Source organism: Carettochelys insculpta, chromosome 4 (assembly GCF_033958435.1).
Source record: "Carettochelys insculpta isolate YL-2023 chromosome 4, ASM3395843v1, whole genome shotgun sequence".
NCBI lineage: Eukaryota > Metazoa > Chordata > Testudines > Carettochelyidae > Carettochelys > Carettochelys insculpta.
The window spans coordinates 84400437-84544615 of record NC_134140.1 but is presented as its reverse complement, the minus strand read 5'-3'; the positions used below and the strand labels follow the sequence as shown (position 1 = coordinate 84544615).

General features: G+C 41.9%; 1 protein-coding gene across 1 annotated transcript; it reads right to left on the bottom strand.

Annotated features, from left to right (window-relative positions):
- Nucleotides 1-46734: 46734 nt before the first annotated feature.
- IQCM (IQ motif containing M) lies at nt 46735-140044 on the bottom strand. Its single transcript, XM_074993970.1, has 5 exons — nt 139985-140044; nt 139083-139227; nt 135965-136099; nt 95693-95851; nt 46735-46847 (listed from the first exon to the last, which is right to left on the bottom strand). The coding sequence occupies exons 1-5, from the start codon at nt 140042-140044 to the stop codon at nt 46735-46737; spliced, it is 612 nt and encodes a 203-aa protein (XP_074850071.1).
- Nucleotides 140045-144179: the final 4135 nt, after the last annotated feature.

The window sequence follows — 144179 nt, the reverse complement described above, 5'->3', positions numbered from 1 at the left end:
AAGCTTGAATAATACATTCTTGAGGCCAGCCAACAACGCATCTGAAGCCACATACTTCGCTGGTAAAAGTCAGCATAGCTCCATTGAATTCAGGCCTATGAATTTCAGTAGTCCAACATTTAGACATTGGCAAACACAAGAGAAAATCAGCTTTTAAGAGAGATGATCCAAAATTGGTATGTTATAAAAACAGTTAAGACTCCAGAATCTACCATTACAGCACTGGAATAGAGAGATTTGACTTACCCTTACAGACTCTCCGCTAGCATTCAAACTGCCAGTTACGTTGAATTAGGGTGATCAGATATCCTGATTTTATAGGAAGTCCTAATAATCAGGGCTTTGTCTTATATGAGCACCTTCTCTCTCCTTCACCCCATATTCCAATGTTACCCACATGCTGTCTGGTGGATGACCCATTTGCTTCTGTAACAGAAAAATAGAATTTATCCAAGCTTTTATGAAATGCTAAATGATCAGAGAGCACAAACATCTTTAAAATATTGATTTGATAGAAATGTAAAGGTATAATAAGCATGCATGTGAATAGCCAATGCCATACTGACTAATGGGAGTTCTGAAACTGGTTAGTAATGATAAACTGTGGACATCATAAATGTTGTTCTTTGGCAGTCTGCTGAGTCAATGAATACTGACACTGCTGTTCTAAATCTAGTAGAAAGTTTCCCCTGATATCATGAGCTTGGCTGGGGAGAGACAAAGTCGATAAGGCAGATGCCAGAGGGCTGACTGGAATATGTAGCATAGGGCCAGTTTCCTATCAGTACATTCATCTTTGGTCTATGGATTTTCCTTTGTACGATGACATTCTTCACAGAGATGTAGGTGATCTGAAAATACTGTGTGCTTTGATATTATTCTTTAGAAAATATTTAGGATTACTATATGATCCAGAAAAATGTGGTATTTATGAGGACAAGGTGTACCTTTGCTTACACAGGCATGCAAGGGACAAAGCTCCACTCTGGAAAATGAGAGGAGAGCCTTTGTCCCTGGCATGGCTGTGTAAACAAAGGTACACCTTGCCCTAATAGATTACTATATGATCGATGTAAGGGAGCTTGTGGACTAATGAAGCTCTGCAAATAGTCCCAGTTTTGATCTAGAAGGAAGGGTGGCTGGAGAACGGGTGTAGCCAATACTCCATTGTCAGCAGGCTATCCAGAAGAGCTAGGCTGGCATGAGCAGGAGCGCTACACCCACTGACGCAAGGGCTAGGGTAAAGGGGCCAACTGTCCTGTGCCTAGCAGCCACCAGAGCCCAAACCCTATAAATCACGGCTGGAGCACTGCGTAGGGGCTGGCGGGGGATACGCTGTGGTGTTGTCAGTGCTGAGGCCCTTCTGCCAGAGGCCCCACCCCTTCAAGGGGCAAAGAGCATGGCCCACGGCCCACTTTGCCTAGGGGCCCGGCAAGGCTGTCAGCCCCACTGAGGAGAACTAAGGTAAATACTGTGAAGAGATAACTTGACTTACTTGCTCCAAATGCAACATGGGGAGCAATTAATATCAAGTCTAACTTCAACAGTTACAAAACATAGAAAACAAAACTACATCACGCCTCACCTTTAGCTTGGTCTGCAGCTTTATGTCTTTGACTCTGTCCTAAAAAGACAAAAGAAATGAATGGATTCTCAGCTGGCCATCCACTGAGTGTCCCACCTTCCATCATTCCATGTGATCCCTGAAAATAATGCAGGGGCCTGGACTGTTTTCTAAAAGAGGATAGAAAAGTGTGGGAAAGAGGAATTTTTGGTTTCCTAACACATTATACAGATAGAGCCCGCATGGCGCAACAACTGTGCTCTGAAGTGTCCCACCTCCCATCCACTGAGTGTCCCACCTCCCATCATTACATGTGATCCCTGAAAATAATACAGGGGCCCAGACTGTTTTTTAAAGTGGGAAGAAAGAGGATAGAAAAATATAGAATAAAAGAAGCAAGCTCTACGGCCCAGTTGACATGGTCCCCTCATGGGGAATCAGCCCCCCAACTCATGGGTTTTCCCCCTGGTGACAGCAAGCACCAGGGGCAGCAAAGGTCCCCATGTATCTTAGATGGTGAGGGAGAGTTTTCCCTGGCAGCAGCAAGCCCCTTAGTTGCCAGGGGAGACTTCCCCCCTGTGGTAGCAAGCCCCTGTATGGGAGGGGGGCTCTTCAGTGGGGGGGGGCAGTGTTCAGTGGGGGCCCACAGCAGCCACAAAATTCTGAATTTCTTAGCTGCCGGGGGAGACTTGTCCCCAGCGGCAATAGCAAAGCCCCCAGTACCTTAGCCACAATGGGAGACTTCCACATGGCAGCAGCACAGACCCCAGTATCTTAGCTGCTGGGAGAGACTTCCCCGTGGCAGCAGCAAAGCCCCAAATATCTTTCCTGCCCTTGGAGCCCTAAACGTGCGACTGGCACCATGGTCAGCCCTGAACAGCAGGTACATCCTTTTATTGGGTTGAGTTTGGGGCTACCCAGGTTGAGTGTAGGAAAGAACCGGGCTGTGTGGCACCTGTCGGGGAGGGAAGGGGGTTCGCACACAAATATAAACCGCTGAGAAGAAGTTTCTCAGGGTGGTATGCAAGCACAACCCCCAGCACAGCCTCGTTAAAGTGGTACGGGAGGGCATGGGCAGGCACCAGGCAGCACTGAAAAAAATAAGAAGCATACAGACAGAGCTGCGAACTCCCTGCAGGGCTATTTGAATGGGCAGATGTGCTCACAGTGCTAATAGCAAAGAAAGAAAAAAAAAGACATTTTTCAGGCTCTCATACTAACAGGAGTCCACAGCTAAAGGCTCACTGCTCCCACTTGGAAATTCACACCCTTCCTGTTACTGGAGAGCAGCAGCCAAAGAGTAGCAGTGAGAGGGACATTCTGTGTTACCTATGGGACACCTCTGAAAGCTAATAAATTTGATTTTAAGACGTGGCACTTCCACACTTGCATTTAATCAAACTGCTTAATTAGAGCTTGATGCTATAGCTGCCAGGTAACTGCAATTTCGTAATCTCGAGATTAGTGCTCCCTAAATCGAGCAAATGGTGTTTACAGTGAAGAGAGTCAAGCGGTAATATCGAGCTAACTGTCTTCAATTCAAATTTTTCTCAGAGTGTAGATGCAGCCTAAGTGAGTTGCGGTATAGGGCCTACAATGATCAAATGTTGGGAAGTTGAACAGATGGCACAAGGCAAAAGTGTTTCTGTGATTGATTGGTGAATTGCTACAGGTTTTACTCAGGCTGGTGGTAGGACAGACACAATCTGCAAAGGTGAATGATTGGTTTGTAATAACATTGAAAACTTTTTAAAAATGTATCATTAAAACTAACCTTCAAAACAAATTATTGGTAAGACATATTTATTCTCCACCACATTTTTTTCTCAAAAAAAGGATACTGAAATTTAACTCTTGTGAGTAGACCTTAGGCATACAAGTAGAGCCTAGTCACAAGGATAGCTGTACTGACTTCAGTGGCTCTGCTCATATATGTTGTGTCAGTAGGTGGGAGAGGGTTCAGCCAAAAAATCAGGCACTAGCTCCCTGGTGTATAGTCCCCTCTCCTCCACCCCCACTTGAGTTTGGTGACAGAATCCTTGCTAAATGAATATAAAATCCTTTCCATGAAGTCTGAATCTTCCCTCAGATTCCAAGGAGGGTGCTCACTAGAATCTGAGTGAAATGTGGCCAACAGGGATATATGCTGTCATAGTTAGGGGAAGTAGGAGTGCAGGGGTTGCTGCAGCACCCTCATGTTCTCCACTTGGCTTCCCCATGCACAAGGGAAGTCCATGCAAGCCCTGGGTACTGGCCTCCAGTGTCCCACCATCCCTGCCAACTTCAGCAACCTCCCTGGGTCCTGCCATCTGCCATTCCTAGGGGCTCTGCAACCCACCGTCCCTGAGGTCCAGGCCACCAGCCTTGGAGGCTGTGTTGCCACTTGGGATCCTGCCATTGGATTGGGACTCTGAAGCTGCTTCAAGCTGTTGCTAAGTTACCTGGAATGGATGACCTGGATGTCATTTTCTGGAGTGTTGTCTGATCTGTCAAGTCCAGAAGAGTTGGTAACCCCAGGTGAGACCTGAGACTGGAACAGTGATTTGTGCAAACAAGTATGTGGGATGTAGGGTACAGCTCAGCATCTGTGCTCTAAAAATAGTTACAGTGCCATTGCTGGTTGTACCTTGTGATGTGCAAAGTACAAGATAATACAATCCCCAGTGTCTGCAGAAGGTCGTACCTGGTTGTGAGTCCTGTAGATAGGCTAGCAGAAAGTAGGGGGTATTTAGATGGCTCAAAGATTGAGGTTTGGCCTGTTACACCATGCTGCAAAATTTCACCTTGAGAACAGGACCTGTTATCCACTAGGGCTATGTCTACACTAGCCAAAAACTTTGAAATGGCCTTGCAAATGGCCATTTCGAAGGTTACTAATGAAGCGCTGAAATACATATTCAGCACCTCATTAGCATGCAGGTGGCCGTGGCACTTTGAAATTGACATGGCTCACCGCCACGCGGCTTGTCCAGACGGGGCTCCTTTTCAAAAGAACCCCGCCTACTTCGAAGTCCCCTTATTGCCATCTGCTCGTAGGAATAAGGGAACTTCGCAGTATGTGGGGTCCTTTCAAAAAGGAGCCCCGTCTGTACGAGCCACGTCAGTTTCGAAGTGCCGTGGCCACCTGCATGCTAATGAGGTGCTGAATATGTATTTCAGTGCTTCATTAGTAAACTTCGAAACGGCCATTTGCATGGCCATTTCGAAGTTTTTGGCTAGTGTAGACATGGCCTAGGAGATTTTTCACCCACATTCCATTTATCGTCTCATTATGTTCATATTTTAAACTGCCAGCTCATGGCCAAACATGTCCTCACTAGGTTTTCACCTATGTGTGTAAACATTAAGAAAATTCCTTTATGTTTTGTATAGTGGTTGCTAATAATAAATACCCTAGACTCAGGATATAAAAGCAATTTTTGATGAAGAAAAATGCTCATGTTTTCACTGCTATATTTACTCTGAAATGCGAGTAAACATAAATAAGTTCTTGTCTGTAAAACTATTGTGCTAAAACTCAAGGACATGTAGAGCAGATGTATTTGCTGCCATTCATTTAATCATGTATTACCCCAGAGGCACTGAGACCATGTACTTGGGAGCATGAAGTCAGTGCTCTACAGCCTTGGCTGGCAGACAGCTGGCCTTTAGCTCACGTGGTAGAGCCCAGGGCATCAGCCCTTATGCTTGCAGGTTCACTCCCTTCTGCTAACAACCCAGGTCTGTTGGTGTTATATGTTTGACTCTTTAAGTTGAAGACTCCAGCTAATCATAAATAGCTGCAAGAAGGAGGGGGCTCAACATTTTGTGGGCTCCCATGTAGCATGTAGTCATTATCAGCCCCTTTCGAGTGTGGGCCTGGCCTTTCTCATTTTTATCAGACACCTCTGGAAGATTATGTGTACTGCCACACACAACTTCCTCAGCCCCCATTTTTTTTCAATGAGCTGTATACCTACGTGGGTTTACCAGTGTCCAAAGTGAGCAGAAATATCATAGTGATCAGGGGAAACTTGCCACAGATTTGTCTACTTCCTTATTTAAACATTATATAGACATGTATCCTGGACCACCTTATTTCACCAGTCACTATATGTGGCCCTGGTCTCAGCTCAATGAGGTTCTATAGCCAGCAGCTACTGGACCAGTTTTGACAAGTCTCTCTCACAGCACCCCATCCTGCCATTTGAGCAAGCCACTTGCAAACACCATCTCCCCAAAGTGAGCACTTAGCCCCTGAATTCACTTGCCTTTTTCCTTCTGTTCCCCTTGGTTTTCCATTCCGACTGGTGAGTACTATTCTTTGAGGTTGACTTCAGTTTCTTTATCTGCTCCTAAATTTCATGGCCCCAGTAGTCACAAAGCCACCTGCAGTTTCTCTGGCTACAGCCATGAGGTCTGCCAAACAGAAGCAGCTACTAGCCACTAGAGGGGTGACAATTCCAAGGCTGAGCACGACTGAATCTTGCAACAGCAGCACTTGGGATTCTAATCCCTTAAATCTGGCCCTAGACAACCACAAACTCTGCAGTTCAGTGCTTCCCTCTAGACCATGGCTTTAAGTACCTGATATGTCCACCTCCTCCAGCCTGGCCCCCAGTTCCCACACATCCCTCATCTAGCACACAGTCAGCCTGAATGATTTAGGAGGTTGTGGTGCAAGGAGGCTCCCACCCCTGAGCAGAAGCTCCACAACAGGTTCACACCATCTCCCTCTGCTGTGGGACTGGGGGTAAATCCACCATCTTCATAGTATTCTTTGGGGGCAGCCAGTTGAGGCCACCAGCATCCCTAATCCAGTCTGAAGAAGTCTTCTGAGGGTGCAATCTGGCCAAAGCCTTCTACTCTTTGAGACATATGTTCCCCATTCATAGCACCGCCCCTTCTAGCAGCCAGCTCTCAATTCACAGCAAGCTGATATGCACAGGTCTCACAGTTTCTCCCTCTCTTTCCCCCTCCCTTTCCTGTTGCTAGCAGCCAGGGGAATGCTAGGAAATGTAGTTCTTTCCCTGCTCCAGGGCCTGTCTATGGGCAGGGAGCTGTCCCAGGAACTACAGCTCTCAAGGCAGCTTGTACTCTCAGTTCCCATCATGCTCTACAGCTCCCACCACACAGCACACCTGAGAGGAATCAAAAGATATGGGCCCCGTCTGACCTTCAGCCCAGTGTCAGGGAGTAATTGGCACCATGGCAAAACCACCATTGGTTGGAAGAATGGATAAAGTACCAGAAATTTTGTGGGACTCTTCTTTCAAGGCTTTCTCGCCTGCAAATCCTAAAAGAGGATGAGTTTGGACTAAAGGAGGGGCATATGATATCCAGTCTACAGGAGATTAAAAAATGAGTAAAAAGCAACATCTGAAACTTTTAAGTTACATGGAAGACCTTAGGCAAAAGACCTTCATTTTCATGAAAGGGAAATTAAAGTCACTGAGCAAATTATACAAGCATATGGGCCTACAAACATCATCTCCTGTTCAAAGTAAGTCACATTTTCCTGCAAGTGGTCTATAAAAATTATTTGCAAAATGCAAGAGGAACTAGTCCACCTCCTTAGCTACTGTAAATAAGGAAGCTTCATTAAAGCTCATTGGAGCTGTCCCAATTTATTATATCTGAAAAATCTGATCCAGAAGACTCTTATCATGGTGTGAGGGGGTGGCCTATGCCCCAAAGTCCTCTAGAGGAGGCCAGGGGCCTTGCCATGCCCAGGAAGGAGCAGAAAAGAGGTCTTCCAGGGAGGATAGAGTGGCTGTCTCAGTAGCAGCCAGTCAGGGCCTGGCAGGCCAATATAAAAAAAGTTGCTGGGCTAGGGCCAGGTAGTTCCATTCAGAAGCTCCACCCAAGCAGGTGCCTATGCTGCCTGGGAGCCCAGCAGTACTTGGACAGCTCTGAGTGAAGTGTTAAGCTTTGACCTGGGTAAGGCCCAAGCCCAGTGTCTGGAGACCGGCCACAACCCTGGTGAAGGAGCTGAGAGCACCCTGGACAGGGTGTATCAGCTCCCACCATCTGGACTCTGAAGGCAGCCATCAAGAGTGCCTTCCACCAGAGTGGGAGGTCTGAGAGCAGGCTGATCCTGTTACACATGGTTACAAGAGGAGCTTCATTTAAGGCCCTTTTTATTCCCTTTCTAGTATACCACTTTGGTGTCAAATTTCATTGCCTTAACTCTTCTCTAGATGGAACCACATGGTCCCACCACTTTTAGATTTGATATCTTGATTGCAGCCCCGTTTATTACCTGTGCAAAAGCACAGGTTCTGAAGAAACTGATTAAAATGGCTCCAAACAGCTTCTTACTTACACCTATTTACTTACTCACTCAAAGGTAAATACAATTCAGAGAAGTGAATTAAAACAATAGAAGGTAAAACAATAGAAATAGACCTCATTCTCCACAGATTGTCTACAGTGTTCAGAAACTTATAGAATCATTACAAATATGTTCCATATACTTAATTTCAGGTCATTTATATGTCACTCCTCAAAAGTCATAGTCAACGGGTTCAGACTATTGCTTTGGAACTTTGATATAAATTAGACATTATGAAAAAGCTTCCCTTCTAAAGTGAAGAGCCTCAAATATTTGATTTTTATAGATTTACCGTAAATCCATTAGGCTGATGTACTCAAGCATTTACAGGTGATGTGATGGAGCATGAATGCAGGAGCTCGTAAAATGACTTACATTAAAAACTCTCAGGATAAACATTAAATCAGAAATCTCAAATGTGTTCTGGGAAGATCACACAAAATGGTAGGTTAATGACTTAAAACAAGGTTAACTGATTATCAGCCAATAGGCTGAATGAGGAAACATTTTTTGAACGGAATATAAATTAGTAATACAGATGTAGGACCTTAGAATTTGGAGAACTACAACCAATTTTTGAAATCCTCACCCTCACTATGGAAAGGATGTGTACAAATTGGAGAAAATCCATTGGAGGGCAACAAAAATGATTAGGAGACTGGGGCACATGATTTTTGAGAAGAGGTTGAGAGGACTGGGCTTATTTAGTCTGCAGCCGTGAAGAATGAGGTAGGATTTGACAGCAGCATTCGAGTACTTGAAAGAGGGTTCCAAAGACAATGGAACCCGCTTGTTCACAATGGTGGTAGATGACAGAACAAGAAGCAATGGTCTCAAATTGCAGTAGGGGAGATCTAGGTTGGATATTAGGAAAATCTACTTTACTAGGAGGGTGATGAACCACTGGAATGTATTGCCAAGGAAGGTGGTGGACTTCCCATCCTTAGAGGTCTTTAAGGCCCAGACTGAAATGGTTCATTTGGAGTTGGTTCTGATTTGAGAGAGGAGTTCAACTAGACAACCTTCTGAGGTCTCTTCCAACCCTAATTTTCTATGATTCTTCTACGATTCCTCTAGCACATTGGAAGTCCTTGTGATGCTGAGACAGTGAGGGTTAAGCAACCAGCAGGTTAAGTGACAAAACATCAAACTTTAAGAACATAAAAGAGAAGTACTAAAATAGTAAATAGCTATTTCTTGTTGATAGATAAAAAAGCCATGTTGGCAGACTAAATCCTGTGAATTGTAAGTCTATTGTCAGTGCATTAGAAATGAATATTAATTGTATTTTTCTGTGTGTCTAAACTGTGTTAGATTGTAGATGATCAACTTCTTTTCCTCTCTGGCTACGTCTACACGTGCACGCTACATCGAAATAGCTTATCAAAATAGTCTATTTCGATGAATAACATCTACACGTCCTCCAGGGCTGGCAACGTCGATGTTCAACTTCGACGTTGGGCAGCACCACCTCGAAACAGGCGCTGCGAGGGAACGTCTACACGCCAAAGTAGCACACATCGAAATAAGGGTGCCAGGAACAGCTGCAGACAGGGTCACAGGGCGGACTCAACAGCAAGCCGCTCCCTTAAAGGGCCCCTCCCAGACACAGTTGCACTAAACAACACAAGATCCACAGAGCCGACAACTGGTTGCAGACCCTGTGCATGCAGCATGGATCCCCAGCTGCAGCAGCAGCAGCCAGAAGCCCTGGGCTAAGGGCTGCTGCACACGGTGACCATAGAGCCCCGCAGGGGCTGGAGAGAGAGCGTCTCTCAACCCCTCAGCTGATGGCCGCCATGGCGGACCCCACTATTTCGATGTTGCGGGACACGGATCGTCTACACATGCCCTACTTCGACGTTCAACTTTGACGTAGGGCGCTATTCCCATCCCCTCACGGGGTTAGCGACTTCGACGTCTCGCCGCCTAATGTCAATTTCAACTTCGAAATAGCGCCCAACACATGTAGCCGTGACGGGCACTATTTCGAAGTTGGCGCCGCTACTTCAAAGTAGCGTGCACGTGTAGACGCGGCCTCTGTTACTTATATTCTACAGGTTCATAGATCAAAAGAAAATATTATCAATTAGACTAAACAAGTGGCATAGTGATATTATTATTTTTCTATTTGAAGGTTTAGTAAGCTACTTGGAAACCTCTGAAAGGTTAATTGTCTTATGTTAATCAGTGCAACTAATTACCTGCATATACATAGGAAATGGGAATTGACTTCAAAGCAGCAATGAATCATACCAACTCTTCATTCAAGGAATGCCTGATTTGAAAAGAAGTGTATTAACTGAACTTTGATTACAAAAGAACTTTGGGACCTGATCCTGTGCACCTCCAATTATCTGCGAAGTTTAAATTGCAAGACTAAGGTCTCCAGCTCCATTCTGAATTATCCTGCAATTTCTCACTGAAGAATTTAAACAGCTCTGCACATGAACTGACTATGGACTTTAACCTATGAAATTGATTCTGGAAGAACGTTTACAATTGAGCAATTCACCATCTCTGCAATGAAAGTGACCTAAGAACTTTATTAATATCTATATGTTGAATGATTAACCTAGTACTCTCTCTTTTAATTTTAAATAAAATTTAGATTTGTTAATAAGAATTGGATGCAAGTATGTATTTGAGTAATGTGTCCAATCTCTTGGGAGTGGTAGAACACTATAGACATTGAAAAAATTTAAAGTAATCCTCGCCATTCTTGACTTGGCTAGGTGGGTGGGGAACACAGGGCTGGATTTTTAGAGGAATTTCCAGAGCAACTTTAGTGGAGGACGGTGGAAGGAAGAGAGCTACATATGGTGTTTCTCTGTTGCTCCTCAGCTGCACCCACTTTAGATTGAAACATAGTGCCAGCACCCCATCCATCCCACTGCGTGTACCAGATAGAGGAGGCAGCTCTCATACTCTGTAGGGAGGGAAAAAAGAGAGGGATCATGCACACCAGGTTAGTGTTTTCTCAACCACTTCTTGAACAATGCACACAGCACCAGAGGCCCACCCCACTCCTGGGGATAATAGCATTCTCCTGCTGCTCACATGGGCTACGTCTACACGTGCACCCAACTTCGAAATAGCTTATTTCGATGTTGCGACATCGAAATAGGCTATTTCGATGAATAACGTCTACACGTCCTCCAGGGCTGGCAACGTCGATGTTCAACTTCGACGTTGCTCAGCCCAACATCGAAATAGGCACAGCGAGGGAACGTCTACACGCCAAAGTAGCACACATCGAAATAAGGGAGCCAGGCACAGCTGCAGACAGGGTCACGGGGCGGACTCAACAGCAAGTTGCTCCCTTAAAGGGCCCCTCCCAGACACACTTTCATTAAACAGTGCAAGATACACAGAGCCAACAACTAGTTGCAGACCCTGTATATGCAGCACGGACCCCCAGCTGCAGCAGCAGCAGCCAGAAGCCCTGGGCTAAGGGCTGCTGCCCACGGTGACCACAGAGCCCCGCAAGGGCTGGAGAGAGAGTATCTCTCAACCCCCCAGCTGATGGCCGCCATGGAGGACCCCGCTATTTCGATGTTGCGGGATGCGGATCGTCTACACGTCCCTACTTCGATGTTGAACGTCGAAGTAGGGCGCTATTCCCATCCCCTCATGGGGTTAGCGACTTCGACGTCTCGCCGCCTAACGTCGATTTCAACTTCGAAATAGCGCCCAACACGTGTAGACGTGACGGGTGCTATTTCGAAGTTACTGCCGCTACTTCGAAGTAGCGTGCACGTGTAGACGCAGCTATGGTGAGAGTCTATGATGCAGGCTGAAGATTCATGGACAAGCTCTACTGGAGATGCAATTAGGAAATTACAGATTTATGATTGCTCTGGCAGAATTAACTCAGATGCCCCCCCATACTCCCCCCATATGCACAGACTTCAATTAGAGGTTCACAAAGTATTTTTCCACATTACTCCTGCCTTATTCAGGCTTGATACACAAGCGAGCGGGATTATGGTTGAAGGTTGTCAAGGGACTGAATACAATTTAAACAACATTCAGTGTGATCTCTTTTTGGACAATAAAAAGATAGCCTGAGTTTGGATAAATCAACATTAAATACTCACAAGCTTTTCTGATGAGATTTTTATTTGAAAATATTATTAATTCCTGAAGAACAGCTTTTTTCATGGAACATATTTTCCTGTGTTTTCACATATCAGGACTGGACTGAAGTAATCTTTTGCAATCACTATTTAACTTGGAATGTTTAGATTTGGGGTACATCTGTAGTCAACTCCAAACTGAAATTCAAATAAATTCTATTTAAGCTACCTGTTTTGCTCATCTCTATATATAAATGAAAACTAGTCAATTTAAGTGGCACATTTTGGAAATACAGTAAAGATTACTTCTATTGTCACTCACCAAAAACACACTATTATTTAGTAACTATGTAAAAGGTGATAAGCTGAAAAGTGAAGGCACAATTTATTGCACTTATTTTTATTCAAAACTTCAGGATTAAGTATTAAGTATTAAAATTACAGCCTGGTGAATAACCCAACACATTTCTTTCAGTTTTTTGATAATTCCAAAGAAACAGGAAGGCTGCGTCTACTCTAGCAAGTACTTTCAAAATATTTTTTGACTGTAGAAATATCCAGCAGACCATCTACCCACAAAAAGTAATTTTTGAAATTAAATAAAAAGAATGCAGTGCTCCTTTAGAAAGTGCTCTTCCACTCCCATTTCAGGAAAAGCGCCATTTTTTGAAAGCTTCTTTCAAAAGAAAATGTGTGTAGATGCTTTGTGGGCCCTTTTTTGCAAAAGAGCAATCATCATAGCACCTGATTTTTTGATCTCTGGCCTGTGCTTTCGAAACAGCAGGGGCAGTATAGATGTTCTCTTTCAGAAAAACAGATCACTCTTCTTATCCACCTTTTTGTGTGTGGATGCACTCTTTCCAAATCAGTTCATTTGAAAGATTGCTGTAGTGTAGATGTAGCCAAAAAGCTTGATTTGAATTGAAAAAACCACTTACAATTTTCAGTGAATTAAAGAAGAAAAGAAGTTTAGAGTGTTTTTTTTAAATGGAATTAAAGGAAAAATTGAAGAAAATTCACTTTATATAAAATGTACATTTTTCTCTTGAAAACATCAATGAACCTTTTTATATTATTTCAGACTTTTGACCAATGCAACTTTGCAAAGTAGACTCAATTTTGCAAAAAATTCCTGGTGTTGCTGAATCAGCATTTTTAACCAAAACAGTTTCAGTTTAAAATTTTTGCCCTGCTCTAATGAAAAGTTAGAGTTCAGCAAGAGTCATCCCTCAATCCTGCCCAAAATCCAGTGTATACTCATTGAAGAAGTGATTTTATTTTTGCTTTGTCATTCAGGATGAGTACATTATTATAATCTCTTCAAAGTTCCTTCTGTGTTCAAGAGTGCTTCTTTGGAATACAGCATAGTGTGATTATAGAATCATAAAGATTACAGTTGGAAGACACTAGTCTAGTCCAACCCCCTACTCAAAGCAGAACAAACCCCATTTATATCATCCCAGCAAGGACTTTGCCAAGCTTGGCCATAAAAACTTACATCACCTTTCTAGGCATTCCATTCCAGTGTTTCACCACCCTCCCAGTGAAGTAATTTTTCTCGAAATCCAACCTAGATTTCCCCACTACAACCTTAGACCATTATTTCTTGTTCTGTCCTCTGCCACTACTGAGTATAGCCTGGCTTTATCCTCTTTGGAATCCCCTTTCAAGTAGTTGAAGGCCATTATCAAATTCGCCCACCCACCATTCTTCTCTTCTGAAGACATACTAACATAAGAATGACCATTACTAGGTCAGACCAAAGGTCCATCTAGCCCAGCATCCTGTCTGCCAACAGTAGCCAGTACCAGATGCCCCAGAGAGGGTGGACCAAAGACAATGATCAAGCGACTCGTCTCTGGCCATCCATGTCCAACATTTGAGAAACGGAGGCCAGGGGCACCATTCCTACCCCCTGGCTAATGGCTTTTTATAGATTTAACCTCCATGAATTTATCCAGCTCTTTTTTGAACTCTCTTATAGTCCTGGCCTTCACAGCCTCCTCTGGCAAGAAGGTCCACAGGTTGACTGTGCGCTGTGTGAAAAAGAACTTTCTTTTATTAGTTTTAAACCTCCTACCCATTAATTTCACTTGGCGTCCTCTAGTTCTCATATTATGGGAACAAGTAAATAACTTTTCTTTATTCACCCTCTCCACACTGCTCATGATTTTATATACCTCTATCATATCCCCCCTCAGTCTCCTCTTTTCTAAACTGAAAAGTCCCAGTCTCTTTAGCCTGTCCTCATATGGAACCCATTCCAAACCCTTAATCATTTTAGTTGTCCTTTTCTGAACCCTTTCTAAAGCCAAAATATCTTTTTTGAGGTGGAAAGACCACATCTGTGCACGTATTCAAGATGTGGGCGTACCATAGTTTTATAAAGGGGCAGTAAATTATTCTTTGTCTTATTTTCTATCCCTTTTTTATTAATTTCTAACATCCTATTTGCTTTTTTTGGGTGCTGCTGCACACCACATGGATGTTTTCAGAGAACTATCCACGTTAACCCCAAGATCTCTTTCCTGATTACTTGTAGCTAAATTAGCCTCCATCATATTGTATGTATACTTGGGATTATTTTTGCCAATGTGTATTACTTTACACTTATCTACATTAAATTTCATTTGCCATTTCGTTGCCCAGTCACTCAGTTTGATGAGATCTTTTGCAGTTCTTCACAGTCTGCCTTCATCTTGACTATTTTGAACAGTTTAGTATCATCCACAAACTTTACCAGCTCACTACTTACCCCTTTCTCTAGATTATTTAAGTCCAGTTCCCTCCATCTCTCCTCATAATCATTGGCCTCAGCCTCTTAATGACTTTTGTTGCCCTCCACCATATTCTCTCTAATTTGCAAACATCCATTCTGTGGTGAGGGCACAGGGAGGAGAAAAACTAGCTTCAGTACTCCAAATGTGGTCTCACTGATGCTGAATAGGCGGTCATCATCACTTCCGTTGATCTACTGGCAATGTTCCTACTAATGCAGACCAATATGCCATTAGTCTTCTTGGCAACAACTCTTGACTTGAATCCAACTTCTCATTCACTGTAATCCCTATCTCCTTTTCCGCACACCTGCTGTCTAGGCAGTCAGTGCCCAGCCTGAAGCAGAGCATGGGATTCTTCTGTCCCAAGTGCTGGACTCTGGACTTGTCCTTGTTGAACCTCATCAGATTTCTTTTGGCCCAACCCTCCAATTTGTCTGGATCACTTTGGACCCTTCCCTACCCTTCATAATATGTACCCTTTCCTCCATCTTAGTCTCATCCATGAACTTGCTGAAGGTGCCATCCCATCACCCAGATCATTAATGAAGATATTGAATAAAACCAGCCCAAAGACCAGCCTCTGAGGAACTCTGTTTAATACTGCCTGTCAGCTAGATTTCTGATCACTGCCCATTGGCCCCAATAGTCTATCCAGGTTTCTATTCACTTTATAGTCTATTCATCCAAGCCACACTTCTTTAACTTGTTCTCAGGAATCCTAAGGATGAATATATTGAAAGCTTTGCTAAAGTCAAGGTATATCACACCCACCACTTTCCTCATATCCACAGAGTTGGTCCAGTCATGAATAGACACACAACACTTGGATTAGATGGACATTTTGGGCTCTAGATTACACCTCCATTATAATTACAGCTGGCAGTATGTGCCATGGAGCAAAAAAGACAGTAGAGTCAGAAACCAGGCCTTTCCTTTTCTTCTAGAACTCTTTCGGAAAGGTCGAGTTGTTGTGGTGTCATCTCTTCACTGTGAAGTGACACACACTCCAATTTTACTTGACATAGTCCAGTTTCATTCATTGTCCTCAATCACTGTCATCATTTATGCAGATCCCAAGGGTCATAGCTTCCTCACAGATTATATGCCGCTCAGACTGATGTCTAGCTTGATCCTTAAAATGGTCTGGCTGGCATTCAGCCTATGTCCTTTACTAGCTATCTTGTCACAATACTGAAGGTTTTGATCCTACATGACTTCTTTATACACTAACGATGAATTTAACAGTGAGATAAAGAATATACCATAGTCAGCATGTAACATGCAACCCTTCATTTCTGTTAGGTGTAAAAATGAAATCTTGGAACAAATCAGTATTGCAGGCATGTTGTCAAATGTCCTACCAATCCCTCCATAATCATAAAATTACATATATTAATAATAATTGTATGGCTCACAAACAATCCACATCTAATGCTGTGTCTACACTTGGACTCAAGTTGGCAAAACTTTTGTTGCTTGGAGTGTTAAAAAAAACATACCCCCAAGCGATATAAGTTTTGCTTGCATAAGGGCTCATGTGCACATCTCTGTGTCAGTGGGTAATGCTTTTTCTTTCAACATCTAGCCCTGAGCCTCCAGGCCTCCCATTCGGTTCTACGAAGTCTGGCTAGTGTGGCTTAAGCTGTGTTAGCCAATATGTTAACAGGGTTTTTCAATCGTGTTAAGCTGAACTAACCTGAAAGGCTGAAAGACACCCATATTTTGCTTGCCAGAATACACACTAAAAGTCAAAGGACTGGCTGTATTGCATGGACTGAAGTGAAAGTCAATTAATAAAAATCAAAATAACAAGAATCAGAGTTACAGCACAGCAGCTCTGACTTCACCCACCTGTTCAACCTCTTTTGATTCCAGACCCAGTTGGAACCATCCTATTTGGTTGTAATGAGAGCACACTAGCCATGAATTATTAATGACAATTTGTCTGCGCCCATCAATCAAACGAAACTTGGCAGGCCACTTTTACCTGCCAAACACAAAGGCATTTGGCTATAGTGTGAAAGGCCTTAGGAAGTAATGTGCATTACTGTATTCTTTTAAAAGAGCAAGACTTTCACTTTCCACATTTCATTCATGTCTTCTGCCCTTCCCACCTCCTCCCTTTCCATTTTGTGCCTCCTTCACCAATGCAGTCTTTTCTCAGCGACCAATTTTCATGAGCACCCTGCTGACTGTGGAAAGACATTGATTAGAGTGAGGAATCAGGGTCACTAGGTTCCATAAGAGGCTGAGCATATTTTATGTCATCTGTTCACACATCTTAATGATTTCAGATTCATACTTGGTTTTTGGCCTTCCTCCTGACAAGAGATTAAGCGCCAAAGGAATGGCAGCTGAGGAGGCAGGTCCAGAGATTCAGATAGCAGGTCAGACTAATTGTACTTGTCACATAGCATGGCTGCAACCATGGCTGCTTAACAGTGCAAATTAAAAAGCATGTTAAACCATCAGTGTTCACACCAAGAAACTAGAAGGCACAGAGGGAGCAAAGGTGCCAGCTCACAGCAGCACAAAATGTCAAGACTAAAAAGGGTTCCCTTGGGGCACAGGGGGTAAGAAGGGGGAAAAAATTTAGTACCAATCATGATTTCAGATTCAAGCATTTTGCAAACAGCAAAGAATCCTGCAGAAAGAAGTAGGAAAAACTGCCAGAGGTGGGGGGGCGCATGTGCACACATGACAGACAGAGAGCATATGCCACACCAGCACCACTCACCAGCACCCTGGAGTTATACTGTCTATTAAATGGACTTGCTTGCTGCTAATCTACTCTATATTTTAGAATGTGTCTGTCTGTCTCTCCTGTCTGTTGGTGCTATGTTTGTTCAAAGAGCTATGACCGCAAAAATCGACATGCTGCTTCCTCTTACCCGAACTTGAACCAAGGTCAGGGTTTGGTTGTGCCTGGTAGGTAGGAAATGCCTGAAATCTCAGCATTTCCCTGAACATGGAAAGTGAGGGGCACTGACAGGAGGAACGACATACTTCAGACTCACCACTGGATGCAGTGAGCTCAGGGAACAACTTGCCTCTCTACCCCTCCAGCACCCAACCACAGCATTGTGCAGGGGAGCCCCACTGCCCCCCACAACTCCCTCACAAAACTAGCCCTGCCCCAAGACACTGTAGCTACAAACCCTAGCCCTGCCTCCCACCAAGCTCATGCTGAGGCCAGGAAAACCACCCTAGGCCAGGTCCCCCAACTTTTCCAGGGCAGCGGCTCTTTTCCATGGCCACAGCCCATCAACCCCCCACACTGCTGCTGTGTCATGGCTGGGGAAAAGCCAAGGCCTTGTCCCTAGCTCCAGGCTGGCCATCTGCCATTGCCACTGGATGACGGCCTGGGGAAAACACCAGGGCCCCACCTCCAGCCACTATAATCCTGCTGGGCTGGGGCAAGAAGGTAGGTATGGGCCCATGGCTACAGCTTTTTTCAGCAACCCAGCAAGAGTGGAGGAGGTGGGGAGGGCTGGGGCAAGAAAAAAACTTTACTTTGCTGAAACACCCAAGCAACTTTGGGCAATTTGCTAGTAAAAAGGTGGAGGCATAATTCCATTTGAAATAAGGGGAATGTAGCCACTGCCATCTTTAAAATTTGACTCCTCCTGAATATCTAAAATCTTCTGGAGAAAAGAATATCTTTTATGTCTGACCTAATTGTACCTCCATGGAAAGACCTCAGTATAATACTGCAGAATAAGTATTGCCTCAAAGTAGATTGTTTCCAATAGTGATTAATTTTGTTGTCTCTGGCTGCAATCCTAGGTTATAGAAACCTCAGTGGTTATGTCATATAAACAAAAATGAGACTCTCCCACACTCCATTTCTTATTAAAAGCAGCAGTATATTAACTAAAAATGTATAAATGGATGACTTTGTCTCTTTTCATTGTGATGCTTAATGAATTAGATGCATAGCTTTGCCGTGTATAACTGAGCATTGTTACAATAGTATAGTAAATAAACTATGGTTTTATTAAGTTAAAAATTTGACGTTTCAATTTAGTTTGCTGAACTGGCATGTCAAACTTGACATTGGCTAAGCTGCATCAATGTTTGGTGGAATCATCGGGGCAGACTGGAAACCTTGGTCCAGTGTAAAAGGTGGCTGTAAGCATCTTTTGACTCTCTTCTTCCTGCCTTGCGAGAGAGTGGTTTGATCCAAAAATTCAGTTTAGAGTAGCCCTGAGATTTTTTAAAGAGATATAGGCTGCAGTGAAGCTGTTCTAACAGAAAAGTAACAGAGCGGTAGCCATGTTAGTCTGGAGTCCAACAAAACAAACCAGCAGAAATGTAGCACTTTAACAAAATTATTTATTTATTCGGTGATTTTGTTAGTCTTTAAAGTGCTACATTTCTGCTGGTTTGTTTTCTAACAGACAAGGATCACTGAAGAATCACACCACTTCAGCTACTTTTCTTCACTCAGCCATACGAAAGGGAATCCCAGAAAAAGGCAGTTAATACAGTTTAATGTTTGTTTGTTTGTTTTCATTTTAAAATCCACTTCAGCTTTAGCTGGCTTGAAAGCATTTTCTTCTCTTGTCTCCCAGGTATGTACATAGTTGCTCTGGTTTCTGTAATCTGAACTCTCGCACTTTCAATATTGTTTCTTTATAGTCTTTGCTTTTCTATCAGAAGTATCCCCAAAAGAACTTTTACAAGGAGTGATCCTACATTAATAAAACTAGTGTTAAGGTCATATGTGTCAGCCAACTCTCTGAAACAGTTCACACATAACTTAAAACCAACTTTGCCCTCCTCTCTGTACTCAGCATAGTTTGCCAGACTGTTGAATTCAGGCCACCGAGTGAACAATGACTTCTGAGCTCATTTTTCTCAGTGCTTAGGCCAGACTAATAAGACTAACGTGACCAAGTGGTTATTTTGCTTTTCTAATCTAAAAATAAACTAGAGGACTCTCAACTCTGCCAACCTCCGCTCTAACCTGGCACCAAACAGTGCATGAAATTTTTTGAAAAACATTAAGTAATTGCTTAAACAGAGCTTAAAGCTGCACATTTTTTGAAGTAAATACTATTTTTCCTGCATAAGGTATGCAGAAGTGAGCCCACTGAAAACACTTAACTGCTCAAACCAAAAAGATGCTAATCTTTGAGCTACATACTCTGTAACAATACAATTCACATGTGATGTATTTAATGCCACATGAAACACTTCCCAAGACATACCTACCATTCTTTTCAGTGACCCACAAAAAGGTAGCTGTCTATGTCATTGGAAAGATCCATACTGCACACAAAAGCTGACATGCCGACCTTTGGAATGGGGGCCAGAATTCTCACTCAGTCTTGAAATTCACAGTTCAGGTTGACATGGGCATTTGGGTTTGAAAGAGAGTTTTGATGGATTCTGAGGTCAAGACAGCAGGCACCTGCTGAACAAAATGAGCTGTTTCTTTACATATCAATCATGCATTGGTAGCTAAGAATTCCGCACTTAATACCGACTAATGGCTCAGTTAGACTATGCAACCAATTTTAAGGATGTGGGACATGGGTCATAATGAAAGGTTCAGAGAGAAGGATATTGGTGTTCAAGAGGAGTTGTTATAGAAAGATCCTTAGAATAGGATGGATGCAGAAGGTCACCAATGAGGAATTATATAGGAAGATACAGCCAAAGGAGACCCTACTGCAGAAGGTTACACAATGGACGTTACAGCTATTTGGGCATATTTGCAGAATGAAAGACGAACAAAAAGACAAAACCCTGGTATTCATCATAATGGATGGGAAAGATGGAAGGAAATAGTAAGGAAGGCATCAGCCACCAGCCATGAGCCCATGGTTATTGATGATGATGATGATGGACCAAGTCACACAGACGCTGCAAGCAGCTGAAGGTCCTCAGCCTTGGATAGTCTTCAGGATGAGAAGCACAGATGTACAAGATGGCTGTGATTCCTTGTCTGTCCCTCCTCACCTTACCAAACAGCACAGCCTACCATGTAGGTAGTACTAGATGGAGAGGTAATAGGGATAGGTTTGGCAGGAGATTGCTGATAAAGGATATGTTTTCACTGCAGAGTTAACTCAGCGGTATTACTCTGGTGTTGTCCCTCTTCTAGGCTGTCTGCATACAAAATTCTCTGACCCGAATCCGGTGGAATTTTCAAGCCAGGCTAGTTGGCCCATCTGGGGCTATGCTGAGTGAGGCTTTCTTTAGAACTCGTATCCGGCCCACTTTGCAGTGACTATGTAGGCTATATCATTTAAGCATGAGTCCTCTGATATGTTCCCACAATTCCTGCTTTGTGCCCAGAAGAACAGACAAGATCTCCCTGACTTTTCTGGGAAAGAATCATAGTACTTAACTACCTGCAGCACAAAGAACTAAGGGTATGCCCCAAGGCTTAATGGTAGCACACATGGGTGAGTGCAATACCAGTGGGGACATGGTAACTCTAACAGAGCTGTGCAGTGTGGCTGCTCAGACCTGACTGCCAATCACCTGAATTAAGTCTACATTGAAAACACCCTTAGTGCATCTTGTGGGCAGCACTGCAGTGGGCTTCCAAAAGCAACCGAGTCATGCTATAAAGCTGCCCTCCATGGATAGAGCTCTCACTGAGGGCTGTACCAATTCTCTACGGCAGGGTAGCTGTACGTCTCCATTCTACTTCAGTTACTACTGTGAGCACAGTGGGGTGCAGTTTGTGTCCCTGTACAAGTGAGAGGTGACACACATTTACATGGAACTAGGAGCTTAAAGGTGATATCTCTGCAGAAGGCCTACCGGGGATTCCACTAGCACAATGGTCTCTGTTTGGCTGAGCCAATGCCAGTCTTGAGCCACCTTTCTCAACAAGTTTAATTGTTACATCCATGTTCAGCCTTAGCTCCAAACACTCCATTCAAAGCAGCACAGGCACTGACACATGGGTGCTCTGGGGCAGTTCCCTCCTCCACACCGCTTGCATGCTCACAGCCCTGTGCTTACCAACTCCCTACATCCAAGCACTGACAGAACTCCATGGACAGCTGATACATGGTGCTAAAGGGAGGGAGGGGGAAGAGCAGAAATGGGGCATGCTCTGGAGAGGCGGTGGGATAGCAGCAGGGTTGAGGCTTGGTGGAAAGGGTGGAGGGGAGGACGGGGCCTGGAGCAGAGGTGTAGGGAGGCTCAAGCACTCCCCATCAAGATGAGAAGCTGATGCCTGCCTATGCCTAGCAGACATTTATAATTACACTCACAGCTGGGTGCTGTTCCATAGCCCGTCCATGGGGAATGTTTGCACAAAACCCCATAGGTTTCTGACATCAGAGAACAGGGACAGCAAAGCATGTAGCTGTTCACCACTAGGGAATCTACTGCCACACTGTCAAGTGACTGAGCCTAGCATTCCTCTGAACACAGAACAGCAAACATTTTTGCATTCTGGTCACCTCTAATCACTCTCTGTATATGTGTTCAAATCCAATTTGCTAATTGCATGACCTAACTAACTACTACCTCAATTTTTACAGTGTTGTCTACAGTAAACATAGGGAAGCAGAAGGAATACTGCAACTACTGAGGTAACTTTAGCTAAGGAAAATTGGCATGTTTTTTTAAAAGCAATCACTGTAAACAAGAATGAAGCTAGAAAGAAACTTCATTTTTTGTGGGTTTTTTTTAAAATCAATATTTTAACACCACTAGTCTTCCCACAAGGGGCCTAATACTACAGCTAGTAGGCTGGATTATTTTGCAGGTAGACTCCCTGTCACAGTTAGGAAATTCTTCCTGCAAGAGCCATAAATATTCCAGCAAGCCTGCTAACCTAACAGGCTATAAATAAAATACTGAAAAAGGAAAACCAAAATCTTGTGTGGAAACCCCCAGTATAGCTGTTCATAACCAGCTATAACCTCCAGACCATTGGATCCCGCTACACAAGTAGCCTGAGAAAATTACTGACCATGTGGTATCAGAGGCCCTGCCAATGTTATTATCCCTAATAATAACATGTATTATTTCTCTTTCTCCTGTTACTATTATTTCAGTCCATTTTCTGAAATGATTCCGCTCTAATGAGGATGCAGCTGCTGGTAACTCTGAATTATTGATGCATGCTCAAGTTGCGTGGCTGAACCACAAGATGGGACATGAATTTTTTGCTCCCTTTGCTGCTGGCCCTTTCCTATATTTTCTCCAACATACCATCAACTCTGGAGTTTGTTTTCTTTCAATTCTCAAGGAGGATTGGTCATCGCCAATGAAAAATGTGCAACTGAAGCACAAGGAGCAAAGAATCTCTACAATGTTTCTTATTGTACAGTATCAAAAACTCTAGTAACTGTATTCAATGTGAAAGGAACTCAGAATAATTGAATTCACATCTGCCAGACCTTCATTCAATCAATGTGCCAAATCTTTGACAGAATAGTGATGAATGCACAATGAGAATGTTTAGAAAACATTCCAAAATAGTTTATTCTGAGTTCAGACCAGGAAATAGAGAAAGCAGCTGTAACTTGAAAGAGCACGAGTCTTGAAAAATGGTGATTCATCATGCTTCTCAAGTGCTCCACAATGTGTGAAAGCCATTGGGTACTAAGGAACCATTTTGTCACACATGCTGCTTGTGGCATTAGGATGGAGGAAGAGACACATTTTTGTAATGCACTGTTTCTTTTAAAGGTTAGGCTCCAGTTGTGCCCCACAGGTTGCTAAAACACTTTGTGGGGAAATGAGGAAGCATGCAGGGCTAGAGTCTTCCCTGGGTTATACCATCTACAAGGGTGCAGTGACACCACTAGAAAAAAGGCTGTGGTGAGAGTCACTCCAGTGGTGCAAAATGGCTGCAGGCTCTTCTCTGCTGTCATGCCCATAAGGCTACAACACAGCCCAACAGCCCGAAGATAGATAATGCTCACCCTGGAGGGGACATGGCCAGGGCAGCAAAGGGCTGTGCTGATTCAACAGCCTATGTAACTGCTGCAGCAGGGACACTGTGGGAACTTAGGTGAGCTTAACACAGAAGTGAATCACTCCTGGAGTTTGGGAAGCCTTGCTGCTGGAAGAAGGTAACATTTCCAACGTCTTGAACTACCTGAAAGTGGCCTACTGACATGACTAGAGTTTAATCTGGGGCTACTATGACTAAGGACAGAAAAACAATGGGATGAATTTCTGACCCCATGAAATTCTATGAGCTCTCTGTCTCGTAAGAGTGATACATCCTGTATATAACCATAAGCCCCAAGACTATGTCTACACTACAGCAATCTGTTGAGAGAAGTTACTGTTGGAAGATATCTTCTGACAAAACGTCCGTCAACAGCTTGTGGCCAGACAGCAAAGCAGATTGAAAAAACTATCCGCACTATCAACAGAGACTGGCTGGACTGCCCTGCTGCTCTCATCAGAACGGCCAGCCGGAAGCATAGCAGACAGGGCTGCCTGGTGACCTGGAAGCCCTGTCTGTTGACAAAGAGCACATGGAGTGTCCACACTTGCTTTCTGTTGACAGATTCTGTTGACAGGAGCATTGTGCCTCCTGGAGGGAAGTCAGGAGGCTGTTGACAAAAGTGCCGCATTCTGTCTATTTGCTGTCAACAGAACACATTTGTAATGTGAACGCTCTGCGAGTTTTGTTGCCAAAACAGCAGTTTCATTGAGAAAACTCTCTAATGTAGACATAGCTCAAAGGTCTGACTCTTCACTCTCTTCTACCATGTATCACTAGTGCCTGCTTCAATTGAACGCAAAATACCATCCTCTCAAGTGAGTAGGACTTTGGGAAGGTGGAAATATCTACATGAGGTGTAAGAGAACGAAAGCACAAACCCTATCTGTTGTCACAGGTTGCTTCCTTGTTGTTTGTCCCTAACAATAGTTTTATGTAAATGATTTTTAAAGTGCATCATTTCCTGCTCATGCAGCCAGAAACCTCCCTTTCCTATCATCATAATGGGTGGCTCTGGAAGAAATTTGGCTGTCACAATGAAAATAATATGCAAGTATCATAAAGAGCAGGAATTTGTTAGCACAGAGATCATTTTTTTCCTCTAGAAGTTGAATGGTTATGAGTCACAAAATACTGCCTGTGGAATATAAATTGGACTCTACTTGAACTGGGAAAATAAAAACAATGAGATAGGGATTGAGAGAACAATGCTTCTTCCTTCCCACTACTCCAACTTCCTTCCGTCTTTTTAATACTTTCCCCATTGCTGTAGGTAAGAATCATAAATACAACATACTCCATGAATCTGAATGCCCATAATTCTTAATAAACTCTTGAAATACAGTAAAACTAAAACAAAACAATCCACACACTCCTAACGTTTCAGGCATTAGAAGGAAGATGGGAGGAAGGAGCTGGGATTACCAGATAGACTTCCATACCACCGATTTTGGCCTCTTGAATGTATATTGGGGAATGCCTCTCCTTCTTGTTTAGTTTCTTGTTACCATGTGAGTGGCCCTGCAAGGTTGGTGACTTGTTTATTTAAGTAAATCTTCCTTCACACAACCACATGGTCTATTATTATTATTAAGGATATTGCATAAACATTATGTACTTTCTATAATTACACACCTAAGCAGTTAGGTGTTAGTGCCTGCTTGGGTGAGCAGATTGATAAAAGAATAACAGTAAACAATCTTTTTATTTCAATATTTTTAACACTAATGTGCTCTTATTCTAATATAGTACAAGATGCATGCTTGGAGGAGCAGATTGTTGACTGCTCTGCTTTAATAAATATTTTTACTGAGAATTTTTATTAGTGCAGGCTTTTCTACTAATACACAAGCATATTCATTTTAAAAATAACTGGCCAACTGTAACAAAACATGAGCCACATCCAGTTTATGGCAGTATCTTCAGTGGCAATAGTATTTTGTTTCTCACAGGTGTAACTGCAGGGACACTGGGACTGCTGACAAGGAGCATGAAGTCTCTGCTCTACAGCCTTAGCTCAGGGCCATCTAACTTTTAGCTCATGCAGTAGAGCACATGTCTTTAGCCCCTAAGGTGGCAGGTTCAATCCCTCCTTCTGGCAATCTGGATTTGTTGACTTTACACCTGCATGACTTATTAGACACAAAATTGCAGCATTTTAGTGACATGGTGCTTACAGTGCCTGTCAGTGAATTGAATGCAGCACCTCTGCTGTGCCATGTTACATAGCTACAGTAAACTCTTCCACATCCACCAGCCCCTGGACCAGGAGGTTGCTGGATGTTCCAATATGCTTTGAATGGAGCCACATGGGGAGTTGTGTTGTGTGGCAGGCACTGGGCGGGAGAGCGGAGGAACCACTGGCTGCTCACACATGGAGCAGAATACCAGTTTATTGGGATGGCCGGTTGTTGGAATACTGGTTAAAACAGACTAACAGAAAAGTTTAGAGCATGAGCTTTCGTGAGTTAACTCACTTCTTCAGAGTTAACTCACAAAAGCTCATGCTCTAAACTTTTCTGTTAGTCTGTAAGGTGCCACAGGACCCTTCGTTGCTGCTACAGATCCAGACTAACACGGCTACCCCTCTGATACTTGGTTAAAACAGAGTTACTGAATGTCACATCAGTTGAGAGAAAAAAAAGACATAGATGAACGTACTTCATTGGATTATTTCAATTTATTCTTTGATTTCGGGACCTGCATTTTTTGATACCAGGTAACCTCTAGAGCTTAAGTTTATATTTGGATTTTCAAGTTCACTAACGTTATTTTATTCATTTTACCCAAAAATAGGTGGAAATGGAAGGAAAAATATAAATCAAAATTAACTCCCTCCTCTAGGTTTTGTCCCCAGGGCCTCATAGATTTGCTCCCTACTTCTGTTTTAAACTATGGTCCTCAACAGGATCAACACACCCAGACACTTATTCTTAGGCAAAGTACCGCTGACTTCACCTCAACCTCACATGTATGTATGTCCAGATACCTACACAAGCACTGAGCTTTAGAATGCAAGTCATATGGGGAAGGAACTTTCTTCACTTCTATGACTCGTAGGGCACTGCACACATCACCAGCACTTAAAATAATAAAATTAATAATGATATATTGCCAAGGAAGCTTGGGGACATTGATATCATCCCTGCTTTGCTTTTAATCCCAAGACAGGGAAATTGCCTTCTTTCCCTTGCACACTTGGGAGTAACAGGCCACATTGATAACATTCTGTTTTGTGCTAAGTGGTGCAATATGGTGGGTCTGAAAGCTTAGATACCTCCCACCACTGTCACTCACCCACCCACACATCAACACAGCACTTGTAAGGTGTCAGAATATCTAACTGGCCACCTCAGAGGCCAACGCTCTGCCCTCAAATGAGAATGGTCCTATTAACTTCCATGAGTGCTGGAGTCACCATCCTATATTCCCAGATATTTACACTGCACCAGCTCTGAAAAGGCACACAGTGAATCCAGGAGTATACCTATCCTGGTCCGTCTTAGTTTGCAAAGGGAGGGTGGCTCTATCTAGTGCAAACTGGTCTTTTTTTCTGCCTCCTCACCTTGGGTGGCCCCATAAGGGTAAAGACTGGATTTTGCCCAGATTGATTAAAAGCATTCTGCCTTTGCTGTCTGTGATATTAGGAAGAGTCTCTTTAAAGGCTGAGCATCCCAAACTGAGACTATGGCCCATGCATTGTGTTGATTTTATTGGAAGCACACTACAAATAAGGCAAAGCTACAACAAGCATTGTAAGCACTATGTGATTGCTGAACACCATATCCTGATTTACTCCCCAGACTGGCAAATCTGAAAAGCACTGGGTTAATATGGATAACCTAGAAGAATACATTAAAGTGTTCTTAGTTATTAGCAGAGATGAAAAGAAGAGAAGACTTGCTATCAGAACGATGTTCAGTCTCTCTGATAGCTCTCTACAGAGCACAGAAAAGAAGGTGATGTCAAACATTGGGAGGAGGAAAGTACAGTCCCAGTTTTCATGCCCGAGCCTCTACAGCCATTAGGTATACCAATCAACAAACTGTATGGAAGATGTGATGATTTGAGCTGGCTGAAGAATATAGGACCGTTTTAAAATGTAAATGGCTTTCAGTAAAATGGAAATGTGATTAACAGTTTTGATTTTGACTCTATCCTTCATTGATAAAAATGTCAGAGAGCTTTTCAGAATTGTTCCTTTCATTTTGCTGGGAAAACTCTTGCTTTGTCCCATTGGAAGGCGATGGGGGGAGGTGAAAAATGAGTGGTATTCCTCCCCACATCCCCATGCACACATTCACAGAAAACAAAACAAGCATTGGACTGAATATTTCAAAATAGTTTACTAAAAATTAAGAACATTGCTTCTTTTGTAGTTGCTTGCAACCTATATTTACCTTTTCCCAACTGGCTCCACCTTACTTACAGATACGCTGTCACAACTTAATAAACTGTTTCTCCTTTTTTTGGCCTGAGCAGTTAGCCAATATCCACAGTCTTGTGGGGTTGTTTTTGTTAGAAGAAGAAATTAATGATACAGGTCAGGTTACAGTATATCCTTTTGTACAATCCTGCTTCACTACAAAGAACTACATGAGGTCTAGTTTCCCTTATTGAAGTGAGTCAATGCAACAACAGGAGCTAAAGTCTTATTTAGAAATCCAAGTTTACTTTTCCGGCAAGTAAGTATAGCCTCAAGAAGTTCTGTCTTTTGATTTCTTCCCAGGTCCCCATTCCACAGCTTTGCTGCATTCTGCTTGCTATCTTCAGGCCTTCTGCTCAGACATAATTGCAACTAATCAATCCCCACGTTCCTGAATTTACAGTGAGACTATAGGGAACCCTTTCATCTGTGCTGATTGGCCTTGCCATGGGATGCCTTGCTTCATGCCTTCCGATTGTTTCCACTATCACTACAAAGGTGCATTTATGTTGCCTTTTCTCTTTCACCGGACAGAGAGTGGGATAGTGCACATATTAATATCAACCAGGCCTATGATCAATCTAGCTATACATCACAGACATACTTAATGGCAGCCATTAACACGTTCCAGTGTAACAGGCAGAGGGGATATCCAGCCAAATCACAGCTGATTTTCACGTCACATTTACAGATGAAGGACTCTGACAATGCCAACACCGGTACCATTTTTGTACAGTGCATATTGCATAGTGATAGGAGCAGAGCGAGAGGCAGGTTTCTCTCAGGTTTCTCCCTTGCTCTAGTCAGTAAACTGCACCAAGTCTATACAGGTCCCTTGTACAAGGCTCCACACATGCCTGCCCATGACTACCCTCATGTGCCAGGGAAGGAAGACAGGAATGGCATAATATCCCCACCAAGGTTGTGTTTGTCTCTGCATTGCTACTCAGAGTAGTAGTAGTAGTTCATGAAGAGGTGCAATGAAGTACCTTGCAGCCCCTTGCTCCCCTGAACTGTCATGCACTTTGGGTGTGACTTGTCCCCAAATACAGTGAACCTTCAATTTTATGGACACCGATTTAGCAGACTTCCAGAACAATGGACAGCCACCAGCCCCCTGTTGTTTCTGGAGTCCACTTACCAGGGCCCGTCATATCCTAAATGCTCCCCCCCACACACACAGCAAAGAAAGTATGTATGGTGACTTACCGCTGCTGTGGCTGGAGGGGCCGTCGCTTCCAGCTGATAGAGCCATCATGCGCTCCTCCCACCGGGGGGGCGTGTGTATGTGGGCAGATGGCACTCACGTATGTGCCCCACCCCTGGTGGGAGGAGCCCATCCCAGCTCTGATAGCAGAGGTGGCTCCTCCAGGCTCCGATGGAGCCTCTGTCCGGGTGGGGCCCCTAACCAGGGCGGAGTCTCCAATAGTAGCGGGGCCCCCAGCTGTGGCAGAGTCTCCAACCTTCAGCCAAAGTGGGACCCCCAGATGCAGCAGTGGTTCCGGCTCCAGTGACAGTGAGTCACCGGCATTTTTTTGTGGGGGGGAGGGACTAGCTGGTGAAGAGGTGGGCAGTAAACCCTCCAATTTAATGGACTTCCGGGTTTAATAGACACCCCTCCCCACTATTACTCCGTTAAATTGAAGGTTTGCTGTGTGCACAATGGCTTGTGAATGTATTGGAAAAGGAACTGGCAATGTGCAAGGAAGAATGTAGTAAAAGCTTTAATTCGGCTGGGATTACAGAAACCTCTGGAAATGCCTCCGTTTTAAATTTTGAACAGATGTCAACTATATTTGTTCCTACTGTCTTTAATTTAATGTCTGGAATACTGTAATGGTGAAATTCAGATTCCATATGACTGGGAAACAGCCAGCCCAACAGATTTGTGACATTTTCTTTTTATGTTAGGTTTTAATAAAGAATAATCTCTCATGTGAGTTTTTGTACCCGGCTGTATAAGGAAATGGAGTGGAAAGCTATGAAAGATGTCTATGTCATGTACTTTAAATGCCTCTGAACAGGGAGAACAGCTGAGAAGTATTGTAGCAATTGTAGCGGCTGCCATGTGATCTTTATTAACCATAAGGGTGAGCAAACGCTTTGCTTATTTTTGATCCCACTCAAACACTGCAGGTGCAAAATTAGGCACATACATCAAGGCTTGTTCAAGTTCCATTAAGAACATGTGCTCAGCTAGCATCTAACTGATGCTCTCAGTATGTCCAAAACTAGGAATATGTGTGGTACTCAGGCACAGAATTATTCTGACCCCAACCTCATTCTGCTATGCAAAGAAAGGAGCAAAACACATGCACATTGTGTTATCTGTTTACGCTGGCTCTTTCTTAGCCTTCATCTCAAAGATTAGGGTTGAACCCAGTGTCCCCACATCTAACAAGCCCTGTCTCAAATTTATTTTCCACATGCTCTTGTTTAGCCTGATTCCTTTGGGAGTGGAAGGGTCACCACTCTTCCTCAAACCAAGAAACAATCTTCACATCCTGGATTCGTGTGCACTACTTCCCATCTAGCAGTAAAGACTGAGGAAAGGATAGCCTCTGGTTTTTCCTACAGTTCAATGGGATAAGAAAATTCCTCTGCCAGCTACAGGAAACATGCTTGGGCTTACAAAGCTTTGGAAAACCCTTACCACAATAGATCCTGACACTGGTTAACTCTTAAAAACAAAAAAGCAGTCCAGTAGCACTTTAAAGTACTTTCATGGGACAGACGCACTTCATCAGATCATAGCCATACCCGGTATGGCTATGATCTGAAGAAGTGGGTCTGTCCCATGAAAGCTCATCACCTAATAAATTATTTTGTTAGTCTTTAAAGTGCTACTGGATTGCTTTTTTGTTTTGATAGTATATAGACTAGCACGGCCATCTCTCTGTTACTGGTTAACTCTTGGGTGAAGTTTCCCTTGATGCTGGGTGTGGTCAGTTTTTCCTTCATCAGGATTTTGCCCTCTTCTAGGATTGAGATTCCTTCCCACAGTCCAGTGCACACAGGAGCAGTCCTGCCTTTCTATTTTGTTTACAGAATTCTTAAATTTTAAAAATAGTTGCAGAGACTCACAAAGCTTTTAACTCCTTATGAATATGTAATTTAATAAGTTGGGGTTGCTTTAGATATGTGTGATAGCATGAATCTCTAATAAATAACAAAGTCCATATATGATGTTCAGTAAAGCAACATAGATTTACGTCAGGACAGGGTGAACTGCAGTCTAACTCTCTAACTGATCCTTGACTGCTATTCAACAGCCAGAAGCAGAGCTCACATCATCCTGATTTATATTAGGGGGGCCACGGGTTTTGATAAACTTTTGAGGTAGCTCACCTGTTAGTACATAGAACAATTTCAAAGATTGCCTCTAGCAAATTAAGAAATAGGATTACATGATAGGATTCACTATCCTATTCAATATTCTTAAAAGTGGTGTTGGGTTTTTAGGAAGCTGCTTGAAGTTCTTAATATTTCTTGTCCTTTCTTTTTTAGCTCCTGTCAACTCTTCCATAATTTAATTTGTTCTGAAGCATGTTGGAGGGGATCATTGTGAGCTGGAGGTAAAATTGGGAAAAGAATAGAAAAAAATACTATTAGGGGAAAGATTCCTCAAATTCTGTGAGTAGCTCCACTGATTTCCTTGGGACTACTCTGTGCATATGGTACTACTCAGCATGAATAAGGGTATCAAAATATGGCCTTGAAAGATTAAGGATCTTATAGCCCCTGCAAGGCACACTTCAATGTATACATTTGTGTTCCTGGTGCCCTGAGTGCCTGCTGCATTCTTTCAAAGGTGTAGCAAGAAGTACTTCCTAGCACACCCTTCTCAGTATTAACATTACACCTTTCAAAAGCATGATGCTTCAAGGCCCAGCTACCTGGCAACATATCTCCTCCCCCTCCCTTGTGAACCATTACATTGTAGCAGTTCAGGATATTTACACTTTGAAGTCTAAAATTAAAATGTTCAGCCTGAATCTACACTTGCAATGTGTGAAAAGTAAACCATGTAATCTCTAGAATTTATTTTCACTATGTATCTGTAAGAACCCAAATTTCTTCTCAGAGTACATATTTGAACTCTGTCCAAATGCAGCAAAGGGGCACTGTGAAAATGGTAAGTATCTTCTTCATAAATACAGCTTGTCTGCTTTTTTGAGTTGCATAACTTTAAAAGGAAGTTTATCAATTATGGTTATATGCTCATTTTGCTGTTTCTTATTTTCCTGCTACACCTTCAAAAACAGTCATGCTTCAAAAAGCAGCTGTCTAGTGAAAACCGTACAAAAGCCAGGCAGCTCTTTGTAGATGTTCTACAACAAAATGCAATATATACTTTGGTCAGGACAGCTTTAAGACTGATGTTATTGCTTTAAGAAAGTCTCTCTTTTTGCCACGTTATAGTAACTCTCCACACACAAGTGTTTTCCTAAGGACGGTTGATGTGGCGTTAGTCATAAACATCAGGATGTCATTCTCTTTTTGCTCAGAGGCACTGATACAGCTGAACAAAAACAGTACGTTTTTGGAAACAGTCCAATCTGAATGGAAGAACTGTCGCATATGTGGCTTTTCCATATACAGTACCCCCATTGAGATCAGATCTGGAAACTGATCAGATGCGAATGGAAGACCCATAGTAAATCAGGTTTCCATGCAGACTTCCATTAAATCTGGATCAGGTCCAGGAGCTAAAGTGATGCCAGTGAAAGTAGTGCACTCTATTCACTTCCCAATATTTCTGCTGTAATGTGAGATTGGCTGGATTTTAATCTGCAAACTAAAACCAAACAGGATGGATTTTAATTTTTTTAATGTGTCCATCAAGATTTCATTAAAAGATTGTTAAGACAGTCACGGAAAACAATCAAAGCTCAGAAATTCAGGGTCAAATGGGACACTATCAGTACACTTTGGTGTGTTTTTTTTTTTTAAGATTTTACACTTTCTATAATATCAGTTTCATCCTTTTCCGTTTGGCAAACATATTTATTTTCAGCATGGCTTTGAATTGCTCTGTGTTTTACTTTTTGTTGTCAGTATCAGTTTTGTTTTATTCCTTGGTTACAGGTTGGTGAATTAATAGGTATCTGGAATCCAAAGGATATTCCTCTTGGGATTAAACCACATTAAAAGTGACCTACAAAAATACTCCTTTGACTGCACCTTTAAACTTTTAGGCTACGTCTACATGAGAAGGACTGCTGACAGAAGTCACTGTCAGAAGGGATTTTCCTGGCATAACTTCCGTCAACAGTTTGAGTCTACACATGAAAGCAGACTGAAAGAGCAATCTGCTTTGTTGACAGAGAGAAGCCAGGCTGCCCAGCCCTCTCTTGACAGAACGGCTGACTGGAAACTCTGCAAACAAGTATCAGGGAGGTAGCCGTGTTAGTCTGTAGCCTCAAGAACAACAAGAAGTCTTGTGGCACCTTGTAGACTAACATATCTGTAGACAGATATGTTAGTCTACAAGGTACCACAAGACTTCTTGTTGTTCTGCAAGCAAGGTTGCCCGGTGAACTGTAATCCCTGTCTGTCAACAAAAGGGCCCTGGAGCATCTACACAACTGTTTTGTCAACAGAACACTGTCAAGAGAGGCATTATACCTGAATGGTGAAAGGCATAATGCTGCTGACGGATGTGTGGTGTTTGGTTGACAAATTGTCAACAAAGCACATTTTGCATGTAGATGCACCAAGTTTTTTCCTGACAAAAGCCCAGTTTTGCCTGGAAAAGCTTCTCGTGTAGCTGCAGCCTTAGTGTATCAAGTACACCAATCCATGGGGAGTGGTCAATTAAACTTAACTTTTATTTATCACTGCAATTCGCAAACTTTTTACTCAGTTCCTATGCAACCTTCAGTAGGACAATGAGTCCTGTAGAACCATACATATGAACATGTTTAATCTGTAATCTGAACTCCTGCTACCAACAGTTTCCCCATCTCTTTCAATCCAAACCCTGTAAATCGTAGAAGTGTTAAGTAAAACATGGCATAGAAGACAGAAATAAATAAAACAAGTCTGATTGCCCTCCTGAATCTACCTGTGGGGAAAACAGAACACAAACTGCCATCTTCTGCCAACCCAAAGCGGGGCATAAGAATTATTGCTGCCAGAATTTTAATTCTACTGGCAAAGGGAAGAACCCTGCTTCTTTTTATGAGCCTTTTCCTATTGCCAGAACCTCAAGGTTCTTACGCACTACTTCCTTTCTCTTTCTGTTGAGCAATGCTGAGAGGGCTAAGAAGTCTAACTCCCATTCAGGCAGGAAGTCCAACTTGTGCTACTAGCTGCTACTGATACAATACCTCCATTGTTCCCACAACAGTCCCTCTTATGTTCCCCTAAAACACACTGAAGTATAAATCTCATTCTGGTTTCCTCCAATGCCATATCCCAGGATACTCTGTAATTGATGCTTATTTTTATGTGCCAGGCACCCATTCTGAGTGATTGAAGTACACAATATAAAAATAACTGGAACATCTGTTTTAGAACATGACAATACAAATCTAGTAGATCCAACGTGGCTTTTATTAAGTGTGCAAGCACTCAGCTTGCTCGGCACTTGCTTGGGCATTGGGAAGCATCTAACACATATTGGGCATGCTCAGAGGCTTACAAATAAGCAGGAAGGTCATTTCCACCTGCACACTGAGTATGTGAGACCATCAATCCCCAAGTACGTTCACAGGAAAACTTGCTCCTCAGTCAGGCCTAGGAAGCTGACATGCTCCATATGTACCATCTTCTCAGGTCACTCTTACCTATCGTCTCCGATTTGCCTCAGTACAGATGGATGCACTATAGCTCCCTTTTTATGCCGACCGATATTGCCAAGTCACAAAGGCTTTGGGACTCCCCTTTTCACCGGAGCAATTGACTTAACAGCTGATTGATGGCTGTATTGGAACAGAGCAACCATTTCTAAAACCCTGGCACAGGATGCATCACTCCGCTGAGCCCTCCCGCAGTCAGATCCTTGCACCCTGTATAACTATGCTAGGTACAATTTTTCCCTTAAGGATTTAAGATATTTTCAGATTGAATAAATACATTTCAAAAAGTTATTTAACTAGCTAGAACACTCCATTTAAAAACCTCTGTGACCATGACAAATGGGTTAAATACTAGTTTTACTCACCTTATGACAGTCACATTTATTTATTTTGGCTCTCAATTCTACTAAGGCACCTTGTAAACACCCTCCTTATATAGAACGTGTCTCTTTATATAGGAGTTGGGGCCCTCTGCTATTTCTAATCTGTGGCTATATGGGATACTTCATTTCTTCCTTCACTAGATTCATGTATTGTTTTCTGGTGTCCAAGAACGATAAATGCTGTTACTGAAGGGGATGATATACAGTCTATCAAAAACATACTCTACAAAATTTTATTGTTTTTAATAGATATGCTAGTTGGAAATGTCCGCTCCATTGAAAATGGTATACTTTTATTATTTACCAGCCAGAAGCCTATGTACCTTTTAACCTTTTTCTTTTTAGGTTTGAGCCACCAGAGACACTAGGATCCTTGCTTTCGTGAACTTTGCTGTTACTGGGACAAAGACCTTGATTAAAATTTGCAGGATTGGCTAACTCCCAAAAAATGATTATGCATTTAGACATGGATTCTCAGGGTTTTGGTTTAATGAGACAAATGTCTTTATTTCCAACGGCACAGAGATGAAGATAGAGATCTACATATGTTATTAATCTTTCTTAAATGTTCTGTGTAAATAAGATTGTGTTCTTCTGTATACCCATGTACACCTAGAGCAATTCACTGTATCCCATACATCACTTTCACTTAACACCAATATGAATAAGAGAAAAACTTATCTTTGTAGTCAACTCTTGCTCTTCTATAGGATTTGCCAACAATGATAACAATTTTTTCTGATTTGTGAGCTTCAATAACAATTTTTGGACATCAGTGCTTTATATATTGACTCTGTTCTGATAGGGCTGTAGAATGGAAGAAGTGGGTCTGTCCCATGAAATCTCATCACCTAATAAATTATGTTTTTAGTCTTTAAAGTGCTACATAACTGCTTTTTTGTTTTTGTAGTAAATGGAGTTCACCTGGGGCACATGAAAGAGAATGCCATTTATCCGGGCTTTAGGTCTTTTTCAAATTGAATTTTTAAAGTCATTTTGATAACATGCACAATGGAAAGTGTGACAGAAACATAAAAAATACACCTTGCAACCTTTCAGTGTTCCAAACCTCACACTATATTTATCATGTTATGTGAGGTACAGAAATAATGGTCATTTAAGATGCTATCAGACAAGGAGAAATATGAGTGAAGGCAATTCAGGTATGCAACATTTTAAAAATCTGCAGTTGAACATTAGGCCCTGATTCTGCAAACATCTAGTCGCATGCTCAATTGCATGAATTTAAGTGGAACTACTTGTCCAACAAGAGTTAAGCACAAGCAGGTTCACAAACATTTTAACGTGCAAAAAGAGCAGACAATTATCGTCCAATAGAAATTTCTTTCACATAAAGCAGTTCAGCTAAGATATATGACTTTAACATATAGAGCCAAATTGTTTTGTACAAGTTGTTAGGATCCAGACTTCAGAGGAGATGCACCAATTTATACCACCAATAATCTAATCCAGAAAACACAAAGAATTTTCCCTATGGTTAGTCAAACGTTTTATATATATATATATATATATATATATATATATATATATATATATATACTCAGAAGTTCACCTTTCAGTACTAATATATCCAGTATTACTGAGGCATTTGTGTTTAATAAGTCACAGAGGGGTCATAAAAAGTCTAGCATTAATTGTGTCATGACATTGCCCTTAATCTTTAAAATATACCACGTACCTGAATTTATGTATTTATCCCCACATCAATGGATTTTCCTTGAGTGAAGCAATATCACATAGCTCACTGATAGTGTTTTCAATATAATTTGAACTTTCTGGCATTAGAATATTAACAGATAGCAAGTTGATTATTTTAAAATGAGGTGTTTGTGAACAGTGACTAAAATGGTTGGATTGTAATATGTGTTATTGATTTGAAGGATTTCTGGAGCCCTGAGTGGAAAAGAGGAGGAAAGGAGATGGATCCAGGCATCAGTCCTTATAAACACACTTTAAACAATGTGCTTTCACAGTTGCTTAAAAGTCATGGAGCAGATGCGCTGAAAATGTAAAATCTGCAGATTTATTATGCCAATGACTTTCTATTGGCCTCAGTCATAAAATAACATGCTCCTCACTGAAGTTCTCTGCTAAATAAAAAACACAACCAGACTGACTGAAAATCAAACTCAGACAGGCATAAAACAATTTTGTCTTCATCTAATAGGACTTGATTTGTTCAATAATGATAAAAAAATAATTCTACTTCACTATAATCAAGTTCTTCCCAAGATAAAAACAGTGCATGGAAAAGTGGTTTGGCTAAACCATTGATTAAAATAATTTGAAAATAGTATTCCCAACCCCCAGACATTAATTGCATATTAGAAATTTTCAAACATTTTCATTTTTGAAGCAAATGGAATTTGCTTATTGAAGCAGAATATCTGCTAAGCTAACTTCATATCTGTGGAGAAACTGAGGTGCCTAACCTACACACTGCAGCTATGAACACATTTTAAATAACTTATTACTATTTAGTGGGGGACTGGTATCTAAACCATATTTATTTTTCATTTTTGTTTATATCATCTACGTAGAAAGGGTCTTTTAAGGTCTCATGTACTGTATTCTTTAAGCAGAATAAAAAAATAAGTTCTATATATAACATCTACTTAAACACAAGAAGCTCGATTTTCCAGATAATACTTCAGAAGCAAAATATAACAACAATGTAGAGCGAGTAGATATGTCAAAGAATCAATGGCAAATCTCTTTATGTAATTTCTTTGACAATAATGGTTGAGTTATGCTTTTCACACCACAAAATACATGGATATTAATACACTATCTGTCCAATTACGCTGATATTTTCTAAGTCTGTTTTCTCCAATCTATATAAAATCAATTTTCTATTACTTATTGTGTTTCTCATGCTTTGTGCTCTATCTCTGGCAATAGAGTCTTTGTTGCTTACATTAAATATTCAATAGATTCACATACATAGATGGAAGATGGGAACGCCTTGAAAACATTATAAATAATCTACAATCAGTAGCACTAGAAAGTATTTTCACTTGGGTTATATATGTTTACTTTGCACTCATTTTGATTATCTGGCATGAGAAAAGACAACACAACAATAACATGCTGTGGTTCTGACCACAGTATATTGTAAAGTTGAATGGATAGAAATACACACAAGATACGATTACCCCTTCACACTGCAAAACCTATCAATACTAATTTTGTAAAAATTATATAGTAAGTGGATCTATCCTGTTTCAGAGGACTGTTTACACTGATGACTGTTATCCATAGCAGAAAACGGGAAACAGATTTCTGTGAAATAAAACTTATTTTTGTGGAGCCAAAGCAAATGTTATACCAGTGCAAACAATGCAGACCATCTGACCTGAGGCCATATATTTATATTGCAGGGGAACTAAAACCACACATCAAGAGCAGCTAATAGCCTACTTGAGTGCACAAGCATTAAATTCAATTCACGCTTCTTTGCATTCTACAGGACTAGGAAGAACATAGGTTTTTTGCACTACTGGCAACTATGTAATCATGTTTTTAATGGCCACAGCAGTATATGTTGAAAGGTTTTATTAAAGGCTGTCAACCTGGTTAGGCTCCAAATTATGACTCTCATGTGGTCCCATGCATAAATAGCTTAATAGTTATATTTTTAAATGCTTTCTTTGGTCCGTAGCATCTGAAACGTAACAACTGTGCTGAGAACCCAAACACTGAGTGGGTGAGGGAATATCTTCTAGATGATATCTTCAACAGAAGTAGAATTTCATCTGTACAGGAGAATAAATTGCTCGAGGGATATCTGAAAATAAAGATGCCATCTGCATAGAGGAGTATAAATAGCTCAAGGGAAATCTTAAAATAACTAGGATAAAAGCCTGCAACAGGGAGCTTGGAAGAAAAAGGCCAATGACCAACATGGAAATAATATTTAAAACATTTTTAATAGAAAAGGTAAAATATCCCTGCTGACATGGGAGGAATAAAAGCAGATCTAGCTTCATGGGTATGTGCCCATTAAGCAAAACACTTTCAAATCCTGGCCACTTTATATGCAAACTCCCCAGAGTAAAACAAATCTATGAGCAAGAGAACTCGAGCAATCCCATATTGGGAATAAGCTCTGAAGCACTGAGAGGCCAAACTGCAATTCTTTCCTAGAGGGTGAAATGAAATAGTTGTGTCGGGAAAATATATGTAGGGAAGACCTTGTTTCAGCCATGCGCTTGTTAGGAACTGAAATACTCCATGTTCACAAAGGAAGCTGCTATACCCTGTATGGTATGAACAGTAACATGAGCTTTCGTTGCTGGCTTGCTAGGTCTGCATAGTGAGAAATTAATCAGCCAGCCATAGAGACATGATTGTTTCTATTACAGCAGTTCTTGAACAGGCACCAAAAGAAATATAAAGCCAGATGGACTTGCAGAGATCTTTAGCCCACTTCAAACAAAATCCCAAAGATCTTCTCACACTCAGTTTGCAGTGAATGCCCTTACCAGAACATGAAGGCATGGGAATGCCTTTGACAGTATGATGAATTCATTTAAGTGGATTATCTTCACCAGTTTTTGAAGGGATCTGGTATGAGTCCAAAACACCACCTGATCCTTGTGAAAATTTAAAGGTGCATCAGTCACCCTGGGAGCTGAAGTCATTACTACCAGCAAAATTATTAAGTGGTAGGAAATCTGAATTCACAGATGTTGTGGAAGAGCTTTCATCAGGCCCATGACTACATTCATAACCCATGATGCATAGTGGGTTTTGTTTCTTTTTTTTTTAAATCATCCAGAGTCTCAGAAATAACTCTGACATTATAATCTACTCAGGGCCAAATACATAGGCCTTCAGAGTCTTGGCCATGATTATTCTCTCTGCTGCCCAAAACCCATAAACCTGGAAACCCCAGACACCCTATCATTTCATGTATTGACACCCTTACTACAGGACTCTCCAGGTATGTTGACTCCCTCCTCAAACACTATGTTACCAGCACTCCAATCTATCTCTGATACCACTCACTTCCTGAGGAAATTACAGAACATGTGAAATCTTCCTGAAAATACCCTCCTTGCCATCATGAAGATGGACTACAAGGCACCAGGAACACCATCCCAGATGTTTCCACAGCACATTTGGTGGCTGAGCTATGTAATTTTGTCCTCACCCACGACTATTTCCAATTTGGGGATAATTTATATGTCCAGATCAGTGGCACTGCTATGGGCACCCGCAGTATGCTAACATTTTTATGGGTGACTTAGAACAACGCTTTGTCAGCTCCTGTCCCCTATTATGCCTCCTTTACTTATGCTACATCAATGATATCTTTATCATTTGGACCCATGATAAAGATACCTTTGAACTATTCCACAAGGATTTCAACAGCTGGCACTCCACCATCAGTCTCGGCCGTGACCATTCCACACAAGAGATCCATTTCCTGGACACCACGATAAAAATCACTGATGGTCAAATCAATACCACTCTATACTGGAAACCCACTGACTGTTACTCTTACCTACATGTCTCCAGCTTCCATCCAGGACGCATCACACAATCCATAGTTTACAGTCAAGCCCTAAGATACAACCACATTGGCTCCAACCCTACTGACAGAGACAAAAAACTTTAAGAACTCTGCCAGGCATTCGTAAAAATTACCCACTGGGAGAAATACAGAAATAAAGAAACAGATTGACAGGGCCAGATGAATACCCAGAAGCCAGCTACTTCTAGATAGGCCCAAGAGGGCTAATAACAGAACATCACTTGTCATCACCTGTAGCCCTCAACTCAAACTCTTCCAGAGCATTATTGACAATCAACAACGTATAATGGAACATGATGCTTTACTCTCACAGGTCCTAGGTGACAGGCCTTTTCTCTCCTACAGACAGCTGCCCAACCTCAAGAAAATTCTCACTAGCAACCATACACCATACCACAGAAATATTAATCCCTCAACCTTTGCTTGTCACAAACCCCGTTGCCAGCTCTGACCACAAACTTACAGTAGAATCACTATCACTGGACCTAACCATGTCGGTTATACGACCAAGGGCTCATATTCCTGCACTTCCACTAATGTAATATATGCCATCATATGCCAGCAATGACCTTCTGCTATGTACATTGGAAAACTGGACAAGTCCTTTGCCAAAGAATGAAAGGCCACAAATCAGACATTAGGAATCTGAACACACATAAACTGGCAAGTGAGCAATTTAGCTTGGCAGGACACACTGTTGACAACTTAGTTGTCTGCGTTTTACAACAAAGAGATTTTAACACCAGATTACAAAGGGAGACATCTGAATTGGAATTTGTTTTAATGTTTTATACCTATCACCGTGGACTGAACAAAGATCTCAATTATCTCATGCATTGCAAATACGATTTCCCTACTTTTGATGTTTACAGTGATGGCAGATATCTGACTAAACTTAATAGACATTTGCAGAGGTTTTTTTTTTCTCCCCTCTCCCTTCTTTCCCCCTTATTTAGCTGATTCCTCAGGTTTTTTTTCTCTGTTTTTTATCTCTCAATAATTTTCCAGATCTGAAGAAGTAGGTCTTTCCCATGAATGCTTGCCACCTAATAAATAGTATTGTTAGTCTTTAAGGTGCTACAGGATGGCTTTCTTTGTTTTGTCAAGAGAGAGACTAACTGCTACTGCTCTATGGTTTTTTACTGATTTTATTAAAGTTTCTTTTACAATTTGTGTTAGTATTTTTAACATAGTCTTCAAATGCACCAAGCGCATCAAAGGACCTGACAAGGGGCTGCAGAGATGCACACCATCTCTCTCATCATAATAGGTCAACATTTGCATGTATTCTAAAAGTGTAAAAATGCATTATAGAATGTGGTGGTAGTGATGTAGAGGTTTTGACAGCTGGTTGGGGCACATTAGGCCTATGGCACCTATGAAAGCACGGGAGAAGGTCTGAGTTTGGAAACTGGGAGATAATTGAGGTTTTTGGTGCATGAGAGGCTTCTCTTCTTTCCCATCCCTTTTATGGGTGAAGCAAATGTGAAAATTTGAGGCGTTTGAATTCCTAGTTACCACTGACAGCCAAAATTGCTCTACTATCTCTCACTAGAATATTCTGCGACAATTAATAAATTATGAATTTTGGAGCTGGATGGAAAAAAAATCAAAATGTTTATTTTCTCTAGTAAATTTTGAAATTACCTAGCACTAAATATTTGGTGAGAACTGACCTTTCAGTTCATAGCTACATTATGATTGTGTCTTGATTTTGTTTATTTGGATGCAGATTCTTCTCATTTGTTCTCTTTACCCCTTATTTCTTCCCCACTGAGAAAATTTAAAAGGGAGAGAGAAGCCTAACAATTAAACAAAAAGAAAAAGAAAATATTCAATTTTTCATTAAAAACTCCACGGCAGTAAACAAGCCGTGTGGATGTGCCTCTGCCAGCTAAAACCCCCTCTGTTGCCAGTCCCTTATCCCTGAATTTCACATCCACGCCACTTATTTACTGCCGGCAACAGCCTCTGCTGGCAGTGAGCTCTCGCATGGCTATGCTAATTAGCTGTGTGATTATGCTATTGAGCAACCATTTGCAATTGTGAGACTGCTCATTAGCATGGAGCTGCCAGGAAAACAGCTCCATGTAGATGTGCCCTTCATGTTTTATGTGAATCAAACCTTTGAAATTTGTCCATCTCTACCAAAAATATTGAATGATTTACCTTCCTGATAACGAGATATATATCTCAACCAAGGCAGTTTGTCAGCTTCATTTTTTATTATTTCTTCACAAGGTGTAACAATCAATACAGTCCATTTCATTAATTTGAAGGAGAAAGCTTATATATTTGAAAGTTCTGTAAATCAGTCTGTCACCTAATATAATACATTTTATATGTTGCACTATTTTTTTAAAAAAAGGTTATATTTAATGCTGAACTGCCAAAGGTGACAGAACGTTGTCAGAAATAATGTAAAATTTTGGAAATTCTCAGAGATCTAATGTTGACCTTGCACATTTGTCCTTCTCTTCCTTTATTCTTCTGAATGCTTATGAACCTATTCTGAATTTGGGTGTTTCAAGGATCAGTCTGATGCAATGCTTTTTTTTTTTTTAAAACTCAGAGAGGTCATAGGAATTTTTTCAGCACTCTATTCTAATTTGCAGTTTCACTATAATAAAAGCCCAAAATATATTGCTACTGTCTAGACGTTTTATCTGAAACAAGTGTCCTTTGTAGTCTCAGAGGACTTTTCTGTTTTATTTCCAGTAAATCAAAGTCTGTGAAGAGCTTTGGTTCTTATTAAGACATACCCTTCACAGACCAATGATTGCCAACGATGGCACGCCATTGACAGTTCATTTACATATAAGTGATGACTTCCATCAAAGAGTTGGCTCAAAACCACAATGGACATTTAGAGCCTATCCAATATCTCTTGTTCTTTGATGAGCATCAAGTGCCAAAGCATATACAGAAACTGACTATTTAAAAGTGAAAGCATCTCCTCACTAACCTTATACTATCTTTTACAGATCTGGACTGATATACGGCCACTGAACTAAAAGCAAGTTCATTTCTCAGAAGAGGCCCATAGAACAAGTTGAAATCAAGAAGTATCAATAAGTTTCATGGATGACAAACCCAGCCAGATTCACTGGTAGCATGAGTTACCCAAGCGTAAGCTAGTGTGGAAGGACCAGGGTGGAGGGCCCCTCAGAGGGAGCCCAAACAAACAGAAGGGCCTGCAGGACAATCACAGGTAGCTGGGTGGGAGATGGCTCAGCCTAATTAGGGCCCAGCTGGCCCCAGTGATTGGGCTAATAAGAGGCCTTTAAAAACCCTTCACAGTGGGAAGGGCACCGAGAGGGTGTGAGAGGTGAGTGGAGGGAGGTGAGGAGACCAGAGTAGTGAGAGAAAGCAGGTTGGAGAGAAGCAGAAGAAAGGAACAGGAACACCAGGAACCGCAGAGGGAGAGTGGGGAGCTGCAGCAGATCGAGAGAGGGACTCGTTACAGCTGCAACCTGGAGAAGGTACCAGGGGGAATTGTCTGGGGAAGTGGCCCAGGGAGAAGAGCTGCTGCACCAAGGGCTAAGGGAGTCAGCCCTTCCCAACAGTAGTTACATAGGGTGCCTGGGCTGGAACCCGGCACAAGTGGGCAGGGGCTGGGTTCCCCCCAGACCACCCCTCACTCCAGCGAGGGCAATTGGGCCCTTGAGTGGGCCCAATGGACAGAATAGAGGCCAGAGGCCCAGGAATAGGACTGACTTTGTCACACTAAGCACACAAGGGCAGTGTCTAAACCCAGTAAACGTGATTTCTAATTCACTACCAGCTCCCACTAGTATAGTCTCAATGGTAAAGATGTGGCTGGTTTTTTTCATTATGCTATCAACACCATTCTGAACCGGGTTAGACAAAGCAGTGGTAGATATCATGTTGGTCCAACTGGTGTCAAATTATGAGTCCCATTTTTGCCTGCAAAGACAAGACCAAGAAGAATAACTGCCTGGAGAGTGTAAAAAAATGCTCTTACAATTCATTAATAGCATACCTGTGTCTTAAATCCCTCTAGTGGTTAGGAGTGTGAGGGAGAGATGTAAGCAGAAACTTGGCTGTGATAAATGCAAATTTGGATGTAATTTCAACTCTTACCTTGAAACACATGCTCCGGTGGTTAAACTACGTCTAGCAGTTACAAACAGGGAGACCTACGTGAAACGGCCCCTCCCCATCAGAAAAGGAAACTATGAAACAAACCTCATTGCACAAGCAATTCTCCCCCTGTAGAGATGAGAATGAATGACCTGTGCATGACGAATGTTTGTCATCTCACTTAATCGACTATTGGGAGGGGCTTAGGTACAAGGGTGCTGAAGGCACATATAAGCTGTGTCTACACGTGCACGCTACTTCGAAGTAGCGGCACTAACTTCGAAATAGCGCCCGTCGCGGCTACACGCGTCGGGCGCTATTTCGAAGTTAACTTCGACGTTAGGCGGCGAGACGTCGAAGTCGCTAACCTCAGGAGGGGATCGGAATAGCACCCTACTTCGACGTTGAACGTCGAAGTAGGGACCGTGTAGACGATCTGCGTCCCGCAACATCGAAATTGCTGGGTCCTCCATGGCGGCCATCAGCTGGGGGGTTGAGAGATGCTCTCTCTCCAGCCCCTGCGGGGCTCTATGGTCACCATGGGCAGCAGCCCTTAGCCCAGGGCTTCTGGCTGCTGCTGCGGCAGCTGGGGATCCATGCTGCAGGCACAGGGTCTGCAACCAGTTGTCGGCTCTGTGTATCTTGTGTTGTTTAGTGCAACTGTGTCTGGGAGGGGCCCTTTAAGGGAGCGGCTTGCTGTTGAGTCCGCCCTGTGACCCTGTCTGCAACTGTGCCTGGCACCCTTATTTCGATGTGTGATACTTTGGCGTGTAGACGTACCCTCGCAGCGCCTATTTCGATGTGGTGCCGCGCAACGTCGAAGTTGAACGTCGACATTGCCAGCCCTGGAGGACGTGTAGACGTTATTCATCGAAATAGCCTATTTCGATGTTGCTACATCGAAATGTTGGCTTCACGTGTAGACGTAGCCATATTGGGCACACACACACTTTTAAAGCCTCTCATTGTTCAGAAGCAGCCAGAAGGACCAGTTCTGGGCCCAGTTCTGCCTATTTCTGCCAGATGATGATGGCTGCTGGATTATATGAACTGCAGACACATCTACTGGCATACTCATTTTTAATGGTTCTCTGTAAAGCTAGGGAACAGAAATAGAAATAATTTCTCTTGTAGGCCAAGAAGGAGCAGCAGCGGATACACAGAGAAGATGCTTAAGCCTAACATCTGGAATCATTTCTCTGTCTCTACCATGTCTCCTGTAGGGGCAAGGCCAAGAAGCTCTTTGTAGAGTTTCTAAGGATGCCTCTGTAGCCAGACTCCCTTGGGCACCGCTGTTCACAGGATTCTTATGGAGAAGATTTCACATCATGCCATGTGCAGCTCTGCACGATATACCTAATTCTTACACTGCACAGTGGGATCTCATTGGTTCCACAGACAGAGTCTTTAAAAGCTCACTGGCTGATGTGTCTACATTTCCCCCACAAATTAAATAAATTGCCTTTTGCAGTTGAAAAGACTTTACTGTACTGGTTTGTTCCTCTGAAGTATTTTCACATGCTTCCTATCCTGTTACCATATGCCCTATAACATGAACCAACACATATGCTTCAGAAATACAGCCTGAGTAACCTAACTTACTAGGTTTCCAAAAAATAGCTGTAACAGCCAAACTGTCTATGTTTTTCAGATTGTAGGGCTTCTACGAGCCGTAGCACTTTACGTTCCTCTTCTGCCTATAACAGAATCCTTACAGTTAAACTCCTTGCTTTTGTACACCAGCAGAATTTGATGTTTAAAGACTATCAGATACTTTCCTTCCATCATCACAACAAATTCTGAGCCGAAAGGTTTTTCATTTTCCATTCTCTCATAGATGAGGCGACTAACTCTCCTGCCACTCGAATGTCAGCTGCGTTTAATGATGGATGTCCACTCACTATAATACAAAATGAACAGATTTATTTGTATCATGCAAGTCCATAAATAAAGATGATTCAAACTGAAAAATAGCATGAACAAAATCGGATCTTAGGAGCAAGGTTTGACACATTACCACATGGTAAATTATTAGTTAAATCAGAGAAAATCTAGGGATTAGTACCAGAAATTGAGCTGACTAAAGGGAAGACAGTAATGGGCTATACTGAATGGTGAATGATCAGACTGTAAGAAGTATCAGAGGAGTAGCCCTGTAGTCTGTGGCTTCAGGAAAAAAAAAAAGCAGTCTTCAGTCTTGTAGCCTCTTAAAGACTAACAATTTTACTTATTAGGTAATGAGCTTCCACGGTTAAGACCCAATTCATCAATCTGAAGAAGTGGGTCTTACCTATGGAAGCTCATTACCCCATAAATAAAATTGTTAGTCTTTAAGGGGGCTACAAGACTGGAAGAAGGTAACTAGTGGAGTTGATGATGGCTTTTTCTCGAGATCAGTGATATTCAATATTTTTATTAATGACTTTCGCACCAAAAGTAGAAGTGTGCCAAGGAAATTTGCCAGTGATACAAAGTTGGTCAGCAGCATCACTACAGGGGATATCAGAACATTATTGAGGAAGATTTGGATGACCTTGAAGACTGGAGTGAGAGAAAGGGGATGAAATACAATGGAACAAAGTACAAGGTAATACACCTGGGATCTAATAATAACAATTTCTGCTACAAGCTGGGAGCTTATAGCCGCATCTACATGTGCACGCTACTTCGAAGTAGCGGCACGAACTTCGAAATAGCGCCCGTCGCGGCTACACGCGTCGGGCGCAATTTTGAAGTTAACTTCGACGTTAGGCGGCGAGACGTCGAAGTCGCTAACCTCAGGAAGGGATCGGAATAGCGCCCTACTTCAACGTTCAACGTTGAAGTAGGGCATGTGTAGACGATCCGCGTCCCGCAACGTCGAAATTGCTGGGTCCTCCATGGCGGCCATCAGCTGGGGGGTTGAGAGACGCTCTCTCCAGCCCCTCAGCTCACTGGTGACCGCATGGAGCGGCCCCTTAAAGGTCCCCTCCCCCTCCCTTCCTGTGCAGGAAGCTGAGGGAACGTGCAGGCTGCAGCCTGCACATGCGGCCAGCCTGCACCACCCTCAGCCCCCCACAGAGCTGCAATGGCTGGCCGGCAGCCCCCCCAGTGCCCCCAGGGAACCCCCCCCAAGGGGAGCCAGGGCAGCCAGGCTGGCAAGCGGCAGCGGGGCCCCTCCTGGACGGAGGCCGAGCTGCGGGACCTGCTGGGGCTCTGGAGCGAGGAGGAGGTGCTCCAGGTAATGGGGAGCAAGAGGCGGAACGCGGATGCGTTCGCTCGGCTGACCGACGGCCTGGCTGCCCGGGGTCACCCTGCCCGCACTCCTGACCACGTCAGGAGTAAGGTCAAGGAGCTGCGGCAGGGTTACTCCCGGGCCCGGGATGCGGCCAGCCGATCTGGGGCCGCCCCCGTCACTTGCCCCTTTTACAGGGAGCTCAGGGACATCCTGGGCCCCCGGCACACCTCCTCCCCTCCGGCCACCCTTGACACCTTGGCCGACGAGCCCCAGCAGGCCCTGCAGACGGAGTCCGCCCTGGAGGCAAGCCCCGCACCCCGGGGGCCCCCCCCGGAGGCCACCCCCGGGACATCGGGGCAGAAGGAGGAGGAGGAGGACGGGGGCTCCTCCTCCGCAGAATCCGGGCTGCAGATCCTCCTCCTGCCATCCCGGAGCAGCAGCAGGGCCTCCACCCCCCAGGGATCTCCGGACCGTGGGAGCGGACCAACAGGTAGGTACCCCCCTCTGGTGGACACCCCTGGGCTTGAGGGGCGGGGGTAAGAGATATGTGTCCAGGGCACCCCACATGCTCACATGTCCATGGCCCCAAGGACACCAGGGCCATGGCCCTCACAGCACTGCATCAGCCCCTGCCCCCCCCACCCCGCATGACAGTGCCATGCCCCATCCCTGGGCCAGGGGGGAGCGGAACCTCGAGGGGCCCCCGGGAGGAGGGGGTGGGACACCCCGCAGCAGCAGCATGTGATGGAGTGGGGGGAGTGTCAAAGGGAGACTCAGGCTACATATGAGCAACAAGAGCCGAATAGCTCCCAGGGGCAAAGGAGGATCCTGGGGCTACAGCTGGCAGGTGACACCTCTGCCCTGAACAAACAGGAGGGAGGAGCCGAGCTGGCTTGGACTTGGGGGGCGAGGGCGGGGCCCACAGGTAGAGGCTAGGGGAAGGGAGAGCTGGAAGGCAGCCAGCCTGAGGAGGGGGAAAGCTGCATCCCAGAGGGGCACCCCTTGGGGTCTTCTCCCCAAGATGGGTTGGAAGGACTGTCTCTTCCGACAGCTGGTGCTGTCACTCCTGGGAGAAACTGGGCATCTGTGGCTTAAGAAACCTCTCCTGCTGTCAGACCCGGGGGGCTGAAGTGAGAGTCGCTCCCACCAGGGGACGGGGTGCAGGGCAGGGGGACCCCTGAACCCCATCCATCACAGCAGCATCTCCCGGGGACGGGGATGGGGAACCTGCAGCACAGGGCTGGGGGGACAAAGGCCACGGCTCGGGGCCCACACTAACGCCTGTCTCCATTCTTCTTCCCCCCCTCCTCTCCTGTGTCCTGCACCTGCACCATCAGAAGGACCGGAAGAGAGCACCGGCGAGGCGTCAGTCGTCCCGGAGAGCCCTCCGGGACCATCGCTCCAGGCCAGCCCCTCGGCTGAGGACCGACCAGCCCCACGGCAGGCTAGACAGCGGACCCCGCGCCACCAACAGCCGACGGCGACGGACCCCCAGCTGCTGGCCATCCACCATCGGCAGCTGGAGGTCGCGGAGCAGCACCTCCAGCTGCAGGAGCAGACGCTGGCCTGGCGCCAGGAGGCATGGGGGGCCTACATGGAGACATTTAACCACTTGGTGGACTACCTGGCCCCCCATGCACCGCCGGCCGCCACATCGCCTGCCCTGCCTGCTCCTGCAGCCCCACCACCAGCTGCTCCGCCCGTCGCTGTCCCATCTGCCGTGGCCCCGCCACCCACCGGCGAGGGCCGGAGCACCGAGGGACCCCTGGAGCCACCTGACACTCGCCGGCCACCGTATCTTCCGGTCCAGCCCGCCCCCACCCAGCCACGGACCAGGCTGCGACTGCGGCAGGGCTCCCGGCCGCCAACGCCCGGTGCCGGGCTATAGGGGCGAGGGGCCCGGCACGTGTCCCCCCCCTTGTATATAGTTGGACCCTGTTCTTTTCTGCCCCCAGTTTGCCCCGTCCCCCCCATGTAAATAGTTCTCCCCTTTATCCTCCCTGGTTTTCTTTTGATTATTGAGGACTGTTGTTTCTTTGTATTGTTTTATTTTTGTACATATTGCTTTTGTTCAACATGTTTGTACATAGTTTTTGGTTTTTGGTTCAAATATTTATTTACAGTTACAAAAAAAAGGTTCGGAAAGAAAAAAAAAAGTTTAAGTTCAGCCACAAGTGCATGCTGTCATTTGTCCAGGACAAGTGGGAGGGGGGTGCGGTGGGGTGCTCCATCGTGTAGGCGTTGGGGCAGGAGTGTGGTGGAGGAAGGGGCAGGCAGTAGGGGGCCTGGGCAGAGTTCACCCCGCGGCCTGTTCATCAAAGTGGGCCTGCAGGGCCTCCCAGACCCGGGTCCCCTCGGGGTCCACCGGCAGACTGGGGGCAGCAGGTGGCTGGACGTCTGCCCTGCCGGCCTCTGCAGCCCAGCCCTGGAAAAAGGTCTCCCCCTTGCTCTCCACCAAATTGTGCAGGGCACAGCAGGCACCCACAATCTGGGGGATGTTGTTGGGGCCTGCATCCAGGCGGGTCAGGAGACATCTCCAGCGTCCCTTCAGGCGGCCAAATGAGCGCTCCACCACCTGGCGCGCATGGTTCAGGCGCTGGTTGAAGCGCTCCTGGCTAGCGGAGAGATGGCCCATGTAGGGGTGCATGAGCCACGGCCGGAGGGGGTAGGCCGCATCTGCGATGACGCAGAAGGGCATGGTGGTGTCCCCCAGAGGGATCTCCCGCTGGGGGATGTAGGTCCCCGCCTCCAGCCGGCGGCACAGGCCCGAGTTCCAGAAAACCCGGGCGTCGTGGGTGCTGCCAGGCCAGCCCACATAAATGTCCTGGAAACGTGCCCGGCTGTCCACCAAGGCCTGGAGGACGACAGAATGGTAGCCCTTTCGATCCAGGTATCGTCCTCCACTGTGATGCGGGGCGCGGATGGGGATGTGAGTCCCATCCAGAGCCCCGAAGCAGTTGGGGAAGCCCAGGGTGGCAAAGGCGGTGACGGTGGCATCTGGGTCCTCCAGCCTCACGAGCCTGTGCAGCAGCATGGTGTTGATGGCACGCACAACCTGCAGAGAAAGCACATGGGACAGCACCAATGAGGGGTGAGCAGGGTGTGCGTGGCCCTGCCCTGCCCTGCCCTCCCCTGCCCTGGCCCCCCTGCCCTGCCCTGCCCTCCCCCCGTGGATTCGCTTACCTCCATGAAGAGAGCCCCGACGGTGGCCTTGCCGACACCAAACTGCTGGCCCACGGATCAGTAGCTGTCTGGAGTGGCCAGCTTCCAGACAGCGATGCCGACCCGTTTCTGCACTGTGAGGGCACGCCGCATGGCGGTGTCCTGGTGCCTGAGTGCGGGGGTGAGCCACTGGCACAGCTCCAGAAATTTCTGCCGGATCATCCTGAAGTTCCTGAGTCAGCGGTCGTCGTCCCACTCCCCAAGCACGAGCCGCTCCCACCAGTCGGTGCTGGTGGGGTAGCTCCACAGCCGCCGGCGTGTGAGGCGGGGGGGGCGGGGTGCTGCAGGGGTAGGGGTTGAGCCCTGCTGCCCTGGGGGCATCTCCTCCTCTGGGGCAAGGAGGTGCTCAGCTGCCTCCCGCATGGCACGGAGCAGGGAAAGCCCTGCTCCTGCCGGGAGGGCTGGGTGGACCTCTGGCTGCTGCTGCGGCTGCTGCTGGGGGTCCATGACTGCGGCGCCCAGGGTCTGTGTGCCTATGGCTCCTCAGACCGCTTGCTGTGCAGGCTGAGTGTGTCTGGGAGGGGTCCTTTAAGGGAGCGGCTAGCTGTTGCCCTGGAAGCGCTAGTTCGCCCTGTGACCCTGTCTGCAGCTGTGCCTGGCATCCCTATTTCGATGTGTGCTACTTGGGCGTATAGACGTTCCCTTGCTGCGCCTATTTCGATGTTGGGCTGCGCAACGTCGAAGTTGAACATCGACGTTGCCGGCCCTGGAGGACGTGTAGACGCTATTCATCGAAATAGGCTATTTCGATGTCGCTACTTCGAAATTAGCTACTTCGATGTAGCATGCACGTGTAGACGTAGCCTATGAGTTGTAAAAAAAACAGGTGGAAAGAAAGACCTCTGTGTGGACTGATCATAGGATGACTTTGAGCACCCCAATGGTACAGTTGTAAAAAAAGGGAAATACAATCCTAGCTACATCAAGGCACTGGCAAGAGTTTGTTTGAATACTATCACAATACTGGTCACAAATGTTCAGAAAAGAGTTATTCACAATGGAACAGCTGCAGAGAAGCAGCAAGAGGATGATCAGAGGAATGGAGGGCCTGTTTTATGGGAGGAGAATGGAAGAGTTTAGCTTATTTAGCCTAGAAAAAAAAAATAAGACTGAGAGGCCATATGATTGTTCCTTTCAAATGCATCAGATGTCGGGAGGGAAACAACAAGGGGAATGATAAATATTTTAGTAAAGGACAATGTCAACACAAGTACAAATGAGTGTAAACCGTAAAGCTCTACCTACACTAGCCTGGAAAACCAAAACAACTGGCTCTCTTTTGAAAGAGTGCACGGAGCGTCTACACACATAATGTGCTCTTTCACAATTATATTGAAAGAACGCGGGCCAGCTTTCAGTTTCGCTTCCCCATTCCCATATTAGGAAGAAGGACCTCTTTCAAAATACTCTTTTGAAAAAGAATATGTGTGTATGTTCCATGCACCACTCTTTCAGAAAAGGAGTCCTCCATGGTGGCAGCCATAGAGGACTGCAAAGACACCTGCCCTGCTGCTGTGGGGCTTTATGGTGTGTGCATCCGCTCATGCTTAAAACCCCACAGCCCCAGAAAACACTTTGCAGGAAGCTGAGAGCGTGCTTGCAGCAGCTGAAGCACGAGCTCCAGCTACAAGATCAACGGGCAGCCCCCCTCCCCCTCCCAATAAAAAAAACAATGGCCAGCAGCCAGCCTCTGGAGAAGCCCAAGGGTCTCCCTTCTGACCCATCTCAGGGCTCTCAGGACTCTGGGCAGCCCCCAAAGAAAAGGGTGCCTTCATGGACTGAGCCTAAACTAAGGGATCTATCTGGGCTCAGGAAGGAGGAGAGGTATTAAAGGAAAGCGGGGCAAGTGGCAAAATGTGGCTGCATTCGCCCACCTCTCCAAAGAACTGGCCACCACAGGCCACACTGTCCACACCCCTGACCAGGTGCAAAGTAAAGTCAAAGAGTTACGGCAGGAGAATGCCAAGGCCAGGGTTGCATCTGGCAGATCAGGTGCAGATCCTGCAACCTGTCCCTATTATAGTTTCAAAGCAATCTGAGTAAACATGGAGATTTTAGGGCATTGTGAATGGACAGCAGTGGATCTGGTGCCCCGCCTACAACAGAAGGATAATGATAGTTTACCACAAAAAAAAAAAACAAAAAAAGCAAGATGGAGTTATTACAACATATATTTTTCTCAGAGTGGCTTACAGAATTACACCTTGCACGCAAACAGAGATTGCTGAATGTGTCCAAATTGCCAATTTTATCCTCACTAGTTTGATTTTGCAGCCATTACATGCACAGACCTCTGGTTTCATAAAGGAGTTTGGGAGAGCAAGCAATGTAGAATCCAGCCTCATGTGATATGAGAGCATAATTGCAGTTTTTGCTTATTTTGAGTTCTTTAGAAAACAAAATCAGGAAAATGAACACCATGCTGCCTCCTGCTCTTGGCTAAGTTAAGAGGTGCAGTTTTTAAAACACTTTGCAATATTTACTTGCACAAGTATTCAGTAAATATTTTTAGTTATTTTTAAACAGTGAAGAATTAAAACACATGTAGAAACATAATCCTTATGGGGACAGAAAAAGCAACTTTAACATGCTTATAGAACAAGAGATGAAATTTAAAAGATGTAAAGGCCAGGTAGAATTACAGCCCAGGCATTCTAGACAGTGAAAACATGGACTGGTACCCCCAAAGGAGGCAGGAAAGACATGTGGTCACAGATCCACTCCTACACCAGCCAGCTCAGGAGCTCAATAAGCTACGCTTCAGAGGATGCAGTAGTGGCCCAAAAGCCATTTTGCCGCCCAAAGGCAAAATATTTCCTGGAATTCCCCCCAACACCCAGCAGCGGCAACTCTGTGGAGGAAATCAAAGGGGCTGCATAGCCATGTAACTTTTGATCTGGATCAGGTAAACATGGGAGCAACTATGGGACACTGGAGTTAGGAGAAACTGTACTAACTTACGTACATTCACAACATGGCACTTAGCATTCCATAGCATCACTTAGCAATGCCTCACAGAATATTTATTTTAAAACAAGAAAGCCACAATACACAGCTATGTTGCTGGTATGAATTTCATTTACTTTAAAATAAACACTGTACAACATCTATCTGGTCTAATCTGATTAATGTGACCTTTTTCAATGGCTATAGTTTTCTATGAATAAAAAATTAACTTCCAAAACAGAGGAAAAACAAGAAACCCCCCACTCCCGCCCCCAGCTATCATCTATACATATATGCACAAGTGACATGTAATTGAGTCAAAGTGAATGGAACCACTCAGGAGAGTTAAGTTGCATGGGAAAGTGTTTGCAGCAGCAATCTCCATATCATTGCTGATCCAGCTAAAGTTTTTCCAGTAAAAGGTAATCAAAAGCCTCACAAAGGTTTTTTAACAAAAACTTCTTCTTTTCCTTCTACCTCTATATACTGATAATGCTCCATCAGAATTAGTTTTATCCTATGGCTTATGATTTTACTGACACAAAGAGTTATGCCACATTTCAGAACTGAACATACTTCTTGTAAATCTTTCCAAACTCTTACTTTCATCTTTAACAGAGTCAAATGAGCAGAAAAGGGTTAAAAAATAAAAATACAACAATTGCCAAGACCATTTACATTTTGACTTCTATGTATGTAAAAAAGAAGTAACTTAACAGTCAGTAGTAACATAAGAATGCAAGAGAAGAACAGCAGAAGGGATAGGAAAGAGAAGCAGCTGGAAGAAATAAGCAGGAAGCCCCAAAATGGAAATTCTTTTTGGCAGGATCTGTGGAAAATAGGCATACATCCCTAGATCTGAACTTCATAAAACAATCTATTACCAATTAAGGGTGGAAATAGTATATAATTTGTTACCAGTTTCATTCTCTTTTAAAAATGGGGTTCAAGAGTTTTGTCATTAAGCCCAATAACAATAATCAGCTTTTCTGAGAGGAACTGACTTTAAATTCTTACTTGCTATTCATTTGGCATGTCTCTTTTTGATGTTTTGTTCTTGAGAGTTTGATTATATCAGGGAGTTGTCCTTCCAAAAGTATCTCTTGTTTTGACTGAGTGCTTCTGATTCCTTAAAAAATTTAGTCCTGACATTAATATTTATTTATTTAACCCCTTTCTTTCTGCCAGTGCTTCTAAACCCCAAAAATAAAGCTAGAAGAGGTTTTCCACACAATAGAAGGAAGATTAGTAACAGAGAGAAAGCTGTGCTAGTCTATATACTATCAAAACAAAAAAAGCAGTAAAGTAACACTTTAAAGGCTAACAAAGTAATTTATTAGGTGAGCTTTTGTGGGACAGACCCACTTCTTCAGACCATAGCCATACCAGAACAGACTCAATAATTAAGGCATAGAGAACCAAAAATAGTAATCAAGGTTGACAAATCAGAAAAAAAATTATCAAGGTGAGCAAATCAGAGAATAAAGGGGCCGGGGGGTGGGAACAGTCAAGAGTTAGATTAAGCCAAGTATGCAAAAGGGCCCCTATAATGACCCAGAAAATTTGCATCCCAGTTCAAACCATGTGCTAATGTGTCAAATTTGAATATAATAGAGAGTTCAGCAGTCTCTCTTTCAAGACTGTTGTGAAAATTCCTCTTCAGTAAGACGCAAACTTTTAAGTCAGTAACAGAATGGCCCACTCTATTAAAATGCTGTCTTACTGGTTTGTGGATCAGGAGTGTTTTTATGTCTGTTTTGTGCCCATTAACTCTTTGTCTAAGAGAGTTTGAAACAAAGAGCTAATGGGCACAAAACAGACATAAAAACACTCCTGATCCACAAACCGGTCAGTCAACGTTTTAATGGAGTGGGTCATTCTGTTAGGCTACATCTACACTAGCACACAACATAGAAATAGGCTACTTTGACACGTATCTTCTACACATCCTCCAGGGCTGGTGGCATCGACGTTCAACGTCGAAGTAGCAATGGAGAACGTCGAAAGGAGTGGCCCCGGAAGGAAATGAGGAGCATCCACACACACAAGTGCTCCCAGTCGAAATAAGGGGCCAGCAAAGCCCCAAGCCGCTCCCTTAAAGGGCCCCTCCCAGACACACTTGGCCTGCACAACACGAGATCCACAGAGCCGACAACTGGTTGCAGACCTTGTGGACGCAGCATGGACCCCCAGCTGCAGCAGGAGCAGCAGGAGCAGCAGCCAGAAGCCCTGGGCTAAGGGCTGCTGCACTTGGTGACCATAGAGCCCCGCAGGGGCTGGACAGAGTGTCTCTCAACCCCTCAGCTGATGGCCGACACGGAGGACCCTGCTATTTCACAGTAGCGGGACGTGGATCATCTATACACACCCTACTTCAATGTTCAACGTTGAAGTAGAGTGTTATTTCCATCTTCGGATGGGAATAGTGATTTCGATGTCTAGCCACCTAACGTCGATTTCAACATCGAAATAGCACATGGCACATGTAGACATGACACGTGCTATTTCGACGTTGTGCTGGCTACTTCGAAGTAGCCGGCTAACGTAGACGCACCCTTAATGACTTAAGAGTTTGTGTCGTACTGAAGAGAAATTTTCACACTACTTTGAAAAGAGAGGGAACTGAACTCTCTTTTATATTAAAATTAGACACATTAACACATGGTTTGAACAGGGATGCGAATTTTCTGGGTCATTATAGGGGCTCTTTTGCATACTTGGCTTAATCTAATTCTTGACTCTCCCCACCCCCAGTCCCTCTATTCTCTGATTTGCTCACCTTGATAATTTTTTTTCTTATTTGTCAACCTTGATTACTATTTTTCGTTCTCTAAATATTAAATTTTTAAATATTGAGTCTGTTCTGGTATGGCTATGGTCTGAAGAAGTGGGTCTGTCCCACTAAAGCTCACCTAATAAATTATTTTGTTAGTCTTTAAAGTGTTACTTTACTGCTTTTTTGCTTTAAGAGAAGGAGGAGTGAGACCCAGGGGGTCAAACCTACTATGAACTTCAATCTGCATTTACAAAGCATCTCTATTACTTTATAAGACACTGAACACTTATCCCTCAAGCACATATGAACATTCAAAAGCTACACTACACCAGCTTGATAGACATTCCCTTCTTAAGCTAGATGTGTGCTAACCTTTCATGAGTCTGGACATTCTGAGCAAAAGGGACAGGGTTTGTTTTTTTTTTAATTGTTTGCATCAAATCATAATGAGACATTGCCTTAGGAAGTTCTTCAGTGTAAAATAATGAGAGGAAAAGACAATCAAAAACAAATACTTCTAGGACTGGAGATTCAGAAAAGTTTAGTGCCCAAAGGAATGACTGTGAATGATGTCTTGTAAATTTGGCCGCACACCACAGTACATCACTTTGCTGCTCTGTGCCTCAATTTCCCCACTTGTAAAATGGGGATAATGCTACTTTCCTCCTTTGTAAAAGGCTTTGAAATCTACTGATGAAAAGTGATCTATAAGAGCTAGGCATTAATTATTGTTGTTATATTTATTAGGGTCACAGGAGAACACATACTTTATACATCAGGCAGCATTAGAGCTATGTTTGCTCCAAATACCTTACAAATGTCAAGCAGCAATGAAGTGGATAAATATGAGGCAGTCATCCTTTTACAATATAGCCGTAGGCAACAGACAATTGGACAAACAATAAACCCCCATTCAAAAGAGAGAACCATGCAAACAGATCCAAAAAGATGGCTTGCTTCTCCCACACATGTTGGTTTTATGAACTCACAAACCATGTTCAGAGCTAGGCATAGCAAACAACTATTAAAGATTGGCTGTGCACCTCTAAAGACAAAGACAAACTCATGCATGACTGGGATGGAGCATGCATATTTCAGTAAGACAGAGACACAAGAGAAAGGGAGAAATGTATGGTTCCTTCCACTGGAAAACAACATGGTTGAGTCAAAAATAATGGAACATAAAAGCAGGCCCTCTTGTTTTGTCTGACAGATGACACTGGAGATGAACAGTAATGTACTTTGGAGTTTGGGGCCATGTCTACATGAGCCCCAAACTTCGAAATGGCCACACAAATGGCCGTTTCGAAGTTTACTAATGAAGCGCTGAAATGCATATTCAGCGCTTCATTAGCATGCGGGCTGCCGTGGCACTTCAAAATTGACGCGCCTCGCCGCCGCGCGGCTCGTCCCGACGGCGCTCCTTTTCGAAACGACCCTGCCTACTTCGAAGTCCCCTTATTCCCATCAGCTGATATTGCTTTAGATAATGCTACTTTCCTCCTTTGTAAAAGGCTTAGATAATGCTTTAGAAGGATTCTGTTTACCCAGACTGGGAATCAAACCTCCCAGCTGTAGCTATTTTTGGAATCAGTATTCAGACTGTAACCACAAGGAAAATGAAATGCTGATGGGAATAAGGGGACTTCGAAGTAGGCAGGGTCTTTTCGAAAAGGAGCCCCGTTGGGACAAGCCACGCGGCGGCGAGGCGCATCAATTTCGAAGTGCCGCAGCAGCCCACATGCTAATGAAGTGCTGAATATGCATTTCAGAGCTTCATTAGTAAACTTCGAAACGGCCATTTGCGTGGCCATTTCAAAGTTTGGGGCTCGTGTAGACGTAGCCTAGAAGTGTGATTACCTTCACAAAAATGATTATGTAAATGTCTCACCTTGTTTTTTCAACTGATTATTTCCCTGAATGTGCTTCAGATCATATCCTCCTTTTCTGACAAAAACAGAAGCTTTTACCACTTTTTCACTTTGCTTAGTCCCGTAGAAGCAATGCACGGTGGAAAAGCAGGCTGGAGCCTATTCTGACTCATGTGCCATCAGTACCACTCTAAGTCCCACTTCTAGGAAATTCATTAGTGCAATGTAGAAACTTGACTTGAAAGTAACAGGCAGAGTTTGTAGGGCTGGCATTTAGGGGGAAAAAAAGCAATGGCTTTTTACATTTCACCTTGAAGTCTCCAGGAGTATGTCTACACTACAGCTGAGAGTTGTCAGTACCAGCACAAACAGACTTGTGCTATCTCTGCTCAACCTAGCACTCTAAAAATAGCAGTGTGGCTACTGTAGCACAAGTAGGAGTTTGGGCAAGGCAGAACAGCTTTAGAAGGATTCTGTTTACCCATACTGGGAATCAAACCTCCCAGCTGTAGCTATTTTTGGAATCAGTATTCAGACTGTAACCACAAGGAAAATGAAATAAACATGAAGCTAGTTCTCTGAAGAGGGTTACATCTCTTTTCACAAAAGATCACTATTCAGGACTACAGTACCTTCTCACTGCATAAGTCCACACCACTTTTCAGGGGTGTTATTATACTATGCCAATTTACACTTTCTATTCATTTAACAAGTCTTAGGCGCTCTACAAACATGCAATACAAACAAAAAGAAGGTGAGCAGAGGGATCTGGAACAAAGTAAGAAACAGAAGAACACTCTTAGACAATGGACATGATCCATAATTAGGGGTGAAGAGTAAAAAATATGGAAATTTGGGTAAGTTAAGCAGCAAAAGTTCAGATACTTGTCTGCCTTCCAGAATACTGCTGCCAGAGAATCCCTTGTGAGCAAGAGCAAGGGAATGCCAGAGACAGTTTGGGGGCTGGGAAGAAAATGAAGAGAAAAGAAGGGAAAGGAATCAATGGACTTACCAAACCTAAGGTCACGTCTACACTAGCAAGTACTTTTGAAAAAATCTTTCGAAAGAAGGGGCTCTTTTGAAACGGACCACAGAGCATCTGCACACAAAATACAGTCTTCCAAAAGTTCTTTTGAAAGACTGCAGCCTGCCTTTCGAAAGCACTCTTCCATTTCCGTGTCTTTCTTTTGAAAGACGCTTGAAAGAAAATGTATGTGGATGCTCTGCAAGCCACTCCCTCGAAAAAACAGTCCTCCATGGAGCCAGCCAGCTGGGGTGAAAAGACACCCCCGCCAGCACCATCAGCACTCTATGGCCTCTGTGCCTCTCCATGTTTTAAGATGCAGAGACCCAGAAACCCCATAGCAGGAAGCTGAAAGCATGCTCGCAGCAGGGAGGACACGAGCCTGCAGCATGCCCTCCTGCTGATGCTCCAGCACCACAAGTCACCCCTCCACTCCCATGGCCAGAGGCCAAGAGACCTGTACTCCCCAGGGGCCCCCCTCTGAGCCAGCAGAGGGCTCCCAGGAACTCAGCCAGGGCCCAAAAGAGAGGGCCCCATCTTGGAGTGAAGCAAACCCAAAGGACTTCCTTGGACTGTGGGGGGATGAGGAGGTCCTCCTGCAATCACTGCCTGGTACAGAAAGACCATGGCTTTTGGCTGTCTCCAGTGGCCTGATTGCCCAGGGAGACCCTACACACACAGAAGATAAAGTAGGATCCAAGGTTAAGGAGCTAAGGCAGGTCTACAGCCGGGCTCAATATGTGGCCAGCCACTTGGGGGCAGCACCCACCAGCTTCCCCCATTGCAAGGAGCTGGCCTGCCTCCTCAGGCCAAACGAGGCAGCTCCTGGGGCAGTGGTGCTGGACACCATGGAGCTCAACCCAGAGCCTGCACAGGAGCCAGAGGACCAGCTGAGACCCTCGGCCCACACCACTGCCCAGGAGCCAGAGCCAGAGGTGACATCCGAGGATGAGGGATCCACAGTCAGCACTTGGGTGATCACCCCCGTCTGCATCCTCCACCTGGGCTTCCACCAAATTCCTTGAGGGACACTCTGGTAGGTAACTGGCACTTCAGACACCCCAGGGCAGGGGAAGGGTTGCCCACCACTGCCACAGCTGTCAGCAGGTTAGGCACATGGCCAACAGCCCCTGTCCATATGCACCCCAGACGTCTGCATCCCCCAGCCCATGAAGAGGCCCACACGTGGCACCCAACACCCACTCCCATGGAGAGCACTACTAGCCACATGCCCATGGAGGGAGTGGGAGGGGTGGATGGCACCTGGCACATGCCCCACCTATGCAGGGACCCCCTCGTGCCCAGAATCCCCCAGGGCTGCTGGGCTACTGGACTGGGCTGAGGGGGCTGGATGCTGGGGGTGGGGGGCCCAACCCTCAGCGCTGGGTTGCAGGACTGATGGATTGCCCCCTCTCCTTCTATCTCCATAGTTCTGCCATGCAAGGGCTGAGCGAGCCCCATTCAGGGTCAGGGGAGCCCTGAAGCAGCCGCCAAGTCTGCATGTAAACCTGACTTACTATGGGTCTTCCATTCGTATCTGATCAGTTTCCAGATCTGATCTCAATGCGGAAAATCTCCAGAAAAGATAATATGGCTTCATTTCTCCAGATTCCTCCAACACAGTGTTCCCTAGGGGTGGCCAGGAGCGATAAGGAATCCAACGAATGTCCAGGGATTCCCCATGCCACAGAGCTAGTGCGGGGCTACCGGATCTCTGTAAAGATGGCATTGTCTCTCACAAATCCCCTGCTCCTGGGAACTGCTGGTTTTTAAAGTGAGTCTGCAGCCTCTTTCAGCTGGGAGAACAAAGCCTGTAGCAGCAGAAGGATAGTGGAGAAACATGATCCTGCTTGTGCTTCCAAATTCTCTAAGCCATGTCATTGCACTGGGAGTTCATGTTTATTTGGTAATCCACCATGGTTCAAGTATCACTACTTTCCAAAATACATGTTCCCACATCTTATAGATGCAAATTAGTTTCTTGGTTCCTACATGAATGATCTTGCATTTAAACTGCATTACCACACACTATTGAAGTGACCCCATCTTACCCTGTGATTCTGAGTGTTTGATTGAACTGGTGGGTCCATATAATTATTTATAACTCCACTAATTTTTGTCATCTGAAAACCTTACCAACAATAACATATTTTTTCCTGAGAAAAAGATATTGAATAGCATTCAACTAAGAACAAATCCCTGTGATACTTGGCTAGAAAAGCTCTGATTGGCTGATGATTCTGCATTTTCAGTTTCTTTTTAAACCTGCCAGTTAGATAGTTTTTAATCCATTGTATATGTACCACAAAGATTTTTATATTGCTTAAGTAGAATATTGTGCAACACTAAGTTAAATGCCTTATGGAAGATTTAATATATTATATTAATATAGATACTTTTGTCAACCCAATTCGTAAGCTCGTTAAAAATAACATCAAGTTTGTACTATTACTTTTCGTCAGTCATGTGAACAGGCATACATTACTTTTCTTTCTTTCCTGAAGGCATGCATTTTCAACTTTTCTATGATTTTGTCCATGATAAATATCAAACTATCTGGCCTAAAGTTACCCAGATCACACATTAAATGTAGACTGATACTACTAACTGAAAGTTTAGGAGCAAATCTGGCTCGATAAAAATGCATTCACCTTCCTGTTATAAATTCAACATTACAGAGTTACCAAACAGCTTGGTTTTATGTTGGCAAATCTAAACCAATACCAGTGAAAAAGGAAATTCTCAGTTAAGTTTTCTGCTGATAAAGAATGATTTTAGATGCAGCGTGTACTTACATTATAAGCTTATTTTATGTTTGCAAAGCATGCTTTTAACATGAACCCAGAACAAAACTGGAAAAAACCCTCCACTGTTTATAATGTACCAGTGAGATATTTACAACATAATCTAGTACCTTTATAATATTATTTGAAATGTTTGCACTTGAATATCATCTCTCTCCTTCACAGTGCCATGTTTTCCAATTAGTCCTGCAGTTGTCATAATCTTACACTTAACACATTACAGTCTAATGCCACTGAAAAGTCTGATGTCACATATTCAGCCTTATAACTAAATTTAAAACAACAAATCTTTAAAACAAATGATGCAATTTTATCATGAGTAAGGGTGGCAAGGACAACTAATTCTGAAAAAAGGAACAAAAAGGCCTTAAGTTTCTCCAGTGTCTAAGTAGTTCTCTAAATAAATTATAGAATCATAGAATCATAGAACACTAGGACCGGAAGGGGCCTCGAGAGGCCATCGAGTCCAGTCCCCTGCCCCGACGGCAGGACCGACCACTATCTACACCATCTCTGATAGACATCTATCTAATCTGTTCTTAAATATCTCCAGCGAGGGAGATTCCACAACCTACCTTGGCAACTTATTCCAGTACTTCACCACCCTGACAGTTAGGAACTTTTTCCTAATGTCCAACCTAAACTTCCCTTGCTGCAGTTTAAGTCCATTGCCTCTTGTTCTCTCCTCAGAGGCCAAGAAGAACTCGTTGTCTCCCTCCTCCTTATGACACCCTTTAAGATATCTGAAAACCGCTATCATGTCCCCCCTCAATCTTCTTTTTTCCAAGCTAAACAAGCCCAATTCTTTCAGCCTTTCTTCATTAGTCATGTTCTCCAGACCTTTTATCATTCTAGTTGCTCTTCTCTGGACCTTCTCTAATTTCTCCACATCTTTCTTGAATTGGGGTGCCCAGAACTGGACACAATATTCCAGCTGAGGTCTAACCAGCGCAGAGTAGAGCAGTAGAATGATTTCTCGTGTCTTGTTCACAACACACCTGCTAATGCATCCCAGAATCATGTTTGCTTTTTTTTGCAACAGCATCACACTGTTGACTCATATTTAACTTGTGATCTACTAGAACCCCTAGATCCCTTTCTGCTGTACTCCTTCCTAGACAGTCTTTTCCCATTCTGTATGTGTGAAACAGATTATTCCTTCCTAAGTGCAGCACCTTACATTTATCTTTATTAAACTTCATCCTGTTTACTTCAGACCATTTCTCTAATTTATCTTGATCATTCTGAATTATGACCCTATCCTCCAAGGTAGTTGCAACCCCTCCCAGCTTGGTATCATCTGCAAACTTAATAAGCGCACTTTCTATGCCAATATCCAAATCATTAATGAAGATATTGAACAGAACTGGTCCCAAAACAGACCCCTGCGGAACCCCACTTGTTATGCTTTTCCAGCTGAATTGAGCACCATTCACAACTCCTCTCTGGGTGTGATTAGCCAGCCAGTTATGCACCCACCTTATTGCTGCGCGATTTAAGTTGGACTTGCCTAGTTTGTCGAGTTATATTAATATATTAATTGCCTAGTTATATTAATGTGTTTAATCAATTCACAGTAAGAGTCCTCCTATTGCAGCTATAGTACATTGGTATTCGTATATGATCGTGTTTAGTGCATCATGGTGGTTATATATTTCTCAAAAGTTAATCCATTCAAAAATGGAGGAACTGGAAAGTTTATTAAGCAGTAAAACTAAAATTCTATTAAACTAATGGGATTTACACTAGAGAATTCACACTTAATATGGATGTTAATACTGCTGCATAAAATCGTTGCCAGGAGAAAAGAGCAGGCTTACAGTGTAGTTAAAGTACAGCCAGCACATTTTCTATTTATGTAGTCCTTCACAAGGGTAATCCTCTGTGTATTAGGGAGAGAGGAAACAGCCAGAGACTGGTTAGTTTTTGAGCTTCTCAGATGTAAGATAAGATAACTGCATTTGCCAATGAAGGATAATCTTGCCTGTGGCAGAATAACAAATCACCACTAGAATTAGAGCTGTGTAAATAATCAGTTTTCAGTTCTGGCTGAACCAGAAAAACTGTTGATTTTGTTAGATCCAAAATTAACTTTTTTAAAAAAAATGATAAACCAAATAAAGTAAAGAAATATTCATTGACTCAGTCCTCAGCACTTGGACAGAGGTTAAGCTAGACATAAGAGACAGACTTTTTCAGAGTCTCTGGATATCCCTGCCAGTGGGGCTGACAGTTGCTGTGGGCCCTGGGGCCTGGTGTGAGGGGGAAGCTCCATGACCCAGAAGGGGCAGGGAGAAGGGTGCAAGGGGCGGGGCCAAGGGCAATCAGCTCTTAGTGTCACCTGGACTGCAGTATGGAGCCCCCTCTCCCTCACAGCTGCATGCAGCCAGAGCAGTACTGCACTTCAAAGGGGCCAAAGTCCCAGCCTCTTTGAAACACTGGGCCTAGGAGCAACTTTTCACTTTTCCACCCCCATCAGCAGGCCTGATCCCTGCCTGTTTTTCCTGAACAGCTGTAAAAGTATATGCCAATATTGCAGTTATTCGTATTATCTCACCAAGTCTCTGTGATACCTCACAGTTTTGCTTACTTACTAGCATATCAAGTACTACTTGCTTAATCCCCATACTTCCTGCATTAGTATATCAACAACTAAGATACTGATTTTGCTCCCCAGGCCTGTCTTGCACCTCCATTAGCAGGGGTACAGTTTGTTCAGGAAGGACGGGCTGGGACAAAAGAGAAGAGGTGTTCCCTTATAAATTAAAATTGTACGCACTTGGACTCAGACTGAGATAGATATAGGAGACAGACTTGTTGAGAATCTATGGGTAAGAATGAAGGGGGTAAAAACAAGGTGATGTGTTGGTAAGTGTCTACCACTGAACATCTTAAGAACAAGAAGAGGTGGATGAGGCTTTTTCAAGCAACTAACAAACTCATCAGAAGCACAAGACTTGGTCATGATGGGGGACTTTAACTATCCAGACATCTGTTGGGAAAGTAACACAGAAGTCCAACAAGTTCTTGGGACGTATGGGAGACAATTTTTAATTCAGAAGCTGGAGATACCTACCAGGGCAGGGGAAGGAGGCTGTTCTAGATTTGATTTTAACAAATAGGAAGGAACTGGTGCGAATTTGAAAGTGGAAGGCAGGATGGGTTAAACTGATCATGAAATGATTGTGTTCACGATTCTAAGGAATGGTAGGAGGGAGAACAGCAAAATAAAGACAGTGAATTTCAAGAAGGCAGACTTTAGCAATCTCAGGGAGCTGGAAGGTAAGATCCCATGGAAACGAGTCTAAGATGCAGAACAATTGAAGACAGTTGGCACTTTTTCAAAGAGGCAATAGTAAGAGCACAAGAGCAAACTATTCATGGTGTAGAAGATATAGGAAGTACGGCAAGAGACCAGCCTGGCTTAACTATGAGATCTTGAATGATCTAAAAATCAAAAAGGAATCCTACCAAAAGTGGAAAATAGTTCAAATTGCAAAGGATGAAAATAAATAACACAACTATGTAGGGTCAAAATTAGAAAGTTGAAGACATAAAACAAGCTCAAACTAGTTATGGACACAAAAGGTAAAAATAAAACATTTAACAAGTACGTAAAACGTAAGAGGAACACCAAGAATAGAGTAGGACCAGTAAAACGTGGGGGAAATAGACAAGAAAACAAGGCAGGCGCAGAAGTCAAAATAAGAAAACAAGTTAAAAATTGCTTAGGAAAGTTAAGTGTCTTCAAGTCATCAGGGCTTGATGAAATGCTTCCTCGGATACTAAAGGAGCTAAATGAGGAGATATCTGAGCCATTAGCTATCATCTTCGAAAAGTCATGGAAAATGAGAGGGATTCCAGAAGACTGGAAAAGGACAAGTATAGTGCCCACCGATAAAAATGGAAATAAGGATAATTCAGGAAACTACAGACCAGCCAGCTTAACTTCTGTGCTTGGAAAACAAAAATGCAGTCATGTAGCACTTTAAAGATCAATAACATAATTTTAAAAAAGGATAAAAATAAAAATATATCACCTGATAAATTATTTTGTTAGTCTTTAAAGTGCTACATGACTTCTTTTTTGTTTTGCTAGGATACAGACTGACACGGCTACCTCTCTGTTGTTATTCTGTGCTGAGAAACATAATGGAGCAAATAATTAAGGAATCCATTTGCAAACATCTGGAAGATAATAAGGTGATAACTAACAGTATGGATTTGTCAAGAAGAAATGATATCAAATCAACCTCATAATATTCTCTGATTGCATAACAAGTCTTGGGAACAAGGGGAAAAATAGTGGGTGTATAAACGTTAGTAAAGTATTTAATACAGTCTCATACAATTTTCTTATAAATAAACTAGGGAAATGCAACCTAGATGGGGCTACTATCAGATGGTTGCATAACTGGTTGAATAACCATGCCGAAATGGATCACTGACATGCTGGAAGGGCATAATGAATGGCGTTCCACAGGGATCAGTTTTGGAGCTGGGTCAGTTCAATGTCTTCATCAGATGATACCAAGCTAGGTGTTGTTGCAAGGGCTTTGGGGGACAGGATTATAGTTCAAAATGATCTGGACAAACTGGAGACAAACGCAAAGTACTCCACTTAGGGAGGAAAAATCAGTTCCACACACACAGAATGGGAAGTAGCTATCTAGAAATGAGTACTGAGGGGACACAGTAGACCACAGGCTAAGGCTGCGTCTACACAACAAGATAAATTCAAATGTATTAATATTGATTTTGTAATTCTGGAATTTATAAGTACAATTTGACCATCTTCACCTCTGCACATGCTCCTCACAAAGTCAACTTATTGCTGCCACACTCAATTGGCAAACAACTGTTGCAGTCATGCAGTAGTGCATTGTGGGAACCTATCTCACAGTTCGCTCATCCCTGAAGCATTCTGGGTATGCTCACTGGTCTTTGAGATCATCTTCCTACATTGCATTTTCTTCATTCTCCTCCTGTGGTAAGGAAATGCCCATTTTTCCCATGAAAGGCAGGACAAATAGGGCCTCCACAGAGATGGCAAAAAAGTTTACAGAAATGTCTTTCTTCTGTAGCTGAATTCTCAACTGGCCATCCACTGAGTGTCCCCTTCCCATGATTGCATCCGATCCATGAAAATAATACAGGGTCCCTGAAAAGCTTGAAGACATCAAAAATAGGAAAGTTTTTGAAAGAGAGTTGCTGAAGGGAGAGTCTTTGGCTTTCTGGTGCACTGTAAAGCTTCTGTGCGCAGGCTGTTCTGTTCTCAATTCGCCATCCACTGAGTATCCCCTCTCCCATTATTGCATCTGATCCCTGAAAATAATACAGGGACCCACATCATAGTCTCAAAGTTAGAAGAAAAGGGATAGCAAAGTCTAGGAAAAAAGATTTTTGATTTCCCTCTTCATTACACAGATATTGTGAACATAGGTGATGGCAGTGAAATAACCCTGAGAAGGGTGAAAAAAAAGAGAAGATAGGAAAGTTTTTCAAAAAAGAGAGTTGCTGAGGGGAGAGTCTTTGGCTTTCTGGTGCATTATAAGGCTTCTGTGCAACAGCTGTATTCTCAACTGGCCATCCACTGAAGCTGCGTCTACACGTGCACGCTACTTCGAAGTAGTGGCACCAACTTCGAAATAGCTCCCGTCGCGTCTACACACGTCGGGCGCTATTTCGAAGTTAACTTCGACGTTAGGCGGCGAGACGTCGAAGTCGCTAACCTCATGAGGAGATAGGAATAGCGCCCTACTTCGACGTTCAACGTCGAAGTAGGGACAGTGTAGACGATCCGCGTCCCGCAACGTCGAAATTGCTGGGTCCTCCATGGCGGCCATCAGCTGGGGGGTTGAGAGATGCTCTCTCTCCAGCCCCTGCGGGGCTCTATGGTCACCGTGAGCAGCAGCCCTTAGCCCAGGGCTTCTGGCTGCTTCTGCGGCAGCTGGGGATCTATGCTGCAGGCACAGGGTCTGCAACCAGTTGTCGGCTCTGTGTATCTTGTGTTGTTTAGTGCAACTGTGTCTGGGAGGGGCCCTTTAAGGGAGCGGCTTGCTGTTGAGTCCGCCCTGTGACCCTGTCTGCAGCTGTGCCTGACATCCCTATTTCGATGTGTGCTACTTTGACGTGTAGACGTTCCCTCGCTGCGCCTATTTCGATGTTGGGCTGAGCAACGTCGAAGTTGAACATCGACATTGCCACCCTGGAGGACGTGTAGACGTTATTCATCGAAATAGACTATTTCGATGTCGCAACATCGAAATAAGCTATTTCGATGTTGGCTGCACGTGTAGACGTAGCCTGAGTGTCCCCCCTCCCATCAGGGACCCAGACTGTATTCTGAAAGTTAGAAGAAAGAGGATAGAAAAGTCTAGGAAAAAATTTTTGACTTTCCCCTTCACTACACAGATACTGGCCACACTGGTGATGGCAGTGAAATATCATACACTGAACTTATAATGGAAACAGGAATCTCAACTAGCCCCTCCTCCCCTGTGTTTCCAAGGGGTCAAAGCATGAAGACAGATAGCAGATATTAGCAAAAGGCTTTATAACTGAAATATCAACCCAGCAGGTGTCCACAATGGACAGCAAGCTCCTGAAAATATTTTTGGAGGGGTGTGTGTGGCAGGGTGTGTTCTGTGGTCTGCAACTGCAGAGCTGCTTGGAATGCTGAAGTAGCCCCCCCGACTCTCTTAGACTTCCCCATGATGGCTGCAAGCCTCAGTGGTCCCATGCTAGGGGCGTGGATGGGTTCAGTGGGGACCAGTTGAAGTGGTCCCCTGACTATCTTGGCTGCCAGGGGAGACTTCCCCCTGGCAGCTGCAAGCCTCTGAATAGTGTAGTTGCTGGGGGCTGGTACACACTTACCCCTGGTGGCTGCAAGCCCCCAAATATCTTTAGTTGTTAGGAGAGACTTCCCCTTGGCAGCTGCAAGCCCCTAAAATTCTTTCCCACCTATGGAGCCCTAAACAGGTGCAATCTAGGATGTGGTGCTGCCTGGCAGCATGGTCAGTACCAAATGGCAGGCACATCCTTTTATTGGGTTGGGGGCTACCCACATGATGTGGCTGAGCGTGGGAAAGACCCCGACTGTGTGGCACCTGTGGGGGGGGGAGAGAGGTTTGTGAACAAATGCAAACCACTGAGAAGAATTTTCTTAGCCTCTTATGCAAGCACAACTCCCACAACAGCCCTGCTGCCACCTGGTACAGCAAGACAGTGGCTGGCACCAGGCAGTGCAGAAAAAATTAACAAGTATAGAGACAGAACCACGAACTCCCTGTAGGTGCTATTTGTGATGGGTAGATGCGCTCACAGCGCTAATAGCAAAGAAAGAAAGACATTTCTCGGGCTCTCACACAAACATGAGCCCACAGTCACTTTGAAATTTACAAATCTTGCACTTCGTTTGCATAATCTCATGCAATCACGTTTCCAGAAGAGGCTTTTTCAAAAAACAAAACAGCCATGTACATGGGATTCATTAGGGAAAAAAAAAACGTTTTTGAAAGAACCCTTCTTCCTGCTTCATTTACATGCTCCTTCTGAGAAGGAGGGGCATATGTAGACTTAGCCACAGGGAACAGAGCTCAGTCGATCCCCATCAAAATGGTTTTCCAAGATCAATATAAAGGAAAAGGTCTGTGCATATCATAGCCTACCACACCAAAAGAGTATGAAAATTCCTTACAATTCCATATTCTGCTCAGCCTCCCACCCCAATTATTAAATTACAGAGTATTAAGAGAAACTACATAAAGCACTCTGAAAAGATAAATTTCAGAGACACAAATTCTATTGCCAAAAAAGAGAGCATGCAATTAAGATTTTAAATAATTCTTATCACATTTCATACTAAAATTAGCACTTCCAAAAGACAATAGCAAACTTCAATATTATCAAAGATGCTCAGCTGAAATAGCATAGCAATGCATAGCGACAGAATCCTGATCAGTCCTTACATTTGATGTTATGCACAAATAACACTCATATACCCCTTAATTATTAAAATAATTCTGTAACTCTAAAGTGAATCAAGATTAATATTTATGTGAAGAGAGTGAGAAGAATTTCATGTTTCCTTTTTGTACTAGTGCAATAACAGAAACTTATGCTTTTCTGCTTGATTTTCAGTGAGAATACATTAGCACAAACTTTTAGTTAATTGGGCTCTCAAAGTAAGTACACAGCAATGAACATTAGTCTCTCCTCATTGCTTTTTAAAACCTTTATGTCTACCCAGGTCTCATAGCCTTACTGATTTTAATAGCCTTAATGAAGAAAAAGAGCATTGTTATTCAATTGATTCAAGCTGATCTCCATTCAGAATGACAATGTCGCCATTCACAATGCTATTGTTAGGGTTGTCTCATCATTTCTATTTTAAATCCCGTTTATCAGGAGTTCTTAAGTTGGCAATAAATTTCTTTCTCAAGTCTGAAACTTGGCACACAAAGCATATAATCTGCTCCCTCAAATCCTTTCTGTACACAAACCAATTGTCAAACACATCAATTTGACCAGTTATTCAAAATCACAGCTCATATCACTCAAAGCCAGCAGTGAGCTAAAAACTGAAATTTGTCAATACAATACTCTACAGTACAATCAGATTGCTTTGATTTCCTAACTGTAAGAAACACAATTTTACTTCTTTTGTAAGACAGAACTTGAAATATTTGCTTCACATGTACATTATTACCTTGTGTATAAATCAGCCTCCAACATTTTTAGTACACAAAATTAATACCTGTAGAGGTATCTCAAGATGGGCACCGACGTTATTAGTCACCTCAGAAAATGGAGGCATCGTGGTATATTGAGCCCTTTCAACACATTGAGAGACATGTTCAACACTGTGAATTGCAGGGATAATTGCAAATTAGAACAAACTAACAAAAAAAGAATACCTTTCATATAGCACACTTTATATATCAAGAGCAAAACCCTCAGGTGTGCATTCAGCTCCAGCAGTTGATGAGTACTGGACACATGTCAATGGGCTGAAGGGCAGAGCAATCATTCCCCCACGCCTCAGTGGGACTGCAGAGCTACTGCAGACAATCTACATCTTTTAGAAAAGGTGAATGACCACAGCATCTGCTTGGCCATGCATCTCAACATAGCCTCCGCCGCAGTTCCTCTAGCTTAGGGCACCACTCAGATGCCCCTTGCGTCACCGAAGGAGCCCAGCAGAGCAAAGGAGCAATGCAGCATTTACGCATATGTACAGTACAACCCAACCCATCCCCTCCCCCACACACATCAGATTTGTTAAATGCCTCAACAAGATTCTCCTCAGCTGCCCAAATCGTCCATCCTCTCCACTCAACCTGCCCATGGTGAGAATTTTAAGAACATTTCCTGATTTTCTATTTCACACGTGCAGTCACCTACACTCACTCGTACATGTAAAGGTAGCTAGAGTTGCTGCATAAATATGTAACTTCAGTATGAAATCTCTTTTGATGACAAGTGCAGTGATAGGTGGCCAAGAATGATTGGGCTTTTTTGTGCTGTGGTCCAAAATTGATCATTTAAAGGGGTTGCGTTTACACTCATCCCTCACTATACGAGTACAATTGGTTTCCAACTTTCTGCTCGTAGGCAAAAACTCGTAAGAGGGACTCTAAGTTCCCATTAAAATACATGTAACTATCTCTGATTGGTTCTTAGCACTCCTAAGTTGGCAAAGGAATGGCAGCATGTGGTGCTGCTTTTGAAAGGTAAGTGAATCTTGGGTTGGGGGGAGCATTGGTGAGGGTTAAAGACTGGGGGCAGCTTAGGGTCATGAGTGGGAGGGAGGGTTAAAACCTGGTGGCAGGTTGGGTCTGCAGGGTGAATGGATGATCTTAAGGCTGCTGTGGGTTGGGTACATAGGGCTGGCAGGTCGGGGAGGTTCAGGCTCCTGCAGGTTGGGTCTGTGGGCTGGTGGGGGTTGTCAAACTGCAGTGGGTTGGGGCCGCAGAGCCGGCAGGAGGGTCAGACTGCAGCAGGTTGGGTGTGCAGGGCTGGCAGGGGTGTCAGGCTGTGGCAGGTTGGGTGTGCAGGGCTGGCAGTGGGGGTCAGGCTGTGGTGGGTTGGAGCCATGGGGAGGAAGGTAAGACTCGTATTAGTGGTGGGGGGTAGTTCTCTCGTCTAGTGAGCAAAGGTAAGTATACGTGTACCTTGTTTTAGTGAGTACTCGTAAGTAAAGTACTCGTTTAACGAGGGATGAGCATGTAATAGAATTTTCCTTTTCCTCTTTCCCGTGCTACCCTGCTATAACATACCCTCCTTAGGGTACAGAGACTGAGGTGCCCAACAGTGATGGGAATCAATGAGACTGGCTGAAGAAAGAACACCATGGATTTTGAGATTATATTTTCAGTGAAAATTATTGTTTTCTAAATCCTGGTTCTCCTATGGGGGCTGGGTGGGGGGAAGAGCAACAAAGGAGTACCTCTCAGGCAGCAGCTGTAACAGGAAGTCTGAAGGATGAATGTGGGTCAAATGTTAGGCAAAAGAAACAAGACCTGCGAAACATCTACACAGAAACTCAGTAACAAGGAGTGTGGGGGTGGGGGAGTGATGTGGCTGTAAGAGTCACAGGTGGACCACAGGAGCCTGGATAAAAAGCATTCAGTCCTTGAGAAGCTGCATCCAGGAGCCAGACTGGATCATCCCCAAGATGCCAGTAAACACAAATGGGTTTCTGGAAGAAGAAAATTACATATTGATTTAGGCTAGTTCCCAAGTCTGGAAACAACATTAGAGGTCAGACTGGTTATAAAGATTACTGTACATATTTTCATGCACTTAAGAGATACCTGGAATATGGATACCTGTCAAATAATGTCTTTTTAACAGTTAAGAACTGATAAATCAGATGGATTCAGAACATACTATACACAGGTGTAACTTCCTGAAGGGAAACAGAAACTTTAAATTCAGTTTCTTTGCTCTAAAATAAATTGGGAAATTGTTTCAGACCACCATTATAGAAATGAATGTTTTCCACTGGCCACTTACTGAGACGACTACTAGTGTGGTCATAACCTTTTTAGCTGACTGGTTGGTTGTCTCCTAGCAGCCATTTAGAGCTCCTATTAACTTAGAAGACAGACCATCACTGTGTCTACTTCCAGACATCAGATTTAAGTTTTTTGCAAAGAAAACACCTGGTAATTGCACTGTTCTGTAGCTGCCAATAGGACATCAGACATTATTGATGAAAACGTACGGGTTTTTTATGCAAACAGACTTATTTGTGGAAATCGTCAAGTGATTACATTTTACCACTCTGTTAGTAATTGTAGCAAGTTATTCAAGACTGCAAGTGTTTGTCCAAATGTGGAAACCACTGAGACCATTCAAGGACTTACACACATTAATACACAATAATAAGACCTGGCAACAATAGGTCTTCTTTACTTCACTTTCCTGAGAAAAGTGAATATTCATTCCCTTAATCCTTGAGAAAAAAACTGTCTTCTCAGAAGCATAATGCCTGTTTCATAATATAGTCAGTGCTTTACTGGGTCTATGATTCTGAGGCCGCGTCTACACGTGCACGCTACTTCGAAGTAGCGGTGCCAACTTCGAAATAGCGCCTGTCACGGCTACATGTGTTGGGAGCTATTTCGAAGTTGAAATCGACGTTAGGCGGCGAGACGTCGAAGTCGCTAACCCCATGAGGGGATGGGAATAGCGCCCTACTTCGAAGTTGAATGTCGAAGTAGGGCACATGTAGCCGATCCGCGTCCCGCAACATCAAAATAGCGGGGTCTGCCATGGCGGCCATCAGCTGAGGGGTTGAGAGACGCTCTCTCTCTCCAGCCCCTGCGGGGCTCTATGGTCACCGTGTGCAGCAGCCCTTAGCCCAGGGCTTCTGGCTGCTGCTGCAGCAGCTGGGGATCCGTGCTGCATGCACAGGGTCTGCAACCAGTTGTCGGCTCTGTGGATCTTGTGTTGTTTAGTGCAACTGTGTCTGGGAGGGGCCCTTTAAGGGCGCGGCTTGCTGTTGAGTCCACCCTGTGACCCTGGCTGCAGCTGTTCCTGGCACCCTTATTTCGACGTGTGGTACTTTGGTGTGTAGACGTTCCCTCGCAGCGCCTATTTCGATGTGGTGCTGCCCAACATCGAAGTTGAACATCGACGTTGCCAGCCCTGGAGGACGTGTAGACATTATTCATCGAAATAGCCTATTTTGACGTAGCGTGCACGTGTAGACGTAGCCTGATACACCCAGAGCCGGCATACAGCAACAAAAATAACTGTTCATGAGTAGTTCCCTTTTTGACATTTCTGCTAGTAATGCATTATCTCCACCAGCCCAAAGTGAGGCACCTTCATTCCCTCCCAACAACCTGGGTCCATCAGTCTTACACATGTAAAGGGATTGTTAGCTCCTTACTAAAACTCACTTTTCTTTCTTTCTTTCTTTCTTTCTTCTGGGTAGCCCCAGTACCAAAAAAAAAAAAATTGGAGCGGGGAGGTCCATGAGAAATCCGGACCTTGAGACTGACAGTGATCAGGAATAATAGGAAAAGGTCAACACCCCAAGTCAGACTGATTGACAGAGTGTGGAGTGGACAGGCCAATGAGAGACTCAGCAGGCCAGGGGAGTCCTGTCCTGTGCGCAAGCTGAATCTGCCTGCGTCGGACTGAGTGGGTCCAAGCTAAGGAAATGACATATGCCTGAACTGAGCTGGGAGCAGAGCCATGCCAGCCAGAGAGAGCCAAAGGCACAGCACAGAAAGCAGAGCCATGCTGGAGGAACAGCTGCAGCCAGAGACTGTGAGGTGTAGCTCAGAGGGAAGACCCTGAAATGGATCCCGAGACAGAGCACAGAGAGCAGAACCTGAGAGCCTGCGCAGCAGGAGGAGCCTGAGACCCAGCACAGACCCATGCTGGGAGTGGAGCTGCATTCACAGAGGCAGAGGGACCAGAGAAGCAGCCAAGGAGCTGGAGTCAGCACAGTTGATAGTGGAGTTGGAGCTGGAGCATGCCGGAGCTGGGTACAGTGAGCAGCAGGGGAGACCCTGGGTAGAAGCCAAGTGCAGGAGGACACCACCAGCCAAGACTGGGAAGTGGCTGATGCTGGGGAGAAGGGTCCTGATACCCAAGGCAAGTGACTGACCTGTAAAATCTCTGCAGCACAGCCAGGCCTGGAGAAGGAGGCCTGGGACCAACAAGAAACAGATTGTGACTTGCCCCAATATTCCAGAGACACTGTTTGTGAGGTCTCTATGCCAGAGAACAGCTAACATGTTTTCTCTACCAAGCATTCATAGAACTTAATTTCCCACCAGGAGAAGTGAAAAAAACAAATTGACAGGGCTAGATGAATACCCAGAAACCAGCTACTTCAAGATAGGCCCCAGAAGATCAGTAACAGAACACCATTTGTCATTACCTATAGCCCCCAGCTCAAACCCATTTAACGCATCATTAAAAACCTACAACCTATTCTGGATCATGATGCTACACTCCAGAGGGCCCTAGGTGACAAAGCCCATCCTTTCCTACAGACAACCTTCTAACCTAAGAAAGACTCTCACCAGCAATCACAGGCTACACCACTGTAATACTAATCCTGGAACTTTTCCTTGCAACAAATCCCACTGCCAATTTTGTCCACATATTTATTTTGGGGATACCATCACTGAATCTAACCATGTTAGTAACAAGATGAAAGGCACATTCTCATGCACTTCCAGCAACATTATATATGCCATTCTGCGCCAACAGTGTCCTGACACTATTTACATTGGACAGACTTGGCAAAACTTTCACCAAAGAATAAATGGACACAGAGCAGACATCAAGAAACTCAATACACATAAGCCGATCAGTGAATACTTCAATGGAGTGGGCCATTCTGTTAAAGACCTGAGACTTTGTGTCTTGGAGCAAAAAGAATTTGAAAACAGATTAGAATGAGAAATGTGTGAGTTGTAACAGAGCAATAGCCATGTTAGTCTTTATTCTATCAAAACAAAAAGGCAGTCCAGTAGCACTTTAAAGACTAACAATTTATTAGGTTGTGAGCTTTGTGAGTTGGAATTCATATTCAAATTCAATACATTAATATGTGGTATGAATAGAGACATCAATTACCTCACATATTACAAGGACTGCTTCCCTTCCTTTGATGCTTGTAATTATCTCAGGCAGGACAATTAACATCCCCCCGCCCCTCATTCTCCTGTGACAGTTTTTATTGCAACGGGGGTTTTTTTGGTCCTCTGTACTTATAAATATCAATCTGTATTGGAAATTAGATTGATCTGATGAAGTGGGTCTGTCCCACTTTTGTTAGTCTTTAAAGTGATACATTTCTGCTGCTTTGTTATGTTTTCCCTTTAACTTTTTCCATTTTTCTTTTTTGTTTAATAAATTGTATTTGCTTGGAATGGTAGGTAATCATCAGTACATTCAGGGAAGTGTTCAGTGTGAAGAGAGGACCTCAGAGTGGGAACACCATAGTCTCTGTCCTAGATGACCCAACAAGGTTGGGGATCGAGCCCTCAGGAATCTTAGGCCCAGCATTCTTGGAGTTGCATGGACTCTACCACACAAGGGAGTGGAAAGAGAGCCTGTAAGGTCAGGGAGGCCTCTGGGTAAAGGAATTGGGAGTGGGGACTCAGATCCTTTTGCTGGCCCATTTCATCGAAATAGTGTAGAAGCCAGGAAAGCTCTCCTCGATAACGGGACCAATCCCCCAACTTATATATAGAAAATATCTAGACTAAATGTAAAGATAAAGTGAATCTGCTTACAAGTATTGCTGGGAAGAACTGAGGTACAGATAAGAACACACTGAATACACTGTATTAGGGTGCTTAAGACTAGTTATAGACAATGGATATCAAGGCTTCAATTGGGTTTCTAAGTCAAAAAATTAGAGCTAATTCAAACTAGCCACTTCAAATCATATGTGGTACAAGCCTTATAACATCCCCGTGTGTGATGTAGGCACCCCCCACCCCCCACAGAGAAATGCCTAGAAAATTAAGGATGATGTCGGTGGATTTAACCTTTTGGCTAAGGCTAATGGGATAAGGTTAATAGCAAAGATAAGAGTACTACACACACATATGAGTACTGCTGAGAATTAAGTGGACAAGATGTAACTGAATGCTACAAACTCTCAAATACCGAGAAGGTTGAATGCCAGGATGGAGTGGGGGGACGTAAAAGACTTGAATGAAAAGGAAGATGATAAAATCTTTAGTAATGGGAAATCAAAATTACAGCTGGATGGTTATCACAGCAGCCATGGACTGTGGGATCACAGTGCAAAACAAAGGAAACAGCAGGATTTTCAAATATGATGAATGAAATGCATAAGTTTATATATGGAAGAGCTTACCCCTTTTACTACATCTATACAGACAGATCTAAAAATGACAACACAGGTGGTAGTCTTTTGTATCCCTGAATCTGAAATTAAGAGATAATTGAAACTATCCAATTTTATTGCTATTATGATGGCTCAGTCAGTGAGAACACTGCTTGCACTGAGCTGGGTAAGGGAAAATGCCCAACTACAGGTGCTGCTATCCTGTCAGACTATCTGGTGTAATGTACAAAGTTAAAGAAACAGTTAGTATGCCAGGAAAGTGAGGTAGCATTTAAAAAAAAGCATTGCTGTGTCTGTAAGGATCCAGGACAAGGGGAAAGGTTATAGATTTGATTATACAATAAGTGTAGTAGGTGGCGGTCATAGCCTCTATGCTGAGGCTGTTATGCCATAAAATGGCAAGAAAAGGAAAAGAAAGAAGAGTATCAGACAGCATAGAAAGCACAACCTGCCTTGGAAAGACCCGAATAAGGGTACAGTGTTGGCTGCAGGAGAAAGGCTACAAGTGGCAGCTATCAGAGGCTTAGGTGGGGGGCTAGCCTTTTCATGGGGCTAAGGAACCTTTTGCTCTCTTTTCTTGAGGTTCATCTGAAAGGCTCTACCCCAGAGAGTTTGTCAGCAAAACTGGCATTTTGTCCGCAAAACTCATGGAGCACCCAGATTACAAATGCGTTCTGTCAACAGTAAATTGACAGAATGAAGCACTATTGTCAACAGCATTCTCCCGTTGCCCCAGGAGACAGAATGCCTCTCTCAATAGAACCTGTCGACAGAAAGCAAGTGTGGATACTCTGGAGGACCCTCTGTCAACAGACAGGGCTTCCAGGACACCAGGCACTGCTGTCTGCTGTGCTTCTGTTTAGCCATTCTGTCAAGAGAGTGGCTGGGAAGTCTGTCCACTCTCTGTCGACAGAGCGGATTACTTTTTCTATATGTTTTTATGTCTGGCTACAATCTGTCAACAGAAGTTTTGTTGGGAGATATCTTCCAACAGTAACTTCTGTCAACAGATCACTACAGTGTAGACTTAGCCAAAGGAGGCTGGGAAGGTCAGAAGAAGGAAGTGGCTTATGGAGGTAGCCCTGAAGCACGCATAGATGTTTGAATTTGCTGCCTTTCAAAGGGTCCTGGGCTGGAGATTGGTTGTAAGGGAGGACCCAGGCTCCCATCTTATCCCCACTCCCATAAAGCAACATAGCCCCCTTCTCCACAAAAAAATAAAGCAGTCAGTGGCATTGTAAGCCCCAAGGCAAAAGCATGTAGCCCACAGAGATGTGGGCTGCAGACTCACTTTTATGCAGGCTATTAAATATTTATACATTGGATTCTGTTAATCCTTGAGAAGGGGCAGCATATTCAACTGGTGACCTAGAGGGCTGAGTCTTTTTCTATTAGAAAGGAGATAGCCGCTGTGCAGTAGCCACCACCACAGGGGATGCAAGAGATGGGCAAGAGTTGTGAGCCAGGTAACTAACCATTCCATGGTAAGCCCAAGCCATCACAAATACAAGCTCAAGTATCACTTGAACGGAATCTTCTGAACGATCCTTCTCATTGTGAACAATCTCCTGGTAACTGATGTTTTTTCTTAGCAAGAGCTGCAGCATTTAGTTATGCCTGTACTCTGAGCTGGGGATGTGATTCTCAGTTTGCGCACATATACACTACCTCCTCCTCTGAGCTAGCATGCTAAAAACAGCAGCAGAGCCATGTAGCACAAGCAGTGGCAGCACAAGCTAGGTGTCAAATGGATGTACTCCCAATGTTCAGGTGGGTTGCACTTGGGGTAGCTAGCTCGTGTTGCAACAGCCTTTGTTATCGCAGCCATACCCCTATTTTAGCACACTAGTTCTGATAAGTGCTAGCCTTGGTGAGTGGGCCTGTGAATTCCAACAAACCTGAGAGCAATGCCTCAGGGAGTCACCATTCCTCACCCATCCTGGCTAATAGCCATTAATGGACCTAACCACCATGAATTTATCTAGCTCTTTTTTAAGCCCTGTTATAGTTCTACGCTTCACAGCCTCCTCTGGAAAGGAGTTCCACGGGTTGACCGTGAACTGTGTGAAGAAGAATTTTCTTTATTTATTTTAAACCTGCTGCCCATTAATTTCATTTGGTGTCCCCTAGTTCCTATGTTATGGAAACAAGTAAATCATTTTTCCTTGCTCACTTTCTCCACACCACTCAGAACTCTATATACCTCTAACATGTCCCCCATTAATCTCCTCTTTTCTAAAATGAAAAATCCTAGTCTCTTGAATCTCTCTTCATATTGGACCCATTCCAAACCCCTAATCATTTTAGTTGCCCTTTTCTGAACCTTTTCTAATGACAAAATATCTTTTTTGAGATGAGATGACCACATCTTTATTAAGTATTTAAGATGTGAGTGTACTATGTTTGTATGTAAGGGCAATAACATATTCTCTGTCCTATTCTTTATCCCTTTTTTTAATGATTCCTAACATCCTGTTTGCTTTTTTGACTGCCACTGCACATTGCATGGATGTTTTCAGAGAACTATTCACCACGACTCCAAGATCTCTTTCCTTATTAGTTGTAGTTAAATTAGCCTCCATCATACTGTATGTATAGTAGGGGTTACTTTTTCCAACGAGCATTACTTTACATTTATCCATCTTAAATTTAATTTGCCATTCTGTTGCCCAGTCACTCAGTTTTGTGAGACCCTTCTGAAGGTCTTCATAGTATGCTTTGGTCTTAACTATCTTGAGCAGTTTAGTACCATCTGCATACTTTGCCATCTCACAGTTTACCCCTTTCTCTAGCTCTTTTATGAATAAGTTGAATAGGACTGGGCATAGGACTGACCCTCAATTCTGAAACTTTACCATTTATTCCTACCCTTTGTTTCCTATCTTTTAACCAATTCTCAGTTCATGAAATGATCTTCCCTTTTATCTCATGGCAACTTAATTTGCGTAAGAGCCTTTGGTGAGGGATCTTGACAGAAGGCTTTCTGGAAATCTAAATACATTATATCACTGGATCCCCCTTGTCCACATGTTTGTTGACCCCTTCAAAGAACACTAAGGGCTTGTCTACAGTACCACCTTCCTTCAAAGGAAGGATGGTAATTAGGGTGTTGGGAGTTTACTGATGAAGTGCTGCTGTGCACAGCGGCAGCACTTCATTAAGCAGATTTCCCCCCACGGCAACTTCAAAGTATTAAACTTCAAAATACCAGCATGCGTCTAGCTGTGGCTCACCCGCTGGTACTTCAAAAATTTTGAGGAGTAAGGGGACTTCAAAGTTGCCCCAGCACTTCGAAGTACTGGTGGGTGAGCCACAGGGGCGAATTTCTTAATGAAGTGCTGCCTGTGCACAGCAGCACTTCATTAGTAAACTCCCAGCACCCCAATTACCATCCTTCCTTCAAAGGAAGGTGGTAGTGTAGACAAGCCCTAAGTGTGTGTCTACTCAAGGAACTAACTTTGAAGTTAGGCACTACATCAAAGTAGCCAGCAGAGAGTCTATACGCATTTTCCCTTACTTCAAAAATAACTTAGAAGTAGGGAGCCCAAATTCAAAGGCCTTACTCCATTCCCAGGAAAGTAGTAGTGCACTACTTCGAAGTTAAACTTCGAAGTAGGGTGTGTGTAGTTGCTCAACTTCAAAGTTATTTTTGTAGTGTAGACACAGCCTAATAGATTAGTAAGACATGATTTCCCCTAACAGAAACCATGGTTGCCTTTTGCCGAACAAATTATATTGTTCTATGCATCTGACAATTTTATTCTTTACTATGGTTGCATCTAGTTTGCCTGGCACTGATGTTAGACTTACTGGTCTGTAATTGTCGGGATCGCCTGTAGACCCCTATTTAAATATTGGTGTTACATTAGCTATCTTCCAGTCATTGGATACAGAAGCTGATTTAAAGGATGTGTCACAAACCACAGTTAATAGCTCTGCAATTTCACATTTGAGTTCTTTTGGAACTCTTGGGTGAATGCCATCTGCTCTTGGTGACTTGTTACTGTCAAGTTTGTCAATTAGTTCCAAAACCTCCTCCAATGACACCTCAATCTTGGACAATTCCTCAGATTTGTCACCTACAAAGGGTGGCTTAGGTTTGGGAATCTCCCTAACATCCTCAGCTGTGAAGACTGAAGCAAAGAATTCATTTAGTTCTCTGCAATGACTTTATCGTCTTTGAGTGCCCCTTTTGCATCTCAATCGTCTAGGGACCCAACTGGTTGTTTAGCAGGTTTCCTGCTTCTGATGTACTTAAAAATATTTTTTGTTGCTTTGTGATTTTTTTGCTAGCTGTTCTTCAAACTCCTTTTTGGCTTTTCTTAATACATTTTTACACTTAATTTGGCAGTGCTCATTTCTATTTTATTCACTAGGATTTGACTTCCACTTTTTACATATATAATTGAGACACACATCTCCTAGAACTGGAAGGGACCTCAGGAGGTCATCTAGTCCAGTCCCCTGCCCTCTTGGCAGGACCATGCACCACCTTTTTAAAAGATGCCTTTTAATCTCTCACTGCTTCTTTTACATGGTAGTTAAGCCACGGTGGCTCTTTATTGGTCTTACTGTGTTTTTTAATTTGAGGTATACTTTTAAATTGGGCCTCTATTATGGTTTCTTTGAAAAGTTTCCATTTCAGCTTGCAAGGATTTTACTTAAGTCCCTGTAGCTTTTAATTTCTCTTTAACTAACCTCCTCATTTTTACATAGGTCCCCTTTCTGAAATTAAATGCCACATATTGGACTGCTGAGATGTTCTTCCCACCAAAGGAATGCTAAATGTATTATACTATGGTCACTATTTCCAAGAGGTCCTGTTACAGTTACCTCTTGGACCAGATCCTGCACTCCACTCAGAACTAAATCAAGAATTGCCTCTCCCCTTGTGGGTTCCTGTACCAGCTGCTCCAAGAAGCAGTCATTTAAGATGTTGAGAAATTTTATCTCCACATCTCCTCCTGAGATGACATGTACCCAGTCAATATGGAAACTATTGAAATCCCCCAGTATACTGAGTTTTTTATTTTCATTGCTTCTCTATTCTCCCTTAGTATTTCATAGTCACTATCACTGTTCTGGTCAGGTGCTTGATAATATATCCCTACTGCTATATTCTTATTAGATCATGGTATTTCTATCCATAGAGATTCTATGGAACACTTTGATTCATTTGAGGTTTTTTACTTAATTTGATTCTACATTTTCTTTCACATAAGCCGTGTCTACACATGCATGCTACTTCGAAATAGCGGCACTAACTTCGAAATAGCGCCCATCACGGCTACACGTGTTGGGCGCTATTTCGATGTTAACATTGACGTTAGGCGGCGAGACGTTGAAGTCGCTAACCCCATGAGGGGATGGGAATAGCGCCGTACTTTGAAGTTGAACGTCGAAGTAGGGCACATGTAGACGATCCGCGTCCCGCACCATCGAAATAGCGGGGTCTGCCATGGTGGCCATCAGCTGAGGGGTTGAGAGACGCTCTCTCTCCAGCCCCTGCGGGGTTCTATGGTCACCGTGTGCAGCAGCCCTTAGCCCAGGGCTTCTGGCTGCTGCTGCTGCAGCTGGGGATCCGTGCTGCATGCACAGGGTCTGCAACCAGTTGTCGGCTCTGTGGATCTTGTGTTGTTTAGTGCAACTGTGTCTGGGAGGGGCCCTTTAAGGGAGCAGCTTGCTGTTGAGTCCACCCTGTGACCCTGTCTGCAGCTGTGCCTGGCACCCTTATTTCGATGTGTGCTACTGTGGCATGTAGACGTTCCCTCGCAGCGCCTATTTCGATGTGGTGCTGCCCAACGTCGATGTTGAACGTTGACGTTGCCAGCCCTGGAGGACGTGTAGATGTTATTCATCGAAATAGCCTATTTCGATGTCGCTACATCGAAATAAGCTACTTCGATGTAGGCTTCATGTGTAGATTTAGCTATATAGTGCTATTCCCTCATGTGTACAACATGTTCTGTCCTTCCGATTTATTTTGTACCCTGGTAAGATTGTGTCCCGTTGATTGTCCTTATTCCACTAGGGTTTCTGTGATGCCTGTTATATCAATATCCTCCTCTAAACAAGACACTGTAGTATGGACGGTCACTCTAATTCTAATTCCAGGACAGAGATTCAAATATGGGTCTTCTAGATTCCAAGTGACAGCCTGAATCAAAGGGATAAAGGGAGTCAGTGACATCACCTCCTTCTCTCCCTCCACCCATTGGATGAGTGGCTGACATTGTGTGAAATTTGTGAATTGTTTTGGTCAGGAGGGATGAAACAATTTGTTTAGTGGAAGTACTGACAGTCAAAACACACTGTAAAACTATTTAATGGACAGCATTTCAAGCCAGCCAGTGTGGCAGCATCTCTATTTCCAGTAGCTATTGTTTTGGTTGGAATAAAACTCCAGTTCTTTGTAGAATAAACTATGTTGCCATAAAACTTCCCCAAGCTCTGGTCAGGGGTAGCCATTCCATTATATCAGTATGTTGTACTACACAACCAAATATTTTTCTTTCCTTGTTATTTTGTTAAAATACATGAGTAGCTTCTGCCACAAGGAATCATCTGCCCCAATGAGTTCCCACCAACTTCTGTGTTTACAAGACACATGGAAGTATAACATATAGTCTTATGTTCAGTATGGACACTTGATAGGATATGATGGTTACTAAGGAAACAATGCAACTCCACTTACATTCAAAACTGCCATTGACATCAAGGCCATGTCTACACTAGCCAAAAATTTCGAAATGGCCATGCACATGGCCATTTCGACATTTACTAATGAAGCGCTGAAATACATATTCAGCGCCTCATTAGCATGCGGATGGCCGCAGCACTTCAAAATTGATGCAGCTTGTCGCCACACGGCTCATCCAGACGGGGCTCCTTTTCGAAAGTACCCCGGCTACTTTGAAGTCCCCTTATTCCCATCTGCTCATAGGAATAAGGGGACCTCAAAGTAGCCGGGGTCCTTTTGAAAAGGAGCCCCGTCTGGACGAGCAATGCGGTGGCAAGCTGCGTCAATTTTGAAGTGCCACGGCCGCCCGCATGCTAATGAGACACTGAATATGTATTTCAGCGCTTCCTTAGCAAACTTCGAAATGGCCATTTGCATGGCCAATTCGAAGTTTTTGGGTAGTGTAGATGTAGCCCAAGTGTTGTATATACAGTATAAGGAGTATGTTGCGTTTGGCTTTTCACTGCTTTTTAACTATACCGATATTCTTTAATGAAATACAATGGCACCTAGTAACAGTTAAACAGAAAAACTTCACTGTAACGTGGAATCATCTCACACAAAAGTATCATTTGACATCATTGGCGCTATTATGTAATCATTTATAGAAATGCTGTTCATAATAACCGTCAATGATTTCAAAAGGAGCACAATTCAAATGTTCAAATACATCAGCTACAATATCAGATTTAAGCAAATCATGTTCAATAATAATAGTCAGATCCTGCTGTATGTGAAATGTACAAATTAAACTCAATGCTTTTTTGTCTCTCATTTAGATAATAGTTATTAAAAAAAGCTTCTGCAGCAGAACTATCTAATAAGAAAATTACAGTGAAATATATACAATATGCAGAGAGTACCTGAAGTCTGAAGTTATGTCTCCTTTTTGGAGAGCAGCACCAAAGCCTACCATAATTTTTTTTTTTTTTGCTTTTTTTTTTTTTTTGGTTAAGGTAAACAGTGATTGGAAGAAGCACCCAGAACATCACGAAAGAAAATCCCAGAGCTGTTCAGGAAGAACTCTCATCACCTATATAATACGGTAGGGGTCATATCAGAAATTCCACTCCCATTTTACTTCAGGCCTCTAAAGCCCAACCCCTCAGAGAGGTGTAAAATTTCTTAAGGTGGGACACAGGGTGATTGGCCTCTCCCCACGGCTTCTGACTATTTAAAATATTCTTATCCAGTCTACTTTTAACGTAATTGCAGAAATTTAGAACATCCTTGGATTTTTCATTTTCAGGATCATGACTGTAATGCACCCTACTGTAGAAGTGAAGTCATCTCAGATCATAAGCTGTACATTCACAGTGCTAGATTTCAGTGACTGTGAAAAGGGACACGAGCACAAATACTAATAGCCCACTCCTCCCCATCACGCCTACGTATGGAAGAAATAACCATCCATAAAAACAGTGTGTTCACTAAAGCAAAATGATTCGTCCTTCTACTCAGGCCCACAAAAAACCCTGTCAAAGACTCAGCTTTCCCTGACCTGTAGCAAACTGCATCCTCCAGATTCATGACATCTCAAATCCTCAGAGTATAGTAATTGCACTGCTTCCCTCTCCTTGCTTTTAAAAACACTTTAAGGCATTCAGATATCCTAGAGACAGTTATTGGGCCTCAACAGACTAGAAAAATGGGGAACTTCAAGAGGCAGAAACATTGCAGAAACCCTGGAATAGCAAAAAGAGTTCAAATCCAGCTCCTATAATACTTCAGGACTCTCATCTTCAGACTTCACAATTTAAGTCACTTCGGACAGGGGTGCCCAAGATGTGGGGGACCCGACCCCTCAGAGATGTGTAAAATTTCTTAAGGGGGACACAAGGTGATTGGCCTCTCCCCCACTTCCCGCCACAGCTTCTGCTGCTTTCCTAAGGCCAATCCTAAGGCCAGTGCATCACTTCCAGGACACTGCTTGTGCACTCCGTAATACAGCACAGGGCTTAAGCACATGTTTAGTGTCAAGTGCCATTGGAAGCATGGACATTGTATTCAACACTGCAGAATGAAGCTGAAGCACTGATAAAGTCATAGAGTGCTACACGAGTTTAATTATATATTTAAAAGAATTTAGGCACTTAAAGATACAGGCAGCAGAATTCTGGAACCGTGTCCAAGCATTTAACTCGTATTGATTTTAAAGGAAAGACACATTGTTATTGTGATGAAATGAAACCATATGCCAGCTTTGGCCAGGTAGTTGGCATAAGCTAAGAAATAACAGCCTCACAGGTGGGAACCAAACCAGCTAGCTTGTCTGTTAGTTTTGTTCAAAATAAGTATTAGTCTTATAAGAATGTATTTAATGTTTAGACTATGAAATCCTTCTAGGTTGCTGTATTAATCTCACCTGCGATGTCTGTAACTTATGTTATAAGGAAATATATATATTTTTGCTTTATTCCTTTTAAAATCTTTTTAGGGAACTTATGAATCCAGGTATGGAAATCTTTCCCACGCCCCAGTCATTCCCATTTGTTACTAACTGGTGAAATCTGTAGAACATATCATCAATTTAGAGTCTCTACTCTATTTTTAGCAGTCTGCCCTGAGGTAGACAGACATGAGCCAAGCCAAACAGTGTGACAATGGTATAGTTAATATATATTTTCAGGTTTTCTTAAAGATAGACCAGTATAAACAAAATTGGAAAATTTACCATGCTATTTAGTTAAATTAGACACTCTTATTGTAAGAATATATAGTAATTAACTACTACTACTAATAATAATAATAGTAAATGGAAAGTATGCTTCAAAGACCAAGAAAATGAAGCTTCTGGATATTGGAGCTTCCTAAGACATGATGCACTGGTGTGTTTTTAGAAATGTTTTCATATTCAAAGGACTGCTAGTATGAATCACATATTTGACATTATTGAGTTTCTTAACTGCAAGCATGAAGCTGGTCTACTGGTTCACAAGTCAAGAGAGAATTGACCCATAAAAAATCTGAATCTTGCATTAAAATTATAAATAAGTACCGTGACAAGGGAAACAAGACAGCATGTCCAAACATATGTATTAAAAGCCACATACTTTCATTTTAACTCTCTAACTATCTTGCTTGGATCTGCTCTTCTGAATAACTTTCTCCATGGCCCTGACACTACAATCTCACCTAGATGGATAGATGGTTGTGCTTACCTTAATGAGGTTTATGAAATTCCTAACAATGTTTTGTCAGAAAATGTTGGTTTGTCATACATGAAATTACTCGTGGAGGAATGGGAACCCCGGGTTGGTATCGACACCACAATTTTAGCCTGAGCCTTAATTTTACAGTCCTTTATATATAGATATTTTTAGAGAACTAGTACAAGCCCTTCTAACTCAAGTTTTTTAACCTAAGTCAGGAGGCTTGCTCTAATGTTGTGTAGCTAAATGCTGGGCTCCACCAAGTTTTTCAGAGTTTCCAGGATCTCTGCTAAAAAGCCAGAAGTCTGACAGTTTGGAAGCTCTGAGAGACCCAGGTAAGCTATAGTTCTCAAAGTTTAGGCTATCAGCTCTGCTGTTTCGGTGAGCTGAAGTTTCCTAAATGAAATCTGTCAGAATCTCCAGTCCACAAAAAATATCTACAAAATTTGAATTCAGTCTGAACTGGATCAAAGCCATATTCTGAAATGCACAGGAAATTTCTAATTTTATCCAACAGAACCTTCAAAACATATCTCTTTGTTGTGGGAATCCCATAGTTCAAGTATTCAATACTATATGCATTGTATATGGACGATGCAAATAATAGACTGTAATGATTCCTTTGAGACAATTATGGTCTACTGTGCTTGAACTCAAGATTAATTGTACCGACCCAAGTGAGGTTTAAATATATTTTTTTAGTTTGTACATATTTTTACAGTCTTCTTTGATTAGACTGAATTAAATAATATTTGTAAAATGACAATGAAATAATCTAGCTTGAGTAATTTCAAAGACTTTATGTTTTTCTTTTACATTTAGAGTTTTCAGTATAGGAAAAAGGAAATACATAAGCACAAAAATGTACTGAGAACATTTGAGGCCTGACAAACTGGTCTAAAATAAGATTTTCAAAAGGTTTTTTAAGTGACTTGGGAGATAAAGTCCCATTTTAAAATGGGAATATGACACTTAGGGACAAATTTTTAAGATATTTATGCACTTAAAGATTCAGGTGGACATCTAATGGGATTTTCAAAAGTTTATAATCACCTAACTCCCATTAATTTCAATGTGAGTTAGGCACTTAGCACTAGACCTAGAAAAGCACTTGAACTGAGTGAATGCTTCCAGTGAATTGCAAATTCACCAGTTAACACATTTTGGGGGTCACTGAAATAATTTGTGAATTCTGACAACAAAGGGTAATAGTTACAACCAAAAAATGAAAAAAATCAGAAAGCCAATTTAAAAAGAGAATCAATACTTTGTTTCAAACCAAACTAAAGTTTTTGGGGGGTTCCTTTTAGCTCATCAAATATCAATTATTCACTCAGGTCTCCCACACACTAAAATGATTCTTGGGAGTCAATGCCCCATTAATTTTCACTGAGACAAACTGAGGAAAATGGGACTAGGTACTTCTGAAAATTTTACCTGCAGTCCTTAACCTGTGCCTTTGTACATAGGAGATGTAACGTAACGCTAAATTCCCCATTGTTTTGGAAATTTTCATGTAAATCCTGTGTGCGCTCTATATTTTCTGCTAGTACATAACTGCATTCATTTTAACATTTCTTATAAATTACTTATTCAGCATAAATCTCCAATGGCATATATGGTTCAAGGTCTGTGACAAAAATGTGTCTTTTCCAAGCATTTTTAATGAATGGTGGTTTTGGTTCAAAAAATGAGGAGCATTCTCACAAACAGATCTTTATGATTGGAGGTTAGGAAAACAGTGCTGTGATGTTATGTAGAACCAGCCCTCACGTATGGATGCAAATCATGGACTATCAGTAAACAAGTTGAGAAGTACGTTAAAGCCACAGAAACGTGGTTTTTAAGAAGGGTGTTGTGCATCTCATGGATGACCAAAAGGATGAATGAATCTGTCTTAAATAAAGCCAACAGCAAAAGAACACTTAAATAGGATAAGAACAAGGCAGGCAAAATTTATAGGCCATATAATTAGAAAGTCTGCACTTGAAAATTTAGTGACAACAGAAAAGTATAATGGAAAGCGAGGACAAGGTAGACAAGGTGAGAAAATATTGGATAGTATCTCTTCATGGTTGCTTTGTCACAGTACTGTGGAGATGCTCCAGAACACTCGTAATAGACAGGGCTGGAGGGCCACGATCACCTACGCTAATCAGCATGGCACGAATGAATTAATGAATGGGACACATAGCGAATACAATTAATGGGAAATTTTGATTAATTTTATGTATTACATTGTTCACCAGATGAATTTCAGTCTGTAGACAATTTACTGAAGACAGATATTTTTAGATTAAAACTACCTTTCCAGACTTCTGGTTTCTTTCCAAACAATATTTTCTTAAAGGCTCAAGTCTCTGCATGTTACAGCAGGAACACAAATTATGTTCAGAGCATTTAAAGCATTGGCAACAATATTTTCTGTTCTGTTAATGTTATCAAACACTTTTAATAGAAAAACAAACACTGCACACCTAAAAATAACAGCTGAATTCTAAGCAGTTTCATTATGTTAGTGCCAGTTATATTGCTGTCAGATATCTTGGGGCTGTGATTATAGAATTTGTAAGTAAGTCAAGTTTACACATTTCATCAAGACTGAAATTTGGCATTTAAGTTCTCATCCACGATGTTGGGGAGCAGAGATGGGGGAAAAGGTAATTTGTTTCTTTTTGTTCAATCACTTTTTTATTCAATTTCTCCATGCCATTCATGATTCTCTAAATCCCTCCTCAGTCATTTCTTTACCTTATTTTAAACTCTCCTCATATAGAAGCTGTTGCATACCACAAATTATTTTGTTCCCCATCTCTGTACCTTTTCCATGTCTAATATATCTTTTCTGAGATGGAATGACCAGAACTGTGTACAGTATTCCATGGATTTATATAACGTCTTTTTAATATTTTTGTTTCATTATTGCTCTCTTTCCTAATGGTTTGTAATATTCTCTTGACTGCTGCTGAACAATGGCCATTTGTACACATGCCACTTGTTCCAAAACTGACATGCTAATGAATGGCCCAGAAAATGCTAATGAGATGCGGATGTAAATTTCTGATGATTCATTAGCATACGGTCACGTGATTCAGAATCCAGAAGAAGCTAGAACAAGAAAGTCCCAATTACAGGAGTTCAACCTACTAAAGAAAATAGTAGAAAGCTTTAATTGTCCAGCACTTATGGTTCACTGGGAGTCTGTGAATCACACCAGAAGCGTAGTTCAACTACTCAGAACAATGCAACATAGCCCAAATCTCAAATTCTGAATTTCCAGTACAAGTTGGTGCCGCTACTTCGAAGTAGCCGACACGTGTAGACGCAGCCCTGGAGTTGATAGTGATAGCAAGATTTCATTTGCACACAGGACTCCTTTCGTAGCATGATAGTTTTTACAAACCCAACCAGTTTTCATGAAAATTAGAGGAAGACACCTTCTGGAATATAGGAACAAAATCAGCCTAGAAACCCCATTTTGAGAAATATACACACATAGGACTAGGTTTACACTATTGTAGGTCAATTTTAAGGCAGTTAGCTCAATTTTACAATGTCACTGTCTTCAGTGTGAATGCCATTAGGTTCATTTTAGGGTCAATATTATTACACCCACCAAATGAGTCAGCATAGCACCAAGTTTGAATTTAAAATGTGGGATTAATGCCAGTGTGGAAATGGCAATTATTTACATTGACTTTATTGGCATCCAGAGGTTTCCCATATGTATTCCACAATGTCCCATGGTTGCCTGCTTTGGCTGCTTCCATCTCTGTTGCTCTCCAAGTCTGCAGGAAGTAGGTAACAGAAACCTGTGAATTTGAATTCAGCACTAGGAAGCCTGGAAAATTGAAGTGGGCACATGGGCCCATTTTGAATTTATTTCTTTATTACTAGTGCAGCAATCAGATCTTCTCATGACAGAAAACCCCCAAAATAGGGTGGTGGCTTCTTCCCTGCACAGGATATAGCAGGAAAGGCTGAGGTTTTTTTCATAACTGGTGCTAGTCCCCTCCCCACTGCATCACATGGCATCTACCGCACCCACAAAAAAACCCAGAATGCTACAGGGCTGGGGGAACTGTGGGATAGGTTCTCACCATGCACTGCTGCAACAGTGAATGTTTGGCAAATCAGTGTGGCAGCACTAACTCAACTTTGTTGGGACTTTGTGGGGAGGTGAGAATACTTAAATTCAAATTTATAAAACTCAGCATTATAAAATCAAATTTAAGAAAATCAAACTCACATTGTAGTGTAGACATAGCCTAAGTGAGAACACAAACCATACCCCTCCCATTCAAGACCAAAAAAAAAAGGGAAAATGAAGGAGTAATACTTCTGTTTTAGACAGCAACGCTCTTACTCTCTAGATTCCTTTATTTACATAAAAGAAGACTTTGGCTCTGTGAAAAGCAAATTAAATTCCCTTAGAAAAGATCACTTTTAAATCTTGATCCTATACAGAATTATTTGTGCAATATTTATTCATCTTGAGATAAATGTAATTTCTTTTGAGAAAACAGTATAATTAGTTTTTCTAATGTTTAATAGTGTACTTAGTTAAGCTATTCTATTGCTGTATCCCAACAAAAAAGTTGATTTACTGCCCCCACCAAAATGGCCTTCATCAAAGCCTAGACAGAAAACTGATTGTAAAAATGGTATTGCTTAGTAGTGCCTCATTTATGGTGTGCAAGTGATTTCTTTATCAATCTGCCTGCTTCAAAACTAAAAATTATAGGTTTTATTAATTAATATTAATATACATGACTGCAGGTCCTGGAAACAATGTGGAAGATAAGACTTTTCATTTTCTGGCTAACACATTGATAAAAATTCTAAAATCAAAACATAGTTACCAACTTACCAGATAAGGGGAGAATACAGGGAATTTATCAGACTCTAATCAGAAAAGTGATCAGATATAACTCTGAATATGCAAGATAGCAAATGCATTGAGCTTAAAAGTCATTGTACAAAAATATCACATTCTAAGTAGAAGTGCATGTTTTCTGCCACTTTCCAATTCAAAAATTCAATGAAGGTCACTTGTCCTTAATAAAAATAAATGTTAACACATTTCCAATAGGGAATGGGGAAAGAATATCAGCTAATATAAGTGAAGAACACATTATTCAATAGTCTCCCAAAATATGCCATAAAAATCAATGATATGAGTAAAGTTACTGTACTCTGAAAATAATTTAAAAGGTCCATTTCCATTTATTTAAAATCACATGAATCTTTACTTGCTGCAAATCAGCAGATAACTGCATTCTTTGCTCTCAATTATCTGATGAAAGTTCAACATATCTCAGACGCCTCAGAAACAATCAATAGAAAAAAAAAAGTTATGTCTGGATTCTGTACCAGTTTTTATGACTATATATGCACAGTACATTTCCAGGGGTATTTTTTGTAAAATGTTTACAGGAAGAGGAATCACTGAACTATAGAAAGTCCTACTTTAATAGAGTAATCTTTTTTTCAAGGCAACTACTGCATCTTTCTTGTCAACCAGTTTAATAACCACTGTACGTCAAATAGATACAACACGATGGCCACTTAAAAAAAAAGGCTTCCAGAAGTAGTTCTTACCATGTACAACATAATCTCATTCGAAGATCTGCTTTTGTCTTTTATATCATTTTTATCTATATTATAATTACAATTCACCATAGTAATGTTCTATGGAAGATCTAAATAAGCATTTTAGAAGTGAAATTACTGCCTAGATGCTTGCAGGTTTAAGTACCCTAATAAAAATGGCCCCAGTCACCAGCTGGCATAAATTGACCTAGCTCTTTTGAAGTAAATGGAACTATGACTATCTACAAAAGCTAAACATCAGCCTGAATCAGAAGATCATGCATCATTTTACAGCAATAATTCAAGTATATTTAAAAAACAGTGCTTGTGTATGTGTTTTGTACAGAAACAGCTATGCAGCTGCATATTAAAATAATCCAGTTTGTTTTCAACAAGCTTGAAACTGTTACTGTAGTGCAATAACCTCCTATGAAAATAGTCAAATAGTAAATGGGATTTAGTTTTAATAAAGATCTTGTAATTTAAGGTATGTCTGAGATATGAATTATATACAGCATAAAAATAATAGCATTGTTTCTGCAACACTTTGGCTGTCAGTGGGAATAGTGTTGTAATAAGGCAGGTATCAGAGGAGTAGCTGTGTTAGTCTGTATCTGCAAAAATGATGAGAAGTCCTGTGGCACCTTATAGACTAACAGATTTACTGGAGCATAAGTTTCATGGGCAAAGACCCTGGCCTGACAAATGCAACTGACAAAGTGGGTCTCTGCCCACAAAAGCTTATGCTCCAATAAATCTGTTAGTCTATAAGGTGCCACAGGACTTCTCATTGTAATAAGGCAGTTATACAAAAGGAAATATTTATTCTTTAAATGCCAAGAATCACTGTAACTGTTACAGTTCAACTTTCTGTTTGTTGAATTTAACACCTGACAATGGGCTGGGAAGGTGAGGAGAAACTCCCACCCATGTCCATTTACTTCTCAACCAATCTTCTGCTTTAAAAACAAATTACTTTAAAAGGTCCGGTCATGCAGCAGCATATGATCTTTTCCCTGTGCGCTTAATTTGTGCTCCTCTGTGCAACATATTTGCTCTCCACTTTGGACCAGATCTTGGAAACTGGCTCACAGCCTAATTAATAAGCTCAGGAAATTTCTCATTAAAGGTGTGGGAGGGAAGCTATTCGGCCCTAATGTGCAGTTTCCAACAGACACGATGTAGTATGAGGAAAGGCAACAGCAGATGTGAGCCATGTGGAATTTCAGCCTCATGGATTCTCATTCAGAGCCAAAACTACAAATGGTTTGTACAGGAGATATCCATGGGGGATAAGTAAAAGAAGACTCCATCAGAGGCTGCAGAGCACCAGCAAAATTACTCTGAAATTACACTGAAACATCTACTGACTACTTCCTAGTCAGTAAAATGGTTGTTCTTTTTGCCTTTGTATTTTCTTTTCCCCTGCTAGGGGTTTCAGACAACCCATTCATATATCAGCAAATCCACCAGCTGCAGCCACATCCCCCTCAAGCCCACTCCTGTGCTGCAGTGGCAGTCAATCATTCTATTCTGAGGCATGAGGAGTCTATTTGGATTTACTTTGCAATGGTATTGTGCTGTTTCCAAGAAAGCGTGTGTCTCTGTCCCCACAACTGCTAAGAACAATGCTAGCAGAACCCAGAAGATGCCCTTTTTACTTCTCCTTTCTCTGCATCCCTCTGTGGAGAGCTACTATGGGTTCTCTATTGTCTCACTCACTGAGAGCTCCAAATGTGCTCCAGATAAGAGCCTCACAGAGCAGAACAGGCACACTAAACATTAGCCCTTTATAATGTTAGCCTTATTCAAATTTTTACCAAAATGCTGAGTAAATATATTTTTGGTAGCAGGTTCTTCTACAAACCAGTGTTTTTAACTCAAGATGTTGACATCACTTCTCTGAACTATTTGATTTATTGAAATAGATTCTATTATTCAGCATTTCTATATAATCTACATAAAACTTAAACTATTCATTGATGAAGCAAAATATCCTCAGCCAACTGACTATATTCATAGCCCAATATGGCTTTTAAATTTTTACCTAAATATCCAGACCCGTCGTCTCCATCTACTATGGGCTGTACCCACGTTGACTTTACAAGAACAGGAGTAGTCTGCTTTGCACCGGCAGGAGGAAATAATGTGAAAGCCATTTCAAGTGCTTGATGCTTCTTGATGCTTTTTATTTTGGATGTCAAACCTGGAAACAAATAAAGGACACTCATTTATTGCCCTACAACTACACTTCAAATACTGAGCCATAGCTTTTCTTCTGATACATTATGCAATTCACAATGATATTAATGGTCACTGCACATGCATATTTGGCTTCATTACATTCTTTGTGATTGTTTCATATGCTAAATTGGACTTTTGAGCCTGTGCATGGTAAACCATTGAAGCACCATAAGCTATGGGGTTAATGCATGTGATTTCACGATTTTGTGTATCATTTGCATGGATTCGGCTGAAGATTATCTCTGTCCTATATAATGCTTAATGGCAATGTTAGGATTCTTGACAGGGATATTTTATCCATAGTATTCTAATAATTAAACTGGTATTACGTCCAGAAGCTTATTCAATAATGATGCTCACTAGTCGATAGTATATTTCCTAATTGTAACACTAATATTCCGGACTGAGATTTTCAAAGAGGGTGAAAATTGTTAAGGTTTGTGTCCATAACTTATCCCTTTGGCCCCTTTGAAAGTCTCAGGCTCACTGCTTCCTGCAAATTGATCATGAGCAGCACTACCTCAAGCTTCAGCACGTAAATGATTTGAGAAAATGAAAGATGAGCTACAACTTCCAGCAAGCAGTCAACTTTTTCAACAGTGATTTAAAATCAGTACTTGCTGATAAGATATGATAGCAACAAAATGAAATAACACTGACATCAAAGAGACCAACAGGGTTTGGTCCTGTAACTGTCTCATGCAAGTACGTCTGTTGAAGTCAATAGGAGTAGCTACTTGTAATTGGGAAGGTGCCCACCACTTGCAAGTATCCCCAGGTTGAGTGTGTGCACGTGCAGTTTTTCCTCAATTTCTTGGCCCCTGATGCCAGTGGCTGCTCTTATCAAGTGGGTCTTTGGTGACTCAGTATTCTGGCCAAATCACACAGAGTCTGTGGCCAAACAAACAAACCCATAACAGGGTATAAGTCGAAAGTGTCGTGTAGTCCTTCCTGGGATCAGTCCTTTAGCAGTTCACCTGAGCTCTTCATTGTATCTCTCCACTGGCAAAGTCTCTTTAGCTGTCATTAGTCTCCAGTCTTCAGTTTGATCAACATGGCTGATCTCAGTACAGTAGTTGGCCAGTTTGTGTGCAAAGATTGCAGCTCTGGGATGAAGCACCACTTACAGAGCTTCCTCCTGAGAGGCTTTTTGCCTGCCCTTCAGGTCTCTGACCCCAACTCTCTGACTACGCCATCCTCAGTTCAGACCCTGTCCAGAAGTGAGGAGGGGATGGAGGGGCAAAAGCATATAACGGGTTTATGTGTAGTCTTTCCTGGGCTTGTCTAAATTACCCTCTCTCAGCCATTTCCCCAGTGGCTGTTGGGGGACAGATGGGAGACCTGGGCCCACTAACTACTTCAAGTCCCAGCCCTGTAACAGTCATGTGCCTTTAACTAATTGCATTTCACTAGGCACTTCCCATAGTCCATCTTAACTGAGTCCAGGTAGCCAGCCAGAAGCTATTGTCCCACTTCCCTATTCCCTGCCAGCAACTACCTGCTTTGCCTCTGCAGAGGTGCAGCCAGCTGTGAGAACCTCTTGCTCCCCACACTGGCCTGAGTACAGCCTGGCACTGAACTTCTGAGAGAAATAATGGCTTTAGTATACAAATAAGAAAGGGGTACAGTGCTTCTCAACCAGTACCCCATGGCATACACAGAGGCCTTCCCAAAGTATATGAATACATCTAGGTACTTGCCTAGTTTTATAACAGGCTACATCAGAAGCACTAGCAAAATCAGTACAAATTAAAATTTCATAAAGACAGTGTCTAGTTTATACTGCTTTATATACAATGTGCACTGAAATGTAAGTACAATATTTATATTCCCAATCAATTTATTTTAAAATTATATGGCACAAATGAAAAAGTAGCCCATTTTTCAGTATTAGTGTGCTGTGACACTTGCCTATTTTCATGTGTAATCACATAAGTACATAAGTAGTTTTTAAGTGAGGTGAAGCTTGGGTTTACACAAGACAAATAAAACTCCTGAAAGGGGTACAGGAGTCTGGAAAAGTTGAGAACCCCTGGGTTATAGAATTGGCTTTTATATTGTTTTTTTGAAATGAACAGGCAGGACCAAATTCTCTAGTTCACCCAGTTTCTTTTTGCCACTCAAAGTGGCACAGTAAAATTTCTTCTGTCTGGGAGAAATCACAGCGCACATAAATCTAGTGGAGGCATCTAGGCCCATGGACTGGAGGTGGAGGGCAGGGAAATGGGGAAGGAGGCAGTTGCCCTCTGGACTGGCATTTTAAAGAGGTCCAGAGCTCTGGATGCTGATGCTACTTTGGTTGCAGCAGCAGCAGCTGGAGCTCCAAGCCCCTTTGAAATGCCACTGCTCCCCTGCTCCATTTGGCTGGGGTCGGGGTAGCACCATGGTCCAAGCAGTGCTGAGGGCTGACTTTCCTTGGCCCTATGCCTTCTAGGTACACAGATCCAGTCACCCCTCCCACCTTACCCCAGGGCCTGCGAAGGTTGTTGGACCCGCTGGTGGTGGCTCTGTGTTGGAGCTCAATTGTGGCATAATGAAGGTCAGGGATGTTGTGGAGGTTCAGAAGGGATGTTGTCAGGAGAGTAGATGTAACAGAGTGACACTCCAATACAAATGATTCTGCATTTGATTTAAGGTACTTGAGGAACCTTACATCAATATAATATGTTAAAGCTTCTACTTTGTAGCTTTAATTTACACTAGAGTTTAGCCCCTGACAATGAAGGATCTGTAACCAGCTCTCATGTACCCTTCCCCATGCTACGCTCAAGCCTTGGTACAGTGCAGAATCAAGTGTTTAATGAATGTTGTGAAAAATGCTATCCCGACAGTAGACAGAACATCTTCAAAAGACAGTTGACATCGCAATTCAAGTGGCTGAATTGACAGTATCTGAGTCCACTGATCCTTAGACCAGGGTTCTCATATTCTCATTGTGGAGGTCCAACCTCAGAACATTCAAACACCATGAGTAATGCAACCCAAAATCATTATATTGGCTTAAATACTATGAGTTGTATTAATATTATTTTCTTTTGTGTAAATTTTAAAAAAAAACATTTAAATCCTAAAATGATAACTCAATTGTTTAAAACACAATAATAACTCACAGAATTTACAATATCAAAATAGATTAGAAAGTATTTCCTCTTACCCTATTTTGAAGTGAATTTGATTCATGTTGAAAGCATTAGGCTGACAGTTCAAGACACTAAAATCCTATCTTTGCAATCATGTCAATCTGTCTCCACGCACAACCCACCTTCAAGACTATTAGTTTTGGTAATATTGGACTTCTAGGTGTAAACAACTTTGGCATCCACTAGAAAATACCTCAGGCTACCGCACAGTTATCCACCATTGACAACTGTTGGCTGTTAGCCATCTGAGCTAAACTGTAACCAAGATTAGAGGCAAAAGGATACGCATCCAGTTAAGAAGCTTCAAGGCATCATAGCTATCAAATCTGATTTTTTAAAATTTGTTGTCACAGTTCAGTACAATCACTTCATGAAGCACTTATTTTCTTTGGTATGAAATAAGCAAATGTCACACTTTTTTGTCATATCATTTTTTTTTAACAAATTATTTTCTAGTCATTAGTAACAAAAATTATAAACCAGGCAGCTCATTTATCAAAATGAAAAATGTTCTACTCCTTGAACAAGAAGAGGGGAGTCTAAGTACACTTCCCTATTCCTAAATTAATGGAACTAACTTACATGTAATATTTTCCCGTGAGCGTTAATGTAAGCACTTCAAGATCATTAATGAAGAAGTAGAGGAGCAGGAGTTACTGCTGAAGGGCAAAAACTGGTAAGAAAGTATTTCAGAGGGATGTCACTGAATCATGCGATCTTAGACAATAAATGCAAGGATCATTGATCTTCAATATCATAAGTAAATGCCTATAGTACATGACAAGGAAAAAGGACAAAAACATTTATTAAAATTTTACTAGGAACATGACTTATTGGACTAATCAAGGAGATATACTGAGAGCCCAGGGAAACGGGTTGTAGCCAATAAATACTATTTAAATATGGATTCATAACTTAAGAAACAACCTTTAGCAAAAATTCCTGGGTATTATTTACAAACTCCTTTGTATGCAACAGTCCAAAATTGGAAACCCATGGCCAGATCATCAGCTGATATAAACTGTCGCGGCTCCAGTGACTTCAATAGAGCTACGACAGTTTATACCAGCTGAGGATCTGCCATATTAATAGCATGGCTAGATTTTATTTTTTCACTCCAGTGAACATCAACACGTTAGAAATACAGGTAAGATGAATTCTGGAATGTTTACACATTTTTAATATAGGGACAACAAAATGGGCTAAAATGTCAGACCATTTTGCCAGCCTTCATCATGTCTCAGTATAAACGTTTAGAAATACTGCAACATATAAAGTGATCCATGGAGACTATCAGTTCCCATCCAGACTATTAACACTTATTCCTCCCAAACCCATACACCTTTCTAAAAAGTATCGGAGAACAGAATTATCCAGGCTAAGCTGAATAACGAGTACAATAGCCAATCTTGTAATATACACCTCCTTTATCATAAAAAAAGAAATTCACTAAAATGAGATGGAATTCATCTCAGGCTGTGTCTACACTATGAGATAAATTTGAATTTGAGGCAGTCAGCTTGATATTACCATGTGACTGGCTTCACTGTAAATACTATTAGCTCGATTTAGGGAGCTCTAATATCGATATAATCATATCGTTGGTACCTGCTGGGTGTAGCATCACGCTCAAATTCAAAATTTCAATGAAAGGCCAGTGTGGAAGTGCCATGTCTTAAAACCAAATTTATCAGCCTCCAGAAGTGTCCCACATGTAACCCACAATGCCCCTCAGTGCTCCATTTTGGCCACTGCTCTCCAGAGCCGTGTCTACACGTGCACGCTACTTCAAAGTAGCGGCACTAACTTCGAAATAGCGCCCATCACGGCTACACGTGTCGGGCGCTATTTCTAAGTTAACTTCAACATTAGGCGGCGAGACGTCGAAGTCGCTAACCCCATGAGGGGATAGGAATAGCGCCCTACTTCGACGTTCAACATCGAAGTAGGGACCGTGTAGTTGTTGTGCGTCCCGCAACTTCGAAATAGCGGGGTCTGCCATGGCAGCCATCAGCTGAGGGGTTGAGAGACGCTCTCTCTCCAGCCCCTGCGGGGCTCTATGGTCACCGTGGGCAGCAGCCCTTAGCCCAGGGCTTCTGGCTGCTGCTGCGGCAGCTGGGGATCCATGCTGCAGGCACAGGGTCTGCAACCAGTTGTCGGCTCTGTGGATCTTGTGTTGTTTAGTGCAACTGTGTCTGGGAGGGGCCCTTTAAGGGAGCGGCTTGCTGTTGAGTCCGCCCTGTGACCCTGTCTGCAGCTGTGCCTGGCACCCTTATTTCGATGTGTGCTACTTTGGCGTGTAGACGTTCCCTCGCAGCGCCTATTTCGATGTGGTGCTGCGCAACGTCGAAGTTGAACATCGACGTTGCGAGCCCTGGAGGACGTGTAGACGTTACTCATCGAAATAAGCTATTTCGATGTAGGCTCCATGTGTAGACGTAGCCCAGGTGTGCAGGAATTAGGTAACAAGAAGACAATGAATTTCAAATTGGGACCAGAAAGCCTGTGCCTGTGGGGTCACGTTTGTATGAGAGCCTGAGAAATGCCTTTCTTTCTTTGCTATTAGCAGTGAGCACATCTACCCATTACAAATAGCCCCGACATGGAGTTCATGGTTCTGTCTATAAACTTGGTGTTTTCACTGTGTTGGCTGGCACCAGCCAATGCCCTGCCACCCCACATGGCAGCAAGGCTGTTGCAGGGATCATGCTTGCATAAGAGGATGAGAAACTTCTCAGCGGTTTACATTGGTGTATTCCCCACAACCCCCACCACAGATGCCACAAAGTCGGGGTATTTCCCGTGCTCAGCCACATCACATGGGTAGCCCCCAACCCAATACAAGGACGTGCCTGCCATTTGGTGCTCACCATGCTGCCAGGCAGCACCACGTTCTGGCTTGTATGCAGTTAGGGCTCAAAGGGTGGGAAAGAGTTTCAGGGGCTTGCAGCCGCCGGGGAAACTTTCCCCCACTGGCTAAGATATTTGGGGGGCTACTTCAACTGCTCCCACCTGCCCTAAATATACATTCAGGGCCTTTCTGCCAAAGGGGGGACTGCTTCTATTGGCCACCCCACCAAAAATATTTGTGGGGCCTTTCTGCCACCTGGGTGGTCTCCCCTAGCAGCTAAGATATTCAGGGGCTTGATGCTACTGGGGGAACTCTCCCCCAGTGGCTAACATATTTGGGGGACTACTTCAACTGGCCTCCTACTGATGCCCCCTCCATTCCCCATGTCCCATGCCCCAGCAAGGGCCTGGGGGTCTTAGTGCTTTCAGGGGGAGGGGAGTCTCCCCTGGCAGCTAACATATTCGGGGGGACTACTTCAACTGGCCCCCCACTGAAAACCCGCCATGTCCCACACCCCAGCATTAGACCTGTGGGGCTTGATGCCACCAGGGGGAAGTCTCCCCCCCCCCAGCAGTTAAGATATTCAGAGGCAGTAGAACATTTCAACCAGCTCTGCAGCCACAGACCACAGCCCTGCCTCCCACCAAAAAAAGACACCTGCTGCTTTTTGCAAAATCTTTGATATTTGGGTTACAAAATCTTTTTTCATAACCCTTTCTATCCTATTTCTTCATGCTTTGACCTTCCCAAAACACAGGACAGTGGGTGGAGGGCCAGTTGAGATTCCTGTTTCTGTTATAAGTTCAGTGTATGAGATTTCACTGCCATCCCCCACGTTGGCAATGTCTATGTAGTGAAGAGGGAAGATGAAAATCATTTTTCCTAGCCTTTGCCATTATCTTTCTCCTAATTTTGCACCCCTTCATGCAGGGAAGAGTTGGCAGAGGGCCAGTTGAGAATACAGACTGTCCCTGTGTTACTTTCAGGAATCGGATGCAGTCAGGGAGCAGGGGATAGTTATTGGATGGCCAGTTGAGAGCCCAGAGGCTGTGTCTACACTGAGCCCTAGTGCCCACAGTTTCATGCAAATAAGCACTCCTTAAAATTCAAAATGGTGTCTCATTTGCATATGTGCACAGGGCATGTGCATATTCATAGGGCTAATTTGTATATTGATGGCAGGAATCAAGCAGCATGGACGTGGTTCTGCTGGGAAAAACCATCTTTGTTGGCAGCCACTTATGACTGGAAAAAATTATTATTGAAAACTAACAAAATCTAGCCAGGATCCAAGAACTGGAAAAATGACAGAACATATTCCATATTTTAAAAGAGAGGAAAAAACAAATACCCTGAGAACTGCAGAACAGAAAAATCAAATTCAAATTGCTAGCAAGCAAAACAGTTAATTTGTAAGCAGCTCCTCAAGCCTGGGGAAAGGTGATAAAAGGGAAACATTTGGATTGGTGAGACAAAACCTGGCTATTATATATATATTAACTTGCAATAGCCTCCTGCTCACCCACCACTACCATTCATGAGCTTAACACAATGCAACTTCCCCCCAGGCACTCCCAATTTGTACTGGAAAATACAATGCCCAGCACTTATCAGACTTTAAGATGAATGATCCACTCTTCCATTCCCTTATTGCCTCCCAGGTATTCTGGGGTGAGGGACAAACTAATTCCTGCAATGCCCCTTCATATCATCTTTCTGCATCTGTTAAATATTATACTTTAAACTGAAGGCTTAGTCCACAAATAAGTTAACAACATACCACAGAAGACAAACATTGACTTATGCATGTGCATTGGAATCTTTCTATCTTATAAATACAGCATTTATACAAATAATTTAAGCACAAACTACCTGTTTATTACACCAAACATTCTGATTTCTATTGGTTCAGACAACTAAAACGATCCTTTCCCTGTCAGGAAGTTCACCATGTTGGAAGCCACATTGGTAACTGCTGACATGCTCGAACTTTTCAGGTTATAAAAAAACATTCCTTTTGTCCCCTCCAGGATGGGAAGGCCAGGAAACCATATTTTTCTCTTATCAAACATCTAAATGTTTGACACAGATGGGTTCATTGGGAAATTTATAATTGGATTCCCTGACCATTCTGTTCCTTTGATGAAGAATTGGTTAATTAAATTATTCCCAATATACTGGTAATAAATTTCCATTCTTTTGATATTGAGTGAAACAACACACTTTCTAAGACATAAAGAAAGACTGCTCATTCAGGAAGCCCAACAGTTAAATTGTCTTTTGTTTTGAAAGCCTTTTTTTTTATTTGAACTCAGATAGGTAAGGCCAGCCTTCCATTTCTTTCTTTTAAAAGGCCAAACTAAATTACTCTTCTTGTTAATTGCCCATGGGTTTCTTCTTTTTTGTTTGTTTGGGTTTTTTTTCTGTCATGGCAGGGGAAAATAATAGATAATGGCAGAGGGAAAATCTGTATGTAGCATATCAATATGGAACAAAGTACACTTATAGGCAAACGCACATACGTGAGAACTTTAACAGCAGCACATTTTGGATGAGAATCTGCCTGCATCTTTGTTGATATACATGCATGGAAGGGAGGATGAAAAACGTAGCCCCTCTTTATCTCTTATGCATTCATGGAGGAAGCAGCTAAAATTTTGATGCTTGTGCTTGTTATGTGTAGGAGACACAGGCTTGTCTGGGCAGAAGCACCCCATGTTCCAGAGGGAACATGACTAGAGTGAGAGGTTAGTGACCATAGCCAACACCTCCCAGCTGGTGCTTGGAGGCTGGTGCCAGGAGAAATGCCACACCCCTGAAAAGGTATAAGACCAACTTCTGAGTTCTCTCTGACTTTGCCTGCTCTAACGTTCTGCAGGTACAGTGGTGGCAGTATCATTTACCAGATGGACCACTGTCTGATGCCTTGGAAGACCTGGATGACATCCACAGCACTGGCCACTAGCCTACAGGTTCACCCCTGGGGTCTGGGTTTCCATGGTCCAGGAAGTATCTGTGGTCCAGCATTCTGGGGTTGTTCCCAGGCTGAAGCACTCAATGGGTAAAGCTGGGCCCCATGCTTAGAACTCCTCCTGCACCTGGCCATAGCTCAGGGAGGGAGGGAGGGGAAAGAGAAGAAGCAGGGACAGAGCACACTCAGGGGAAGAGGCAGGGTGGCTGTGGATCCCCACCACTAGGTGCCAGGAGTGCAGCCTTGCAGCTGATGGTGGGGGCTGAGACCACAGCCCACCTATTGTGGGGATGAGTGTGCTCCAATGGACCTACACTCCTCGGGATCTATGGACACACTGTCTCTACCCCTTAGTATGTCTCCTCCCCCTCCTCCCCAGCCCTTCTGTTGCTGCTGGAGTGGAGCCATGCAGCTGGTAGCATCAGAGGGGCCAGCACTGACTGAATAAGGACTGGCATGGGGTTGCTTGGGGGAAGAGGCAGTGTGTCTGTGGAGCCCCATGTTCATGGTATGGAAGCACAACCCAGTTGCTGTGTGGCATGGTGTGCTCCCTCAGAGCTCTGCTCCTACATTCCAGCTCCAGGGATCTGCAGTCACCCAGCATCTTCCCCCTAGAAACTCTCCCCTCACCCCAAGTCTCCAGTTGTTCACAGATGCTAGAAGTAAGAGTACAGGGGTGCTGCAGCACCCCCTGACTTGAAGTAGTTTCTCTTATATTCTGCATTTACAGTGTGCTTCAGTAGCTCTCTGTGCTCCCTTAAACATATTGTTCCAGCACCCCTGAGGCTGGTCAATGTCAGCCCCTCTGCTGCTGCTGAAGAAGAGCCTGGCAGCAAAAGGCAGTTCAGGGGCTGGCATTGACCTCCCCTGATGGGGCAAATTCCCCAGACACAGAAAGACAATATTGACTAGGCTGTGCCACCATGAAGAAGGGTTTGGGAGTTGCATTGGAAGACAACTCGAATGTGAGTCAACAATACAAAGTTATCCCAAACTCCCATAATACCAAGTTAGGTTCTGTTAATATAATAAAAATATTATATGTGAATTAAAAGAAGTAATTACTGCAAAATGGCTCATAATTGCTTTAAACCACATTCATTATATTCACACATGGTACAGTCACAGGAAAAATATTTTATAGAAATTAGCTAAATTCCTTTCAACTTAATGGTTTGCTACTAGCTGGGGTGGGTGAGAAAGAAATTAAATTTGAGCTATTTTTCCTGAAACACAGGAATTGCAAAATTTATTATCACTAGACATAGGAATTACCCATTTTACAGGGATACTACACACTTCACCTGGCATGGCCAAAAATTACAGAATATTTTTATTACAAAAGAAACCAGAGAGAATTCAGATAGGCACACAAATTATAGACCATCTAAAAATTAAAACGAGAGGGAAAGTGGTAAGGAGAACTGGATAAGTTCACTTCATGGAAAAGATGTTCCAGGTTCTTCAAAAAGAGCCGGATTAAGCTTCTATCTCTCACTTTCTTTTACTGGACAGTCTAAAATTGTCACAGTTAATAAACAAACAGCTATAAAAAGATTTCCAGATGTCTCCAGGATTGAGAAGGTATGTAACATTATACAGAGGGACATCAAATAGGGGTGAAAATCCAGTTATTATCCCTTGACCTAAATAGTCGTCTTTGCACTGCCTTGGCCACAATTTGCTTCCAAAACAATAAATGTTTATGGTCTCAGCATAAGAAAATATCTGCTTCTTGTCACAGAAAGAAGCTAAAAAGTGAGGGCTACAGCCTTAGATTTGGTGGGAGATTTTTACAAATATCTAAATGCATAAGTACTAATGCTATTATTACTGAATTATGGAAACAGGGGCTAGTCTCCTTTATTTGGAAATTGCAAACACATTGAAATCCTGATACTGTAAGCAATGTGCACGTGTACTTTCTTTTGCATATGGTGGCCTCAATTTAAAAAAATTCCTATTCATCACAACACTTAAGCATATGTTTAACTTCTAACTATATGTTGAAGGCCAATTGACTTTAGTGGGACTTAAGCATATACAGTTCTGTTTTGCTGAATAGTATATGTTCTGATAGATTGATGAACAAGGGCTTACAAGTCCATTAAAGTAAATGAAACTATTCGCAATGTGTATCATGAGGCACCTGTGTAAATCTTTGCAGGATTGGGTCAAAAAGAAAGGCAGATGCCACCCAAAAGAACCTTAAGAGGTGACTTTCAAAAGCATCTAAGGATTTAGAGATACAAGCCCCACTGAAAATGAGTTCCAAACCTGCACAGTTGCTTTTTATGAAAATCTTTTCCTTAATTTACATTACTGGTTTCTGATGAAACAAAAATCACATTTAATTTGTGACCTGTCGTTTTCTCTTACAACCTAATCTGAACATAATAGGTATCTGAAGAGGATTTGTCAGTATCTGAAGATAATAATTTTGTTTAGCTTTATCTGTATTTTTTAAAATTGTCTCTCAAAACAGCGTTGGAACCAAAAGACATTTGTTCATATTCAATACTTCTTTGTCAAGCAGATATAGATTTTTTCTAGTAAAGACTCAAGTTCATGCTACAATGAAATTAACTAGTTTCTGTAATTTAGTCTAATGAGTGTTCGTATTCCTGCTGTTGTGTAGTCAATGAAATTATCTAAAATTTTTTCATAGAGCATTCATGGTTAGCTACTATTAGAAGCAAAACTGGGATGGGAAAAATCAAGCCAACTTAGTTCCAAACATTTATGATTATTAATACAATTAAGATTATATGAAACATAGTTATTATTAATATCAGATTTTTCAAAGGAAACAAAAACAACCTTAATATTATACTATTTTTCATACTCTTCCATTCGCTAAATTGTTAGGATGTATTTTCATGTTTTTTGCGTTGTAAACAGTTTAGAAACTTGCTTTCTGTTATTAGTGTGTTTCTGCAGCATTATACCAAATATTATTTTGTATTGTCTGTTAGTTGGGTTTATTCTATATCTTTTTTGGTTTCACAAAGAAAATAATCATCTCCACAATATACCACAGTATATTCTCATTTCCCCAATTTCAATTTGTTAACAGGTCAACATGACATGGAATAAGAAAGAAGCACTAGTCATGACCGAGTAGGCTGCCCTGGAGGGGGAGTGTTATGATATGTTTAAAAAAAAAAAAAGCATAGAGTCAAACATAGAGTCAAAGTAAAAGTTAAGTTAATCACATTGAAGCATAGAGTATCTACGGACAAAAATTCCATTATTGAACAATAATAGTAGAAAAGATATACTACTCACCAACCCGTAGAGAAACTGCAAATACAAAAAAATTAAAATTAAAATTAAAATTAAAATAAAAAAGGAATAATACCGAGGGATCCAACTATCCTCACGTTGCCTAGGTATGTCACCTCATGAATGGATGCATCTATAACATTTCTAGAAATACAGGTTGCATCTCTTGTGCAGCACCATCAGGACCTGACTGGTGCCAGAAGACAGAATTTGCAGGACCACAGGAGGTCAATATAGTCTAGCACATTACCAAAACTTCCACTGCTTAGTCGGCTCTTAGAAGACATTTAGGGGTAAATTACAGCTGACTAACAGCACAGAATACTGGGAGCCAGGAATGACGGCTGTAAAAAAAAATTTATGGGACCATGGGAAACTTGGCCACACCCATGATAAGTGGTTGTCCAGCTAACTAACTCATGCTGGGTTACAAATGTTGCCAGATGAGAGAATTCTAGATTAGAGATGTACTACCTGTAGTACATGACAGCTTCATAGAGTAGCTTGTACTGAAACCCACAGGTGGTGAGGCAGCTCTTGATTTAGTCCTAAGAAGCACACAGGATTTGGTTCAAGAGTTGACTATCATGAACCACTCGGTAAGACTAACCACAATGTAATTAAATTAAATGTATCTGTAGGGGAAAAATACCAGAGAAACCTACCACAGTTACATTTCACTTCAAAAAGAGGAACTAAACAGAAATGAATAAACCACTTAAACGGAAGTTAAAAGGAACAGTCACAAGAGTGACATTACAGTAAACTGAATGGAAACTGTTTCAAAATACCATAATAGAGGCTCAAAACTAAATAAATCCCAAAGAAGTTTTTTTTTTTTAAAGTAAGAGGACTAAGAAATGCAGCCATGTCTATAATGCAGAGTAAAAGAGGCAGAGCAAAAAAAGGCACACTTTAAAACTGGTAGTAAAGTCCTAGTGAAGAAAACAAAAAAAAGCAGAAGCTCTGGCAAGTTAAACTTAGAAGAATAGTAAGCTGGCCAGAAAGTATTTAGAGAGAGCCTGACAAGCAACCAGTGCAACCATTGGATGATTGAGATGATAAAAGAGCAATTGAGGAAGACGAGACTTTTTACAGTGAAATTAAATACTTTCCTCGCATGAGTCTTCATTGCAGAGGATATGGGGATGACCCACACACCCAGGCTATTTTTTTAGGTGATAAATCTGAAGAATTGCTCCAGACTGATGTGTCAGTAGACGTGGTTTTGGAATAAATTTATAAATTAAATTGTAATAAGCACTAGAACCATATAGTATTCAGCCAGGAGTTCTGAAGGAACTGAAATATAAAACTGCAGAACTAACTCTGATACGTAATGTATTGGAGGGTACCAACTGTAAACTGGATTTTTAAATATTCCAGAGGCGATTCTGGCAATTGCAGGCCAGTTGTACTAAATTCAGTACCAGAAAACTGGGTTGAAACGACAGTTAAGAATAAAATGATCATACACGTGGATAAGCAAAGTATGTTGGGAAAGTGTCAACTATTGTGTGAAGGAAAATCCTGCCTTACTGATCCATTAGAATTCTTTGAGGGAACACGCAGGCAAAGGTGACTCAAGTAATATATCTGCTCTTAAGCAAAGTAAGGAGTTCTGGCATAAGTAAGGTCCTCTCATGGATCACTAACTAGCTAAAATAAGAAATAAAGGCTATGTCTACATGTGCCCCCTTCTTCAAAGGAGGCATGGTAATCAGGCTGATAGGAGATTACTAATGAAGTGCTGCAATGAATACGCAGCACTTCATTAAGCTAATTCTCCCCCTTGGCAGCTTCGAAGTGTTAAACTTTGAAGTGCCAGCATGCCATGTAGCTGCAGGCACTTCAAAGTGCCCGAGGCTACACGGCATGCCGGCACTTGGAAGGATGCTGCGGGGGAGAATTTGCCTAATGAAGTGCTGCATATGCTTCGCAGCACTTCATTAGTAATCTCCCATCCCCCTGATTTCCATAGGGGGCAAGTGTAGACATAGCTAAAAAGTAGGAGTAAATTGTCAGTTTTCACAGCAGAGAGAGGGAAATGGCAGGGTCCCCCAAGAATCTGGGACCACCACTGTTCCACATGTTTATAAATGATATAGAAAAAGAGATGAACAATGTGGTGGCAAAATTTGCAGGTATTACAAAATTACTCAAGATAGATAAGTCCAAAGCTGACTGTGAACATATGCTATATAATATGCTTTTTAATGGATGATGCTTGTAAGGCTCTCTTACAGGTAATTTTATATTTATTTTTAACAAAATAGATGACTTTTCTCATAACTCAGATTAATACTTGGAATCCAGTGAATTTCAAAATGAGTTTGGTATGCAGCAATTAAAAAATGTATGAGAGAGAAGAAGAAAAATTACTCATGCCCCTACCATAGCTATATGATGGCTGGATGTGCTGTAAGACTTCTATTGCTACAAGTTTGGGATGACTATACTAACAGGTAGCCTATATCTGTCTATCTTCCTAAACTAGTGACCATCACATTTGCTAAAAAATTACACACCAAAAATACCTGGCTTAAATGAACATTATTAAGAAATCCCAGACTTAAGGTTGCCTGTGAAATTTTAATTTGACCCTTTTGTTTATATGCATTATGGTGCTGTCTTTAAATATTTGCTTATATGTAAGGCTATGAGTATGCCACGGAAACCACATGAGTCAAGGATTCTGTGACTTTTCGTGACCTTCATGATATTGGAGCCCCCCAACAGCCCGGGGTGCTTCAGTCATTGCAGGTGGTGGACCTCACCGCCCTGCCCCAGCTCCCAGTCCTGCAGGGAGGAGAGGTTATCCCTCAGTTCCTAACCTTGTAGTTAAGTTCTCTTCCACATCCCAGGCAGTGGGTTGGAGTAGGGTGATGGACGTTTTTTCATAAAAGTCAGGGATTGGTCATAGGCTTCCATTCTTGTTCATTGCCTGCCCCAGTAACTTATCTTCTATCTCCGCCCAGCCAATCCTGTTCAAGACAGCATTGCCACGCTCAGGACAAGACACCTGAAGTAAGAGCAGGAAACCCTCCTGTCCTCTCAGCAACCTGATGAAGGGCCTGGGTATATGACAGAGGAAAGTGTCTGATTCAGATACTGAGGGATAAAAGCCAGACTTTCCAGGGAAGGGGCATGGGAGTAGACTCGGATAAAGCTTTAGGCTGTGGGGGAAAGAACAGAAGAGGATGCTGATGGGGCAGTAGAGGCAAACTGGGATTATTTGGGGGACTTCTGAGACCGGCCCATGACTCGGATGAAAAACCAGGGTTAGGAAACATACAAGATCTAGTATCCTAGAAACTGCAAGGAAAGTCTTGTTTAGCCTGAGACTGAATCATGCTTAGTGCCAATGGAATGTTTTAAGAACTTAGCTGCCAAAAAATCTAAGAACTCTATATGGAGCATAAGATAACGGCAGTTTTTTCAAAGGCTTAGAACTTGGCCATACCTGTCAGGTTTTCACAGGGCTTATCAATGGGCACATTCTTAACACAAAGGCCCCCTCCCTGCCAAGTTCCCTCTCTCTGTTTTGAAGCATGAGGCACTATCACTTTTCACAGAAAAGGTTGTAAAAATATTTTAACTTTGGCAAAACCATGTAAAGTGTTGTCCTAGAAAACAGCCGGATAATTTTGGTTATTTTTTTCCAAAAAATGTTAGCCAGAGGTAGACATCTGTCTTGAAAAATTTCAATGCCAACAGTTAAAGTTTGTCAGAGCTATGAGAAACTGAACACATGGTCTTAACATGGAAAATGTGGAGCAGCCTTAATAACAGATGGTGTTACCAGAAAGGTTAATAATTAAAAACACTGAAAACTTCTTGATCTTTTACACCTGGAAGGCTATTGTTTAAAGGTGCTAAACAAATATTAATTCATAACATAGGTAAAAATTATCTTGTATTACAACTGAAATTACAAGGTCCAAGCATGGTTACCATCTCACTTCCACTAGAGTAATTAAGTCACTCTAAACATTTCAGGTGACCGACATCCATATAAAACCAGATCACAATCAGCTTGACCAAGAGTCTTTGATTTATGCAAGGCTAAAAGAGAAAGTCAATGTCATAACCATGATTACAACTCAGAAATTCATGGCTCTATGTCCTCATTACACAATACCACATATGTGCCAGAGATGTACCTGAACAAAACCTCAGGATCCTGATTCTCGTGGAATGAAAACCTGGTTCCATTGAAATTAGTGGCAAAACTCCTGTTTACCTCATTAAGACTGTGACTTCTCTCCTGGTCATTCATGAAATTCAAATATGATGCGAAACATGGTCGTTCACTACACTGCCTACAATAACTTTCTCTGTCACGTATTGCTCATTTGCGTCAACTTTTGCTTTCTTCTGCTTTTCTTTTGGAATGCAGTAGCTGCTATGAAAATGATGGCATAATTGGCATGGAGGGAGTACAGTGATGTCTAAAAGAGCAATAGCAAGTCCACAGCTCTTGATCCAGAAACTGAATACCTTACACACGGGGCATTCAGTAATTTATATGGGCTGATCTCATTTTAATAAGTGATTGAAATATATTATTATGCCATAAATTCACATACCATATGAGTTATGGAATGGCTTTCTGCAGTAAATAGGTGGTAAGAAACACTTTTAAGAGCAAATGTCCAGTAGCTATTATAATTATTACATTAAATTGTCTACATATGGCCTGACAAATGGTTTACTAGTAGCACAACAAAAGCTGAAGGACATAAAGGACATTGTTTTCCTTTAAAGCACTTGCTTAGGACACTTGTTACAGCCACAGATGTACAGAATGATCAACAGACAAAGGATAGCAATGAAGACAATAGAATGGGAACAATAGGAATATATTTTAGTCCAATAGAAGGATAACTGTAGTTATTCACTAATATGGAAATGGAGTTTGTCAGAAAGTTTTGTAGAGAGACAATAAATCTATATATAGTTTTTATTTAACATATTTTGGTGAAGAACTATAATTTTGAAATAATCATTATGTATAATGTATAACATATAATTATATAAATAATTAGTATAATTCTGGGATGAGATGAGGGCTATTAGTGGTAGTGGATACTTTGAACCTTTCACATTTAGTCAAGAAGACCAATGACACCCAATCAAACTACTTTAAAATGAATTACAACAAACAATGGCAGCACAGCTGCTATTAGCACTATAATTAAATTTAGGAGGGAAACAGCAGCTGAATCCAATCAGATAATTAAGGAGCAAGCTTTTGTTAACACTGACTATCAGTAAGGTCATGATTCTGCAGATTTTGAATTTATTATGAATCAACAGACTGATCTATTTTTATACCAGAGGTATATTACAGTTTCTTTTACCAATCAAGAATATTTCTGACTAGCAGCCAGTTGGCCATTTATTTATTTATACTATTTGCCATGCATTTAGGGGAAAAAATAACATTTATAAAATCTAAGTTAGCCATGGAAACCTTACTCAATCTCCAAAGACTATGGGAACAATTGGTTATAAAATTGTAATGACTGAATAATGAGGCCACGAATATGATAAAGATTATAGTTACAAGATTATTGTAAGTAATGCCACAGTTCCAAGCTCAAGTATATTTTTCTGTATTAGTTCCAGCTGTGTAACCCAGTCCTAGAAGGGAAATCTCCCTACTGAAAAGAATTCATAAAATATTTTAAAATAGCATTTGAAAAAAAATATAGAATTAACTTCTCCAAGGTAATGACACTCATAAAAAGTGATCCACAGTCAGAATTTTCTAATGCATGCCCATATTTAGGGATGATTTATGGCATTTTAACTGTCAGATTGGTACCAAAAGGATATGCATCTATTTTTTGAGTTAAAAATATACCAGTTCAGGTCTTTGGGTTATGAATTAAGTTCAAAGATCAAAACCTGGAACAGACCTTTCAGGGTGTAGGCCTTCAAATGAGCTGTTACTTCTGTTTCTCATCATCCACAGTGGTTGCACTGGTAGGATTTACACATTTTATGACAGGCACACACACGTCAAAGTGAAAGGGGGGTAACTTTAGACTCCCGGGGTTATGACCAGAGTATTGCCAGCTGTTAAAAGTTATCGCTGAGCAAGCAGATTTATTTTCAAGTTAAAAATTTTAGAGAGAAAATACATTAAAACAATAAAAGTTCCCACATTCATGCTAAAAGTTTACTAGAGGTCACCCATCAGTTTATGGGGCCTTAGTTGGTCAAAGTCCTTCCAAGAGTTCTGCAAGAAGTAAGGGCCCTCTCTGTGTAAAGGGTCCTTTTGGTGAATCAGAGAGAAAGCCTTGAGTCAGTTTAACTATAGCCCTTTTATGCCAAAAGCTCTAACTATAACTGTTGGTCCCTGTAAACCCAGTTTGAACCACTGTATGCAAGACTGCCAGGGTGGCACCTCTTTAGAGGTATTTGCAATCTAGGTCATTCATCTGACTCTCCACTACACTCAAATACACACCGGATATTTGGTCCCTGAAGGAGCCATGATAACTTTTCCCTGGATACAAGTAATTTCTGGCCCACGGTGATGTATAAACGTAACATAATATTTCACCCCCCCCAAAGGTATTCTATACAATTACAAGACCTGTCACCACCTACACAGCAGAGATCAGCTGAATAAATTAAAAAAAAATTATCTGCTCTGTTGGAAGGCTTCGTAATCCCCTTTTTGTCATTACTGTTTGAGTCTCAGATGTCCAGCATAATCTCCTTTCCTTTATGGCATTGTTTGTTGGGAACTAGAATGCTTTTTCTTGGCTTCATGAGTTCTTATTTTATTACATAATGTGCTTAAAAAGCAGCATGGTGAAAACTGGTAGGCATTTATTTACCGTGTGGGTTTATCTCATTCAGGGAAGTACAGAACTCAGTAATGAGAGCTACACTATATAAGCTAATTGCCAGGGTAAAACCAAATGAATAATTACTTAATTCCAGAATGAGACCTGGGGGAATTTTTTCTTTAATAAAGGTTTAATTCACCAGTGATAATGAATGCAATCTCACGTACTACTGAATAACGCCATTAGCATAATGGCTGAGATACAAAAACTATAATTAGAATGAAAAAATGTTAATTACAACCATGAAGGTATATTGAATGAAAAGAGAATTTTCCCTCTATCTGTAAAATGGGTTTCTGTGAGTGTAGGTGCAGAAATCCATAATAGGTCATTGGCAGGGCAGAGGTTAAAAGAAATCTCCCCTTACCTTTTCATCCCAGAGAATGTTGCAATCTTTGTAGGGCACTTTGACAGTCAGAGTAAGATTGAGGACAATAAGCTGATCACAAAGCTTACAAAACGAGCCTCAAATACGTGCTAAACATAGTATAATTCCCCTTCAAAGTGAATGGTCACTTCCAATGTAGGCAGACCAATCAGAAGTGGTTAGCAGCATTCAATATCTTCCAGCTAATTTTGCCACTTATAAAGTGGGTTGACATTATGCCATTTGATACATGCAGTTATATGTAACTGTGCGTGGAAACAGCACAGGCAATTGAGTAGGTAGGCAGTAAGCCCACACCACTGATCTGCTCAATTTTCTGTACTAACAGCAGCAGTAAAGTATCTACACCTACAAAATTGTACATGCACGTCTTGTCCAAAAGACTGTGAGGCCAAGTCTACACTGCCCTTCCGTTTTGGAAGGGGCATGCAAATGCAGTGGATTGAAAATCCTAATGAGGTGCTATTATGAATATTCTGGGCCTCATTTGCATAATGGCAACCACTCACTGTGTCAAAAGTGGTGCTTTTGAAATGCAAACTAGCCACATAAATGGGGTTCCTTGAAAAGGAAGCCCTGCTTTGAAAGCGCCCTTCTTCCTGGAAACAATTAGGAACAAGCGTGCTTTTGAAAATGGGGCTTCCTTTCAAAGGTAGCCCATCTACACAGCTAGTTTGCATTTTGAAAGCAGCACTTTTGATGCAGTGAGTGGCCGCCATCATTCACATGAGGTGCTTAATATTCAGATCAGCACCTCATTAGCATTTTTCATCTGCTGCATTTACATACCCCTTCAGAAAGGGAGGGGCAGTGAAGACGCAGCTCAGACGACACATCAAAAGAGTTTTTGTTTTGAATCAGAACTGAACACAAAACTCATTTTCAAGTGCACATGCCCTAGACCTCTCTACAAGGATTATAGAAAAAAGTAGAAAATTTACAGAACTATTACCCTGGTGATATCCATTGCTGTGCCCCTCATGTAATAAGAACATATTGCTTGAGATGCAGCTACATCATTGCCCTTTTTTCCGTGACCATCCCACCTAAGATACATCATGGAACTCTCAATATTTCCGACTGAACCCTGGGAGTCAATGGCCGCATCTACACTACAGTGATCTTTCGAAAAATGATCTTCCAGATCGCTTCCAGAATCTCTTCTTTCGAAAGAGCACATCCAAACATAAAAAAGCAGATCTAAAGAGACATCTGCTCTTTCAAAACAGACCATCCACACAGCCCCAGCTCTTTTGGGGGACCATGTCAACTAACCATTCAACCGCCCAAATATCAACCCCCTCCACAATGGCAATGAAATTTGGCGAGCCCCATTCCCTATCTCCCCATGCTGACAATGTCCATGTGGTGAAGAGGAAAGCCAAAAATCTTTTTCCTAGCCTTTTCTATCCTCTTTCTTCTAACTTGGACCCCTTCACATGGGGAAGAATGTTTGGAGGGCCAGTTGAGAAGATACAGACTGCTGGGAGATCCCCGGGCACAGAAGCTGTATAATGAACTGGGAAGCCGAAAACCCTCCTTCACCAAATCTCTTTTTTCAAACCCCAAAATTTTGAGGAGTAAAGGCACTTTGAAGTAGTGACACTTTAAAGTTGCTGTAGGGAAGAATTAGCCTAATGAAGTGCTGCATATGCATCACAACACTTCATTAGTAATCTCCCATCACCCTGCTTACCATGTCCCCTTCAAAGAAGGGGGCATGCGTAGACATAGCCAGTATGTTAGATCTCTGGGTCTGCTTCTCAGCTGATGTAAATCAGCATAGCTCCAACTCAGTCATTAGGGCTATAATAATTTACACTAGGTGGAGGTCTGACCTTCAAAGAATTGATTTTAAAAAACAACCTATGTTGTTTCCCTTGTCTTTGCTCCTATACTGATTTTTTTTTCATTCTTTCATCAGATTGTTTCTGTCCTCCACTGACAAACTTTATATTCGAGACCTTTTTCTCCACCTTTTCCAGGTTTTTTTTATGTCTTAGTCTAACTATCATAGAAGATCAAATCATAGAAATGTAGGACTGAGAATATAGTTCAGCCTCCTTCACTGGGTAAGACTACATATACTTAGAACATCACTGAGCGTTGTTTGTATAGTCTGTTCTTAAAAACCACCAAAGATGGGGACTCCACAACCTTCCTTGGTAACCTATTACACTGCTTATTCTATCCTATTTTAACAGTTAGAAAGTTTTTCCTAATATCTGAGCTAAAACTCCCTTTCTGCAGATTAAATCTACTCTTTCTCATCCCTCCTTCACTAGACAGAAGCTACGTCTACACTGGCACAAAATTTCAGCTGCTAGGAATAAAGAGATTTTGAAGTTGGAGGGGTCCTTTTGAAAAGGACCCCCATCTGGACGAGCCACGCAGGAGCAAAAAGGGGCAATTTAAAAGACCTGTGGCTGGCGGCATGCTAATGAGGCACTAAATATGTATTTCAGTGCCTTATTAGTAATCTTCGATTTGGCCATTTGCATGGCCATTTTGAAGTTTTGTGCCAATGTAGACACAGCCACAGAGAACAATGGACCACTGTCTTTTTCATAACAATCCTTAACTTATCAGGTCCCCTTTTAGTCTTCCTTTCTCAAGATTAAATATATGTAGTTCTTTCAACCTTTCTTCAGAGGACAAGTTTTCTAAATCTTTTATCACTTTTATTTCTCTTCTCTCATTTCTCACCAATTTATCTACGTATGTTCTAAAGTGTGGCACTCACAACTGGACACAGCTAAGTGCTAAGTATCGGAGGACAGTTACCTCCAGTGTCTTGCATATAAACACTCCTCATATCTTCTGGAGGGTATAAAAAGCTTTATATTAATAATATATATGTACATTATATATACACACAGTTGCATCATATTATTGACTCATTCCATTATGTTCCCCACATAATTCCACATCATTTTCAGCAGCACTCCAGCCTAGCCAATTATTCCCCATTTTTAGTTATGAATTTGAAGTTTTCCTACTTACATGTAGTACCTTTGCACTTGCCTTTATTGAATTGCTTCTTACTGATCTCAGACCAATTCTCCAATTTGTCACATAGGGTTTATTTTCTAAACCTACCCTCCAAAGTGCTTGCAACCCCTCCTCATTTGGTGTAATCCACAGTTTTTACATGCATACTCTCCAGTCCATTATTCAAGTCATTAATTAAACTAAAGACTAGTTCTGGACTCACAACAGATCCTTGCAGGACTGCACTACATATGTCCTTCTAGTTTGAAAGCAAACCATTAATAACTACTGTTAAATATAATATTTCAAAAAAGTTATTCACCCACAGCATAATTTCAACTGGACAGTATTGCAACAGTTTGTTTATGAGAATGTCATGAGGAATGGTCAAAATCCTCACTAAACACCAAGACATATCACATCTCCCCTATCATGTCATTCTGCTCATCCATCAGGTCAGCTAACCTGTCAGAAAAGTAGATTAGCTTGGTTTGGCATGATTTGTTCAGGATAAATCATTGTTGGCTATCACATATAACCATAGTATCCTTTAAAGGCTTTCAAATTGATTGCTTTCTCATTATATACACTTAAAGTGAAGTTCAATGTTCTATAATCCTCCCAGCCCTCCTTCTTCTGATTTAAAGATAGTTTATGTGTATGCTCCTTTTCCATCCTCCCCCATACTCCAAGACATCTAAAAGATAATCCCTAACAGTTCCAAGATTGATTCAGCTGCTTTCTTCAGTACACTAGGACCAATTTTAGCAGACCTGTCAACCTGAATACTTCTAACTTGACAAGTATTTAACTACTTGTTTTCCTAGTCTGGTTTGTGCTCCTTTCCCTTTGTTGTTAACATTAATTGTGTTGAGTACTTGGTCACAACTGACCTTTGTAGCAAAGACTAAGCACTATAGGCATTAAAATCCTTCACTTTTCTCATTGCCTTTTGGATTTTTTACGAGGTAGAACTCATTTAGTGTCTTAGCCTTTTTTTTAACCACATAGTTTAACAATATGTCAATCTATATTTTAATGTCAAGATGTCACTTATTTCTGCAACTCAATCCACTGTAGTAGCAGCTGCAAAGTGCTGTGCTGTGGATTATGGCTAGTGGATCATAAATCTCCTGAGTGATCTTGCAAAGGTACTCATTAATGAACTTTTGGGGGACTGTGGAGTCTTCTGAATAGAAACACTGCAGAAGAAACAATGAGAAGTCCTGTGGCACCTTACAGACTAACAAATTTATTGGAGCATAAGCTTTCATGGGCAAAGCTTTGCCCATGAAAGCTTATGCTCCAATAAATCTGTTAGTCTGTAACGTACCACAGGACTTCTCATTATTTTTGCAGTTACAGACTAACATGTCTACCCCCCTGCTACTGCAGAAGAATTAATGGATTTTGGGACTTCCACAACTGCAGAAATGCCTGGAGGTCTTACCCTTTCAGTTACTCTTTGCACTCTTTCATTTCTGTCGAGGTATTGTGATTTCTGAAGTATAACAATCCTGCATACAGAATACGCACTTCATTTGTTACCGAAAGGGTAGATATTTCTACCTTGGTGAAAAATAATTAAGTTTGAACAGAATGTTATATCATACATTCTCACCATTAGAACCTTGAATTAAACAAAACCTAAATGGTGTCCGTGATACTCAACCAACACATACATTTGAAACCATCAGCACATATTTCTTCTTAAATGATAAATATCAACCAAGTGAGGTGGAGTGTGTGTGAAAGTCACATTTATTCATTCAGTTATTATAAATGATGTGATCTTTCCAAATACAGGCATTTGAATAATTAAACTAATTTTCCAAAATTATCCTAGTGTATTCAATTACAGATTTTAATTATTTTAGAGAAATAATCCACAGTGTTAATTAAAGAGACAGTAGTAAGAATCATGGCAGGACATGGGTTTCATGTTCCTGCATTCTATAAGCCTTATTAGAAGATGTAAATCAAATATTTGATGAATATTAAGAGCCTATTGGGACACTAAAATGAATATTACCATTGTGACGCTGAGACTCAGGTTGAAGTATAACAGAAGTCAGTTAAGGTAAGCGCATTTCAGTGCCAAAGGGAACATTAGCTGTTTTGAAGAGGCCTCTAGAGAATTATCCAGTGTTAAATAATAATAAAAATATGTTTAAATAACATTCAGATTGTGACACAAACTAATAAAAACTACTAGAAATCCAAAAGTTATACCCAATAGACAATCTCAAACCTTGTATGTATAAATATAACCTAAACACACCCAAATAGAGGTGTGGATGGCATGTGAACATTAATTTTGAATGTCCTATTTTAGCACTTGATCTTGCACCATTAAACTCAATGGAACTTTGCCACTAATATCATTGACAGCAAGATCAAACTTCAACCAGTCGTTTATACCACAGCTTCATTTAAATCTACAGTTTTGTGTCAGATTCTCTTTTATAAACAGAACCCATTCCATATTATTCTTATTGTTCATCTAAACAGCTAACTAGTTTTCAATTATTATATATGGTAATCTCAACAATCTAATTTATATATATATACCACTTTGTTCACAAATATTAGCTAATTATTTTTAGCAAATTCCTTGTTTTAACAGCATGGAAAGAAAAAGAATCAGGGAAAGGTGAATTTCCAAAGACCACAAAGAAAAAAAGATTACTCAGAGACTCCCATCAGAGCTCTTGTTCAATTCACTACAGCACACCATCCCTAGGGAAGGTTTATGTAGGCACTTCCAGTATGTTAAGTTAATGGTGTGAAACAAACTACAGCCAATCAGAAGCAGTATAACAAGTCAGTGTATTTAATTACATTGTAAAAAGGGTTAATATGCAGCCTTTATATGTAGAGCTGGGGTGAGAAGCTAGTATTTGGAGACAAAATGTGTTGGGTGTGGGATTTGGCCTGAATCTGTGCATCCACACAAGACAAATTCGAATTTAAGGCAGTTAGCTCTATATTACCATGTGACTGCCTTCACTGTAAATACCATAATCTTGATTTAGGGTGCACTAATATTGATATTATAACATCGTTAAAACTGGCTGGGTGTAGCATCAAGTTTGAATTTAACTGTTTGAATAAAGACCAGTGCAGAAAAGCAATGTCTTAAAATTGAATTTATTAGCCTCCAGAAGTGTCCCGTATGTACCCCACAATGCCCCACAGTGCTCCGCTCTGGCTGCTTCCATCTCCACTGCTGTCCAGGTGTGCAGAAATTAGGTAACAGGAAGACTGTGAATTTCAATTCAGGATGCTCGTGGCTGTGGGGTCATGTTTGCATGAGAAACGTCTTTCTTTCTTTGCTATTAGTGCTGTGAGTGCATGTACCTATTCCAAATAGCCCCACCACAGAGTTTGTCACTCTGTTGCTACCTCTGCTAGCTGACCACTTGGTATTTTTTTCTGCATTGCCTGGAGCCAGCCGCTGCCCCACCCATCATGTGGCAATAAGGCTATTGGGGAAGTGGGGGTCATGCTTGTATGAGAGGCTGAGACAATTGTTCTCAGTGGTTTACATTTGTGCAGACCCCCCCTTCCCACAGGTGCCATTCAGTAGGGGGTCTTTCTCAGGTCCAACCACATCACGTGGCTACCCCCGACCTAATAAAAAGACATATCTGCCATTCAGTGCTGACCATTAGGTGCTGATTTTTGGGGCTTGCTGCTGCCCAGGGGAAGTCTTCCCCTGTTGCTAAGATTTTTGGGGGCTTACTGCTGCCAGGGAGGAAGTCTCCCCTGACAGCAAAGAATTTCAGGGACTTGCTGCTACCAGGAGGACTGCTTCAACTGGCACCTAACTCAGACTCTCCCCTACCGCAATAAGGACACCAGGAATTATCTGTCACTAGTGGGAAGGTTCCCCCAGTGGCTATGAATTGCGGGACCTGGCTGCTGCCGGGGAGGAACAGTTCAAGTAGTCCTCCAGCCTTGAGCCGCACCCAACTAGCAAGAAAGATTTTCAGGGACCATGTCAACTGCCCATGCATCCTCCCAAATACAAACCCACTCCATAAAGTCAATAACATTTGATGAGCCACACCCCCACATCCCTTGTGTTGGCCATGTCTGTGTAGTGAAGAGGGAAGTCAAAAATCTTTTTTCCTAGGCTTTTCTATCCTCTTTCTTCTACCTTTGGATCCTTTCACGCAGGGAAGAGTGGGTGGAGGTTCCAGCTGAGAAGACAGACTGTGCACAGAAGCTGTATAATGAACTGGGAAGCCAAAAACCCTCCTCCACCAAAACTCTTTTTTCAAAAACCTTTACTATCTGCTCATTCTTCATGTTTTGCATTGTCCTTGTGTCATTTTCAGGGATCAGATGTAATCAGGGGAGCGGGGACAGTCGGTGGAGGGACAGTCAAGAAGGCACACACCTGCTGCTTTTTATAAAATCTTTGATAGTTTGGTTACAGCTACAGTTTTAAAACACAATTCAGTTATAGAAGAAAGAGATTTCTGTTAATTTGGCAACCTCTGTTCATGCACTAGTTTTCCTTCCTTTCATGGAAAAATGGACGTTTGCTACCTTTGGGAAGCGGGGAGGGAATGAGAGCAATGCAGTGTGGGAAGATGATGTCAAATACCAAAAACCACTTGTGGTGCATTTTTTCCCCATGCTACACCAGCGAAAATACCCAGAATGCTATGAGGACGAGGAAACTGTGGGATAGGTTCCTACAATGCACTTCTGCAACAGTCGATGTTTGCCAATTGAGTGTGGCAGCAAATAAATCGACTTTGTGAGGAGCACATGGGGAGGTGAAGACAGTCAAATTTGAATTTATAAAATCCAGCATAACAAAATTGATATTAATACATTCGAATTTATCTCATAGTGTAGACATAGCCTTGCGTTCATTTTAACAGAACTGATGTCTTGCAAGTGGTTCTTGTAAGGTTTTTCCTAAATGGAAAAAAAAAGTCTGCACAATGAATGGCTCTCAGATTTCTGCCTTTGTGAAAAATGGAAATTTCAAGCGATCAACTACTATGGAAAGTTTTCCACCACACGGGGCTATTTTTTCAGAAGGGTGACTGTTCTTGTGAAATTTCAAGTATGCATGGGCTGGAACCAGTGAACGAGAAGGAAAAAGGCATTGTTTGGAAATACACCTAGAACTAAAACCACACAGGTGTTTGGAGAAGTTGGATCTCAGGAACCTACAAAGAGGGTTAGAGGGAAGGTTCTGGTTCGGGTTAGGCTAGGTTACATCAGGTTCTCTGTAATTATCCGATCTTCATCTCTCCTCTTCCTCTATTGTCCACATAATTACAGCAAATGTACATTTGTGGGTAGTACATTTCAGAGACTGGACAGTACCAGGATATCAAGGACAAAGTACCTGTTATCAGCATATGTGCATATAAATTGCTGTGTTTGCATCACATAGTTTCCATTCGCTACCACATAAACATTACATAAGACAAAGGGGAAGACAGTGGTATAGGTACTCCAGTAGCTCAGCCTCTCAACCACAACTGTGATCCTGTTCTCAGTGATGTCAATGGCAAGTTCAGCTAAGAGCAGGACTGATCCTACATCACTGCCATGTTCTTTCACTTCAAGATTTCTCTTAATAAATATTTCTGATTCTTCAGCTGCAGTACAGTACATGAATGATCTAAAGGCCTACAGTTACTCAGACTTGAAGATTCATTAGAGAAAACAAGAAAAATTAAATCCCTTTTTGATAAAATATCTTTCTGATATAGAGTTTCTTTCATCTTCCACATAATTTTACTCAAGAAAAAATTAGGCGCATTTATGTAACACATCCTTTTTCTGTTCTCTGTATTTGCACACTTTTGTGAGGAAAAATGTTCAGAATACACTGGGGTTCTAGTTACATTATTGAATTTTGCCAGCAAAACCTCAGTTTTGTCAACAAAATTAGTGGAGCATCCACACACACAAAAATGGGATTTGTCAACAGCATTTCAACACAACCTGGCACATTTGCCGACAACCTTCTGCCTCTATGAGGAAGAGTGTCTTTTATTGACAGGTTCTGTTGACAAAAAAGCTTTATGGACGCTCTAGGGCACATTCTCTCAACAGACAGGGCATCCACAACAATGGGCAATCCTGTCTCTTGAGCTTCCGGGTGCCTGTTTTGTTGTGAGACTGGCTGGGCAGTCCAGCCCCTCTGTCAAGAGAGCAGCGTGCTCTTCCGATTGGCTTTTGTGTGTGGCTGCACTCTTCCCGCAGAAGTTTTGTCAGGAAATCTCTTCCAACAGTGACTTCTGTTGACAGATCACTGTAGTTTAACTGTAGCCAGGGTGACTGGATTCCAGATCCAAAATTTGGATTTTTTTTTTTTTGCCACCCCTTCATGAGTGAATTTTAGATTCATTTTGCAAACCCCGATCTATTTAATACAGTGTGGTCGGTAAATTCAGGTCTGAAAAATCTACAGAAAACAGGTTGGATCAAAATAATGATTTAAGAAAAATAATCACAACATGATGCAAAGGGATCCAGCACAAGCAGTGTAGGGTCACGCAGCAAAAGGAAACATTTTGCCACCAGTTTGTCGCTCTCAGCAGAAATCACAAATAAAAAATATGCATTTCATGACCACACTGCTGAAGGACAAAGCTGCAATAATGATGATAATTATTATCAAACTTTCTGACACAGAAATTTTGTTCAGTATTGTGCCCCAGACAAACTGGTCTATGATATTGGCAATAATGAACAAAAAGTAAATTTCAAAACAAATATCAAGCTGAATGCACTGGAAACACAGTACGTGACTAAATAAAGATTCTGCATTTTTTCCAGCTGTCTTAGGGGAATTTCTGACTACTATATTTTCTAGGATTACAGACTTGTGAACTGATGTGATCCATTCCTTTGGAACGATGATTCTATATTTCCGTGACACATCATGCACAGTCTTTCAATGGAGAGTAATTCGCTGATAAATCTTTTCTTGTGCTTCTGTAGAGGCAGCTTAAATAAATCATGTAAAAAGACATCTTTGTGGCTGTAATAAATTATGAACATTTACTATATCTCCCCTATATCTCCTTGGTATTTGACTCCAGAATTCTTGAACCTTTTAATATCTCTGTAATCTAAAGGCTGAATTTTCAATGGCTACATTTATTCTTTTTATCTATAGTTATTATTCTTACTGCAATCACTCTCTTACATCCCCATTGTACTAGGCTCTATAGAAGTATATACAAAGTTAGAGCTCCCACCTTGAAGAGTTTACAATTTAGTTTAAGACAACCCTGCAAACACTTACATGGGTATGTGTATATATGTGAGCAGTTCCATGTGTATCAAGACTCTTGTATATGCGTTTTCTGGATGGAGTCCCATGTTTTTATATTATACATAAAGATATATTTGGCACTTGTGGTTTTTGCCACTCTCTTCAATATTGAAATTTTGATCTACTTTCCAAAACCCAATCTACTTAATACAATATGTCCTGTAAATTCAGGAGGAAACCCAACTCTCAAAAATATAAAGAAAACAGGGTGGATCAAAATATTTTTTTTGTTTATTGTGTTATAAAAGTTATTAATCTGGTGTTCTAAATGTCTGTTCAATTCTTTTTCCCCCTTTTAATACCTTGATCTATTCCTATTCTTTTAAACATTATTTTATTGTTTATTATGTTTATTAATGTAGCATATAAATGTCCCAAACAGGAATAAAGCACTATGTGCATATTAAAATACTTTTTTTCTATTTCCACTTTTTAGTTCTCTATAATATTTCAACACTTACAGTAGACTCCCCCCTTATATGCAGAGGTTGCGTTCCTGTGCAACTGAGCATAAGTCAAACTTCGCATTACTCAGGGGAGCCAGGAAACTGACCGGCACAGCAGTGCTGGACAGTTTCCTGTCTCCTGGGAGCAACAAGGAGCTGGGTGCCAGGCTGATGTGCTGGTCAGTTTCCCTGCTCCTTTGACTGGTGGGAAGCTGGATCCAGGCTCCCAGGTCCACGCCAGTTATAGGAGACAGGAAAGAATCAGTTTTCCCTCTCCCGTGAGCAGTGGAGAACTGGAGCCTGGCTCTCAGCTCCCTGCCACTCAGAAGAGACAGGAAACTGACTAGCGCTGCTCAGTTTCCCAGCTCCTAACAGTGCTGGCAGCCAAGAGTCAGGCTGCTGCCCCTGACAGGAGCTGTGAAATCACTCCTGACCAGGGAAGGAGCCTGACTCTTGCCACCCTTGAAAGGACCAGGGGAATTGCTTCTGTCAGTGGTGGTCAGAAGCGCTGGTCAGTTTCTTGTTCCTGGGATTGGCAGGGAGCCAGCACCTGGCTCCTGGCTGCCCACCACTCACAGGAGTCAGGAAACTGACCAGCGCCGCTGCATCGGTCAGTTTCCTGGCTCCCCAGAGTGGCAGGCAGCATGGAGCCAAGCATCCACTCCCCACCACTCAAGGGTCACATTAACCTGAGATTCGCACAACTGAAGTGCACACATCTTGGGGTTCTACTGTACTTCTATTTTCCCCTTTCTGTTTCCATGGGTAGGACTGGTGTTCCTAGACAGAAACTGGGAATGGGTGACACAGGGTTCACCACTTGATTATCTGCTCTGTTCACTTCTCACAGAAGCACATGGCATTGGCCACTGTCAGAAGACAGGATACTGGACTAGACTGACCTTTGTTCTTATGCAGGATGGCCATTCTTATGTTCCTATTAAGCTTCTATTTTTAAGCGTATATCTATATATTCTTATTTTCCTGCCTCTTGACAGCACAGAAAATTAAGAAAAAAAACGCAGGAGGAAGGAACACAAGAGAGCAGAAGTGGAAGTTAGAAGAAATGGGGAAAAGCAGAGACGAGTTAATAATAGCAGCAGCGGCCACAATATGCTGTGCCAGTGTCCACACAAGGCTGAATTAAGCAAAACACCTAATCAAGCACTTTGCACTTGCTTTTATGCCCAGTTGAGATCACTGGAATTTTAGTACAAAAACAAAAGTTATGACTGTGCTCACTGCATAGTGTTGTGTTGCTTTGGGGCCACAATCAGGAAGACAATGCCTATGCAGATGAATGTACTGTCATACACTCCAATCCTCTAAACATGTGGGCAACTAACTGTACACATGAGTTGCCCTCGTGCTGCTAGTTGAACTACTCATGCACGTGTGTAAAGTTCTGCGTATAAGTGGTTGTAGAGACATGGGCCAAAATGATGTATTCATCTAAAAATTTGTATAACAGACCACCTTTTAGCCCAGCCATTCTTATTTAGACAGTTTTCTGTTGGTGCCATTAAAGAAGCAAGTCTTGAGGAGGGATTCATCATTATATTTGGCATTTGCTATTCTATGGCTAGGTCTACGTGAGAAGCCTCTGTTGACAGAAGTCACTGTCAGAAGGTATTCTCCAGCAAAACTTCTGTTGACAGATTGTATCTACACATAAAAGCAGATTGAAAGAGCAATACTCTCTGTCAACAGAGAGCAAGTAGATTGCCCAGCTCTCTCTTGACAGAACAGCCAACTGGAAGCTCTGCAAACAGGGCTGCCCAGTGATCTGGAAGCCCTGTCTGTTGACAGAGGGCCCTCAGAGCTTCTACATGGCTTTTTGTTGGAAAAAAAAAACTGTTGAGAAAGGTGTTACACCTGAACACAGAGAGGTATAATGCTGCCAGTGGATGAGCTGACTTTATTCGACAGACTGTAGACGAAAAGCGCATTTTGCATGTAGATGCTCTATGGGTTTTTCTGACAAAAGCCCAGTTTTGCCGGAAAAGCCCTCTCATGTAGCTATAGCCTATATGAATAGAGTTTAAGAAATAATTCTGCCTTTCATAAAAATATTGTTGCAAGAAAAAAATGAGCTTGATGCTTTCAAATTTCATTTATGAATTAAAAGGACTTAACATGTTTACTTAACTTGGATACTGACATGTGAGAGATTTCAGCAGATGAAGAGGTGCTAGCCACAGCAAAGAGAGAAAATGAGACTGAAGACGGATGGTAATAAGCTGGAAACAAATCAGCAAGTGCACATTGCTAAAGTATTTTCATGGTTGTCCATAGCAATGAAAAGGGGACAACCTACGTATACCAGTTGGTGTTTTGGAAAGTCTCCTAGATCAAATCTGCAAATACAAAATACACCAAGCAGAATTAAAGATATTTTAAATTAATTAAATACATCATGCACACTGATGCTATTATTACCTTTAAATAAGTTTGTACTGTATACTATATTTTATAAAACTAATGAATTGCACTTTGGTAAATGATATTAAATAAGTTATTGAATTGATCCACTAATGAAACAAATTAAAAATTGAAGTCCCTGAAGTGGTAGCATTGAAAACACAGACAGTCAGATGGAACTGGCTGTGACCTGGTAACCCTGGCTATGTTCTCTGGAACAGGGCATCTCTTTGTTCTCTGTAACTCGCAATATCCTGGCCCGCATCCTTTACAACCGGCTTTCACTATATGTGACCAAAAATGGCATTATTCCTGAAAGCTGGTCGAGGCATGGCTGATATGATATTTACGGCCAGACAGATACAAGAGAAATGTAGAGAGCAACATCAGAATCTCTATGTAGTTTTTATCGACTTCACCAAGGCATCCAACATGGTTAACAGAAATGGGCTCTGGAAAAATACTTGGGCAAATTGGCTGTCCTGAAAAATTTATCAGCATTGTTTGGTGTTTTCATGATGGCAGGCTTGGTCATGTCCTTAACAAAGGAGAGCCATCAGCACCATTTGAAATATCAAATAGTACAAAGGAAGGATGTGTCCTTTCTCCTCTCCTGTTCAACATCTTCTTTTCAATGATGCTGTTAGTTGCTTTTAAGCACTGCACATTGGCCATACCTATTCAGTTCCAAACAGATGGCAGTGTTTTCAATTTTCTGAGACTTCAGGCACAAACTAAAGTGGCTAATACAACTATCCATGACCTTTTGTTTGTGGATGACTGTGCATTGTTGGCTCATTCAATGAAGGATACACAGGAGCTTTTTGATCATTTTGTTACTTCTGCTCACTGTTTCAGACTCACAGTGAGCCTCTAGAAGACAGTAGTTGCACCTCAGCCTGTTTGGAAAGAGCCCAGCACTCCAGTGACCACTACTGCTGGTACAGTCCTCAAGGCTGCTGACATGTTCTGCTACCTCAGAAGAGTACTGTCCTCCAGCATAAATGTGGATCATGACATATCTGCTCAATTGGCCAAAGCCAGCACTGCCTTTGGAAAATTGACCAAACTCCTATGAAATGACCATGATATTAAACTCCATACCAAGGTAGCAGTTTATCAGGCAGTTGTCCTGAATATGCTGCTGTACATCTCAGCTTCTGGGACAATATATCGCTGCCATATTTTGAAACTCAATCAGTTCCATATGTGCTGTCTGAGGAAGATTGTCCAAGCGAATTGGTGGGAAAAAATTCCTAACCCCTAGGTTCTAAAGCTGTGTGGTGACATGGCTATGGAAGTAATGCTTATGAATGAACAATTTCATTAGATTGGTCATGTTATGAGGATGGGATATCCGGATACCAAAGATGGTCTTCTATGGCCAGCTTGCTCATGGAAAGTGCTCTCTTGGTGGTCAGGATAAGCACTGTAAAGATATCTTATAGGCCAGCATGAAGTCATGCAGCATATCTTCCAATGATCTGGAAACTCTATTTCTGGACTGATTGTCCTTGCAGCAAACCACTGTACAGGCTCTTAAAGGCTTTGAGAGTCAGTGTATCCAGGCACTACAGGAAAATCACAGGATCCGGAAACAGAGTACAATGCCTGCATTTGGCGTTTTTTTATGTGACATCTGTAATCGGATCTGCCAATCAAGGACTGGTTTAATTGCTCACCAACAGCATCATAGAAGATGAGATTCATCGATCGACGGTTCAGTCCAAGGAAAGGAATGGGAAGGAACAAATCAGAATCTAATACGATAGTCTGGTTAAACATTTATTTCTCTTTTTTGATCCTAAATGCAGTGTTTGTTTCCGTGTGCGAAAAATCTTTCAAAGCTAAAGAATCACACCCATACCTCATACTATAGATGTAACCTTGTCTGCATTTTCTACATACATTTAACTCAATGTCTTAGAGACTAAGTCATATGCACTTGCTCATAACTAATTTACTGAAGACAAATACAGTAAACTCTTTCATACTTGGCAGCCCTGGCACCAGGAAGTTGCCAGATATTCAGTATTCTGGGTAATAGAGAGGTATATCTAGCAATGCATAACTCTAAAGGAAAACAAGATTAGATATTAAGAAACAATCAAAAATGTATGCAGAGTACCAACAACAGTAGTATTGTACACTGTAAAATTATAGGCTGGGTCTACACGGTGTGGCTTTCCCGGCTGGTCCATGTTAACGAGCAGCCTCAAAATTGCAAATGGCTGCTCATTAGCATGGTCCCATGGCTCATTAGCATAGCTGCATGAGAGCTCAGTCTCCACAGAGGGGGGTGCTGGCAGTAAAGAGGCCATGTGGACATGCCCCTGTAGGCCAAAGCCCTTTAATCACCAGCCCCTTACGTCTGAAAACATTTGAAAAAATTCAGGCATAAGGGGCTGGTGACTAAAGGGCTTTTCGCTGGGAGACCCATATCCACATGGCCTCTTTACTGTTGGCACCCCCTTCTTGTGAGACCAAGCTCTCGCACGGCTATGCTAATGAGCCATGGTACTATGCTAATGAGCTGCCATTTGCAATTTTGACGCTGCCCATTAGCATGGACCTGCCAGGAAAGCTGCGCCATGTAGACCCAGCCATACTGTATTTGCTCTATTTATTTTTATTTAATTTCACTGTACTGTATGTATGGAAAACGTCATTAAAATTTACTTATGGTTAAAAGCCTATTTATCTGAGAGTTCCAGATGATAGAATGTGGGTTAAGAGAGAGTTAACTGCATATTGTGGCTCCATCAGCACATATTTCAGTGGTGACATATAGTAGTTCATACTATTTTTGCTGCTGAGTCATTAGAATCTCGCTTCATATTCTTGCAAGTAATTCTTGATGTACGCACCAACACACACACGCTTCCCACAACAGGCAAGTCTGGATATCTTGCAGTGTAAAAAATAGAACTCTTTCAAGAATAATACCATGACTAAAATAACTAGTGGCCCCAGCCCTCCAAACTCTTATGCGTGAAAGGGACTTACACACATGCCCAGTTCCCCTGAACTTAATCTAAAGGCACACCTGTGTATGTGCTTGCAGGATCAGATCCTGATCATATACTTTGTATCAAATTATAAAAAAGCAAGTGAAATAGAATATATTGTTATATTGTTATAAAAAAATCTACTACAACCTCCTTGGAATAGTTTTTAATATATAGTTTTGCTACCAATTACTAACTATAATTCCTACAGATATATGCAAAGTACAGCCACTAAAACTAATTTAAATAACAAATATACTGGATTAAGGGCAACAATATCATATTTCCTTTGCTACTGCAGCAGCAGCAACAGATGGAGCTCTGGGCCCCTTTGAATTGCCACTGGAACTCTGCTCCACGCTGCTCTGAGGGCTGGAGTAGAGGGTGTGCTGTGATCTGGGCAGCACTAAGGGTCAACTACCCTGAGCCCTGCCCCTTACACCTGAAGTCCCACCCCTTTCAGGAGTGCAGAGCCAGCCCTCCCACACACCTGGCCTTGAAGCCCATGGTGGCTGTCAGCTCAGTGCAACTGGGACTGATCTGTCAAATCATGATATGATACATTTATTGGTTTATGGAATCTAGAAATGGAACATAGATATCCTTAAGTTTAACCTGCCTTTTTTTCTTGAAGCCACCAGGTTGGCCTTGCCATAGATATGCCATTCAATTCTTGTAGCCAATACCTAACTCTTTGGTACCAAAGAATAATGTATTTAGCTACTATCAAACCATTGTCATCTATTTTTCTTTTAGGATGTAAGAAGCTAAGTGTTTTTGAGCACTGTTTAAGGTTAAGCATTCATTGAACATCAGCGAGGGCAAATTTGATCCCTCAGACACTAAAAGTTAGATTTCAGAAGGAAATCTCCTAGACCTCCACTTCCATGATTAGGTAGGTACGTCTGGATGTGTTTTTACCTGTTATCTGACAATGTCAACACTCATTCAGTGGAGTCTTGCTCTCAATAGGGGCCCCTCCTCTTTTGGCCCTTGCTTGCCTCCAGCAGCCCCTCAGATTTGGAAGAGGGAGCTTCCTGGGGGTCCCTGGAGTGGGGTGGGGCTCACCATCTGACCAGTGGGCTGTGCGGCTGAGGTGTCTGTGCTGCTGGAGCATGTGCCAGGCAGAACTCATGCTCCTGAGGCTCTGGGCACACTCTCAGCTTCCTGCACAGGGTTTCCGGGGCCATACCGCTTTAAAAGGCTGTCCTGGAGACCATAGAGCCCCACTGGGGCTTGCTAGAGCAACTTTGTGCTCCCTGCGGCCGCCACCATGGAGGACCCACTATTTTGAAATAGGGGCCCCAGAGCATTCACGCATGGCCTATTTTGAAAATCAATTTCAAAAGGGGCCACTCTTCCAGAAATCGGATAGAAAGAGTGATTTTGAAATGCACACCCCTTTTCTCCGAAAACAATTTCAAAACAAGGCATTATGCATGTGGATGCTCCATGTCCTCTTTTGAAACTGGGCCCCCTTTCAAAATTGGTTTTGAAACTTGGGGCTAGTATAGAAGCACCCTCACTCTGACATCAGCAAACAAAAGTAGCTAGAAGACAGAAAGCAGTAGCAGGAAAGCAGGGGAAGGCCAAAAAGAGAGATCCTTCATTTTATTATATTCCTTGACCCCTCTACCATGTGGTCACACAGTCTGCCATACAGTAATGAAGGCCCATCCCATAGAGTTACAATAATAAAAGCAGGATGACATAAAACAAAGCCTACCATGCCATCACACAACTGACATATCAGTCAGGGGATGGCCAGACTATTTGCAATTCACAACATTCAGTTATTCACAGTTTTTCATCCTGGCTGTTTGGTGCAGTTATGTTCTAACCAATGTTATGTGAAAACCAGTCTTCAGAAATAAATGATATTTGTATTATTAATCAAAAAAGAAAGAGCACTTTACACGTAAGTCTAATTTGTTTAAGACACAAACATGTTGGAAATAATTTTGTTGTTGTCCCGTTGTCAAACATACCTCTTCACACCTCAGAAAATATTTCATGATCTATATGTTTATACTGCGATCTTGTTTTGAAGAGGAAAAAATCTATTCTCTCCCTGGTCCATCCCCTGGCAGCTAACCCATGAATCCAAGCTCGAAACTATACTGTGACACAGAGAGGTGCTAAATAAATTAAATTATGAGTGGGGGAGCATTGACCTTTGCTGGCCAGTCTGTTAACATTGTGAATAGTAGCAATAATCTCCCAAAGCCAGGATATTAAACTAAAAATATGTCTCACGGTTATGAAATCTCTTGTTACCATAGCAATGAGGACTGAGCAAATGATTAAAAATACCTGGTCTTATCCAGTCTGTCTTAGAAATGAGACCTAAATGGCATGTAATACATGATTTTCCATGAGAAGTTAATTATATTTACTACAAGTAAATATTGAGATATAGTATTGTACAAGGTGGGATGGAAGGGCAGATACTCAGATGAAAACCTACCACCCAAGGATTCAAGTTAAGTCAGCTAAAAATCATTAAATCACCCTGAGAGTGACAGGTCCCTAACAAACCAAAGGAGATTCAACTGAACATGATTTTATCTCATCTTAAACAAGTTTCCATCTAAAGTCCATGGATCTTAAATCTATTTTGGTCCTAAATTGGGTTTGAGTAACTCAGCTGACCCCAAAATTAGGAAGCCACAAAGGTAATTTAAAACCTCCTTTGGGCTTCTGTTAGGTACAATACCTAGTACAATTGAGGTGCGCTCAAAATTTGTGGCCAGTGTATCATTCATCTCAGTGATGTTTGGTACTGTAGACTAATCATTTAATGGCAAGAAATGTACAGAATCACAAGAAATGTCCAAGAATCACATCTACTCCCTGTTGCCGAACGTATTGCCAAGTTTGGGATGGTCACAAACACCATGAATTTAAAATGAAAGTGCAGTGCTGACGAATGGAATCGGGAAAAGGCACCTGTCCTTTCTCTGTCTCTCAGCATCTGATGGTGCGTTCAGAGTCTCGCTCATTGAATTGCTGCTGCCCAGAAGCAGAGAGCAAGGAAGAGGTCAAGCTGTTCTAACGCTGCCTCACTCTGTTCCCCAGAAGAAGGAGGTGCAAAAGAGAGCTGGGAGGTTTGGTTTATTTGAAGTCTATTTTTATTTATTTTGATCACCTCTTTATGCTGCAACATAACATTATCTTCCTCTTACAACATTTTATGCCATTGACCTACTCTGTTAAACATAAAAGTTCAAAAAACATCGTTGTGAAGCAGTAGGGTTGTTACACACACATCACCTGACATGAACCCAAAGTGCGGGACAATGAAAAGTTAAACCCTCTGATCCTCCAGCCACAAGTGTAATGCCGACAGACAGGACTTGGGACCTCTGGAGCTTAGTACTTGCACTACTACAGCTTGAAAAAGCCAGCTGGCTATTAGCTAAGGGTATAGAGGAAACTCTTCCCCTCTCTCACTATAAGTGATCTAGGTGCCTCTTCATGAGACAGTGATCTACTCCCGAGAGGTTTGTGGGTTACACAAGCACACACCTTACCATCTTCACAACTACCATGCACCACAGATGAGCCACTTCATGCTTAACTACCGCCTTTTGTCTTCTATACATACTGCTCGACACATTGTATTTACACACATACACACTCTTAGGTGTGGATGTTTGGTGTAGATTGTTGCACAGCGTTCTAAAGAGTTGTGTTCAGAAGGGTGCCTATAAGGGATGGCAGAAACCTGACACCCCTGCAGTGCAGAGCAGGGCAGGAAGTGAATGTCTTGCATGCAGATATGTGCAACAGTTGAGCAGCAAACTGGGGCACACTGACCTTCTCTATATTCCTCAGCAGGGCCAACAATCATCACGAGCCCCAGAGCACAGACAGATGGGGGCCCAGCTCCATGCCCCAGAAAGTGCATGGCCAAAGGTGGAAGGGAGGGGCCTAGAGCACTCAGACCTTTGCACCTCTCAGATTGGGGTGCTGGCGTGCCCTCCCTTACAGCATCTCAGAGCTGTGGAGCTGGGCTGCCACGGCAGTTCAAAGGACTCAGAGCTCCAGCCACTGCCATGGTCAAAGTAGCAGTTGCAGCAGCCAGAGCTCCAGGTCCCTTTGAAATGCCAGGCTCTGGTGTATCTGGTCCAATTGGCAGGCCTGATACTCTCATGAATGCCATACAAGACAGTGTAGGATGAGAATCTTACATTATTAAAACAACACTCTACAAAGTGTACTTGCATTTGTAAAATTGATGTTGTAAAACACTATGTTCGTTAAAAATTGAGCAGGCTTTGTTTGATCTATTTTTTAAATAACAGCTTCTCCACTGCCTCTACACAAAAGCATTACAAAATTGCAAGGGATGTTTCCATTGTGAAAACATTTTTAAAAACACACTTACCTGGACTGACCATATGCAATACTTGATCTAGCTGCTGCTCGGTAAATACTTTTCCACAGTCTTTGAAAAATGCCTGCAAATTATTTTTATCCATCTCTTTCCCGAACTCCCTCTTGTTAAACATTGCTTCATAAACTAAAAGAAAAAAGTTTCATGAATTTTCATTTAGAGAATTTTTTTAAAACCTTACTAGACTAATTATATAATATGAAATGTTCTGTATTGTCCAAGAAGTATCTTAGAACCAAGTTTAGATACAGTACAAATTCTATACACTATACAGTACAATAACCACCAAAAATTATTCAGAGCTTTAATGAGGCCTTTGGACTTAACAAAACAAACTAACTGCCATAAAAGGAATTGAAGATTGGAGAAAACGAGTATCATCTTTCACAACAGGAAAGAACATTTTCTTTGTAATTATTACACCTTCTAAATAAATGAAAGAATTGTTATGAGGGAAAAATCATTGTAGAAGATAAAATAACTAAGGCCAGTAATATTTCCAGATAAACTTCATTATTTTGAAAGATTTACAACAATTAGGTTATAAAGGGAAAGTGTCAATGTAAGTAGAGGAGAGTGAGCGTTTGGCAGCAAGTAGTTTGAAAAATAAAATTTCTTCTGTCTGGGAGCTGTCTGAAAACAGCTTATGGCTTTCTTGAAAGAATAGTGTGAATGCCTTTGGTGGATGGTTTTTAATTTGTAGATGGGTCTCAGTCTTTCCATTTCATAACCAAAATGATTCCTAAAACAAAATTAATGGATGGAACTGAGAATGACAAAACAATTAATGGAACATAATCTTCAGTTCTTTCTTTTTCTTCTGTGTGTGTGAAGGAGTGTGTGTCACATTTCATGGCAGTGGACAGATGTGGAAGCAAAATCATGGAAGACAGGACAGCTGCATTCACATATTTTCCACTTTTAAAAAAGACCCTGGTTCCTATCCAATGTGTTCAGCATTGCCTGATATTAACATGTCCAGATTGCAGCAATCAAATCGCTTCAAGCTCAAAAGTAAAATACTTTTGCAAAGTATAAAAATGTCTGCACAATATTTGATGTTTGCTAACCTAAAGATCATGAAAGGTAATCTACCACAGCCCAAAGATTTTGGCACACTCTGTGCCAATCTTTTTCTCCAGTAAGCAAACAATTTCATTCTAGCTAACAGAATGAATGGCTTACTAGTCGTTAATGAAACCATTAGTTTGGACTTTATCCAAGAGTTAATCAGGGTGACCATCCACCCCGTATTAGGAGGGATGGTTCCATATTTGGGATGCCAAAAAGGAGTCCCTACTTGTTTTTTAAAAGGGACTAACTGTCCCATATTTGGGCCCTCACCCCTGTGACCTTTTCCACCAGCAGATGTGCAGGTGCAGCTGCTGGCCAAAGAGCTAGGCCACTTCCCCAAGCCTTGGAGAAGTGGGGGGAGTGTGGGTGGCTGCCACTTCCCCAGGGCTCAGGGAGCGCTGAGGGCTACTGCTTCCCTGGGGCTCGGGGAGGGCCAGCAGCTGTCACCTCCCTCCTGGCTCCCCTGGGCTGGGTGGAGGCAGTCGGAGCCATCCCTCACCCCCATATCTCCCTGTTCCGTATTTGGGACAGGGAGATATTGTCAACCTACAGTTATTAGAAACTGACTGGATTAAGTATTGATATTAAAAGCATGAATACATATAGTAAGACAAAGTCCTTCACCAAAGGCTCCTGTGTAAATTAGGTTGGCATGGGATAAGAGGGAAGATCCTTCCATGGATTGAAAACTTGTTAAAAAACAGGAAACAAAGAGTAGGAATAAGTGGTAAAAAATTCTGAATGGAGAAGGATAAAAAGTGGTGTTCCCCAAGGATCGGTTCTAGGACCAATTCTGTTCAACTTATTCATAAATGATCTAGAGAAAGGAGTAAGCAGTGAGGTGGTAAAGTTTGCAGACAATACTAAACCATTCAAAACAGCAAGGACGAAAGCAGACTGTGAAGAAATTCAAAATGATCTCACCAAACTGAGTGACTGGGCAACAAAATGACAAATAAAATGTAATGTGGATAAGTGTAAAGTAATGAACATTGAAAAATATAACCCCAAGTATCCATACAATATGATGGGGGCTAATTTAGCTACAACTAATCAGGAAAGAGATCTTGGAGTTATTGTGGATAGTTCTCCGAAAACATCCACGCAGTATGCAGCGGGAGTCAAGAAAGCAAACAGGATGTTAGGAATTATTAAAAAGGGATAGAAAATAAGGCACAGAATATCTTACTGTCCCTATATAAAACTATGATATGCCCACATCTTGAATACTGCATACAGATGTGGTCTCCTCTCCTCAAAAAAGATATTTTGGAATTAGAAAAGGTTCAGAAAAGTGTTAGGGGTAAAATGATTAGGGGTTTGGAATGGTAGTGAGGTAGTTAGTGTTTCTGTTGATACCACGTCCTAATGTGTAGAATTTGAATAAAAAATCCAATTCACAAATTTCTCTCTGTAATCTGTTTTTTAATTCTCTTTGTTCAAGGATACAAATTCTCAGGCATTTAATAGAATGGCCCACTCCACTGATGTGTTCACTGACCAGCTTACATGATTGATCTGATGAAGAGGGTCTGTCCCACGAAAACTCATCACCGGATAAATCATTATGTTAGTCTTTAAAGTGCTACATTTCTGCTGTTTTGTATTGTCAAAGCAGTAGGAAAATTTTAAATGCAATCACTGCTAGTTAAGAAACTATAGTAAGTACTAAGACAATTTGCAAATTTCTCCCCTACTCCCTGCCAGCTCATTAAGAATTCCTTTTTCCTGGTGGTGCAGAATACTGTCCATCATCTGAAACTTACAAGGCAAAAAAATCAAATGTCAGTAGTGTAATGACATTGTGACAAAATATAGCACTCATTCTGACCTAAATCCTACAGTGCTAACCATTGAAGGCCACGATGATGTCTGACAAACAGAGATGTGCACATGGTAACATGCAATATCCTTTCCACCAAGGAACAATTTAAAATGCTAAAGTTATAGGTGAGCAGCAGCATCTAAGAACAAATACAAACAATTTAAATCAGAGTAAAATATTATTCTGTACAAAAATGTTAACTGTACTTACATTTTTTCTTGTCCAACCATTCCTCTAGTTCTGAATACTTCAGTGGCGTGGATGGCTTCCAAACACCAGCTCGACGTTTAATGCGATCCATCATTTTACGGTACTCCCTTACAACTGCTAAGAGGGATGGTCCGTGACTTGCAGACTGTAATTACAGATATATTTCATTTTCATTACTTTTACAAATAGTGAAGGGTGACTAAAGAAAGCAGACGAGGAGATGAAACTGATGGGTATGCAAAGTAAAATAAGATGGTGAAGAGAGAGGATTCCAGCGCTGCAAATGTTACTTGTAGATATGTAAAATGTTTATGCATCATGTGATGTATAAACAATAAGTGTACCTGACCTGATTTCAGTTTGCAGTGCTCATAGGCGCCAGTGCTTTCAAAAGATGTAGATCTGGCAATATCTGGGGATGTTTAGGATATGTGATGGCTACAAGACCACAGCTAAAATAATGTAAAGCAGCAGATGTTTTTATTCATCAGAAAGCATGATCTGACTAAGAAGATACGTTTTGATACCCAACAGATGAGTACTAAAGGAATGATAGGGAAAGAGGAACACTGGCATGGAGTAATCACCAAAGAACAGGGGATACTCATCAGAAGCATCAGTATAGCAGGATTATGTGACTGAATGCAGACTAGATCAGTGGGACAATTAAGAAGTAATGCTGAGATTCAAGAAATAATAGCTATAGCGCATGAGTCAAAGCCCACTGAAGTCAATACAAGCCTATCCAGTGACTTCAGTGGGTATTGGACTGTGGCCATAGCTAATATTAATGCTGGAAAAAAAGATGGTATAATATATACCCTTACATGTATTTCCAGAAACATGAAGGAATAATAAATGAAAACAAGACCTTAATCATTGACTGAGTCAGCATAACTTACCATTTGACTCATGAATGGTGACCAGGATAATAGCAGCCACTTCACTGCATCAGAAACCATAGGTATTATCATATACAATTACAGAAAAATAATGTGGTATCTCAGATTCCATAATACAGTAATAGCTCACTTTTAAATATCAACCACTGAATTAAACAACCAGTGTTCAAAGTATAGCTATGTAAGGAAAAATATGCCCTGTTCTCCTTGGTCCAACTAAAGATGTAAAACTATGCTAGTTCAGTTCACCTTTAATAATATAATGAACACAGCTACTTTCAGTAGTATATAAAGCAGCACAGGTACAGTGGAGTTTTAGGACAATTTGGACTACATCTACACTAGAGGCATCTGTCTACAGAAGTTACTGTCGGCAGAGATGTTCTGACAAATCTGTTGTTGACGCACAAATTTTACACATAAAAGTGGATCGATCTTTTGAACCACTCTGTCAACAAAAAAGCCCCCTGGAGCATCTACATGGCTTTTTTGTTGACATTTTCTGTTGACAAAACACATTTTGTGTGTAGATGCTCCATGACTTTTGTCAACAAAACCTCAGTTCTGTCTACAAAACTCTCTAGTGTAGACATAGCCTTGATGATTATAGAATACTTTTATCTTGTTTGTATTAGCTCTAAAATGTTTTTGAAATCCCTTAACTATGCTTTTAAGTTTGATTTATAAATGCATATAACAAACAGGTTAATGAAGACCCCAGTCTATACTAGGTCATCTGTTTGAATCAGATGCTGGTCAGGCTATGGAATGCTGATTAGATAAGAAGGCTGCATATTGCCTTGGAATTGATATCATGCTGAGATGGAGCTGTGTTATCTCTATGGCCAGCAGTAAACATGAGCTCTTTTAACTTACTGTACATATTGAAATGAAAGGCAACAAACCAACATTCTAATGCTCTTGGACCCAATGGACAGATGCTTACATTTGATTCATTGGCTGAGAAAGAAGGAAACTTCAAATGACAGACTCTATGCATGCTTAGCTCAAGTATTTCATATTTAAAATGGTGGCATATAAAGAAGAGAAGTAAGGAACAGCTTGTTAAACTATGCTGCTTTTATACATGAAAAAAAACAATGGAATTAACTGATTAGCCAGCAAGTGTGCCACTGTTTTCTTCAAAATATAGTTGAAAGGGCTGAAATGTGTATCACATGCCCATTATGCCAGCAAAGTAATGAAGGCCCAAGTGATGAAGGTCTGTTCACTTACAGCAAGAATTTCAGATACTATCTTACTTTGTCACTAGCTGTGCAACATAGCAGTGACAGTGGAGAGCTAACTGGTCACGGTCATTGTAATATCTTAAAATCATAAAACAATAGTGGTTAGGCTTCTTTACTAGAATTTTAGCACTACCCAGCCCCAATACATTATAGCATGTTAATTTAATATCTGATACCTTAACACACTACCTTGGCCTTTATTCTTTTGAATCTGGTACGTTCAAGCCATCCTCTGATATATTTCTGAATACAAATGGCAGCTTTCACTACTTTTCTGCAGCTGGGGTCCTTTCTGCTATGAAAAGCCTCAAAGATTTCTAAGTGTGGTCCAATTCTTTTGATCTTTTCCTGAGTTTTGAAGACAGCACATCTTGCACTAGAAATTAAGACACAAAATATTTTTAAATTTTATTTTGGATAGGGTAGAACATGCAACACAAACTTTCAAACCAACATTGTAGAAAAAGAATTCATACAGTTTTAATCTAAAATAATTGTACAATGAATTTAAATTTTTAAAAGAAGCATTTAACTATTCACCATCTACTATTTCGAACTTAGCATCTAAAATTTGCTGAGTTTTATACACATATAGATGAGTATATTCCCTGTATGAAAGGAGTTTTAATATAGATAGATAGATAGATAGATAGATAGATAAAATCCTTTCATACTTATAGCCTAACAGGGAATATGCTGATCTATATGTGTGTAAAACTCAGCAAATTTTAGATGCTAAGTTAGAGATAGTAGATGGTGAATAGTGTGTATATATATATTACTCACATTTAATTACTGTCAAAAGGGACAGATTTTTTCAGCTTCCAAGGTTGTTTTATTATTATTATTATTATTTTACAGAACAAGGTAAGTGAAAACGAATACAAAATTCAATGCTATAATGTTTTCTTTACAATCAAGAATCTCCTTCTTCTGAAGGTATAATCATGAGCGGAAATAATTGCATAGTTAATGCCATAACTAACTTCATATTATAAAGCAAATTATTATTTCATTTCTTACACCCCGACTGTGTCAAGACTAAACTAATCCACCAGAAATATCACTGAGTACCTCTGTCACAGGAGAATGGTCGGTTTCATTTTCAAAATAAAGTAGTATTAATGAAGAAAGTGGTGGTAAGATATGTCAGTTTGAAAAATTGAGCTTGTCCTATTAAATGCTGCCCAAATGTGTGCACAGCTTACAGTGTTGGTTTTGATCTCTAAGACCCTGCTTTCAGGTATGTTTCTTTTGGAGAGAGGAGATAGAGACCATGCTATCTAGACCTGGGGACACTCCCCTTGGGCAAAGCCACTGACCACATTGGTGGTGGGCTGTTCAGGTGCCAGTGACAACCAGGGAGGAACTAGGCTCTATGGGACAAAGAATGGGCAGGGCCTCACGTGAAAGGGTCATGGACTGGGATGAGTCTCCCCAAGCTGTAGATTTGCCTACTGTCCATGAATTCCATTTTAGCTTTTGAAGATTTTTGGGTTTCTTGCCCACCCCAAAGTAAGATTTTTAGGGGTGCTTTTCCTCATAAAAGTTACACCCGGAACTTAATTTTAATAACTTAATATTAACTTAATATTGTTGTCTGGCAAAACGCCTTATAACTGTATTTTTTCCATTCACATTTGGTCAACATTCAGAGTACGTCAGCTCATACGTGGAAGATGAGCCCTATCTGAGAGATGGCAATATACAAGCCAATCCTCAGTTGGGTTTAGGGGCAGCTGTGAGTTCCTTAAACATCTATGAAAAAGCCAGTTCTGAGTGAACTGCAAGGAAGATCTGAAGGCAATATATTGCATGACTTTTGCTATCTAAAGTGTTTTGATATTTACATGGGCTCATAATAGGGATTAAAAATAGAGTCACAGGGTTTCTGAATTTTTAAATAATCTTTTAATTTAATATTATGCCATTTACATGTGCTGATTTATAGCTCTGTACAAAAGTGCAATATCGTGAATTGGCACTGGAATAAAAACAGCCTATTGTAATTATAACAGTATTTTTATTGGCCTTAATGATAAAAATAAAACAAAAAAGCTATTCTCATGTTATACTATTCTTTCCCATGTGTGCTTAATAAAAAACTTTTAACAGCTCTGTTAATTTCTGGATAATGTTATTTCTATTAGTTTTATCACCACTAATACTTTTCTTTTTTAATCAGAAAATATGTTCCCTGTTCTTAATAGAGAAGATACTAAAATCACTCTTGACTTACTTGTTTCAAGTTTGGAATGCACTAAATCAAAACAAAAATTAGATGAGGTCTGAGGGGAAACTTCTACTGTACTGTAACCTTATCAGCATTGATACATACTACACCAGTTATAAATTTTGGTTCAGATATTGCAACTAATTAGTTTTGGCTGATATTGAAGTATTTTGGATGCCCCGTGCATAAAAGCTGTTGGCCCATCTGCTAATAGGTTGGAAATGATTAAAGGACACTTATTTTGGCTGCTGTAAAGGCCAAATAGTTTTCAAGCTGCAAATATGTGGCAAAAACTAGCTACAGGGTGGCCAAGTTCAGGATCTGATTTTGCAGAATAGTTTTGATGTCTGTTACTGCTATTTGGGCCACCAAATCATCTTCAGACCTACAGTATATAAAGGCAAATATCCACCCTCTTTTGACAGGACCAGCTAACTAATTTGTTCAAATATAATTTATAATATAATTGCAATTTACTTTGGCGTGCTTGATCTGCTATCAAGTCAAGTCAAGACTGTTCTGGTTCACATATGACCTGTGGTTTACTGACACTCAAATAGGTAGCTAGTGATATAAAAATTTGTGCAGTTTAGCTCTAGGAGATGTTTTACTCATGTTATCAATTCACCAGATAGTTTCAAGGACTGGCATTCTGCATAATCACCACGACAATGAGAATTTTATTGAGGTGTTGCACCTCCCACTGGAGCTG

Coding starts and splice junctions, on each gene's coding strand:
- IQCM (XM_074993970.1), bottom strand. CDS start 140,044: ATGGTTTCTGATGCAGTGAAGTGGCTGCTATTATCCTGGTCACCATTC. Junction 136,100..139,082: donor ATGGTTGGACAAGAAAAAAT/GTAAGTACAGTT, acceptor TTTTTCTTTTAG/TTTATGAAGCAATGTTTAAC. Junction 46,848..95,692: donor CGACGGGTCTGGATATTTAG/GTAAAAATTTAA, acceptor TTTGTATTATAG/TGAGTGGACATCCATCATTA.